Source organism: Gordionus sp. m RMFG-2023, chromosome 4, assembly GCF_954871325.1.
Source record: "Gordionus sp. m RMFG-2023 chromosome 4, tfGorSpeb1-WG-v2, whole genome shotgun sequence".
Lineage (NCBI taxonomy): Eukaryota > Metazoa > Nematomorpha > Gordioida > Chordodea > Parachordodidae > Gordionus > Gordionus sp. m RMFG-2023.
The window spans coordinates 26,925,476-27,053,385 of record NC_088778.1 but is presented as its reverse complement, the minus strand read 5'-3'; the positions used below and the strand labels follow the sequence as shown (position 1 = coordinate 27,053,385).

The 127,910-nt window shown below is 26.4% G+C and overlaps 4 protein-coding genes and 2 long non-coding RNA genes across 11 annotated transcripts; 2 read left to right on the top strand and 4 right to left on the bottom strand.

Annotated features, from left to right (window-relative positions):
- Window positions 1-2,616: 2,616 nt before the first annotated feature.
- LOC135927904 (ADP-ribosylation factor-like protein 2) lies at window positions 2,617-3,527 on the bottom strand. 3 transcript variants are annotated; one of them, XM_065464152.1, is made up of 5 exons: window positions 3,431-3,527; window positions 3,279-3,389; window positions 3,080-3,242; window positions 2,954-3,034; window positions 2,617-2,888 (listed from the first exon to the last, which is right to left on the bottom strand). In XM_065464152.1, exons 1-5 carry the CDS (start codon window positions 3,493-3,495, stop codon window positions 2,760-2,762), a joined length of 549 nt encoding a protein of 182 aa, XP_065320224.1. In that variant the 5' UTR covers window positions 3,496-3,527; the 3' UTR covers window positions 2,617-2,759. The 3 variants fall into 3 exon arrangements, with proteins under 3 accessions (XP_065320224.1, XP_065320225.1, XP_065320226.1); XM_065464153.1 differs by having other exon boundaries at window positions 3,279-3,381; window positions 3,444-3,501; XM_065464154.1 differs by having other exon boundaries at window positions 2,792-2,917.
- A 5,812-nt stretch (window positions 3,528-9,339) lies between these two features.
- LOC135928338 (uncharacterized) lies at window positions 9,340-15,023 on the bottom strand. The gene is made up of 9 exons (XM_065464783.1): window positions 14,882-15,023; window positions 14,819-14,838; window positions 14,733-14,775; window positions 14,555-14,690; window positions 14,178-14,511; window positions 11,921-12,158; window positions 11,332-11,368; window positions 10,384-10,551; window positions 9,340-9,680 (listed from the first exon to the last, which is right to left on the bottom strand). Exons 1-9 carry the CDS (start codon window positions 15,019-15,021, stop codon window positions 9,528-9,530), a joined length of 1,269 nt encoding a protein of 422 aa, XP_065320855.1. The 5' UTR covers window positions 15,022-15,023; the 3' UTR covers window positions 9,340-9,527.
- A 10,309-nt stretch (window positions 15,024-25,332) lies between these two features.
- LOC135928959 (MAP/microtubule affinity-regulating kinase 3-like) lies at window positions 25,333-58,895 on the top strand. Of its 2 annotated transcripts, XM_065465417.1 has the most exons (19): window positions 25,333-25,455; window positions 44,626-44,679; window positions 44,717-44,863; window positions 44,907-44,960; window positions 45,318-45,366; window positions 45,416-45,481; window positions 45,526-45,596; window positions 45,640-45,696; window positions 50,955-51,090; window positions 53,007-53,107; window positions 53,543-53,662; window positions 54,350-54,449; window positions 54,800-54,912; window positions 55,946-56,252; window positions 56,339-56,538; window positions 56,657-56,796; window positions 56,974-57,453; window positions 57,639-57,692; window positions 57,799-58,895. In XM_065465417.1, exons 1-19 carry the CDS (start codon window positions 25,348-25,350, stop codon window positions 58,583-58,585), a joined length of 3,144 nt encoding a protein of 1,047 aa, XP_065321489.1. In that variant the 5' UTR covers window positions 25,333-25,347; the 3' UTR covers window positions 58,586-58,895. The 2 variants fall into 2 exon arrangements, with proteins under 2 accessions (XP_065321489.1, XP_065321490.1); XM_065465418.1 differs by lacking the exons at window positions 25,333-25,455; window positions 44,626-44,679; window positions 44,717-44,863; window positions 44,907-44,960 and adding an exon at window positions 45,202-45,258 and having other exon boundaries at window positions 57,799-58,891.
- Window positions 58,896-63,945: 5,050 nt separating this feature from the next.
- LOC135929180 (corticotropin-releasing factor receptor 1-like) lies at window positions 63,946-84,559 on the bottom strand. The gene is made up of 11 exons (XM_065465721.1): window positions 84,311-84,559; window positions 71,189-71,293; window positions 69,187-69,326; window positions 68,973-69,073; window positions 67,303-67,429; window positions 67,019-67,178; window positions 66,607-66,737; window positions 66,453-66,538; window positions 66,254-66,389; window positions 66,155-66,196; window positions 63,946-64,682 (listed from the first exon to the last, which is right to left on the bottom strand). Exons 1-11 carry the CDS (start codon window positions 84,372-84,374, stop codon window positions 64,044-64,046), a joined length of 1,731 nt encoding a protein of 576 aa, XP_065321793.1. The 5' UTR covers window positions 84,375-84,559; the 3' UTR covers window positions 63,946-64,043.
- A 422-nt stretch (window positions 84,560-84,981) lies between these two features.
- On the top strand, window positions 84,982-100,026 carry LOC135928000 (uncharacterized). Of its 3 annotated transcripts, none has more exons than XR_010572224.1 (5): window positions 84,982-85,238; window positions 91,150-91,255; window positions 96,618-97,165; window positions 97,803-97,917; window positions 99,730-100,026. It is a non-coding gene; the product is annotated as an uncharacterized LOC135928000 (long non-coding RNA). The 3 variants fall into 3 exon arrangements; XR_010572223.1 differs by having other exon boundaries at window positions 96,618-97,205; window positions 99,730-100,025; XR_010572222.1 differs by having other exon boundaries at window positions 96,618-97,198; window positions 99,730-100,024.
- Window positions 100,027-119,825: 19,799 nt separating this feature from the next.
- LOC135928318 (uncharacterized) lies at window positions 119,826-123,239 on the bottom strand. Its single transcript, XR_010572284.1, has 3 exons — window positions 122,478-123,239; window positions 121,682-121,805; window positions 119,826-119,956 (listed from the first exon to the last, which is right to left on the bottom strand). It is a non-coding gene; the product is annotated as an uncharacterized LOC135928318 (long non-coding RNA).
- Window positions 123,240-127,910: the final 4,671 nt, after the last annotated feature.

Sequence of the window (127,910 nt, the reverse complement as noted above, 5' to 3'; positions counted from 1 at the left end):
ATAGGTGTAAGCGAAAGGGACATCCATTAGAAATTAGCCTGTTTTCGTGAATATCATTTTAATTCTTCTTCTCCACTCTCAATTAGTGATGTTAAGAGTTTCGATTTTTAAAAAAAGGCTAGCCTTTAGCAAGAAGATATTATGCAAGTCTATAGATTTTGCTCATAGATGGCACAAAGGTTTGGACATCTATTAACGAAATCTCAAGGATTGCGCAGTATTTTTTGGGGGTCAGCCATTTTAAAAAATTTAGCCGTTTAACAAAACTACTCAAAATGTATAAAATATGTTATATCACTAAATTAAAACAGTAATTTTAAAGAAAAACAAGTAAACGTTAATAAATTTTTTTTTAAATAACTGCTATCTATAAATAAAAATTTTTTAAAAAAAAGTAATCTAACCCAAGGCCTGCAATAAATGAACTCTCCGCCATTAAAATTTATATAGTATTGTTATATCACCTAACTTTGGCTAACTCCATTATGGATTACTCTAGTTTTTATCCTAACAAGATTGTCACGATCTTCAAGTTAACAGGCTTAACTTAAATGTTTAAATAAATTTTCCGTATTGGAGTTGACCAAAAGTTGTTGAATTTAACAATACTACATTTATAGGAAAATCCCCACCTAATAACACCCACCTTCCCTACCTAAACATTAGCAAAATCTTGGGTACGCCTATATAACCATATTTTGATATAGTTAAGTGTGATCGTCAGATATTAAAAGAAATGATTGATAACTTAATTTGTATTTTATGAATGACAAAAGTTATTCGATTCAAAAATCTTTTAATGCGAATTAGGATAATAGAGAAGAGCGGAGATAGGTAGCCATTTTTTCCCCTCTCATATATAAGATTTAAAATTGATTTTAATGAATAAATTTAATATGAATGTGTAGCCCAAATACTAATCCACAAAGAAAATTCCTATTTAGTTAAACATCATTTTAAATAAGTCATTTCTTTTTCTAGATAATGTACCCGGTGTTGACTGGTCATATTTTTTATTTTAACAATTTAACATTACTATGAACTATGAAGATAAATAATATATTCTGGCATATCCAAACCAACTCTAAACTAAACTGTTATTTTTATCTGAGTCCTAATCGATATGTGTTTCAGTTTAGATCATAGCCTAATTTAATCATGTTTACTATTTATATTAAACGCCCTAAAATTATTTAAAGAAGGTTTAAAAAAGGAGAGGTCAGAGAATTCACAATGATTTCTGAATGAGAATATTCCAATTGTAAATTTAATATTTGCCATTTTACCCTATGTGGCTTGTCAATTTACCCTGGATATTTGGTATATCGTCACCTGAGAATTAGTTATTTCATATTCATTTTTCTTGTCAAGAACGAATTTCTTACCAAAATAAATTTTTTATAATTATAAAATTCTAATTAAACAAAAAAAATCAGTAATGTAAACAATAGAACCAATTATTAAAATTACTCTCCTGTAAAATTACTAAAGGTTGGAATAATATAATAGCAAAAAATTAGTATTTTATTAAACCATTTTATAAATAGTCAACAGAAAGGTATGGAGCTCAGGTTTCTAACAAAATGCTATAAATAATATAGGTAGGGAAACGACTAAATTTAGCCAACAAATCGTAAAAAATTGATAGACATAGTCATTTTTAATAGCTCTAGCTAATAATATTTTTAATAGCTTTTAAAATCATTATAGAATGTCATCTCTACCATAAAGCTATCAACATCATACAACAAGCTTTCAACAAGGGTGACATACCGTCTCCACCCTCGAACCAGGTGGTCTCCTTAATGATAGTATAAAAAATTCAGATGGTATTATGAAATATATTTGTTCGTCAAAACGCAATTTCAAGTCCATTGTAACCTTGGAAATCTTTAGAAAAGGACTTTCCAATTGATTAAAAGCGTAGAGGAAAAAAAAACTTTAGACACTGGAGATCTAAATGAGGGGTTTAATTTGCAATGGATCTCTTAAGAGATCTAATCATCCACTCCACCTAAATAACCATAAACAGGTCTCTGAAAAATATATTCCTGTTCAATCTTTTTCATATTTTCTTTTAATGTTTTTGATTGTCGTTAAGGAACGGCTCTCAGATTGATTAAGCAAGCTTAAAGTGCAATTGGCAGGCTTTTGACACCTAAAAATGTAGATAATCGGTGGGCGAGTTTTAAATATTTTAGTGGTGAGATGGGCAGAGCAGAGCATACTAATTACTCATTAAAAATAAAATTATTTATAAATATTTTTAAATTATTGGTTAGAAATTTTCTAATTACCTATTGGTTCAAAATAATTTTAGGTATACTATTTATGTTCAAAGAAAATTGAATCTTAAAATTATATGCTTTTATTGTTATTATGTTAAAAAGATCTTTTATTATTTTACGATAAATGTATAGTCATTTTATGACTAATGTATAGTTAAATTAGAGGGGGGGGGGGGGTGATCTCTAAAGTAGTATTGTTGTATTATAATAAAGGCTCAGATAAAAAAATTAAAACTCACTCATTGTTTAATTTTATGTCATATATTTTAATTTTAACATATACTATTAAGTATTTAAGTTGGCAATTTTATATTAAATAAAACATGAAAACAGGTTGGATATTTTTATTTATAATTTCTATATGTATCTATCACATGAATTTATTGAAATTTATGTAATATTTCATACCTTAATAAAATTCAAAATACAATAAATATTTTATTATGATGGATAAATTAATGTAAACAGTCTTCATTTAAATATTCTGATATGAACATCTTGTACAAGCCAATTTAAGCCTTCAATTAAATTTTGTCCAGTGATGCTACTACATGGCAAGATAAGGTAATGATGTGTTTTGATTTTATCCAATTCTAAAATCTTAATTTATAAATAATTAATATAATTATCTACAAATCTTTGGTAATTGATATATAAAAACTTACCTGTTGAATTTCTTCCACAGGCAGGGAAGAGGATAAATCTTGTTTGTTTGCAAAAATAAGTAAGGAAGCCCCTTGCAATCTCTTATTTAATTTAACAATAAGATACTATATTTACTAAAAATTTACTTCTTCCAATAAAAGTTTATGAAGTTCTGATTTACAATCATTAAATCTTCTAATATCAGAACTATCAATAACCCATATTAAACCATCAGTACTCTCAAAATAATTTTGCCAATATGCCCTTAAGGTTTTTTGACCACCAACATCCCAGATATTAAGTGTATATCTAAAATAATTTAGAAAAATATAACTGATTTTTTACTCTTTGTATAAGAGGGTTCTAATATTAAAACCAAAAGTTGGAGATATGGTATTAATATCTTCATCAAAGAATTTTTTAACTATCGTAGTTTTGCCGGCATTATCTAAACCTCTTATTAAATTATAAAATGGTTTAATTAAATATAATCTAACAGCATTAAAATACGAATTTCCTTTTCCTTCTGCTTGATTTTCTTAATTATTGTATATAAACCCATATGATATGAGATGAATGTACCGTTTATTTTTACCTTACTTTGAAGAAAAATGACGGCGAAATATCAGCTGATCGATCCAGAGATTTTCATTATTTTATTTATTCATAATAGATCTAAACATATTCCAATTAAACTATAATATAATATTATAAAAAAAGATTCTAAAAAATGGAGGTGGGACTACAAGCTCCAAAAAACATAATTATTTTAAAAATTATTTATAAAAGAAAATATGATTGACATCTGTCAGACTATAAGTGCAACTTTTGTTTATTAATTATTTTAGTATATCATTAAAAAAACTTTCATTGGATCTGATATTTATATCTAATGTCATGTGATATATCTTTTGGAAATTAAATTAAATAGAGAATTGTTTATAATAAAAGGGATCATGGGAAAATAAAGAAATTAATAGCGATTATTAATAAAAAGTTACAGATAATTTATTTATCAGTCTTTATTAAAATTAAAATAATGAAAAATATTATCGTTTAAAAATTAATGAAAATTGAAAAAGAAAATTTCAAAAATGTAAATTTAAAATAAAGAGCGTGTAATGTATTTAAATAAATTGATTTTTATATTTGTCTCAGGGGACCCCAATGAAGGATTTTACCTTCGCCAGCAGATTTCCCTGGAAATTTTCCGGTCTAATTTTTTAAGTATTCACTCTTCTCTTGGATGATATATAGCCCCCCCCCCCTTTTTTAAATATATATATTTTTTTTTATAGTCCTTTTTAATGTCTTCATAGATTATATATATATTATATATTTATTTTTTTTATATTTAATTTTTAATATATGAATTTTATTTTAATATATATTTTTTAATCCTCTGTAATTTAATGATTATGAATAAATAATAAAACATTAAAAAAAAAAATTTATAAAAATAGAAAAACATATATATTCTGATCATATTTAATTAATAGTTCTCAATAAATTATTTTGATACATTTCAAAGCGAATAGGCAATTATGATGTATATGATTTTAGGAACATTTGCTTTTTATTTAATGATTTCGTATATTAGTTCTGATATAAGATTATGATTAGAGATGGCATAGAGTATGCCAGCGTCTACATGACAGGATTTTCACTGGATGCAAACCCCCTTCAAAAACCTTTGCCTACCCCCCTAAAAAATTAGCGCCTTCTTCGGCGGCGGTGTATCTTTATTGTTATTTTCACCTATTTATTTATTGATACTCTTTTCAAAGAATTTATAAAGAATAACTTACATTAATCTATCTCTACTACCAACTATAGATATTTTGTGAATATAAAGAATTTATTTTTTAGAGAATAAATTCAAATAAAACATACATTATTTACAATGAATTAATTATAATGGCATTATGAGCTTGCTGAAATATTTAAACCTTTTAAATTACATTTAAAAGGATAGTTTATTTGGAAAACAATGTGTATGATTGTTTTCAATATATAGATTTGGTCAATGAATTATATAATTAATTTTTACAGAAATAAATTTTGTCTTATTTCATCTCAAAATTTAATAGATAACCCACCAAAAAATTTATCCTACCCCCATTAAAGCAGCTTACCCACTACCTCCTCAAAAAATAGGATGCAAACTGTTCCTACCCATCCAGCTCATGTAGACGCTTGAATATCCCCAGGTGGAGTAATTAAATCATAACAAGATAAAGAACCAAAATTGTGTTGGAACATAAAGATTAGATGAAATGAAAAGCAAAGCAGAGAGGATAGGATATAAAGAAGTTTGTGTTATAGTTACTTAAAGCTGATAATTCATGACATTAACAGTTAACACATAATTTGTGGTAAACTTGTAAACTAACTGAATCTAAAAAAATCTAACTGAGACTATGAAATGTTTTCGATTTAGAATTATTATAAGCTATTAAGTCATAAATCACTAGAGACAACTGCGGAAAATCAAAAGAAAAAGAACATTATTTTGGAAATTATGCAGATAATAGCGCGAAAAAAAATAAAAAAATACTATAATTGAAAATATTTTGAGACTCTGAAGCGCATACAATTAATTTGGTTTATAACTTAAAATAATTGTGGAATAAGATTAGAAATTAGGACGAATATACAATTATTGGTAGAACAGATGTTGATGGTTTATAACTTAAAATAATCGTGGAATAAGATTAGAAATTAGGACGAATATACAATTATTGGTAGAACAGATGTTGAATATGTTACCATTTATTTTAATGGCTGCGAGAGAAAAAACACCTCAACGATATGATATAAGCGATTTTTGATAATTGGTAGAACAGATGTTGAATACATTTACCATTTATTTTAATGGCTGGGAGAGAAAAACAGCCTCAATGATCTGGTATTGGCGATTTTTGATAAAAGATTAAGATTAGAGTTGTGTATTAGATACGCCAGTTGATAATATTTAAATTGATTAACAAAAATTTTCATAGAGAGATTAGAGATTGGAATTTTATTTTGGATCATTTTATTAAAATTTGAGATCAATTATACAACATTAAACTAATGACAGGAGAAAGATAAAAAATTCAAAAAAAAATTTCTAAAGATTTGATAAAGATAATTTAATTTTGTTTTAATGAAATTTTAGATATAAAAAAGGAAAAACTAAAAGAATCAATTACCATAGATTTTGTAGATAAAATTTTTTTGCCGCCGAAAATGAGATCTAAAGATTAAGAGAAAAAATATGAAAAGATTATTTTTTTAAGGAAACAAAAATAGAGTATATTAATCGTTTTGAATAAATCAAGAGCCTTGAAAGAAGATTCAAGAGAAAAGTCAGTTACTAAAGAGTTGGTAGAATAAATCAAGCCAAGAAATAGTTTCATTTTTGATTGATGCTGATATTGAGATAATAAAGGTTACTGAAGAGAAAAGGAAAAGATTGGTTTCGAGTTTTAATCAATGTAATATGATTTACAAGTGTTTAAAATTTGTTTAAAAAAATATAAGAATTGAAAAAGTTTCGAAAAGATTTTGATATTTAAAAAAAGTGATAAAGAATTGTGAATATAAATTTTGGGTTATATTGAAAACGAATACAAAGATTGTAAAAAAGACAATAATGTGGTTTTTTTGAGAAACGAAAATATAGATTTTAAAAATAATTAAAATGTTTTTTTTTGTGAAACAAATATAGTGTTTATGACAATAAATTTTGGTTTTCTTGAAAAACAAATGTTAGGATTGTATAAAGACAATAATATGGTTATGTAAGCTATGATAGTAAAAGCAATAATATTTGAGGTTTTCTTGGAAAATCTCGCATATCCAAAATTTCATAAAGTATAATAAAATAAATGCATGATAGCCCCAAAGAAGGTATTTTTAAGTATAAATTATAAATAAAAGATTTTTAGGTATAAATATAACATTATACATAGTTAACAAAAAATAATAATAACCAATAGCTAAAGGATGATTACAGGCAAATGCTTCAATGAAGATAGAGGTCTAAGCTATATTTACGGTAAAGGGATCCAAATTTGACATAATTATAGAAGTTATTTTGAGTATATTTGGGTATTATAAATTTAGGGATAAAATAGTTTATAGATTATGAGAGAAGTTAGGTGGTTTAATATATTATTTCTGGTAGAAATTGGTGAAATGACATTAGACATTAAGAGAAAAGACTAGGATCCATTGTTATGATAAAGAAACAATGGAATAGATATAAGCAGATGGTCGTTAGAAATTATCATTAGAAATAACATATGATTTAAAGGGTATAGAAGTAGTTTGTAACTAAAGTAATCGTGAATCGCTTACTAACAATTGCCAATCGTTTACAGGGATAATGTTATAATCATTAAAAAGAGATCGTTAGATACAAGCAAAAGAGACTGGGATAAATAGTGAAGAATTTCAAAGTGGTAGTAGAAAAACAATCCCTGGAAAAGAGACCAATCGATAATCGTAACACAGTCGTTAGAATCTACGAATGCTTGAAAAAGGATATCGTCGTCAGAATTTACAAGGCCCGAATGAGTAACATTTGGGGTAATCAAAACAAGCCATCGGATGATTAACGAAAGTAGACAATGATTAAAGGATAAAAACGAACATCTAAGCACAGGAGCCCAAATTAAAAAGAATTTTTTGAGTGAATAAATGGTTTGAACTAATTTAAATGTTGAATATTTTTTTTATAAATTAAAAAGAAATTTTTGAGTGAATAAATGGTATGGGCTAATTTAAGTGGATAATTGAATATTTTTTTATAAATTTAATTTACATATTTGTGTTATTATAAGTTATATACAAATTTATGTAAATTGTTATCGAAAGACTGCCAGGAGATTTATATATTTTTTTTATATGGCCATTTCCAGACAGAACGTCTTTTCAAGGTGGTTTTTGGGCAATGTTACCAGCAATTTTATTTTATTTCCAAAAACAAATGTTAAATTCTAGTATTATTTTTTTTTTTAAATAATATAATATTTTAAAAAAATATCAATCCGGAGCCATATTTCAAAACACCATTTAATCGTTATTAAAATAAAACCAGTTTGTTTTCTATTTACGATTAAAAAAATGGGGATCTAGATTGTTATTTTTAATAAATATTATATTTAAAAAAATTAATTCCAGAAGTTAACATTTTTTTTGGAAATAAAAAATTGATTGCTGGTAAGATTACCCAAAAACCTCTTTGGAAAAAACGTTGTTAGGAAATGGCCTATAAATGCTATATTCAGATTATATTAAACGCTAAATAATTTTAAGGATTTTTTACTTTTTACATTTTTTTAGTTGTTCACTTTTTAATTTTTCTTTTTAAATTCGATATATTTTTATTTATATTTTAAAAAAAATCTTTTATTATTTATCAATATATATTATTTTATTCAATCATATGTTAAAATATAAGGATATAATATTTATAAATTAGATTTAAACTTAATATAAATATACTTAATAAATTAATAATTATAAATTTTTTAAAAAAATTTTATGTATCAGAAATCGCTAATATAGAAAACAAAAAAATAAGTACATATCTTAATTAGGGAAGATAAAAAGAAAAAAAAGAGATGATTATAAACAATGAAAGAAAGGGGAAAGATTTAGATCATTCTGGCTGCTCAGGAAATAAACTCAGAAAACATGTAAAATTAAATTTTATCATCTGAAAATGTTTTTTTGGATAAAATATTAAATTAGCCTATTAAAAAATCGGCTCAAATCCAACCGTTTAACAGCATGTTAGTTTAATATTGACGAGTCTCAATTCATATCTGTAACTTTTCCTTCAAATTTTTTTTTGGCCTTTATATAATTTTTTAAAACTTGCTTTAAATACTTTACATGTTTTATTTATATTTAATATATGTATTTTTATTTTATTTTTAACCTATTTTTTCAAATATATAAAGTTATAGAAATAGTTTATAAAATATATATTTTAAACCCTAAATAAGCCTCCATATGATATAAATTTTTCAGCAATTATAAGGGGTTCTCCTTTGGATTATTGTAAAATAATAGGTATGGTTTGTATTAAAATTCCAATTTTGGTTATATTTTTATTTCCAAAATATAAAAAAAATAAATATCTACAAATGTAAATATAAAAATTAATATATTATAAAACCCCTTTAAATCAGATATAATATGATATTTGTTTGAATAATATTGAAAAAATATAATCTCTTAAAAATATTAAAGTAATAACATTTTATAAATAGTAAAAATAACCTTATCTCCAAATATGTTTCCATAGACTTATGATACCCCCCCCCCCCCCAATAAAAATAATATAACCACACCCAAATAATCTGTTATCCTTCCATCACCTGAACTAGATACGGACCTCAAGATCTAAAGTTTACAAAATATTAGACAAATTAAATATAGCAATAAATATTTTAAAAATTTATTCGATATCCTGAGAGAATTTTTAAATACAAATCTTGAATTATGGATAACAAATCATTCTCGTATATAAAAATTATTATTGAAAAATAATATGTAAAAAATAAATAAATAAATTACTAATTGACACAATAAAATAATTTAAATAATAGAATGTTCATGTGACATAATTTTGTCGAAATGCATCATAACTATATGACGGGGTAAATGGAGCAAAAACTTGAGGGCAATAAGACATGGCATTTCGTAAGATAATATCTCGTTCTTATCCAATCTGAAAGTATTTTCTAATTCCTAGATCATAAATAAACATATTTATTTATTTTTTTTATAAAAAGGAAAATTACAAATTTCCGCGATTTCTAAATTTTTAACTACGTTTTCCTTGGGGCCTTATAAGAACATAAATCCCGTAAAATATATCGCATATATTTTAAAATAATATAATATTCAAATAAAATTAGTTTGCACTTTTTTTGTTGAGATGTCATTTCCGGCTTCTGAGATTTTAAAATCAGTCCCATAGACTTTAAAGAAAGAAAGAAGTTTATCGGCCCTAGAATTAACCCAAACTCTTATTAATTGGCTTTTTAAACAAGGTATAAGAGATTGGCCGATATCCGGTATTAGCCAGATATACGTCATATCGGTCAGTTAATACCTTTTATATTTAGTGCAATACCAAATAATTTCTCAGATTTGTTTAAAAAACAATATTTTGTGAGAAAAAAAAGGTGAGATTAGGCATCATAGTCCAACATAATGGGAATCCTTCTAAACCACTTTTGAAAAAAATAAAATTGAGGGCCCGGAGTCAATTTTTTACCATTTTTGATCTTGATTTTAAAAAACCAGATTTGATCGACTTTTTTTTAAGTAAACCGATTTGATCAAATTTTTTTTTTTACGATTTATAGACTTGAAAACGCGAGTTTTTTTCCCAGCCACCCCGGTATAGGTCGTGTTTTATAAAAAAAAATTTAATCTATAATCCCACCTCGAGAAGTTCTTTAAGTTGTTCGCCTTTTATGTCGTGCATCTTGGAAGCAAATATTATGCATACGGAGCAACACATTTTGCGATTGTACTTATTGGTCCAACCCTCGGTCACCAATTGGTCGAAATAAGAAAACGCGTAGGCCAAAATTATAGGATCGAATTTGCACTTTTTTTAGTTGTAAGAAAATTAATAATCATATAGAATTTAACTATATAGTGTTGTCAACACATTATTTAGAACAATTTTTCATTTAAAAGAGCATTTAATTAAAAAAAATTATTTTACAATTATAAACTTATAATTTATTCACTATATATAAATCAATTAATTGTACAGCATAAAAGTAATCATCGTAAACCTTATCACTTTATTATGTAAAAATAAAGTTTTAAAATTGTTGTATGGGTTTGAAATGTTACTTTTTCTAGGTAAAACACTATATCTTAATAATTTTATTAGGAGGCCTTCCTTTGATCGCAAGATTTTAATCCTATTTTCGTCCTTTTTGTTATTAATTCGAATTTTTATGCAGAATGTTTATGCATTTATTTAATATATCAGATCGCTAACTTAAAACTGTTAAATGGACCAATCAGATGGACGAATTTACGATCAAATGACTTTACGATCATAGTTAGGCAAATCTACAAGCATTAAAGTCAGCTGTAATTTAATTGACTGTTGTAGAGGCCACGGTAAAGTATTAATGTTTTAACATTTCGTCTAAATGTGTTTCAAAGGCGAAAATTAAATGTATGTATACCTTTTTATTGCATTTTATGAACTAGGTCAGTATTAATACCATTGGTTCTGCTTATATTATTTTATTTTAGGATAGATAACTTTAAAAAAGAAATGTTCATTGCTATTTTAGCAGATTAAATATTATTCTTATTACTCTTTTTTTTTAAAGAAATTATAATTTACAATAAATATTGAACTTACATCGGTCAGGACGACTTTCTTCATTTCTCGCTTCAAGCTTTTTTTTTATTGAGAAAAAAGAAATGAAAATTGAAAATATGATTCAATAATAATAAACATTTTTAAGGTATTTATTTGGTACGAGATAGTGAAGAACGAAAAAGCGAAAACACTGAGAATATTACTTAGATAATCCTATAGAAAATCTCGAAAATAATAATAATAGATGCTAAGGAAGGTATTCCAATTTCCCCATATTAATAGCAATTTTTGAAATAAGTGCCGTCACGCAAATTTATTATTGATTATATTTTTTTATAAAATAATACTCATATTTGTTATTATTTATTGTTTTATATAAATAATAAAAAATGTATTATTTGTTTTTTTCGATAATAAAGGGTAAATAATAAGGGAAAAACAATATTCTCGTATCACAAAAATTGGTTCGTGAGAATATTTCACCACCAACCAACACCTATTGAGAATGAGAGGAAATAAGAAATATTCCCAGTTTTTCGCTTCTTTTTTATTTATTTTTATATTTCGCGTTTTCGACCACATACCAATAAATCATATTTTGTATCGTATCAATTTATTTATTTTTTACCTGATAAATTTAGTAAGGGTTATATTTATGGAGGGGAATTGTTTTTTGAATTCCTCGTTAATTTTCTTCTTCCATTCTTTTTCGAATTTGTTTGACGTTGAGAGAAAAGATGACGTGTTACCTGTTTGGGAATAAAAGCGCTCGTAGAGATCTTCGGAATAATTTAAAAGCTGTGAATCGGGAAAATGTTTATTTAGATCATTGAGTGGAATCAGTTCATAGTTGTTGCTCGCGATCACTTTGTAATAGTAAAAAGTAAAGATATTGTTATAAATCATTAAATAAAAAAATATTTTTAGGGGGAAGAAAAATGCTAATCTCCTCAAATCAAGTAGATTGGGAATTTCGGTAAGATGGACTCCAATTCATACTTTACTTCTAAATTTGCTTCATCTTGTCACGATTCAATACTAATGGATTATATATTACCCAATGCAGATCTAAGTCACGCAAAAAAAATAATTTAGATAACTGGACAAATTCAACTCGGGTTTTTAGCAATTCATTTTCAAAAATCCTTGGAGATGTTTTTTTTTGTTTTTTCAAATAAAAATATGTTATTCGCATTTTAATATATTTTGAATATAAGTTTTAATTAATTGTCAATTATTATTTATTTATAAATGATTTTATATGTTGTGATAATTCTAAAAAAAAAATTTTTGGTATAAAAATAACTCCATTAAAAATCATCTTAAATATCATGTTTTGAAAGATAACCCGTCATTCATGGTAAGCGTGTTCATTTTTATTAACTTCACCACGAAATCGCGTACACTGTGAATGCAGGGTAAGGGAGATGTAAAAAAATCTATATAATTAATTATGTCTTTGTTTATTAGTTGATTCGATATTCGTTTTAGTACTAAGAATATTCAGATTCAGTTTATACATAAATTCCAGTTTTTAAAAAAATATGAATTTCATGCTAGGTAAGATACGTGCCGATGCCCAGGACCAGGAGAATGGGGGATTAGAAGAATAAATGGCTTATCCGGGTAAACCTAAGACCTCTAAACGAGGAGGAAGAATTTATTAAAATGAATTTTACTATTGATAACATAAATGATACATTTTATTACACAGAAAAATGTTGAGTGTAATAAACTTTGCCTTCTGAGTTATTTTCCTCCAGGACATATCTTTTTTTTAAATTATTTTTACTTTAATTATAAAGTTTGATTTAAATGAAAAATAGTCATTTAATAAATTAAATGGATATTTTTTTAAAATTTTAATTTCAAAAAGAAAACATTTCCAACTCTTATAGAATTATTGAAATACAAATCGTGCATTCACCATTTTTTTTTGTTGAAAAATCATAAATAATAAAATAAGCATCAAATAAATTTAAACCCTATTATAAAATCTGGGACTTTGTGATGCAAGTCGTAAATGAAACTGAAGATGATAAAGAGTTATGAAGATAAGTCAAATTTTGATTTGGAATTCCTTTATTTTGCTCCTTTTAATCTGGGAGGGAACAAGAAGGGGGTAGAGTAGGAGAGACTAGGGATTAATTGTCATTGGCTTGGAATATAGAAGTCCCTGTAAGTGTGGAATGTCTAAAAAATTGGGCAGGCATGCTCAAAAAATTAGGTTAAATTGTCATTGGCCTAAGTGAGTAGATGTCCCTTTTAGTTGGCCAAAAGAATAAAAGTCGAGCAGGTTGGTTTAAAAAAAAAATTTGGGATTTGACAGTTGATTTTTTTTATCATTTAAATCAGCCTGGACTAAAAGAATATTTTTTTTAAATTAATCAACTTTATGTATATTTCATTAATATAAATAGTAGTTCAATATTATCTGAGATTAGGACAAAAGATGAATGATTTTAATTGATTTTGGGATAAGCTCAGGATTTAAATAAAAATTTGTCTAAACTCATATAAAAATAAATCAAAAAATTGATTCAAGCCAAAAACATTGAACCTGATAAATATGAAAGAACTATAAGATCTATATACTGACTCCTTTATTTCAAAAAATAAATATTTCATTTTTCCTCTTCTCAGCATTTTTTTTATATAAAATTTATATATTTTTTTTCCATATAATTTTTAACATATTCTTATTCATTTTTATTAAAATATATTTTATTTTAATATTGTATTTAATTTTTAATTTGAAATTATTTATGAAAATAAATGATTATTTAATTTTAAAAAAAATAAACATAAGAAAATTTTTTTGTTTTAATATAAATAATTTTTTACATCTATTAATATCTTTTTTTAGATATTGCATATAAATTTACAATTTTCATCCTTAGAATCTGACATCAAGGTATTATTGATAAAAAATATTTCATTTTTGAAGAATTTTTTTGGCGATAAAGCTAGGTTATAATGAGTCTCTTGTAATATATTGTGAAATGAGTTTGAGTTCAGTTTATTGTTGCAACTTGAATCAACCAAATCATTTTTATTAACATTGTTGATATAATAGGCATTGGTATTTAATTTAAGATCATCGATAGGAGCAATTTTATGTTCATTGCAAGAAACCAAAGAGAGTGTTTGCTTGTGCTTTGAATCAACTAAATTATTGCCTCCTTTATTTAAATCTAAATAACGCTCATATGATATTTCCTTTTGGATAAAATAATAAAGATTGTTATAATTAATTTAATACATTTTCATATAGCTCTCCTGCTTTGAAACGTAATAAGAACAAATTATCAGAAAATGACTCTTTACAAATTGAGATTATTTTCTTTCTATGGGTATTTTCTACATATTTCTGAATGTCAAATTTCTGCATAGAGGCCCTATAAAATTATTATTAAAATTATATTAAAAAAAATTATTACCTTTCATTAGTTTTGCTATTTGAGGATATGGCAAAATCTTGCTCTAAAACTTCTATTAAAAATTAAAGTCAATACATTATAATAACTTTTCAGGCTAGCTTTATTCCTAATAAAAAGAAATAATTAAGATAATAATTTTATTAAATTACCTAGTATTAGCAAAACTGTTTCTACTATTCTTATGGGTTGTGTGGGTTGGTATTTCCGAACTTGATATTCTTCTTAGGAAACTTAATGCTGCCATATGATGTCTTATAATATCGATTCTCCTCCACTCATCTAATTCCATTAATAAAAAATGAATGGGAAAATTGTTCAATGAAATGCTAAGCTTTGACCTAGTCAGAAATTCTTCTATATAGATCTCAACCAAATCAGGCTTGTTACTCGATCCTTTAAAAAAGATCAAATCCAGGTCATGATCTTTCAATAAAAAAGAATCGAAATTCAGGATAAACGTTTTTTTAAAGAAGGATCGTGATCACGATTCTTTTCTTTTTTAATTTCAGAAGGATATTTTGATCGATGCTAAATTAACTAATATAAATATAATAATCATAGTGTAAATTTATTGTAATTCAATAATATAATATAACAATTAGTATATATAATTAAAATTAGCCCTTAATAATAAAAATATTTCTGAGTAATTTATTAAAAACCCTCGTTTTTCATTAAGTACATGTTTAGCTATAGTAACAAGCGCTACAACAGGAGCGCTTAATGGCAAAGGTGTGTTATATTTAATAAATATTTTTTTTTATTTACATAAGTATAATTGAATCATCATATAGATTAAAAAAAATTATTAATGTAAAGCGCATTTTGTAAAGAATTTTTACCAATATCTATTTCATCCATATATTTATAGCATCCGCTTGTGATTGATCATGCACATTTTCCAAATGAACAATTAACTTTTCTTTTCCATTTTGTTATATAAATATAAGACCAATTTAGCTTAAATTTTGGGTGTATTATTGTTGCTATTACGTTACTGTCATCATACATTGAAAAAAATCTATATTAAGAAATGATAATTAATTTATTACTAAATAAGTGTTCATTTATATAAATCAGGTATAAGAAAAATCAGCCCTTTCAAATTTTCCAGTAAGATCTGGTCCCTTATTTGTATGGTTTTTATATTATAAATAATTAAATTTAATATTATATTTAGACTTAAAATAAATACGCATATTGTAATTTATTTTCAAAAAATATTAATCAAAATATTAGCATAAATTCAAAAAATTTATTAAACTTTTTATGCCTGCGCTAGCCCATTAAAATTTTACCACATATCAGAGATTTAGTAGGCCTGGCCTATTAAAAATATATTACTAAATTTGCCAAGATCATTGCAACTATTTAATAAATTTTGTAGATCTCTGATATCTATCAATATAAATATAGAATAATCGCATTAATATCTACCTTTTATCTTTACCTTTAAGGACACACTCTACAAGGCTGACAATACCATAAACAGCTAAATTTCCTTAATTATCTATTAGTATGGTAAGAACTGGGGTACTCTGGTCCATATTATCCTCACGTTTCAAGATCTTTAATGATGCTGTTAATTGTTCCATATCCTTATTATTTAAATTTTAGACATTTGAATAAAAATATCATTGTATTACTGATGCATATTCTTTGATAAACATTCCTTTTGCCTGAACAATGTAAATCCAATATTATCACAAACTTCTTCTACTTCTGAAAGCTTTTAAGAGAGCATCTTGTCAATTAATTTCATTGACTGGAAGCAGTATTCCCATTAGGTCTTGTTGGGAGTTATAAGATATTTTCCTAATCTCTCCAATAGAATATCAGCCATTTTAACAGACGTTTCTTAATTAAAGCAAAATATTTGACAAATGTTAATCTTGATATTTGTTTAAAAATGATATCATTTTCTGCCTTCTCCGCATCTGTGGTTGCAATAAGGTTCAGATTATACCAACAACTTTAATATTTTGGTAGGCTAATAGTAGGATAATTTGGGCCATCATTAAATATTAAATCAATTAAATTTATTAATTCCAAATTCTCATTATCTTTTTTATTTTCTCCAAAAACTCTAGAAAAATAAAAAATTTATTTTAAATATTTTTTCGTTAAATATAAATAAAAGGCCTTGACAAAGTTAGTGCCATTATCGGTCACCATCATTACCACCCTATTAGGAATCTTGTGGATATCCATAATTTCCTTAGCCAAAACATCATATGCTTGCTTTCCAATTATGAGCCTTAGTGTCATAGCTAATGATCTTCTCTTAAGGGTTAATGGGTCCAGCTTATGGGCATTAACTCCGATAAAAGCCCTTAAATAAAAATTAACATAAATATAATATACCTTCAATGACCACTCCAACAATCAGCAGTGGTGCATACATATAAGACTTCAGACAAATCTTTTATAAGATTTGTGGTCATATCTCTAAAGGCAATAGATATTTATTTGCCCAGTGTTTGAAGATACATAATTTTTTTAGTTGAAGAAAATGTCTTATCATTTTCTCAAATGAAGCAAACAGTGACAGTGGCTGGAAGGTTTCAATAATAAATTCCATTATAACCTTTTCAGCGGTTATTTTGTGATATTGCTGGCATGTTTAAATTATAAAAATTTTAATTTGTTTGTTTGATTTTGAAACCACGTTGGTTTTACTGAGATTTATTTATTTTAGAGAATTCATTTATGTATTTGGCAATGTCATTTTTGAATTCACTATGCATACTCTTTATAAAAAAAAATATAGTAAGTATTATTAAATATGTTGAGATTACGAACAAATAAAAAAAATTTAAAAGAAGGAATTAATTACTTCATGCCTTTTAAGGTTTGAACTACCGCCTTTGAAGAAGATATGGTCATGTCGCAGTCATGATGTAGTTATGTTTAATATAAAGTAAAATACTTAAGTAGGTTATGAAAAAATTAAAGATTTTCACTTATATCTGCAACATTAATAGTAGGTGTATTATCTTCTAAATCTATAATGGACATATTAAAACCTAGAATTAATTTATATTATATATAAATTAAATAAATAAAACTTTGCTGTAAATCTCGTAAATGTTCTCGATAAAATTTATGAAATACAAATAAGGCGGAGGTTGATAAGATATGATGTAGATAGAATTTTTTATTTTATTTATGATTTTTTTAAGCACAAGATCGAATATTAAACAAAATAATCTCGATCACGATTCTCAATTTAAAACAGGATCATAAATCCAAAATATTTAATAGGATCATAAATCCAAGAATTAAGAAACATAATAGGAATACATTCTATATTTATTTTATATTTTGTTAATAAAGAAAACAAATATTTTTATTTGATAATACCACCGATTTTCAAAGTTTTACTAAAAAGGGATCCTATACTGTCAATAAAATATTCTTTATACTAAAGGCTTCAACGAATTCTTAATTAATAGACTTAAGTCGTTATATTTCAATTTGTTTATAAGTTAAAAAATAAATTATGTTCGTTGTCGTATATAAATTGAAAACGTTTTCAAATATTATTAGCAATAAAGTCATGTGGCTTCAGTAACTAGTAAAATTGTCGGATTCCGTAATTTTTCTTTCTTTCTAGATAAAAGACTACCAATCCACTCAATCTCAGGCCTATAGCTTTTAGCAGTAGGCAAAGTCGTTTGAGGGTCCCATATTCCACGTGATCTTGCAAGAGTCATGAATAAGAAAATATTTTGAGAATATTTTATTAAACCCAAAAATTATAAAACACAAATTTATTTTATAGACTCTCATTCAATTTATAAAATATAAAACTATTGAGAATTCATAAGGAGTTAATTATGAATCTAAATTAGAGAGTTAAAAATATAAGATATCTGGTAAAATTATGCTTCCTTTTAAGAAATAATAAATGGCGCAAGTAAAAAATAAAATACAAATTGGCAAAATATTGGAGAAATTTATTATAAATTGTTTTTTTTAATGAGGTTTAATATATAAGGAAATAGAAAACTAATGGAAAAATCAATTACCATAGAGCTTGTAGAAAAAATAATCAAGCAAAATAAAGAAATAGTTAATTTTTTGAATTGAGATAACTTTAATTTAGAAAACAAAGAAATGGAGGATAAGATTAATCGTTTAGATTATGCTGAATATAGAAGAAAAAATAAAAAATAAAATAATGAAAGCCTTGAAGGTATGTATTTCAAGAGAAAGGTTAAATTATAATTGAACTTGTTGATAACATATTCAAGAATGAATAAATATTTTATATTTTTTAAAAGTTACTGGGATACTAAAGACTTAAGAAGAGAGAAAAATAATGATTGGATTTGATTTTTAATTACTGTAAGATTAGTTACAAGTGTTGTAAAATTGGTTTAAAAAGGTATGAGAATTTTAAAAAAAGTTTAGAAGAATAAGTGGAGGTTTAAAAAGGTTATAATGAAAAAAATGTGCGCCAGGGATATAAATTTCAGTTGTTTTGCAAAACGAGAGTGCGCGTCCAAAGAATCATAAGGTATAATAAAATAAATGTGCAATGCCACAAAGAGAATTTAGAATTAAGAGATTAGATATAAATTTATCATGAGAATCTTTAAATAGATAAAGGACGATTACGGGCAAATGGTTCAATGAAGATATGGGCCTAGGCTACATTGAGGATAAAGGTATTGTAAAATTTAATTTAATATAATTATATTATTTATTTTAGTATATTTAGCCTATGTATTATAAATGTAAGGTTTGATTTAAGAGGAAAATTTTTTTGAGATTACCAGAAAAGTTTTACCCTTAAATAATAAGTAGAATTGAATGAGATTATCTTTAGACAGATCAATGTTGGGAAAAAGAAACAACACAATCGATATCTAGGCTAGAAGAAAAGAAAAAACAAGTCAACAAGAGATCATTATTGTTACAAGGAATTATTAGCTAATAAGAGATGTGGTTATGGTTATTACATGAATTCGTTAGTCGTTTACTTGTCAAAGAGTTAGTAAGAAACAAGCAACAGAGGCTATGATACGTTAGGAATTTCAAGCTGGTATTAAGAAGAAACAAAAATTGGAAAGTGAATCAATCTGTAATCATTTACAAGCAGTAGTAAGTTAAGAACACAAGGGATATCCGTAGAATTTATTTTCTTTCTTTCTTAATTTTTTTTGGGCTTCTATTGCAGCCACTGCACTTTTAAATAATCAACATACACCATTATGTAAAGAAAAGGGGTAAATAATTTTTTAGTTTTTAATAAATTATATTATAACATATATTAAAGCTATACGGGAACACGTTCGAGCGCGACCCAAATTTTAGACCCAGCCAAAATAACGATAGGAAATTTTCGATTAGATTTGGCGGATACGATTAGACATGCCCGGATAGACATAATCGGTTCCGATTTCGGGTTCTAATATTTTTTATAAGTCGGTTTTATAAATGGGATATATATGCTAATTTTTATTTATCTTATTTTGATTGGTTATTTTATTTTTTTTAAATGTTATTTTAAAAAAATCCTTGACTGATATACGATATTAATATTACCAAATTAAAAATTCATATAGGCGATTATTGTAAAAAATGACGTGAATGTATATTTAAGAAATTGTTTTCGTTTGCCGCATTATACCCAGAAATGTCTATGGCGTGTAGATGGCATCTTTTTAAATTCTTCACTACATCCCAGAAATGGAGGCAATTTTTATATTCTTTACAAGATTTTAACCTATAGAATATTTATATTTAAACCAAAAAAAATTTTTATATATGCATAATCCTATAATCGTTATAATATTTATGAAATTTGTAAGCATATTGAAAATTCTAATAAACAATGTAAATTCTAAGGCTAGTAATAGAATTTTCTTCCAAAATTTTCCTTTTTCTAATTTTATATATAAATGAAAGCAATTTTTTTTTAAATTACTAAAAATTAATAATTTCTTAAAATTAAATGTAACAGAATGAAACGAATGTAAGTTCTATATAATATTTTTTGTAAAAATTTATTTAATGTTTTGGAGGATCTAATAGAAATATCATTTTATCATGACATATATTTAACTTAGAACTTCCATCGGTGGCAATATGTCTTCGATAAGAGATAACATGTACCTAAGACAGAAATTAGCCATTCCTGACCTATCCAAAATTGATAGCATACCTGCGTCATTCGTGAATTCTATCAAAAAAACTAGCTATAGATTGGTAATTTATTTTATATATTTTTAATATTTCATAATTTCAAAAAAAAAATTAATATGTAGCTTTTTTTAGGTCACATTTTGTCTTATTTCAAAAAATAAAGTGTCAACTTTTAGATAAGAAAAGTAATTAAGTTATTTATAAAAGTTCGAAGTGTTTGGAAATAGGCTTCATGTGACCAAAGCGCTATAATACTGAATTGTCGAGGTTTCACATATAAAAAAAGAACTACTAAAAAGTTAATGTATCTTGCATTAGATAAATAATGAATACTAAGCCGGGGGAGAGCGCAAAAATGGCTCGATAACCCGAGAGATACCAAAATTAAGGAGATATACTGAGAACGATATCGAGGTATTTCTGCGTTTACTATAAAGGTGCTTTAGTGCCTGCCAAAATATTATAAAATTACACGTTATAATATCTAATTATTTACATAGTGGTAACGAAAGGTCTCAATGACTCCTAAAAGTGGGGGTTTCCCGAAGGCAACGGAGCTTGAAAACTAGAGGGAAGAGTCTGTTAATTAAAATATTTTACTATTCTTTTTCCGTGGGTTGAGAAAATACCATATACAATCCTAAGCATTTAATTTTTAATAAAAAAAAAATTTTTTTATTTTCAAATATATTGATTGATATACACGTAATAAACACTATACTTTAAGTTATTAAATGTTTACTTGATATATTAAAATAAAAAATATAAGCTCTTAGAAGATATGGAAGTGGATTATTGAAAAAAAATTTTGCACTAAAAAGGATTATTACTTATAAAATAAAAATTGGACAGGGTATTGCCCACTTGTTTACCACCTCTAGATGGATCTAGTAATCTAAAATGTTAAAAGTGGACAAAAGTGAAAATTGTGAAATTTTAAATGATAAGATTTCTGGATGGGAAACACCTTAAATTATAAGCTTTCTCGTATGGGAAATCCACTGTATAACTTCGGAAAAACGATATAAGAACTCGAACATTCTATTAATAAACGATTTACTTTTGAGATCTAATAAAAGTAAATAAATTTTTTACCGGATTACCTACAGGATAAAAATGTATTCTAATTTAAGAAAATGTAAAACTTGAAATTGTGACGAATATCACTCATGTTTATTTATTATATCTTATGCAAGACCTATTTTACAACAAATTTTCTATTAATGTTAATAATCATTTTTTTTCAAAATGTTCACGTGATAAGAAAAGAGAGCTTCATATGTTAAACAGGAATTGGGCACCCGAAAAAAACGCGTTCAGCAGAAGCTGAAGATGGGATTGTCGTTTCATATTTAGTGAATATGAATTTTATTTCAGAAAATTTATTTTAAATTCAATTTTTTTATTTGTCATGAAATTTTTTGATACAAAATTTATTTTTTGTCCTGAAGTTTCTTCAGTTCTGAGTGGTTCCATCGATTTCTTTAAATATGATATGTTATTTTTTTTTAACCATTTCAAATCACAGTTGACGTAGACACTAGACAGAAATGAATGTATTATGTAAGGAGCAGTTGACAGATTCTTTGAAATTTTACCTATGAAATAAGTTATGTTTAAATTAAAATTTTAACTTTAACAATAACAAACGTGTTAGTCAAAAAATATTTAGGTTTATAATAGTCACTGCCTTATCAAATTGGTATTTTATTTATTTTTGATTGGGATTGATATTGCTAGTCTTGTTAAAAATCTCAATTTGTGTCGATTTTAAAAAAGGACACGATAAAAATTTTAGCCAAAATAATATTAAGTAAGCCTAGAGATTTAGAAAATAGACGTCCAAACTTTTCTGACATTTATGAGGATCTCCATGCTTACATAACATTATTTTGGCTTAAATCATAATCGGGTTCTTTTTTAAAAATCCACTCATATTTTAAAGGGGCTGATTTTTGGAATTCGCTCTGCGATAAGAGCGCCACTTAATTGTTTCTGGGTTCGAATTCGAATCCAATAAAGATCATTTTTTTTTCTGAAGCAAACTTGGTGGTTTTGTCCTTGGGGAGATGATAGATACTAGATCGGTCTCGACCCCGTGATTCCGTAAATATATATATATTAAAAAATAAGTGAATCTTATTGAATTTTAATAAACTTTGATCGATGTTTAGCAGGTTGTTAATTTGAAAAATTGTTATTATGTTGACTCGGCAGTATCTATCATTAACCAAAAATATATATTCACGTTCAAAATTCATCTTATGCGGTTTAAAAATAAAGAATATTTTTAAAAAAATTAAAAACTATTTAAAAAAAAAAATCAAACCGAAACGAAACACGAAGTCAAGAAAGTTATATTTTTATAATTTCAAAATCAAAGAAATCACATTTAGAAAACAAAAAATATATTCAAAAACACAAATTTTTTTGTAGGGCTTTCCCAGCCCTTAGGCTAGGAAAAAGCATCGATAAGTTATTTTGGTTCAATTAAAATGATAGATGAGGTAATAATAAATATCACCAATTTGTTTCGGAGAAATATTATATTTGACGTAGAAAAATCTTGTCATTTCAAAGAATTAATTAGCCCTTTAAAATGATTTTATTTTAAAAGTTATTTATTATTCATTGACGTAAATTGAATAGCCGAAGGGGAAAATTGAGTGCAATTTGATTAATTTTTTTCTTTATTGCGATGAATGATTGATTTTTGAATATAATTGTATCACCCTAATTCAAATTTACGAAAAGAATTTTTATTATAGTAAATGATTGTTCAATTTTTTTAAAAAAAGGAACAGTTTTATTGCATTGTCATTACATTTTAAAATAATATTTTAAAAAAAAGTCAAAACATAAAAAATTGATATCTTCTCGACTCTCCTGGACTTTAAGTTGATTTTGTAATAAACCAACAAAGTCTTGCAAACCGGGCCATAAGCTCGGTACCTATACCAGGCCCGAAACAGAATACGAGTTTGGTCTTTACAGCCCCTGGCAGCGCCTAAAATTGCGAACCCCGATACCAAACCAAATTGGCCATTTTAAATTTTTATCGCATTAGAATTTAAAATTTCATTGATTTTATATTATGATTTTAATACACAAAAAAAACACTAGATTATATATTCACACAGTGTATAACTTATGTTAATTAATTTTGGGGAGTGTTATTTGAAAATAACCATTATTCAAAAATAACCATTATTCAAAAATGTGACCTCCATAAATCCAATATCCCACCCGGTAAGTGAATCGATTTCGTACGTAAACGCATGAGCGAGTTTATGACTAACGGCTCGGTTTGGGCCCATATTTTAAAACGGCTAAATCGATATTTTAGCCAGAAAAATATTGCCAATGCCTCGAGATTTTGTTAATGGATGTATAAACCTTTGCGGATCTATGACCAAAATCTTACATAATATTTTTCTGGACAAAATATTGAGATAGCCGTTTTTAAAAATCAGCTCAAAAAACAAACAGACACTATTTATAACTGGCATGCTCTCTCCTTGAATGCACAACTCCTTACTAACTCTCCTTTCGTTTCAGTTCCAATCATGCAACAATACAGTGGTGGAATTTTCTTATTAATTCAGGGTAGTTATCGTTAGTTTAATATTCATTTAAAGCGGTCTCAGCATCTTGGCTTGGGGGGGGGGGGTGATTAGGAAGATTCTGGCCCATGCCTTTTTCCTTTATTATAATCCAACGTTTTGAATGGAGAGGGGATCCAACTATAATTTTTAAAATTAAATTTTAAAAAATTATCGATTCTATAGTGACAGAGTTCTTGTGTGTCGTTAAAATGTTACAAAAAGAATATTTCCTAAAAAAAATAATTATAATTTATTATTTTGATATGACAAAATAATAATTTTTTTAAAATAGTCAAAATCATCTTAAAAAAGTCACAAGCACATATGATATAATATATGTATATTAATATATTTTTTTATATTGTAATATTTTTATTCTTCTATTACGTATCCATTTCCATGATTTTGCGAAATTTTCGGAATTAAAAAAATTCCCAAGATATTAAAATTTTATCCGTTATAGTTATATTCAGCTGAGAATGATTCTTTAATTAATCTTCGTTATTCCCCATTTGCTGATCTCTAAAAAATAATCCTATAAAACAAATAAGATTTTTAAAAAAATAAATAAAAATATTTAAATGTCACGATAAAAAGTAATATAACAATTATTGATTTTGGAAATTTTTTTAATAAAATGAAATAGAAAAAATATATTATTAATTTTTTACAAAAAGAAAATGTTAAATAAATATAATTATTTTTCGGGTTCTTAAATTAATTAATCCTCTCCATTCCGTAAAACTGTGATTTTTTTTTAAAATCAAATTAATTGTGATTTGATTCGATATAATTTATAGGACATTCATTGTGGTTGACTCTTAATAATCATTTTATTCCTTATTCACTGCGTCGTTATGATGCTAAAACATGATCATCCAACTCACAATAAACATCATAGTAGTAACATCGTCAATAAATTCATTAAACATGGACAAAACTCGAACCATGGGATCGATAAAAAGGTACAAATCCTTTTCATATTTTGCTATATATAAATCAAAGGAATCACGGATAGAAATACCCTAGACAAAAGTACCCCGGGCGGACAAAAACACACCCGTCCTAAATATTCCCAATTTTAGAAATTTTCTAAAATGCTTAAAAATGAATCATTTTAAAAAATGTTTCCCTATAATCAGATTTTTTGAAAATTATAATATTTCTGTCCGGCGTCAACTTGCCCTTGGGTATTTTTCTCCACCTTTATTTTTGTCCGTAGTAATTTTCAGGCTCTTTTTATCAAGGAAATTTATGTCAGTGATTCGTTTAATCTCAAAATCATTGATTATATCCTTTTTTTTAAAAAAAAATCTTCGATATATAATATAGTTTAGCGGGCACTATTATGTGAGGTTTTCCCCATAATTTTATTGGAGGTCTTTTAGGTCCACTTATTGTAGGCTTACAGAGTTCTAGATTTTTATAAAAAATAATATTAATGCTTTTTTAAAAAAAATAATTTTGAATTATAGCCCTTATTTTAAAAATTTATTTCAATATTTTTTTTATAATGATATATTATATTGTATTTACACTTTGGAGAGAGGGGGTATAGGAAGGAATTTTTTTATTAGTTTAAAATGATATTTACGAAAACAGGCAAATGATAGGGGAAGGGAATCCCCCCCCCCCTTTATTGTTGCGCCCCTTGTCCTTTTTTTATGGAAGATGAGGATTCATAAAAAATCATTTCCTTGGATGATTTTTAAAATTTAAAATCTCGATTTTATAGGGAATGTATTCTCAGCATCAGAACAATTTGGCCTTTAACGTTTTGAATTATCAGAGATCTGCAGAGAGCTACCATTTGCATGTCCCGGCCTCCAGATTTTTTTTTTAAAAATATACTATATACATTTTAAATTTTTATAGTTAATAATGGCGATTTAAAATATTTGGTTTTAATATATACAGCCCAGCCCGGGTATATTTTAAAAAATTTCGAGGCCGGATAGGCCCATTTAAAAAAATTAAAATACGGCCCGCGCCATCTACCTGGGGGGGGGGCAGGGTGCTTAGGGCCGGGCCTGCTAGTCTCTGATTTATATATACGATTTTTTTTTATGCAAATTGAAAAAATTACACAAAAGGGTTCATTGAAATTGTAAAAAAAAATTTTTTAAATCACCCTCGTGGATGATTTAAATTGAGAGACCCCAAATCCTCGCATCTTTATATCTATAATATTAGATTAATACTTCTCTTTTTAATGTATAATTATTGGCCATGATCGTGACAGTCACACCTACTTATCGAAATAATATATAAATTGATTTGATCATATAATAATTTACCGCCTAAAAGCCTAACCTTAAAACCATTATTCAAATTTGATATTTGGCCCTAATTCTCGTTGGCGCTAAAAATAAATAAATAATTAAAACAGATAAGTGTTATAATAAATTTTAAAGTATTACAAGATAGGAAGAAGAACTATTTTGCCGTTAATTTATATTTTTTATTCGATCGTATTATATTTTTTTTAAAACTCTTCTTATCACGATCGCGCACTTTTGTCACATTTGTTTTAACCAGTCACACAAAGTTAAAAACTGCCGCTCCGAAAAACGGTTATAAGATGATACAGTTCCCTTTATAGTCAATGGCTCCGAGTCCCCCAGATGACTAAAATATAAAACGATTTAATTATGATTATGTATGTTGACTAAGAGTGCCCCCCCCCCATCACCCAAGTTACCCCGTCCCCAGGAAGATTTAGATGACTATCTCAGAGGGGCTAATGGAACGTCATGAGCTCGGGTTATATTGTATTGTGTAAAGCAAAGTGTATCATGTTTCGAAAGATATATTTTTTAAAATTATTGTTATGAATAAATAAGCAGGATTAATTAATTGAAAACGATATATTTTATTTAGAAATTTTTTTTTAACAAAGAAAAAATTTATGATTTGGAAAAAAAAAACAATTATCATCATCGAACTTAATATAAATGTAAAATAGTTACATCCTATTTTAAAATTTTTATTTATTTTGTGGATTAAAAAGAATCATAAAAATTTGATATTTTATTTTTTTTAAAAAAAATATATATGTAGTGGGAAATTAAATGCAAATGCAACATATAAAATCAGTCAACTTGAAATTATCTATTTGAAATTTGATAAATAATTATTTATTTATTTGATTTTTAAATCACAAAACAAAAAAAAAATAACAAAAAAAATTAATTTTCCAATTTTTATTTTATATAAAAGTCAAAGTTTCACACAAACAAGACAACCACGTTTTTCTTAAAAAAATATATATTCTATTAAAAATTCATTCATAATAAAATATTATTATGAATTTTTTTTTGTTTGTTGATTTGATTTTGATTGGATTCGCAACAAAAAAAATTTAACGAACAAAATAAATGGATCAATAAATTATTATATTTATGTAACATTGTAAGTAATATATATTTTTTTTTTATCAGATACCAACATAAATACTTAGGCCCAGTTGCCCGATTTCCTTCCTCCCACCCCTCATTATTTTATCTGCTCGGTTCAGTGGATATGATTATTTTGCCTCCCGGAGTTTTGAACAATTTTGACACAATTTGCAAAATGTGACTGTCCTACTTACCTTTTTAGCCATAAAAAGGAGTTTCTAAATTTTGATTACATTTCTTTTTTTGAATAAAATATTAAAAACTTTTCCCGCAGCGTTAGGAAGGCAGCAAATTTACATTACGGCGCCAGTAATAGTTGCGATTAAAAACAAATCTAAGACCCTCCAATGAGAAGCAAATGGATGTTAAATGATTTTCCAACTGGTTGGTTGATAATCCGGTTCTGCAAAATATTGTGAAATCGGTATTATCTAAAAATACTACGGTAGGGATAATTTATGACCGAACCCAAACCTTCACAAATAATTATAAAATTTAAGTAATTTTTTTTACAAATCTAAGATGGCCCCCAATATATTTGAAGCGACGAAATCTATACTAAATGAATTTTTTACAAATTTTTTTACAAATCTAAAATGGCTTCCAGTATATCTGAAGTGATAAAAACCTAACATGGCCCCCAATATATTGAAGCGATATAATCTATATTGAATGATTTTTTTTACAAATAAAATACGCCAATATATTTGAAGCGATGAAATCTATTATTTTTTACAAATCTAAAATGACTGCCAATATATTTGAATATTTTTATCATGGCGGCCAATATACTTGAAGCCATAAATTTATAAAATAATTTTTTTTTTAATTAAGAATCACAATAATATTACATAAGAACTGATTATATTTTTTAAAAAATATTAGAAAAAAATTTAGATAAAAGAATTTTTATAGAATATAGTATTTAAATAATTTAAATATAACATGATATGGAAAAAATATTGTAAAAATATGTAAAAATATATAAAAATTATTCTAATAATCACATCTCTTAAAAATCATTATATTAGTGATTCTACAATAGCAAAATATCACTACGTAAGTGATTCTACAATGAGCAGTTATTTCATCCTATGCTAGTCCTAATTTTTATATTTGTTCACATGGCCGACCCCCCCCCCCTTCCTATAAGATTGAGCGACCCCTTTAATCAGACTCTTTGAGATGAAAAATATGTTAAGCCTATAAATTTTTATATTACGAGCCTATCTCGTAAAAACAAAATTAACCAAGCATATTTTGGCAGATTAAATTTATTATAACATTTATTAGTTAAATATTCAAAGGTCTGGGATGAGTCGCGATCGGGAAAATATTATTTATTAGAAATAAATATTCGCTTACCTCAATAAGAAGGGTAGGGGGTGCTATTGAGGTTTATTTGGGATTTTGTATATTTTCCATTTGGATAGATACTGCCAAATTTGATTATAATACATAGCTAAAATAAAATCGTGATTTTTGGAAAGCGTTAATGGCCTATTCGATAAGAGTGTGGCTTGCCCAACTCATAGTTCTATCCAGTAAGGATTATAATATCTGACCACAACAGCTTGTCAATGCTAATCAGTTATCGTCAATCAAATGATGGTCACAGTTGGGATCATTTTGAATTTTATAACCTTACAAATCAACGAATCTTGTTATTAAGCAATTGTGTCTGATCTGTAGATACTCATGATATCAATAAATTTTGAAACCATCTTTTATCATTACGATGCAAACATATTTCCTTTATTCGAGATCTTTCTTGTGAATCAGTATAGGCTGCTAGAGCGCATATTAGCGTTAACAATTCCATAAAAATTATTTCTCCATTTTAAGTTATAAAAGCGTTTACTATGAGGGAGAAATTAAGAATATATTAATTAATAATAAATAATTTAAAAATATAAAGTAGATAATAAAATTGCGAATAAAAATTTTATTTGGGATATCTTATAAATATAAGGAATGAAATATATTTAATAAGGAACTTGAAAAGCAATTAGTTAATTAGGTCGTTCAATTTAAAAAAAAATGCCACTCATTATAGTGTCTCATTTTGTCAAATTCGAAAAAAATTAATAATAGTGATTTTTTTATAAAATTATATCTCCAATAAATCTAACGCATTAGTAACACCAATTAGATGTTTAAAAAATTATGCAGTTTCCGTATTATTATAAAATTTTGTATCAAATTCATTTTTTCAAAAAAAAACATTAAAAATATTTCACCTTGAAAGATATGAACCCTTAAAACTCGGATGTACTGGACTAGGCTAGTTATTAGAATGAAATGTTTTTGATTTGTATATATTATAAGTTAATCATGAGATTGGTTGCTAATCTACTTACATTATTATATCAGGATGTGGTAATGAATACCACCTTTATATTAAAATAAACAAAATTTAGTTTTATTTGTGCAAAGAAATTAAATTTATCATAAAAATATATATAATTATACCTTATATATTTCATGTACTAATCAGAATAACATCTTTATTCTGATAATTATGTTATTTACTATATGATTTTTTTTCTATTAAGATCTAATTTTGAACAAAATTGACTTTTTATGGCTTCTTTAAGTATACTTATTTTAAAAAAAAAAGACTAACCTGTTCTTACTTAAAACAAGCCAAATTAAGGTGCCCTTGTTCAAATACTTTTTAGGTACTAAAAAGCAATTAAGTAACCAAATTAAGTCGACCTAGGACACAGCCCGGCCTTTTTTTCTTTATTTTTTTTTAATCTTAAGCCAAATTTTAGTATATATGCTTTATATTTATAACCTTTACTCATTCTAGGAAGATAAAAAAAACGAACTTCATTGTTAAATAACTCTATACGAGTGGATATCGTTTCTTCCACATCTAAATGAACATATTATCATTTTTTATACAAATGTCATATTTATTATACCATTTTGGATATAATGATAAATGAATTACAAAAAAAAGAGATATTATTATAAAAATTGATATTCATTTCATTCCGCTTCAGATTTTTTTTCTTAAAATTCTATCATAATTAAATCCTTTTTTTATACATTATAATTTAGATCTTAGATGACCTTATTGAAGTATATCTGCTAAAAATTATTAAGTTTCTTTCTTTCTTTTCCTTTCTTTCTTTCTTTCTTTCTTTCTTTTCTTTCTTTCTTTTCTTTTCTCTTTCTTTCTTTCTTTTCTTAGTGAACGAAATATTAGAAATTCTATTTTCATTGTTTATAGTTTAATTTCTTCTGCATCGCGAATAACATTTTTCGCGACAAAACCTCTAAAAAAATAGCATATGTACAATCAACGATTGCCAGAAACGAATTGATTTTTTTTTGTCAATTAATATTTGTACGAATTTTATTATTTATGAATATGCTTGCTATGCATGACCAGTTGGAATCACCTAAAATGATTTCCCGGAATTTTTTTTTTAAAAAAATTTCGAAAATATCTTTTCCCTAAAAATAATTGCCTTTTTCGGGGAAATTATTTTACGCTTACCGTTTTTTTAGACGTTAATAAACTTATGGTACTCGAAAAAAACAAATATTGTTTAATTTTTATTATATGTAAATTTTTTTTAATATTAAAATAAATTTAAAACAGCATTTTTAATAGAAAATTTAACGTGGCCCTAAAATTATTTTTTTATTGGACACAGTTTTAAACAAATAATTCCTGATATAAAGAGATTAGAAGTCAATAAAAAAAGAAAATATTGTTTATATATTTTCGTTCTAAATAACATTTAAAAAAATTGAGACATCACCTCTTTACCCCTCTAAAATAAAAGATTTATGTTAGAGATCTGCAAAGTTAGGCCCGGCCCGTACCCGGCACGAGTCCGGCCAGGCCCAAACGGATTTCGGGCCGGGCTCGGGCCTAATTCTATTTAAAATAATCGGGTTCGGGCCGGGTATAATATTTTTTAAAAATATCGGACCGGGTCAGGTCGGACCTTGGAAATTTTATTAAATATATCTAAATTTATCAATTTTATATTGAATTTTTTATGTAAATAAAATTTTTTAATTTATTGAAACTAAACGCTATATAACATATGTCTTTTATTTTAAGTAATTATAAAAATTAATTTCTATATTTAAATAAATTCGGGCCTGGCCGGGCCGGTAAATTTTTTTAAAATAAATTTCGGGTTCGGACCGGGCCGGCAAAACTTTTTTAAAAAAAATTTCGGGCAGATCACTATTAAGTGAAGCCCCTGGCGAGAATAACTTAATCTGATTGAAAAAAAAAACTTTCTTTCTAATTTTAAGATATCAATGACGTTTCACATTGATGGTTATGTCATCCCTAGAAAGTCGCAAAAGGTTACGGAGTGTCACTTTACGTATTTTTATATATCTAAAAAGTATTATATATACCATAAAGAAAAATAAGAACGAACTCATGGTATCCTTTTCTTTTTAACGATCGATATTCCATAATTATCAATATCAGATAGGAAGGACGATATCGTATTTCTTTTTAGTCATTCATAATTAAGTTTTTTTTAAAAAAATATATTATATTGATGGAAAATATATCATAAATATCATGTTATTTCATTATTAATATTCTCATATTTATAAATTATATAAAAAGTAAAATTGTAAAGTGTTTGATTTTTTTTTCCATTATAAAAAGTATTGGGTTAACGAGTTATTAAAAAATAAAAAATTATAAAAAATTATTATTTTTGGTTTTTTTAAAAAAAAAAAATTCATTTACAAATATTTTATATAAATAAATATATATTTTCCCAATATTTTCACTTCCTTTTATGTAATTATTTGTAATTGAAATTTGTCTCGAACACTATAAATTTTCTTTAAAAAAAAATGGGAAATTTATATAAACCAAAACAAGTGTGTATTCACACGATATACGCTACATATCGTTTTCTATATCATAAACAAATTTTTTCCCCTATTATATGAATGCACAATTACAAACGTTGATATTGACGGGGCTAAAACTCGTCTTAATTTTGAATGAAGTATTCTATTCTAAAAAGCTGTTAGGACACTCTTTTTTTGGTTTGTGTTGTTATTATTATAGATATAGAGTTGTTAAATCACTTTTTTTGGAGCCAATTTCTAAGATGGCGCGACAGAGCCAAGTTTCTAAAACATTGACTTGAACCCCTCCAATTTGAATCTCCTATCTACTGAGTCGATTTTTTTTAAGGATAAAAACTTAGATATGGCCAAAGTTAGATGATTTTAACAGCACGGAATGATAGATTTTCTCTAGTAAGGTGAAGATACCGTTTTGAAATATGCGTAGAGGTACACATATGCTAATTCTTTTTAGCTTAAAAATGACACAATTATTTAGAATTCTATAAAGAAAAAAGGATGCAGATTCTCTTAACGGCATGCCTTTTTTTAATGGAGCGTTAATGTCACGTTTATGTATGTCCTCCCATTATTTTATTTTTGGACATTTTTGTAAGACCTTTATTATTGAACGGGATTCGATATTATCTAATATATCATTATTCCAATATACACAAGATGTTGCATAATTTGAAGTAGAAAAAAAATTCATTTGTGAAATGTTATAATTTACTATTATATTTATAGAGGGGACTTTTTGGTTGTATAATATAATTTATTCAAAATCTTTTTCTTTATGTTTCTGCATATCATCATTAACAAATGTTATTTCCATTTAATGTTAACATCCCCCCTCTCCATTCTCCTTCGTTTACTTTCTACCACCAAAGCCCCCACATTTTCCAATCGATTCACATGTGATTTTAACCAGTTCATGTACAAAGGACCACATCCAAATGTATCTTTAACATCTGCAATCCTTAAACCTTTCCATATTTAATAATCTCAAATGTGTTTCTTTACTTTGTAAATCCGCCGGCCCTGTTTTATGGGCTGGGTCCTGCAGATCTCCGATATCTCTCTTCTTCACCTACACATACCATTTGTCAAAATTAAATTAAAATTCTCTCTAAAAAATATATATGTATTAATTTTTTATAATAATCTTCCATATTGAGGTTTGTTGAAAATACCTTTTTCAAAAGTGTTTCATCAATTTGTCAGTGCTCCATTCGCCATAACGATGGTTTTTTGAATACGAATAGTTAGTTTTTTTTTATTTTGATTAGTTTAGGTCGGGGAGAAGGGGAGTGGAGGGGGGTCATATGGCAAGTATTCCTAATTTTCGCCATTATTGGTTTTTAGGGTAAAATAATAACATGGCAATAATATCTATATCATTCATTCACGATAATAAAGAAACTCTTAGATGTTTATCTATTATAGTTTGGAGTGCCAATACTACTAAAATATGTTTTAGGTATATCCCTACAAGACCTCCCTAATTTTGCCCTTACCCAAAACCCGGGTCAAAATTTTTAAAGCCCATATACGGCCAGATATTTTTATTTATTTTTATGCCCAGCCGGGGCTAGATAAAACATTTCTATTTAGTTAAAATAAAATAAACATCACCAATTGTAAGATTTCTTTTTTTAAATTGCCGGCTCATTCCGGTATATTTTGTCCCAGGCCAAGTCCCATTCGATCCACTTGCTGATCTCTACCGAGAAGAAAAGATTTTCTACCCTTCTTAAATCTTACTGACTCCCTTAGATTAAATACGTGTATACAAATAAAAATATAACTTTCTTAAACCTTAAATATTATATCCTTATTTTTTATTTTTGATAATATAATAATATACAGATTTATTCTACGATAACTTTTCCCCTCTCCGCAAATTTTATATTTATAAGTTTCCATTTCCTTGCAATTTTTTTATTTTTCCTTGAGATTTTTCTTTCCGTTGTTTTTTTTTAAATATTTTTGTAAAGATTTTTTTCATAGTTCTTTTTTTGTTCAATATTTTTATTATTTGTATTTATTTTATAAATTTTGAAATACCGAAGAAACTAATTGGAAAGCAGTTTAAAAAAAAATTACGATTTGAAAAAATACGATAGCTTATTTGAGAAAGAAAGGTTTTAGTGACTAGAATATTAAATAAAAAATTTATAAAAAAATTTAACAATAACTTTATTTTAATTTTTTGATCTGAATTTTTTCGCGAACAAAATTAAACTTAAATTCTCCAGAATATTAAAAAGTATAATACGACTAATTTTTTTTATTATTCTGACCTGGGATTACACTTGTGTCGATTTTGCAGCTACGTCTACCCTCTCATTTTCCGCCACCGAAAAGCAGAAGTCCTTATAAAAAACAAATATGCTGACCTCACAAACACTGTTTATTATTAATCTCCTTAGGTATGTTCGGAAATGGGCCCTTAATATCATAGGCAAAAAAAGGGAGACAGATTATAGGCGACCCCGAAGGAGTCCACCTTCTTCAGCAGATTTCTAAATGTCCAATTTCCTAAGCATACAATCCCCTCTAGATTGATATATACCTTTTTTTTAATAGTTATTTTTAATTATTTTATATATACATTTTTATTAAATCATGTTAGCGTCAATGTGTTTTTTCAGCAATGTACTATTTTTTCAACTTTAAATCATTATTTGACCGCGTTTTTTTGAAATTAAAAATCTGATTTTATCGGAAATGTGTTCCATCATGTTTGGAATACCTATCCTATGATGTTGTTAAACGGCTCTCAATATTTTCGCCAGATAAATATTGACTAAGCCTCGAAATTTCGATACTATATGTCTAGACCTTTGCTTCTCCATGAACAAAATTTTCAGGCTTGCGTAATATTTTTCTGGATAAAATACTGAATCGGCTTTAACAACACTACTATGAATTTCAGACAATTTTGTCATGAACCTTTGAACTTAATATAATTTATATTAATTTTTACATTGATTTTCATATAAATTGTAAATGACATCTACAATTCATAAGATAGGTTACCTAAACATGCTGGATTACATTTTCTGTGGAATTAAATTTTTAAATTTAAAAAAAAAGCGCTCAAAAAATGATTTAGTGTTGAAAAAAAATAACACATTGCCAAAAGAAACACATTGACGCAAACATATATTTTAATATCGTTTATATTTTGTATTTAATTATTAAATTGAAATCGAAAAAAAATAATTTATACAAAAAAAAGTAAATAAAACTTTAATTTTTTTTTCCATTTAATTGGGTTTCCACTATGATGTTCCTTGTCAATTTTCATAACTTTTAATGGCTGAAAATATGGAGTAAGCTGAGGAGGGGGGTAAGAATTATGGGTTTAAATTTAAAAAACTGGAGAATCGTTCACCAGTTTTTGGGAAAGCTGTAGCTACCCGTGTACACATGGAAACTAGCTATATGCTCAAATGACTATTGATAGTAAGAGAGTTCATCGTTTCAAATATTGCCCTTCGCAATATTTTCACCTGAAATACAATAACACTGATATTATAAAAAAAAAGTCCATACCTGATCCTAAAAATATTACATTTCAGATTGTGATTAGAATTATTCTTTACATTTATTTTTATAAAATTTTAATATATTATTAGAAATATACTACGATATTATAGATGGCGCTAATAAATTACTAGATAAATTATGCACTTATTTTAAGATTTTATGAGAAGAAAAAAAACTCTTGCAAATTCGAAAATTTAAATTTGTATCATAAAATATATATGATATTTCCTTGCATCATTGGATTTGATAAATCGAAAATATTTTTTTTTTACTTGCCTCAAACGAATATTAAAAAAATGTATAATCAATTATTCGTGTATTTATGGGTTATGATGTATAGCGTTGAACGTGATTGATTTATTTTTAAATCTGTTTTATTAAAATATTAGATTGCGTCATACTTTTATTGCTATATCCCCCAAAAAATTGAGTAGCCTCAGTGTGGCCTAGCGGTGATTGCGTCTATCACTAATAGAGGTCTTGAGCGGTTTTTTCGCCGTCCCGCCCACGCCCACCCCCTACTTTAAATGAGCATGGTCGGGTTTTTATGAAATATTTTTAGGCCGAGTTGAAAGATTTTTTAAAGTAATGGGCGTGTGTGGGCGAGTAAATTTTTGATATTTTTCAGCGGAAATGAGCAGAACAGACTTCAATTTATTAAAAATAATAGTTTTATTTCATAATATTGCATATTATTTATGTATACATTTAAATAAATAAATAAATAAGCCAAACCAGCCACTAAAATAATTTTTAAAATTCAGGCGGGTGGGCGGGTTAAACATAATTTATAGATAAATGGGATGACGGGTAAATTTTTTAGCTGGTGGTCGGGTTAAATAAATTTCAAAACAACGAGTACGCGGGTTTTTTGGCTGAAAATCCGCCCATTGCAGACCCCTAATCACTAATTGGATTATTTTGAGTTCGAATCCACCAAGAACCATTTTTTTGTAATCAACTAGGTGGCTTCATTAATATCTATTAAAATGAAAGTGGGTCTTTTAGTATTTTAACAAAATTTGGTCGTTGTTTAACTAATTTGGTAATTATTTAGCAAATTACTCTATAAAGACCAACACCATATATTATTACTCTATATTTAGCGAGAATGCGTCAACTCATATTAATTATAAATGATTTTTAAATGAAGAAAGAAGAAGAACATATCGGTTTATTTTTTTTTTGTAATTTATTTGAACGCTCATGCGTCCTTGCCATTTCTTAAACAAATAAACATTTAATGCCTTTTAATATATAAATAAATCTAAGTAAACAAAACTCTAAAAGCCAAGTTATTTAATTATTTAATGGATGAGCTCATTATCGCTCAAAAAGTGTAAAAAGTGTTTATTTTATATTTTTCACGTTTTAATATGATAACTAGCCATATTAAATTTGTTGGGTCGGGCTTATTAAGTTATTTAAAGCGCGGATAGACCACTTTAAATTTTTAATTATGCGAGTCTTGAAGGTGGAAGGGAAGTTGTGGTAAACAAGTTCATCAAACTTCACTAGATATTAGGATTGAACTTTCATAAATATTAGGATTTTGAAAAATCGTTTTTTTTCTGCCACCTTTATGAACAAGATCTCCAGGATTATTTAATATATTTTTGGCTAAAATCTTAATCGAGTCATTTTTAGAAATCGATAACGACAATTGTAGCTTTAAGTAAATATAAAAATCAATTTATTTAAATACATTACACTACCAATATTATATTTGCAAATGTTTCAATATCACTTTCATAATCATCAGTATAATCTGGCAATATTTTGTTGGAAATTCAATTATCACAATCATTTTTATAACTTTCACAAATTATATTTTTTTAAAAGAAATTTTATAAAGAAAATTGGTTATAAATAATTTTTAAGTATTTCAAAATTTAAGTCACATAATTTTTAAGCACATTTTGTGATGTTTTTCTAGCTGTTTTTTACGTGTTTTCATTATATATATATCCTATATAATATTATGTATAATATCTACTGTTTAAAAAAAATATATATTTTAACCATTTTCAAAATTATATTTATGGTAGCTTTATTACGCGATATTTTATTTTATTAGGCATTGTATTTACATGTTTTCGTTTATATATTAAATATATTATCTTACATTTTTGGGCCTAATCGAAAAAAATCATCTAATCGTGAGATATCCACAAAATTGCTAGATTGAGTTTATTAAATATTAAATTATATTGTTAATTAATATTTTATTAAATTTATAATTGTTCATATAAAATATGAAAACAATATTATTTAAATCCAAATTTCTATAATAATAAAATTAAAATAATATTATACGTGTTTTAATAATTTATTATTATGGTGCGAGAGGAAATTTAAAATAAAGAGAAGAAAAGGGGGGGGGGGCAAAAAATTTGGAAGTTAGGCTAAAAACTTTCACTGGAAATAAATATTCTGGAATTTCTAAGAAATAATATAGAAATTATATAGAATACTTTGATTTGAGTGATTATGGGCAGTGTTGTTTAAACAGCCCGATTAAGATTTTAGCCAAAACAATATTGTGTTTACCCCCCCCCCCTTAAAAAAATCAATTTTATTTTTTGGCAGAAATGGAATCAAAGCAAGAATGCAAGAATACAAAAATGCAATTTTATTCTCCAATGTTTATATTTTAAAAAGAGTTTCAAATAAAATCGAGAAGAAAATATTTGTCACAATTTATTTCATTAATCATACATACCTACATTGAGTTTTGTAAAAGGCTCATGAATAAATTCTTATTAATGAATTGAATAAATTATTTAAATTAAATAGTATATTAAAATATCTCTATATTTAACCCGTGATAGGGTAAAAATTTTCATCCGGATTTTAACATAAACCTATGAATATTGTATGGCATCGTTTTTTTTCAGTAACTTATTAATTTATATTAAACTATTTTTTTTGCAAAATTTCATATATTTTTAATTTCTATTTTGGCTGGAGTGCTGCTTTAACTCCTACCTTAATATCTTAAAGGAAAAAATTGCACTTGTTAATAAATAATTAATTACTCCAGATAACAGATTGAAAATGTTTTATTTATGATATGTTCGAGATAAAGATATATGGTGTAGTGTTATTTTTTCCACCATAAATTTATAATGAAATTGATTTTATATATTTTTTTGCACCATAAATTTATAATTAAATTAATATTATATACATTTAATCAACAAATTATTATATTTAATGACATTTAATTTAATTTAATATGGATGTAATTATATCATTGTAAATAGAAAAAGTGATCGTTTTTTTTAGAAGATGACACCGTGTAGGTTTATAAATATGCGCAGACAGGATTTTACTAATGGGGAGGGGAATTTTATTTTAGATTAAGATTACCTCAAGATTTTTAAATAATAGTTTTGTTTTTTTCATTTGTCAAAAAATTATTTTTTGATTTCAAGTCATTATTATTTTATAATTTGTAAACTTTTTCTTTAATTTTCATTCAAAATTATCGTTTATAGTAATACATTTTTAGAAGGTGGAGGGAGGGGGGGGGGGTCGAAGGGGTGCCCCCATCCCCATTGCTATGCCTATGGGTTGATACATGTTCACACCTTAACAGAATCCTTAAATTTAAATGCGAGAAATGTTTCCAAAAATTAAAATATAAACATGAATTTATTGTATTGCATATTTAAGGTTCTAAAGGGCAGGTCCAACCACTCAGGCCGTGAGTGACATCATCAATAAATAAACCTAGCCCTTGGTACAAAGAAATATTAATTTTATATTTTCTTCCGATTCTTCCTTTTTTTTTATTGCCTGAAAAAATTATCACGATTAAAATTAATTTTAAAAGAAATAAGAATGATTTTAAATAAAAATCATGTGGTATTATTGTAATAAACAGATGAGATATATATTTTTAAATTTATTTTGTAAAAAGTCGGGTCACGTTTTGACCTAGACCCAAAAAAATATTGTCACCAGGCTTTTAGCAGTCTCTGGCCTAATAAAGCCATTTAAATTATAGAAGCTTTTAATATTTAGGTGCGGATATAAGTAATGCCTGATTAGTATATTTATCAATCAGTTTTTCCGATCTATAAATAGAAACCGTAGATTGAATCTTAAATAATGGATTTTAAATGGCGATTCAAAAATCAATCATACATCTAAATACATTAAGAGTTTTTTTTCCCCTAATCAAAATATTTTTGAATCTTATGATTTTACGATCTTTTTATTATTTTATTTTTTTGTTTATTTAATATGTATTTTTTAAGGTAAAATAGTTAAAATCTCATTCAATCAAGATTTTCAAAAATTTGAAAGTATCAAACCTTTGAAAGTGTCCAATATGTAATACTTGACTAGTATATATTTAGTTAAGTGTGCTTAGAAATTTCTATAATTGGTATCAAGTATAGAAGTACTAAATAAATTATATCAAGAAAATTAACTTTTTATCGTATTTTAAAATACGAGTTAGATGTCTATGGCTGTAGCTTTGATAATTTTATATTTTAATAGAAGCAGCATAAATAAGTAGTCTAATAAACTTGTGGCATCTTTGGAAAATGTAATGCTAAAATAAGATGGATTGGCAGCGAAAATGAAAAAGATTATAATGGATTATTTTTTATGAAGCGCTAAGGAGAGCGATTGCTTAAATAAATACCAATTTTAAATGCATTTATATGCTTGTTATTATAAAAGGTGAAAACATCTATCCCATATCAATTATATAGCATTTGTCAAGTGTCCCTTTTAAAAAAAAAATTATTTGTATGTGTTCTAATTATTTTTTTAAAAGATGCAATAATGTCTTATTAAAAGATTATATTTTCATAGAGTTTTGCATTATTTATTCGTCCACTTTTCTAAACAGAAGAAAATATTTCTGAGATTAGTTTATATAACAGGAGTTAAAAAAAATTAAAAAATTAGGTGGAAAAAGGTATTATCAATTTTAATGACATGAAGAAATTTTTTTTTCTTCTAAATGTCAATATTAAATATTATAAAAAATACAATTTTTTTTCACCTGATCATATTTTGCATGTAAGGATGGGGGGAGGGGGGGGGTGAGAGTTCAACCCTAAAATTCCAGTTTTTAATATATAATGAATTATGACCAAAAAGAAACTAAAATAACATAAGTTTTAGATTTTGCCCTTCTTCTCTAATGCTTAAAAAGAGTAAAAAAAACTATAAAAGTAAAATAAAAGAAGTGAAGATTATGAGTAGAATATAATTATTAAAAAAAATAACCGATATAAAAATAATAAGAGCTCCCCGTAGAATTATATTACTTATCAAATTTATGGTCTTAAATTATATATTACATATATATAACAAATGGGTTTTAACCGGTTTCAAAATTATTTTTAAAAGTTACTTTTAGCGAATTGGTGTAAAGATAAGGTCCAGTTACTGTTACGATTCAATTACAAAGATTAAAATCTGGTATAAGCTGGATTAGTTCGGCTCAATCCGAATGATATTGTTCATGTATATTTAAAAGAATAGGAAATTAAATAATTTAAATATATAATATATATATATATATATATATATTAATAATGATTAGCATTTAAAAGATCTAATATTATTTTGTTAAAGAGATCATTTATATAATAAATTGAAGTTACAGAGTAATATAAATTATTTATCGATTTGTTCATTTTACTTTTCTTTCAAGAAAATTGCGTGTAAATTTATTTTTTAAAAATAATAATCTCAAAAATTGCAGTAAATTTGGATGAGCAAATACACCTCGTATTTTATGTAAATATCGGGTTTTAGCCAAAAAGCCAACCCACTCGTTATTTTGAAATTTTAAAAATATTTTAGAAAACTCGACCACGCTCTCCCATTGCATGCTTTTAAGTAGAGCTTGTTAAATTGGCTCTTTTAACCATTTTTACCACTCTTAAAATTTTGGGAGATTCCGATTATATTTTTCGGAAATTAGTGCTTCTAGAACTCGAGCATTTAGTTATCTTTTGAAATGTGGATAGAATTTTTTTTTCTCCGATGATTCTTTATTTCTAAAAAAATAAAGACAATTATGCTAGAATCGGAGGATTTTGATTTATTGTTTAAAAAAATAATATATCTGAATAGCCAGTTATTATACCGCATCCACAAAAAGATATGAATAGATAAGTAGACATATATGATATTTCATATTTAGGGTTTGCTGAGAAGCCTTTCGATATAGACCATTGATCGTTTGCCCCCTATTCATCTTGCCTTCTCTTATACCTTACCCCCTTTTAACCTTTACACCAATAAAAGTTAGCAGGAACAAAACTACACCTTCCTTTCATTAAAGAAGTCCCTAAATATAATTAAAAATATTATTTAAATGATTTGCGATATCAAATAAAAAAAAATTTAATTTCGTTTTTAAAAGGTTTAAAGGAAACATAACAAAATTCATAAATGATAAGAGAATTTAATCAATGTTTAATAGAATGAATTGTTAGGGAATGGCCAGATAGTTCATCTCACTATACTCATGTGATTAAATAGATTAAAATGACTATATGAAACCGAACAAATAATATAAAAATATTATATATTTTAAAAAAGCTATAATATTTGCACATATTTATTTTATTCTTCTTATTATTAAGGGGGGGGGGGGGAGGAGGTGTTTATATTTGGCATATTTGATAAGAGTTGTTGCCACAAAATTTGAGATTCACCACTATAGCTCTTCACAATTTTTCTAGTGTAAAAAGATTTAGAAATTGAAGGGGTAGTAGTTTTAATTATATGTTAAAGGAATCCATTTTAGAAGAATAATGTATATCTTAAATAAGGAAATAGACGGCACGCGCAGGCACATAAATTGGCCCTCGTTATAAAAAAAAATTTTTTTGACCCAGTGGTGGTATATCCTCCTTTTAAATCAAAAACATGGGAGCTTTGTTTCAAGATCCTCAAGTGCTGATCAAATAATAGTGGTCATAGGGTATCTATTCCCTTTTTTTCCTCTACGCTATTTCTTCTAAATAGCTAGATTTAATTACAATTTTGCCAAGTTGAGTTTCTAGATACAAAATATGGTATCTAGATGCAGATGTATAAAAAGCGGTACCTAAATACTATTAGAGGAATATTTATATTTTTAGATAATTTTGATTTAATTTTTTTACACAATTTTTTTATATAATATTTGACTTATATTTTAATTTGGATATGAATTGATCAATATTTTATAGTCACTAAAGAAATTCTAATTAATTTTTATAAAAAAATTTAATTATCTTATTCCCCACTACAACGAATTCCTGCGTACGTGGCTGCATACCTTACATAAGTATAATAAAAATTCTATCTGCATCTAGTTTTTAGACAATGCATCTAGATACATTTTCGGCGATGTAACTATATCTAGATCCACTTGAAAAATATCCGCAATTATGATAGCTAAACTAAATTCAATATCTAAAGTTAGCTTTAGCTTATTCAATATTTTACTGGTGGATAAAAATGCTCAATTTCTTCAAATTATATTGATAATGCCCAAATATGATATTCTAAAAAAATCAGCCAAAAAAATAATAAATAAAACTAGCCTGGTGCATGTCTTCACCTTTAACTATTAAGAGGTTAAAAACGATAAAAATTATGTATAATACTATAAGATCAAAACACAACAAAAATCTTTATTCTATTTTTCTAATTCAAAATAAACATGAGTAAATGTTTATATATTATGAAAATCCTTAAAATATTTGATATGAATTGTGATTATGTTTAGCACATATATCTTGAGTACGGCAATATCTGCATCCTTCATCTTTTTTTTGTGTATAGATGAATCAGTAGGGTTTTCACTAATGCAAACTGAGTTGCGTGCCCCACTTAAGAATGCTGCGGACTTCGAATTATATAAACTATTTTAATTTAAAATGAATAAATAATTATGTAAAACATATATCATGGATTAATTTAATAATATTATATAAGCTTTATAAGATTTTTAGCAATTATGAATTATATAATATTATGTTAATACTATAGTGAATCTTTATTTTATCCCTTATAGTCATAGTAATATAGTTATAATGACTTTAATATTAAGTTATAAAAATTATAGAGTATATTTATATAAAATATTTATAAAAATAATAAAGTTATAATAATAGTTACTTACAATTTTTCACAATTATTATAATATTTTAAATATGTAAACCTCGTTGATTTTGTTCTAATATGAAATAATATAAAACAAAATTAAAAGGCGACATGTCAAAAACAGATAAAAAAAATATTTTCAACACAAAAAATATATATTATGATATCATTTTATAACTCCATACTTAATATTTAAAGATGTCAAATCGTATGCCACTTCAAACAGTTCATGAAGCAATAATCACAGAACAAGTAACAATTAATATTAAAAATATTTTAATTTATTAAGAAACCTGATGAATATTGCAAAATGAGAATATCTTCAAGATACCGTTCTGAAGAACCTCATATTGGGAAATATAGGTTAATTAAAACAATTGGTAAAGGAAATTTTGCTAAAGTAAAATTAGCAAAACACATCCCTACTGGAAAAGAGGTTATATCTATTTTTAAAATATTTTATAAACAAATATATATAGGTTGCTATTAAAATTATTGACAAAACTCAATTAAACCCAAGCAGCTTACAAAAAGTATAATAATTTAATATACACATTCTTAATTTGTTGAAAGATATTGCTTTATTTATAAATTATTTTTGTATGAATCCTTATTCTTAATATACTATCTATTTAGATTATAATTGGATGATAGAACATCAATATAATAGTAACTTTTAACAGCTGCTATAATTTAAAATATCTTATTTGTTTAAATTTGAAAATAAAATATAATCCATGTTCATAGTTTGGAATTTCCCTTATTTTATCTTATTGTCTATGAGAAGTCATGCTTATTTTGTTTTATCTAGCAATCATTAGATTGTTTCATGTAATCCTTTAAAAATTGGAACTAATAATATGATAAATTTTTATACTTTATTTTTTTAGCTCTTTCGTGAAGTTCGTATAATGAAAACTTTAGATCATCCTAATATAGGTATTTGTTTATATAAATATATCTATTGTTAAATATTTTAATAATATAGTTAAATTATTCCAAGTTATGGAAACTGAAAAGACATTATATTTGGTTATGGAATATGCTAGTGGAGGTTAACCTATTTAAATATTAAAATAAGTAATAATGTTTTGTTAGGTGAGGTATTTGATTACTTGGTAGCTCATGGTAGAATGAAGGAAAAAGAAGCAAGGGCCAAATTTAGACAAGTAGAAAAATTCAATATATTTTTTAAATTATCAATGTTTCTAGATTGTGTCAGCTGTACAATATTGCCATCAAAAAAATATCATTCATAGAGATTTAAAAGTATAATAAATAATATTTTGACTAATTGGAAATTTAAATTAATAATAATATTAATAATTAATTCTATATCAATATAATTTTCAGCCTATATAAAGTTGCCAGGAATGATGAATTACTTTTTTTTAAATTATATACAAAATGAATGATTAATTAATATAAATTTTTGTTTGAAATAATTTTAAAAAATTTAAATAAAACCTTTATAATAATAATTATAAAATTATTAACAACTATGTTTACATATAATCAATCTTGCCAACTTATCTTAAGTTGCCATATCCTCATAACAAATAAATATATTATTTTGTTGGTTATGGAACTGCATCAGAAGTAAGCAAAGCCACCCATTGAGAATTTTTGCACAAGTTTGGCCTGATCCATTTTTTTTGCTGACCAGACCTAGTCCATTTTAATCTTTTTACTGACCTGACCTGGTCCATTTTAATTTTTTTTAAAATTTACCTGGCCCAACCTGTTAATTTTTTTTAATTTGCCCAGCTAGTGTTGTTAATGGCTTGATTAAGATTTTAGACAAAATAATCTAAATCCAATTTTTTCCCCAATTTCAATTAAGACCTATGAATATCTATTTGCATAATCATTTTATAAATCAATTGTGTTTAATATTATGTTGTGCATTTGTATTCGGATAAATAAATAATTTAATTTTATTCGAATTTACTATAGTATCTGCAGTTATATTAAGGTACGACCTGGCCCAGTTTCTATTTTTTACAAAGATCGCCCTTTCCAAGTTCTTAATTTTTAAAAATATAAAGCTTAAACATGAAATATGTTTTGTTGAACAACAAAATAAATAACTATAAAAACACTATACTTTATTAAATATCAAAATTCATCATATTATTTGTAAATAATGTTTACCTCTGCCCTGTTAATTTTTTTTACTCAACCTGACCCAAATAAAAAAAATTCAGACATTGCCAGGCTGAGCTTTACAAATCTATAATTTCCTATATTATTTAATTTTAAGACAGCTCATAAAATGCAAAGAAATAACCATATTGTAATTTATTTGTTTTCTTATAGTATTAATCAATTTCAATTTTAATGCCTATGCTGTTCTAAAATTTTTTACCCTGCCTATTACGATTTTTTTTAAATACCTGACCTAGCCATTTTAATTTTTCCAAACAAATTTGGATAAGCTGGGCTTTATAGATTTCTAATCTAAATAACCAGATGGGCCCTAATTTTCTAATGTTTAAACTTGTTTTAATTTAATGTTATATATATATTCATTTTTAGGAGGTCTATTGGACCTCACTATGCAAAAGTTTAATATTTAGGCAGAGCTTGGATTTGAAAAGGATATTTTAAAATATATAAGCTTGACTTGTTCCAGATTTTAAGAATTTTGATCATTTTATGGTCTATAATTTTTAATATTTTAGATAATTATTGGCTGTATTTTTTGTGTATTCTTCCAACAGGAAATCAGAAATATGAATAAATGTTAGATGATTCATTATATGACTTATTCTATCTTATTAATTGCTATAATTTAAATCAGAGATAGATTAGGCACAATGCATATGATATTGTCATGCAGTGATGAAGAAACTTCCCTTTTCGTTTTTCTTAATTAAAATTATTTTTGTATCATAATAATAATGCTATTTTTTTACTATTAAAAAATGTATGTACACTTCTGAGGCAAACTCTTCTTGTAGAAAATAAATGAAGTGAAAACCATGCAAAATATGTTGCTTACTTTTATTTTTAAAAATATTTGTTGGAGTAACAAATAAAAAAAAAATACTGGTTTTTTAAATTTATAAAAAGAAAGAAAAATTTGATAATATAATTTAGGAAATCCCAATATATTTTTTAAAAACACAAATTAATTTAAAATGAATTGTGTTGTTGATTATTTATTAAAAATATGGATTTAATTCAATAAATTTTGATATGAATAACCAACCTGATTATTGAAGAAGAGGATTTAGAAAAAAAATCTTTCACCCTAGCCTTGGCTTCAACAACCACTAGTAGCCTAGTGGGGATTTTTCCATCTTTAAAAAGAATAAAACTTTTTGTATATACAGAATGAGTCATAAATGGATTATCCAATATCACTGATTTCTATTGATAATAAATAAAAAAAATTAAAATCTAACAATACTTAGTAATTAAGTACATGAGACTCAAAAGACATAATCTACTTGTGCATCTTAATATTTTATATGATTTTGCAAGTAAGTATTGATTTTGAGCAATTCCTTCAATATTTGGCTGATATCAATTTTGAAAAATACTCACACCATGATTTCATAAATAAAAATCTATCAAATTTATAAGAAAGAAAGAAGATTTTTTTTCTTCTCGTTTGTAAATTTCAATTCTTAAAATAATAAAATATTTTTAAAAAAATAACTAAACACTGATGATTTTAAATTTACTTTTTTTAAAATTAATTATGTAATTTTTTTTTGATATCAACATTGTCCAAAAAATATTGTACCAATGCAAATATAAATTTAAAAAAAATTAACCAGGAATTTTTAGATTTTTGAATCTGTCTCAATTTTGGATTCTTTAAAATCATTCCGTTTTACTCAATCCAGATAAGATATATAGGTCAGATTTGAGCCTAGTTCTAGAGCGTTTAAATATGCTATAATAATTTTTTATATATTTTCTTTAAATTTTTTCTCTTAACCCATTTTTTGTCGAGGTTAAAATTACCCAATGATGTATGTATATTACTAGATTGGCGATACTAAACATACAATAGCGCCATTTTGTGGTTTGCGCTATGTGCATATATATAAGGATAAAAATAGACAAACCACAAAAGAGCGCCTTCTTATGTATGGGAATTTTTAATTAACGAATCGTCAATCTAATCGTTTATATTCATCATTGGAATTGCTACAGACCAAAATTTAATTTTTTTTATGAACATTGTTTATTTGGTCTATCTAAGACATCTTATTACAATAATTTGTGAAAAAAATGTTGTGAGAGCGCATCAACAACGGGTTTGGAAATATTTTTATAAAATTTATTAAGTTATATTACAGTTAAATCTACATATTGATAAAAGATATTAAAACAATTATTTATAAAATTTAAAGCATTTAGGGTAGAAGTGTTGTGCAAATTTGCAAAGCAACCGGGATGCATGTTTTCGCCATTTAATTATCGATAAAGTCTCCTCATCCTTTATTTCTACCGGATTGGGGGGGGGGATAACGTTTTTAACCGAATTTACTTCATCTTTTAAATTGGAGCTCAATTTTTTTTAGATAGTTAAATTTTCTAAGAAAGAAAACTAAAGTCAAATAAAAATACCCTTTTGTGTTGCGTTTTCTCTCATAAAATATCACATATGGAAATACCATAATTTTATTTATAATAACATATAATTCTTGAGTGGACATGAAGTAAGAAAAATATTTTAAAGGTCATTGTCAATTAAATTTTTAAGAACTTAATTTTTAATGGTATTTTTTTTGTGAAATTTGGCAGGTAAAATTTAAAGTTTGAATAAATTTTTTAAAATATTTTTATATATAATTTATTAAAAAAAATTTTTTTTTATAATGAACTTTAAAAGTTTTAATAAAATATATATAACGAAAAATCTTAAAATTAATATTTAATAAATGCGTGCGCATCAAAAACTAAGAATATGTGAAATAGTTGTTGAATAATTATCATTTATTATTTAACTTGTGGCAATTTAAAGGGAATAAAATGACATAATTTTTTTCTGGTGTTCGCATATTGCCAAGATGTGAATTTAAAATGATTTGAAAGTTCATGATCAAATTGTCTAAAATTTGAAGGATAGGCATTCTTACATTCACGCATACTGATAATTAATTTCTGGTAATTAATCAGGTTGTTAAAATGTAGAAAAAAAACTTTTTAAACAAATAATTACGCTATTTAAACAACTTTAAATCATTTATTTGGCTTATTTTTCCAATTTTAATAATCTAATTTTATTTCGGATAGCATATTCTAATATGTGTAGAATAACTATTCTATAAATTTCAGACTTGTAAGATAGATACGCCTTCTTATTAAGGACAATAACGCGTATTAACTTATTACCCGATTTGATTGTAATATATGTGAAATTGCGATCATAAAATAAAACAATAAAAATTATCGGGATTGGACAGGTTTTTTGGAAAATATTAGCCCGATCTGATGTTTTTTTAAAACTATTAATTTTGGCCCCGATCCGCTTTTTAATATCGGTACAGCCCTATTTTTTTTCTAATTGTAAGGTCAGATTATGAATGTAAGTTGGTTATTAATATATTTGACGAGCTATTAGATTATCTTTATTTTGATAGGATAGGCTATATAACCATAGGCTTCTAATATGTTTTTGCCCACAAATTTCAGGAACTTTTAAAATACATCATTATCCAGTAGTTAAGTAATGGTTAAAAATCGATTAATTTGGCTCAATCTACAGGTGCCTAAGAAAATCCAATAATCTATGAAGCGCTACGTAATATTTAATAGAGCTTTGTCGATATTAAATATCGGATCATTTGGAAGAAAATAAGATCAGGCTGATATTTTTAAAATAACTGATTCTATATTTTCATAGGTTTGGGTTATTAATTATGATTTATTTATAAATATTATTAGAGTTTATTAAAAGAATATTAAAAATATTGAACCAATTTCTTATTCATCCTTAAAAATTTGCCATTTTTTATACGAGATGGGGAATTTTTTTTTAAAAAAAAAGGAAATACACTAAATCATTTTGTGATAATGAAGCGAATAAGAAATCGAAAATTTCGTAGTTTACAGTTAGTTAATTTTTTTTTCGCAAATAAAAGTATTGATTTTTTATCCATCACTCATTGATTCGAGGATATACAGTTAATAAAACTCAATCTAAGTATCCCATCGATATCGATTTTATACGAATATCGGAATGCTTTATTGAAGGCCTAGGTGTATTTTCAAAAAATAAACCACAAAAACTGAATTGATAGTTTTTGGCTAAAAGTTATGTTTAGCTCGCTTTTTAGCCAGCTAAAAATAGCGGAATTCCATCCCTCGGATCAAAATATCACTAACTTAACACACATCCGGCCTTACTCTATACACAGTTAAGGTTAGTCGAAAGGATACTTAGGGTCTTGCAAGTCGGCCCTAACCCGGACTTTGATCTAAATATTTTAATAATCGGGACAGTTTAAGGCTCACTATTCTTTTCATTTATTCTAAATAAAAAAAATGTATGAATGATTCTTTAGGCCGAAAATCTGTTGCTTGACGGTGATATGAATATCAAAATAGCCGATTTTGGTTTCAGCAACGAATTCACTCTCGGCAATAAATTGGATACATTTTGTGGAAGTCCGCCATACGCTGCCCCCGAATTATTTCAAGGTAATATAATATTCCATATTGAATTTTTGTAAAAAGAAATTTACCTTTTATTTTAATTAACAAAGAAAAAAAGAAATTACGGATATAATTTTGGATAAATGTCTGATTTTTTTATTTTTTAGAATGGAATTAAATTAAACTAATGTTGTTTAAATTTAATTTACGATCATGAATTTCAATGATGTCAATTCAATATTAAAATTTGTTCTTTTTCACGCACTTTTATAATATATTTTTTATGACTGCGAAAACAACGAAAATTACATTATTATTATAGAACGATTTAATTTAAAATGTAATTTATCGATATTATTTATCATTAATAAAATGTCGGATTTGATAATTTGTCAATTAAAATTAAATTTGTTTTCACCTACGATATTGGTACTACAAAAACACGCCGACATTTAATTTATAATTCATGTCTTTCATCGTTGAACTTAATATTTGAAGATAAAAACAAAAACTTTTTATAAATTACAAAAAACAATTGGTTACCATTTTTCGTTCGCACAATTATCGTTTGCTTTTGAGATTTCATATTTGTTTGATAAATTAGCTTTTCTAAACATTATTATAAATTTTATGTTTAAAAAAATGTGAATTATTATTTATATTCGAAATTTGCCCCAAACCTTTTTATCTATCCTGTAGTAAAAATAATGAAAACATTTCTAGTAAATTTGAAAAATTTACCATTTTACGATTTGATTAGAATTTCGAAAAAAAAACATTTTTGATTGCAGCCCAGAATTAAAAAAAATAATCTTAAGATATTTCGAAAATTTTATGTTAATTTTAATCATATTCCTTTTTTTTTATCACTATTTAATATATTTACATTGTATACAGTTTACTATATTTCTAAAAAAAATTAATAAGTTTTTCCCTTGTTAAAATTAGTTTTCAGTCCCCCCCCCCCCAAAAAAAAAAATTTTTCAGTAGATTTAAATTTACAAACCCTCTAATGTGATTAGATAAATATTGCAAATACTTATTATTTTGAAGGGCATTTTAAACTCAAATTTATATATATATCATATATAGTCAAGGTCTAAGACCAGTCCTAACAACTGTTCTGATAAAATACCGGACCACGGTCCGCTTTTAAAAACTTAACTTAGGACTGATTTACCTAGTCTTGGTCCAAATTATTGATCTTTTTTTTTCACTATGTAATAATATAATGTATCCGGATTTATTAGCGAAAGAAGAAAAAACAAAAATGTCAAAACATAAATATGATTTCTTTTACAGTGCTCACAAATTTATCGTTTGTTTGCACTACTGGTTGTCTTTTTTTTATTAGTATCGCCGATTCAAAATTTTAACTTAAAGTTATAAAAAAAAATAATTGGTTTTTGTAAATTATATTCTCGTCTGCCTTTTTATATTTTATTTAATTTCTAAATATTCCATTTTTGACAAGTTATTTTTTAAAACATTTTGTTATAAATTAAACTAGTAGGAGGGGATTTAATGTCCTCCCTCTAATTATTCTTATCTGGGTTGCAAGGTTTTGTCGACTTTCTTGAGAAAAAAAGCAAGTTCTTAAAAGAACTGATCGTAGACCAACGTGCAAAATGAGTGAATTAAGAAGTATTGAGAAAAACCCAATTTCCATTTTTTAAAATGATTTCAAGCGCCAAACCTTAATTTAACCAATTGGCACGATACCATTTGAAATACATTATCTTCGTTTGATCGAAATGCTCAATTTGTACGCGCTATTAAACATTTTTTGTTTTCTTATTCGCATGTACAATCATTGCAATTAAACTTAATTTGAATATAAATTGCGTTTTAAGATTTTTAAAAGAAATTGAAGAGGGATGATATGTTTTGGGTTCATACATTGTTTCAATTCTTTCAAAGATTAAATATTCTCATCTATTGTTTCTTAAAAAAATAATTAGGGAAAAAATACGATGGCCCTGAGGTGGATGTTTGGAGTTTAGGCGTCATATTATACACGCTGGTCAGTGGTTCACTGCCTTTCGACGGACAAAACTTGAAAGTTTGATTTGATATATTATTAATTTCCCATATTTATTCCTTTATTTATCCTTTAACATTTTAAATGAAGGTTGCGGCTTGTAATAATTTCTTTTTATTATTGGCGTTAATGTTTGTAGGTACAAAAAAAATAAGTATATTTTTAACTAATAAAAAAAATATTTACAGCCTTGAGTCCTTAATTATAACTTTAAATCATTTTTTTGAGGACTTTTCTTTTTATTTAAATATAAATGAAATCTGATTACTAGTTTTTATAAAAAATTATAAATGACCTAAAAGATAACGGAAAAATTCTCTGAAATTTAAAGTATAGGTTCTGCACATGCTAGAATGCATTTCCTATGGAAAAAAAATCAAATTTTTGAAAGTTTAAAAAAAAAATAACATTACGGAACCATTGAGGGTTATCAAATATATCTTTTAAATATTTTAGGAATTGAGAGAACGTGTTTTGCGCGGAAAATATCGGATCCCGTTTTACATGTCAACCGACTGTGAAAACCTTCTGAAAAAATTTCTAGTTCTCAATCCTACCAAAAGGGCCTCTCTCGAAGTTTGATTTGAATGACATTTGTATTAATTTGATTTTTTCAATCAATTCCCCAGACATCGAAATCGATATTAAATTGCTTTATAATACCAGAGATGGTAGATATCCATCATGTTGGCGCATACCGAATTAGAATGACATATAATAATGGCTATACTGACGATTTATTCATTTGAATATATATATCAAATACAATTCAGCACGCCATTTTGGTTTCCCATATAAACAAAAATTAAATTATATTGATAACTAAAATGACCTTTCACCAGCTGATTTGTATCCAGCAACGTGAAGTTTTATGTTATTGACCGAATACCTTAAAAAATATTAACTAACCTGTAACTCTGCATTCATGAGGATTATCAGTAATTTGCGCATCCCTGCTATATACAGTGGCCGCCTCCTGACCGCTTGTGTCCCCGACATTATAAGATTCTGTAATTCAGTATTTCTCTAGTTGTTGAGACATGTACGCTTTATAAAGAAATTTTGGACCATTTTTCAATAAATAGTGGGTGCATCTATAAAACACTTGTATCTTAAAAATATAAGCGTCCTTGCTAAGTGTGTATTGTTTTTTTATATTTCGAATGAACTTTTAAGTTCTTCATTTATTTTTTTTTTCTTAAAAGAAAGATTAAAATAATTAGCAAAATTTGAAAATATTTTGATTTTTTTTTACAAAATTAGACCATCATGAAAGATCGTTGGATGAATATTGGTTACGAGGAAGATGAGTTGAAACCATTTACAGAGCCTGCTCAGGAATTTAACGAAGAAAAAATAATAGGTTTAAAAATAAACTCTTGAATTTAGAAAATAAATATGAATGGGTTTTATTTATTTCTTGCCCTATTGATTATTGCCAGAAATTCATAAAAATTTTTAATAATCTCCTTGTCCTAATCACTGACCCGTTGCTAAGGAGCGGCAAAAGCTTGTCCAATAGTACTTCTCAATTTAATATGAGAATGCATAAATAATTTTCTTTTCAGCTCGGATCAATGATAAGGGATAAAGAGAGATACTGAGCGTGTCCTCCTCTTGAGATGACTTAATGACATCACTGCTTAATATTTTTTTGTTGAATTAGAATTTTATATTCTTATGTTTATCATCTTCTATATTATAATAAAATAGATAAACTATTATCCCTCGGATACAATAGAAAAGAAATCGAAGATTCTTTGTGCAGTCGCAAATACGATGACGTAACAGCCTGTTACCTTATATTAGCTAGGAAGACCACAAATGTTTATAATTTATTTATTTTAGAATCTTGCAAATTTAATACAAAGTATATTTAAACGCAGGGATCTGGACCTGGGTTTGTGACTCGTTTTTTCTGAACACTAGTACCAAACTTGGACCTAAGAATTGATAAGCCCTTTTTTCTTTGAATTCGGGTCTAGGCTGGGTTCACAAATTTTCACAGTTGTTGAAGTATCTAAATAATACATAAAGGGTATTCTCTCTCTAGATATAATTTTTGAGCTTGTTTTATAAAATAATATAATTCATTAAATATCATGTCCGAATTTTATTTTATGGGCAATGATTGATAATAACCTTATAATATATTAAGTTTTAGTTGAAGAGCTATTAAAGTTCAATTGATTGTAAACATATAATCTCAGGAGCAGATACAGTATTAGACGATGTATTTATTCGATACATTTGAAAAGTATCTTTTAGCAACTGCAAATTTTAGTCATTTTTTGTTTTCATTTCCAATGCATTAAGATGCAATTGTCCTAACTTGATTACATTTTTAAAAAATTTTTGCCAATGATACTTTTAGATGTAATAATAAAATTTATATTGAAAGCTTTTTTTAACTCTTACAAATCATTTTTATCGATTGATACTTTAAGTAATTTACTTGTAATACCTGACCGAGACAGACCTCATTGTAAAAATATTTGAAATTGAGCCCATACCCAATCTGTCTTGTCGGGTCCAGATTCTTGGTTAGACGTGCCATTTTAGTTTAGCTTAAGAAGATTCATTTAAAACTTTTATCATTTTTTGAGATTAGTAAGATTAATCCATCTACAATTATTTTTCTACTTTTTGTTTACAGCCCTCTTTCACCCAGTACAATTTTTCCTATAATTTCGAGCTATTAGAATGGGGTTTCTCTGTTTCATAACTTTTATAAAATTCATTTTGAAATATATCATAATTCCTAATGATATAATTTAATTAAGTCAAACAAAAAAGTCAAACCATATTTTTTTCCAGAAAATTTCGGTTTTAAGATTTTATGCTCTCTTAAAAAAATAGAATGAATCTAGGGACGCGTCCATCAGTACTAGCATGTCCCTTAAGCAACTTAGCAGACCAACGAGTGAACTAAAAACAGCCGGAGGCGTAGGTTCTCACAATGCTGCACCTGCAGCCCTCGGCGTTACTCCTTCTCATGTTAGTGGGGGTGGGTACGTAGGTAGTGCTTCGGCTGGTCCTAAAAGTCACCACCCTCTGGTCACTACTCATCACGGCAAATTTGGGACAGGAGCAAGAAAAGCTCACCCTCATGGCACCAACATTGTTACCACCAATGCGACTGGCAACGAACCGATCAACCTAAAAAGTAATTATTTTGCTCTGTTTGCAGAAAATTAAATTTAAAGGATTTATTCGTAGCTACAAAATTTTTTCATATTAAATTTCTTATAGCTAATGTTGGTAACAACGTTAATCATCAAATCACATCCGTTAATCCTACACCAGCCGCTCCAACTATGGGTGGAGCTGCAGGCTTGGTTAGTAGCGGTATCAACAAAGCGACGGCCGTATTCAAGCATAACACCCCCGATATACAACATCTGTTGGCCAAAAATTTTAAGTTCCAAGGCCAATCTAGTGCTGCTGGCAAAGTATTTTGATCTCATTTCGTTTTATAAATGCATAAATTAGCCTTAATATAAGTTTTTTAATAATAATAAAAAAGATGAAAAATACCGATATTTAATTTTCAATACGAAATATAACTAGGTATTGTTACAACCCACATTAAAAATCGGTAAAAGTGCAACCCAAGGGCGCAACAGCATGCTTGCCGGTATTACTAGGAGAAATACATATGTTTATGGCGAAAAGCTTAATCCTAACGATCCAAAAGCGGCTAAGGAAGAGTAAATAATATCTTCCATTTAACTTTCTATATTATTTTGATAATTACCATCTATCATCACCCAAACCTGACAATTAATAAGAAATTTATAAAAATCGAACCTAAATTTTAACTATGGTCTGGCTATATTCGAGACCTCACAAGTCTACTAATATGACATTTTATTTATTTAATTAAGCACTTCCCAACTTACGCCTCAACCAGAATCGACTGAAAATCAACCACCATCTTTAACCCCTTCCGTGATTCCTTCTTTACCTTCTCCCCCTTCCTCCTCTTCGACCCCTCTTAATCCTTCGGCCTTGGTGAAAAACCTTCAAGAACTTTCTTTGTCAACCTCTCCTTCCCTTAACCATACGCAAACCATTACGACAAGTGATATAGAATCGGCCAAACTTTTTGCTAGGGGAGCTGGCTCTCGAAACACCTTTCATGGGGGACAGACTCGAGACCGTAAAAGATTGCTGGCAGCGGCCCTTACATCTACCGGCGCTGGGGGAATGGCTCCACTCTTCGAAAACAAGGAACCATTCGAAGACGATCATGTTGGTCAACATGGAACAGGAACCGGATATTACGGTCACCATCATGCTGACCATTATTATCATCGATCGCCCAACACTTTCCTCAGCAAAATTTCGTCTAAGTTCGTTAAAAAGTAACAATATAAAACTTTTCTTTAAATAGCTCTTAAAAAGGGTGTTGTTATTGCGTTACCAGAAGCTTCCCTCAAAATTTAAATTATTTTTTTTTAATTAAAAAATATTGCCCATAAATTTCTCAATTGTAATCTATAAATTGCCTTTCAAAATAAAGTAATTTTATTTGTCAAAATTTTCCTAGATATCCAGAATTCAAATTAACCGAAGATAATCTGATGAGACCCAAACCACCCAAGTTTGATATATCTTCTTTTTTTAACTCACAAATTTCTTGAACATTTTATTTTTTTTAAAATTCCTATCTGATTCATAATCTAATAAATATAATCTATTATAACCAGGATGATAGGTGATGACCACATCCTCAAAAACCCTTACCAGCCTTCCCCCGTTTTTACTTATAATCTCAACAACAATACCCCTCTTAATTCTTCAGTTTACAACAGTCCACCCTCCACCTTCGACCCCCACCATCACGTCAGTGGTAACATTAGCAATACTAGCGATACGGGGAGCCTTCTAAGTCCTACCCCCGTGTCTCCTCAGCCCACTTCTTCCTCTTCCTTCTTTGAAAATAACAAGGCATGCACTCTTAATTTTTCTACTATTTATGGTGGTGGTGGTAACTACAACACTGTTCATGGTTCCTCGTCTCCCCCGCCTCCCATCTCGACTTACGTTTCGAGTTATGTTACAACTCCATCCTCACTCTCTTCAATCGGCGGTGGGGGTGGTACGGCCGGAAAACCCCGTTCCTTGCGTTTCACGTGGAGCATGAAGACAACATCTGCCATGGACCCCAATGACATCATGCGCGAAATACGCAAGGTCCTTGACGCCAATGCCTGCGATTACGAACAGCGTGAGAAGTACCTTTTGCTCTGCTCTCACGGAGAATCCTCGCCTCCCATGGCTCACCCTTCGGCTCATCTTCCAACAACGCCCGGAGGAGGGGAAGGCATCTCAACCCCCGGGACAACACTTAATTCCAACTTGGTGCAGTGGGAAATGGAAGTCTGCAAGCTGCCCCGTTTATCCGTCAACGGCGTTCGATTTAAACGCATCTCTGGCACGTCCATAGCCTTTAAGAATATAGCTTCCAAGATCGCCAACGAACTCAAACTTTAATAATTTAAGAATTAAAATATTTTAAACAAAATGATGTGTTTGCTTACAAGCTGTTTAAGAGGATATTTCTTTTTTGTAATTTTATTCTGATTTTTTGTATTTCCGATGATAGTGATTTATAATATACGTTACGACGCATCTTCTCCTTTGTTTTATGCACTGAAATTGTTCATTATTTACAATGATAAAATATTACATTTTTTTTAAGTTGTAATTATGAATTATCTAAAAGCTTTATTTGGGTTGAATTATGTGAACTCTACCCAAAACATAAGAATGAAAAATATATCAATTATTTCAGAGTTTAAATGATGGACTAATAATTTTTTTAAAAAATATGCATTTTTTAAAAATGAAAAAATACTACTTTTTTTAATACATAATAAGCTTATTGAATTGTATTTTCCAATCGCTCTAAATATAAATCAAAGTATACATATTTTTTTATATATCTGATATGAATACAAATAAGCTCATTTTTTTAAAAAAATTGAAATTTGATGATATAATTGTTTAAAAAAAAAAATATATAATCTCCGCTAAATTTTGATGTTTTTTTAAAAAAAATAACACAATATTTTAGCCAACCACTTATAATCATTTCGCTGTTCAATTTATATATTTATTTTTCGTAAAAAAAACATGTCCAAATTTTTTTTTATAGATATGCATTAGGTTAGTAATAGTTTGTGATTTACTGTAAAATAAATGATTCTAATAACAATATTCTATTTTCGCGAAACAAAGTGTACATGATAATCTTCTGTGTTTGAAACTAATTTATTTTATTTTTTTTGCACGTTTGATTTGATTGTATATGGTCATGTATTTTTTTTTATATAAATAATTTTTATAATATATATATATATATAAGTAAATGTATTATAATTGCAGGCATAGTAAAATGGAATGAATAAAAAACAATTCTTTATATATAACAAAATTGTATATATTTAATAACTTATAAACGAATTTATTTAAATTATTATTATTTTTTATACAATTTCTTCCCCAACTTTCCTTACTCCCAAATAGTAAAAAAAATAAAATAAATGTTTAAAAATATAATTTTTTGGAAATTGTTTTTTTTTAAAAAAATCATTAATAATGTCGGTTAAAATTGAATTGTAATCAATAATAATATTTCCATGATAAAATATAGCTTTCTCTATTTTTTTTTTTAAAAAAAAGAAGAAAATAATAATAAATTTATCGAATAAAATGCTATTTATATGGTATATTATTTATATAATATAAATGTTTATTTATTTCAAATTGGCATGCATTATTTTATTACCATCGAAAATATGAATACATACTGCTTTTTCCTTAATATTTTTCTTCGTACAATTTTGAATTAATAAATATAGAAGAATCTTATGCATAACCTTTATTTTGATAAAAATATGCTTGTCTCGCCTGCCAGGTAGAATGAACTTTTTTAAAAAAAGGGATTCTATTCTCTATTTAAAATATAATTGAAACCAATGTGATTTTTTAAATCCACGTGAGCGATTTTAATCAAATCGATTTTTATTTCACCTTAGCTTTTAGCATGATCATTGAGAAAACTTTTTGGTACATCCTTTGCTTCTTCACCAGTTTTTATTTTATATTTGGGTATGGTCCTTGTATTAGTATTTATTTGATTGGAACTAATAATCGTAACGGATATATTTTTATTATAATTTTAGGAATGAAAATAGTTCATTCAAACTAAACGCAAAGAATTAGTTAGTACTCCATTATTTATTTTTTAGGCAGTGGAACTAAATTTTTATATTTAACATTGTATTATGAGAAAACTTGGATACATCCTTCTCTTCTTCATTAATTTATGACAGGCTCTTTCTTTCAGCCCCTGATAAATATCTTCATGGTCAAGATTTTTATTATTTGATACAATATTTATGTCAGCTTTCATCATCAATAATAAATCTATTATAGAGTTTAATATTTGTCTAGAAATATTTATACTTTTTCTTAATTTTTTTCTTAGATAGATATTGTTAAATTTTTATATTTTACATTGTAATATGAGAAAACTTTGATACATTCATTGCTTCTTCATTAGTTTATGACAGGCTCATTTTCTTTCAGTCCCTGATAAATATTTTCATGGTCAAGATTTTTATTATTTGATACAATATTTATGTCAGCTATCATCAATAATAAATCTATTATAGAGTTTAATATCGGTCTAGAAATATTTATACTTTTTCTTAGATAGATATTGTTTTTTAGGCCCTTGTATTAGTATCATTTATTTGATTGGTAATAATGATTGTAACGGATATATTTTTGTTATAATTTTTGAAAATAGTTCATCCAAACTAAACGCAAAGAATTAATGGTTTATTTCATAACAAATTGATCACTATACTTGAAAACTAATAAAACTTAGTATGATGGTTATTTAGAATTCTCAAAGTTTTAAAGCTCTAGTTCAAATGGATCCGGAGTTATGGGCTCTCAAAGTCGAACTCAGGCACGATCTTGGTTTTAATCTCATAATATACTCGCTATTAGTCCAAATCTATAAATTAGATCTTCAACGTTGATGCTCCGGCGGAAAAGCAAAATTGAGTTGTTTTGAGATAGTTCCACTTTTAGAAACTCACCCAGATATGTCTATTGCCAATATATTTAATAATATGAGTATTAATAAAAGAAATGAAAAAAAAATAATTAGTTTTTCATAATTTTAGGAATAGAAAAAGTCAAATATAGATCACGCTATCGTTTTAAAATACTTTGTTATGCAATCTTACAATATTTACTACACTTAGATATAGCAGAAGATAGATATTTTAAGCCCGATTAACATGAATTTTCAAGCACGGTCAGGCCTAGATTTAAAAATTTTAATGTCTTGTGTTTATCAAAAATGATGATTACTTTTAACAATATGATTCAAATGATAAATAAAATATAACATGTTAAGTATAGAATAGACATATAAGTCTATAGGTATAGCCGTAGGAAATTGTAAATGTTTACAGTATTGAATTGCGATAAAAGGGGGTTGTTATTTTACATATTTTTGATATTTTATAATATAAAATGCCTAATTTTATATAAATTATTTATTACTTTACGATAATGCCTTCCTCCTATATTTTTATTTCCAAAATTATATAAAAAAAAAAATATTCAAATCCTTATTTCCAATAAACATATCTGGCGAGTTTCGTCGTCGTTCTAAAATGTGGCTACCTCAAAAGAACTCGTTTTACGAGAAAATATTTCAACAACCTCCCCCCCCCCCACTATAGTTTTCTTTGTATACTTTAAACATGAAATATATTGGTTAATGTTCAACGGTGCAAAGTTAACATATAGCAATTTGCTAAATAACAATTAAATTTAAAGGCGGGGGTTAATGTTTTATGAGTGCACGAATGTAAAGAAAACTACGGTGAATTATTAAAATTTCCGGAATTGGACTAGATATTCATCGAGTAATTTAAGATTCGAAAAATCTCTATTGGACTATGAGAGACAATAACCCCATGATCCATTTTTTTTTAATTATAATCACTTAAAAATGTGCAAAATGCAGACTTCAAAAATTTATTGTTAATATTCTGAATTTGACCAAACATTATTCAGGTTGATATTTTATTTACATCAGAGGCCTGCAGAGGTACCATTTGCCCAGCCCGGAAAAAAGAAAAAAAGTCGGCCCGGCTCTGATTCTTTGGCCCGGGCTAGATTTTTAGAAAATTTACTATTCGGCATTTTACGGATCTTCTTTCAGCGAATATGATATCCATATAAAATAACTTTTTAAATTTATCTCTTCTCCACATTTGTCGTAAAAGGAGCGAGTTTGAATCCCCACACTATCAATTCGACTGGTCGATGGTAATTCCCTTATTTCCTGTTCCTTTTGTAATTTAATATAGTCTTATATATAAGAATCTATTATTTTTTGTTCTTTCCCACAACATACTTAATTACCTGAATTCGGGAGAGAGAGAAAAGAAGAGGTATTTTTTGACTAATATATTTATATTTTTAATCCATGGACTTTTAAAAATTGTTTTCTGTTTTATTTTTTTTTTACTTTTATAAAAAATTACTTTTTTTTCTGTAGAATAAAAAAATATATATATTAACAGATTATTTCTTTAAAATTTCAATGATGGTAATTTAAAACCTTTGTATATAAAATATTGATCCAAAAAAAATATCATTACTAGTAAAATATCGATTAAAACCCTACCTTTCAAATCAATTATTAATTCGTCAAACTTGTACATTTATTAATTTTATAATTAACTAATAAAATTTGGATATTTTAAATTAAATACCAAAGTTGTTAAAGTTTCACGATAATTTATTGCATATCGAACTATATTTAAGATACATTTGATAATTGGGTCTATCGTCGTAAAAATTAATTTTTTTGATAGTTAATGGCTCATTTAATCGCAAAAAATTAAAATGAAAATGCTCAGAAAAATAATCTTTAAACTCACAGAATAAATACTTAGCGTATGTTATAGAAAAAATTCCATTTGGCCACCCGATTTTAAAGGTTCTGGATCTAAACTCTATCGTAAAGGGGTGTTGTCTAATATCAGCCTTTGAGTTGCTAACTTTTTCCAAGGTTACGAACTAGGTTCACTGTTCCAAAAATTATAAATTATTTTTTTTAAAACATTTTTCCAACTTTAAAACACTAACCACAAACAATGATTGGGCAACCACTCACACACTGAGTATTTCGGGACCGGGGCGGGTTTGTATCCATTTTGAAAAATAGGTTATTATTAAATTTGTTGATAAAATTCTCATAAAAAAAATCCAGAAAGTCGGGAGTCACGAAAGGGCCCCCAGCTAAAAATTAAAGGCTTGAAAACCTATAATTTTTTGGCATAGCCATTTTTGGAATCAAGGTTTTAGGGAAACTTTTCATTTTTTTTTAGTGTTTGTTAAACAGCTCGTTATTGAGCCTATTTTTAAAAACAGCTAAATCAATATTTTAGCCAGAAAAATATTGCCTAAGCCTCGAGATTTCGCTAATAGATGTCCAAACCTTTGTTCCTTCTACAAACAAAATCTTCAGGGTTGCGTAATATTATTCTGGATGAAATATTGAGTTAGCCGTTTCAATTTTCCAAAAATATACTTGTCGACGAAGAGTGAAAAATGATTAGAAGATCATCAATTTGTGATATAAATTTTTATTTTTTAGAAATAATATGTTTTGATTTAAATATAATCAAAAAATAAATACAAAAAATTGATAATTTACAAAAACAAAATGATTTATTATTTCTTTAAAAAATATTTTTGATAAATTTAAACTATATAAATTTATATAATTTATTTTTAAAAAAAAATAACTGAGACATTTTTTTGTTTTGTTTTTAAAAGTTAGTACGAAAATTTATACATTTATTTGTTACACATTATTTATTTGTAGGAATAGGACATTGTATAAACCAATTTACGGTTTATCCGTATACAATAATTGATCGGACTTTGATAATTTTTTTAAATTTTTGGATTTTGGTTTAATTCGTAGGTATATTTTGGCAGGAGCTAAGGGTTCCAAAAAAGGCTTTTTTTCGTTCGACATACTCGTGGTGTAATTTTCGTCGTGGTCTTTTAAAGGACGGGCGTTTATATCGCTACTATCATTTTTACATTGGTCAATTTTGATTTGAGGAACGCACCTATAATTTTTAGCCAGCGCATTCGAGTCCCGCGAATCTAAGACAAGCTTAAAATTTAGGGGGTCTCGCTTGAACCTTGTCTTGTTTTTGAAATTACGCAAAATGTTTGGCAACTTTCCCGTCACACGGTTGGAAACGGATGAGCGAACCCAAATTTGTGATTGATTCGTTGGAGGGTACTTACCATTTACTGATAGCGTGTTAGAAATTTTCTTAGCACGATCACTTCCCTCGGTCACAGCCGTACCACGAATAGGTTCATGCAGATTCTCCGCATTCATCAGTGAACTCTCGTTTTGAGGCAACATATTATTCTGGGAATAAAGGTTGGATGTGCTTCGTTTATATTTTATGGAATGGATCTGCGATAGGCGATAGTTTTTGTATTTTTTATAGATTACTCCTTTCACCTAATAAAAAAAACAATAAAGTCAAATCAAGAAAATATTCTAAGCTTTAGATAATATATATTCACTTATTTGTTTGGTTATTCATTATTTATATTAATATATTTATCAAAGTCGACCCGATTCGGCTATTGGTCGAAAAAAAAGTGTCATTGATTTTGATTCAAGTCAAAAAACAACTTAAACTTTGGGTCGGGTTGGTCATTTCGGATCCGATTTTGGTCTAAGTCTTAACAAACGACCCAAATTTTGGATCAAATAAACGACCAAGATTTTAAGTGAGGTTTTTGGCTTCAATTCGGGCCGAGGTAGAAAAAAACCACTCGAATTTTGAGTTGGGGTCACGACTCATGACATTTTAACAACACTATTGGTTTTTTTGTCCTCAAAAAGAACTATAAGCAAACTCAATGAGTGGGACAGGAAATACCCTCTTTGCAAAATTAGTTTTTAATAGATATAATTTTGACATAAAATTATCTCTCCCCGAAACCCCTGTTTCCAAAAACAATTATTACGTGTCATTTGGAACAATAATTTAAAGAAATCACCCAAAATTCTGCAAAAAAATCGGAATAAGATTCCTCCAATAAAAATCAGAGAGAAAAGGCCAAAATATTGGCCAAACCTATGAAAAGAATCACTTTAAATAAAAATTTTAGTTAAATTCAAAACAATTTAAGTTACTACTCCTATCTTTCTAAATAGATTGACTTCGTAAATTTATAAATTTTAGACATTCTTAGATAGGTAAAAAAATTTTTAAGACCCAAAATACAAACCTTTCTCTAAGCTTAAGCCCTCACAAAGTATGTATAGTTATAATTATAAAAAAAATTTGTTTGTGTTAGAATATTTATTTCTTTCAAATAAGATATTTATAATGAAGTACTAAAATTTTATTCTATCCTAATGGAATATTTTTAAAAAAATTAGCTAATAAAGGCATTTTTTTTAAAAAAAATTAATGCAAATTTATTGTTATCATTATGCATAGCTTATTTTTGCTTAATTTAAAATATTCTTGAGATTATGGATTTCTAGTTCCTTTGACTTATAAGTTTGAAGAGTGATCAGTCTCTTTTCCAAGAAAACAGGTTAATACAACTAAATCGGAATGTTTAGGGCTAAATTACTACCTCAAGATGAAAATAGTTAATTCTAAACCCTTACCACCTCTACGACCCCTAATAAAATAAATAATATAAAATTAAATGGTTCAGGACCCAAATTAGGTTTCAGAAATTTATAATTGTTTGGTTAGACATTTTGAGACCATAGACAAAACAAAGGCTGATTTTGGGGGCAACCCATGCAAATCCAGAGAAATATAGACTCTGAGCTTGTTCGATTTCTTTTAGAAATTTGGTTTTCGATTAAGTTCCTGGTATCAAAATTTTCGCAATTCTTGAACCGGAAGTCGGGTCCTGAACCATGAAAAATTATAAACAAATATAAGAAGTTTGATTGATTACCTCGCCATTTAAGAAGCAATACAACACTGACACAAATATTCCCTAAAATAAAAAATTTATTTCGTTTTTGTTTTTTATTTAATATAATAATAATATCACTTGAGAATTTTGCAAAAGCGCGTTAACTAACAGATACATATTTTCGAGTATCTTTTGATCTTTAGGGTTAAAAAAGAATAACAAATTCGTTATTCCCAACAAAGGAAACAAAATGATGGTAGCTTTTACGGTCTTCCTTATTTGAAAAAAAAATGAAGTAAATTGATAATTATTAAATTTTTTAAAAAAATATATAAACTTCATGTTGGTTGATTCGACTAAATTGGAAGCCTTGAGTTTTAACACTAATATTCGTATTATGTTGACTAAGAAAAACAAATTTATCTAAGTAAGGGGAAAAAAAAGAAAGAAATATACGAGATAGAGAAATTGAATAATGAAAATTATTTTACCGTCAGCGCTAATATCATAGGAACTCCTATGATCCAGATGAACTGAGAAGAACTGTAATTTTTCCAACAATGGCCATGATTGGACTTGTTTATAAGTATCGCCCATAGCGCCATAAAAAAGAGAGGTAAAACTAAAATATATTTCCGTTTTTTTTAAAACATTATTTTTATTATTTATTTTATAAAGCAAATATAATATAAAACGATTGGTCTAAAATTTTTAATCTTGATAAATATTTCCGTATTTAAAGCTAAAGACTTAAAAATATAAGATAATCAAAAATTTTATGAATTTTCAGATAAATTCAAACGATAATATTCTAAGCTTGTGATTTTAATAAAGATTAGAGCTGAGCATATCTCTTTAAATATCAAATACCTATTTTAAAAAAACACATAAGACAATTATTACCCCAACCAATGCAATGGAATATCCAAAAGGGAATATTATCTGAGGTAAAAACGGATGTTACAATCCGGCTATGTAGATATAACCCTTCATTAAACATCCAAGCTATGCTGGCTAATGTTCCGTATATGTTGATACTAATAATCAGTTTACATAACCACTCCTGATATGTTTTAATATTATTATTATTTTAAAAAATCGTTATTAATTAATACTATAAGTTTATTAAAAATTGAATTGAATTATAAAAGAAAATTTAAAAAAAATCAACTTATGCTATTACGTACAATTTGTCTATACGAGATGACCCGCTTCATAACCGCTGGTTCCGCGATCGCGATAGTCATGAGGGATCTAAATATGAACGCTAAAACTAGGTGCTTATGAATCGATATTCTTATGCATCTTAACGTTCTAAATAAATAAAAAAAAATTTTTTTAGTAATTGATGTGATTAGTAGATTATTGAATAATTTTGGTTAGTCACCGACTATTTAAAAATGTCTAACTCAATATATTAGTCAGAAAAATACTAAGCAAGCCATTTGACTTATAGGTGGCAAAAAGATTTGAAAAATTTCAAGGCTTAGCCAATATTTTTCTGGCTAAAAATATTGAGTCGGCCGTTTTTAAAAATCGGCTTAAATCGAGTCATTTTACAATACTAATTTTGGTAATATAAAGTATATATGTTACTTAATGTTTATAATTGATTCGCCTAAGTTGAATATGTTTAACGTTTTACAAAATTTGCTTGAAACTTTTAGGGAAAAAAGGATTATTTTACACGTACGTTGAAATTTTTTCGGCAAAATTAGATATTAAAATAACGTGTGCTATAAATTATTGCGCCATAACTTTAAAATCGTTTATTTAATAGGGCCCTTAAAAATTTCGAAATATCTGATTTAAATATTTTCCAGCATGCGCTGAATATTTTACACTATCAATTTCAGGATAACTTCGTAAGAAAAGAAAAGAAAAGAAAAGAAAAGAAAAGAAAAGAAAAGAAAAGAAAAGAAAAGAAAAGAAAAGAAAAGAAAAGAAAAGAAAAGAAAAGAAAAGAAAAGAAAAGAAAAGAAAAGAAAAGAAAAGAAAAGAAAAGAAAAGAAAAGAAAAGAAAAGAAAAGAAAAGAAAAGAAAAGAAAAGAAAAGAAAAGAAAAGAAAAGAAAAGAAAAGAAAAGAAAAGAAAAGAAAAGAAAAGAAAAGAAAAGAAAAGAAAAGAAAAGAAAAGAAAAGAAAAGAAAAGAAAAGAAAAGAAAAGAAAAGAAAAGAAAAGAAAAGAAAAGAAAGAAAGAATCAATTTAAATTAATCCCAATTATAGGGAATTTTCTTTTGAAATATGAGAAGTCTAGATTCGTGGCTAACTTTACGTGATTGATTAATTTTAAAAAAGTATGGCAATAATAAATTTTGCACACCACATAAAAACAATTTAAAAAATGAAATCATCCTTTCACTTTAAGGAGGTTTTTATTTAAAAAAAAAATAGTTATTATAAAGATTTTGCGTCATTTTAATAAAATAATTAATATAACTGCAAAAATGTTTTTCATAAAATATGAAATTTTCGTTCAAAATTTAAAAGTTTTTTAATTAATTCATTAAAAAAAAGAAATTTAAAACCTTTTTAATTATACTTTTAGCTTACGTATTTTCAAATTTAAAAATATATCGTAAATATGATACATGATGTATTACAAATATTTCATATCTATAAATGATTGATAATAAAACCTCCAAGCGAACATCTTTACGTAAAAACTAATCTTATAAAGTGGCTATAATATCTAAATCGATTATAAAACTATTCCTTAAAGTATAATTAATCATTTACTTGATTTGTAAAATAAAAAGAGATGGTTAACTCATGAATTTTTTTACATTGCTTTAAAAAAAAATCATATAAGGATTATAATGTAATATATACGTAACATCTAACAATGAAAATAAACCTGAAATGGGTAAAAATGGCAAAGGCGATGGATAAGAAAGCCAACGAGATAATACTTCCAAAAAATGTGATATCACGTATTATTCTAGTGATACGTTGATGCTTAGTGTTGCATAAAGCATATTTTTTTTAACAAATCATTTAATTTATAATTTAAAGTATATTATTTTTAAAAATCAATTTTATTTTAAGAGGCATTTGCAAAAACATGACACCTGCTCATCATCTTTAGTTGTTTGGCAAGCACCATAAAAGGGAGATTGGGGATCTAAACAACCCAAACAAGCAGAATAATTTGTCCAACCATTTCGTGCCCACCGTCCGTCCAATTCGCAAACGCGGAACGCTCTAGCATCTATTAAATATATTCAAAAAAATTACTTTGTTAATAAAAAATATCACCAACTAATATTAAAAATTAAACTACCTATTAATTTAATAAAAAAAATATGGAAACGTTAATAATTCAATATTTAAAGGAGGGGAAATTATATTATATAGATTGAATTTGAAAAGTTTTAAAAAATGGTGCTTGGTGTTAATAGTATAATTTCAGATCCGTTAATTGAGAATATATACGCATCAGTAAAAAGAGAGGGTTAGGGATATATCATCAAGAAAATGCATGTAGAGGAGTAGTGATAGAAGATATATTAAGGAAGTGATTTGGAACTGGGCTTGGCAAATTGCTTCTTGCATATATCATCACATAAAGACTAAAGAGTGTCTAGGAAATATTGGACAGAATATTATGATGGTATTAAGGAAGTAATAGAGAAACCAACCTAGTAAAATATATCGAAAGTTATTGCGGTCAGAATAAAATCAGTGACAATTTTAAATTGGCTAAGGTGGAAGTGAAGATTAAATTCATTATTTTAAAATTTTAACTCTTGAGTCGACTCCATGCCAATGCAATAATAGAGTTACTATAAAAAATTTAGAATAAAATGAGCTTTATAAATATATTTAAGGAAGGAAGGATAAATGAAGTTGGAATTTGTATGTTCAAAATAAATGGAGAGGAAAAATGTATTAATGAGGTGGGAATAGAAAATTTTAGAGGCTTATCCTAATCCCAATAAAGATAAGAGGAGGGTGACAGAAATGAAAGATTATAGATATGAGAATCTGAAGGAATAATGCCAGAATATGATATACGGTTATAAATATCAAAGGTGGAGAAAGGATCGATTTGTGAATTATATAATGAAAGGTGGCGTTAATATTTTGAGTAGCTATTGACATAGTGTTGCCTATGGGGGTTTAATTAAATGAAAGTGATTGGTAGTGATATGAGAGCAAAAAGTTATAGGTTGATACTCTCAGAACAATGAGATCAAACTAATTAAAGCTCTATGGCCAATATGGAATAAAGGATTTGAAAGGAATTATGAATATAACAGCTGAGACTTCTAAGTGACTGAACGTTGGATGGATAGTTTAGGATTCCATTTTTTTTTTAAAGTAATAAAATTTTATTGTGACTAGCAGGGTTTTAGGTAGATGAGTCATTCATGCCTTGAAATTGAGTGTAAATAAAATCAATACCTTTTAAGGTCAATGAACTACATACAGGAGATTAATTTTGTCACAATATACATCAGAATTAGATTATTTTAAGTGGAAAAGATTAAAGAGAAATGTTTAATATATTGATTACCCCACAAAATGATTTGGTGGAACCTAAGAAAGTGAACATATCTGAAGCCTATAAAAAAAAATATATCATAACTCATCGTCATGGAGCTAGTTCATAAAAAAATGTTCATCTATAATCTGCAGTGTCACGTCATACGTTTTAATCAGTTGTATAAAAAGTATAACAATATATTGGATAACATAGCACCATGCAGAAATGGTAAGTATATAGTTGATTGGTTATACGATGGTAAAATGAGCAAAGTTATATTAGTTTTAGACCAAGAGTGCAATCTCGATATCGAAATATTGAATTTAAAATGTATAGATAGTTCCGGATAGATAAACTCCTATATTATCAAATGGGTAATTTATAATAAACAAAGAGCTAAAAATAACGGTTACTATTCACATAACCTGAAAGTGAAAAGATAGCCTCAGTGGTGCAACTCGTTCCTGGGTATGACTCAAACGCATTATTAAACATTTTATAAAAACTTTTTATATAACAAAGTCATCTTAAATTAGTGTTGTCATTTGTGAAGTATATATATTACAAAATGTAATACGCGTAACCTTTGTGAGTAAAATGCGACACTGGGCATGGCTTATAAATAGTGGTTCCGGCTGGAGTAGTTGGCCAACAATAGAAACTATCCCAGGTTGCATTGCAAAATAATCCTAAATTAAAATAATAAAAAAATATTTTAGGTTACTTCAACTGAAAATTTTAATAGTATTAAATACTATATTGCCTTTTCCCATTTAATCCCATTGATAATATCTAATGATATTTATAATCATACATTTATTTATTAACATTTTGAGAAAAACTTCTTTAATATTTGCTTAAATGAATTAAAGGGAAAAAAATAGATAAAATATGTATATATTTTTTTTAATATCAGTAATAAAATTATAAAAATTTGGATTAATATATAATTCGCGTGTTAGACAAATAAATTTTATTGTATAATTTTTTTCGTTCTCCAACAACATTTGCATTTCGAATTTCTAAGTGTATTTGAAAAAATTCATGTTAATTTAACTAGAAAATAAAAATCGTTAATCATCTTAGCGTACTTAAAACAATGAACAAAATATGATGACTAGTTTAATTGGTTAAAGTTAGTGTTGTAAAACACTTTAAAAAAAAGAAACGTGCTAGTCGTTACTTTTGAAAAAGCAAGGAAGGTGTTGCTCGCTAATCAAAAACGAGTAACCCAAAAAAAATACTTGAATAATGATGAAAAAATTTTATTTTTTTCCTAACATATAATAAAAATAATATTTTATAAAGATATTTTTAATAATAATTTTTCATTTATTTTAAACAATTGAATTTCAAAATTTTGATCTGATGAACAAGAGACCCTAGTATATTTAACACAGCTTTGGCTATGCTAAACAATCGTTTAACTGGCGCAGATGATGGAAGGGTTATATATTCATATTTAATAAATAAAAATTTCAATTGGGGGAATTTATTAAAAATATTAATAATCTTTATTTTCAAAAAAAAACAAAAAAAATCTAATAAGATCATCTCCATTCAAATCTTCATCGATTTTTAAAATCTTTATTGAAATATTTGAATTAGGGCATAATCTACGCATAGACTTAGTGCCCTTAATTTTGCTTAAAATGGTTTGTAACTGAGGGCCAGTCAGAGTTAAATCACCTTTACTTGAAGAAATAAGTTACTATTATTAACATATATTTTCATTAAAAAATAAATTATAATATTAAAAGAATATAAATTTAACCCACCTTGATTCATTCAATAATAATTAGATTAACAATCTTTAACTGTATAAAATTTAAAAATAGAAATTTGATAAATAGAATAAAAATGTTGGTTGGTTGATCTCAAATAAAAACTTGGCTTAAATTATTTATAAAATTTTAAAAAAATATATCATACAATAAAATATATTATTTTCATACTTTTTTAAGAAAAAAATTCAAATTCAAAAAAAGATTCTAGTACTCGTTACTATTTGGGGAAAAAGTAACGTATGGTATTCTTTTCCTCATAAAAGTAACTCTGTTAGTAACGAAGTTATTTAGTGGAACTAGTTATAACCTATTTTTATTATACTGATGCAGTGACATAATAATAAAATGTTATTTCGTGGAGAAGTTTAAATAGTGCTTCATGCCCTGGGTTGCCAGGAATTTTCTTGGTGAAGAAATATTTTGCAGACGGCCCTTCGGTCGGGTGAGGAGATGCCTCTTATTTGGCTCCCCTTTTTATTATTACAAACTTTAGAGATGAGCTTTTCTTATTATAGAAAAGTAAAACTATTGGTCTTATTTTAAATAAATATTTTTATTTATAAATTTGTTTCTTAAAACGACATTGATCAGCAATATTAATGGAGATGTCTTACCTTTTAAAGATAGTAATATATATAATATTGATAAAAAATTTACTTGAATTCAATAATTAAGACAATTTATCGCTTTTAACCCCAGCATAAAGAAGAAAAAAAATGTCGCGCTAGTGAAATATTGATTACACGACATATTTATCATTATATAATTTAAAAACTAACCTCTAATAGAAAGATGGAGGGTACTCAAATTTCATTAATAATTTTTTTTTCTTCTTCTAAAATTAAATTATAATAAAAAAAATGATATGAGAGTTTTTTTAAAAAAAATTACGGGAGATTAGAGAATCTACCTGAAGGGGTGAGACCTGGGCTGCGCTATTCATACCCTTGGAAGTTATAAACCTTTGAAACAAATTTAAAATAAAAAACATCGTTTGATAGAATATAAAAAAAATATTAAAGGTATTCGTAAAATATACAAATACTTTATACATTATTTTTGCACTTTGCCGAAAAAAACAAGAAAATCAATTTCAATAAAATGCGGAAAAAAAAGAGAAAAATCGATTAGCGATTTAATTAAATTAGTATTTTTTTATTATTTAATTCACATAGATCATCATAACCATAACAACTCGCGAAAATAATACTATTTAATATGAAGGACAGATTATTTTATGCGCACATAAACAAATAGGCTATTGATATATTCTATCGATAAATATCCTAGGTTTGTATATAAAAGTGTGAAAAGTTATTTTAAAATAAGGCGCTTGAATAAACTTTTAAATGATAGCAAATTTATTTAAAGCTAAAGTGAAATCGAATTTTCCTTAGAAGAACTTAATTCTTTAATAGGTGTTATAAGCCTTTCTTAAGTTATAGAAACGAAATTCATTATATGTTACCTTAGCACAATCGAAGAAGTGGGAATGAGCTCGTCTCGACACATTAAGAGATGATCAATATACTAATAGAACATTTTGATAATCGTTATGAAGAGGATGTGGTTTTTTACCTTGGTAGTTTCAATGCAACAATTAAACGAAAACCCTTTTTAACCTTAACCCATACTAAATTTATTTTTGCAAAGTTTGGAACAGGAACCAACATATCCGGAACCTAGTGTTGTTAAACGGCTAATCCAAAATTTTCGCTCAAAAAATAACACGCAAGCGTAGAAATTTCGTTATTTGGTGTCTAAACCTTTTTGCCATCTATGAGAAAATATTTTCATGGGCCTCTATTTTTTGATCAGACTAAGCCCAGGTCAGCAGTATAAAAATTTTATAAGCCCGCCCATATTTAATATTTTTAAAAAAATCCCAAGCCCATAATATTTTTCTAAAATTTTCCCATGCCAATATTCAAAATTTTAATTTAATTAAAAAATAAGCTATATATTAACAGTGTATTTAGGCCATCATTTTGTTTGCAAAAATTAAAATATGTTAGCAACTGTTTTAAAATAAACTAAAAATTTAGGGTCAGACCTATTAAGAAAAATATTCAAAAACCTAGGCCTGCTAGAAAATATAATATTAGGCCCATGCCTGGCCCCTCTTGGTATTGGCCGCGAGTCATTACGTGAAGATCTCCGGTTTTTTGGCTAAAATATTGGGTAACAATACTATCAGATCCTTCGAAACAGACTTATTCCTATCTAAAAATATACAAATATATAATAGGAAATATTGTAATTATAATAAATTCCCAAATATTGATATTTATGGCTGATCAGCTTTTATAACATATAAACCTCAATAAGGTGTCAGCACGATAATTTTTTTGGCCATATCTAAATGCGGGGTGTGATCAGTATAATAGAACAATTTTGATAATTCTTTGGGGAAAAATAAAAATTGTTATGTTTTATATCGAAATGCTTTTAAATAAAGTGGATATATATTATAAAACCTTAGTGAAATTAAATTGCCATTTTAGTAATAGTAGTTTTATAATGATAGTTAAGGTTTTTTTATATTTAAAAAAAAATACATGTTACATTAATTATATTAGAGTCGACTGTTGTGTTTAAATTAAGTTTATTTAATATTCGTTTATATTTTATCGTTTATATTTTATTAATTTAATATTCGTTTATATTTTATTAATTTAAAATTCGTTTATATTTAATTAGTTTATATTGAGGTGTAGTGTTAAATTAATTTTACACCTAAACATTAATTTATTTTTTAAATGCTTATGTATAAATGATTAATTTTTTCCGTTATTTTGGCCTCATCTTCATAATCAAGACATAAGCTTTAATTTATATGTATAATTTAAATTTTGAAGTTTAATAAGAATTTGGCTAAAGACTTGAATAAATTATATAAATTCAACACCAACTCCTTATCCAATTTCAAACATTTTAGAATAAATCTAGGCAAAGTAACCAGAGCTGTTGAAAGATATTATTCAAATGTTTCATAGATATAGATACGGAGATATCGTCTATAAATGTATCGGTATCTAGATACTTATAAAATAACGTTTTCCCTTACATTTAATTATGTAAAGTGTGCATATGTTAAATTTAGGATTCTAATTCAAATTTTGAAGTAAGCTAAAAAAAAAAAATTTTTATTAAGTTGATATATCCATATGCAAAATACATAATTAAATGATAAATATTAATTGTTGAATTTAAAATTATATATAAAAAATGTATAATTAAATGAGTATAAATAATAATTGTTAGATTTCAGTAATAGAACCATAAGCGTAACGAATGGGGGGGGGGGGGGGGGTATTTTCTCACCCCATCGGAAATTTGCCTGTTGTTAATATCATTTTAAACGAAATTTTTACCCCAAACACCCCCCCCCCATCAGTCTATTAATTTGATAGAAAAATAACTAAAATTTACTAATTTTTATAAAATAACGACTACTTTTTAAAATTTTTAATATAAAAAAGTAAAAAACCAAAAATTATTTTTATATAACACAGCCAAAGGTCTACAATAAGTGTTTAAGATCTCCAATAAAATTCGCAGATGAAAATCCAAACTAATAGCTTACCCCCCCCCCCCCCCCATATGAAAATCATGGATACGCTTACTATGAATTTAACATAATTTTTATCAATCCCTGTTTATCTGTAAAGATATATTTAGTCACGTTAAAAAGTCTTCCTACCTGGCCACTTGACAACAGATTGATTTTATGTTTTACGAATAACAACTTTATAATGAGAGAATACTTAAATATTATGTTTAAGATTTGATACTGGGAAAAAATCTAATAATTATTTGATTTTTTTTTTAGAGTCTAATTTTTACAATCAGTTGGAAACTTTAATAGTTAATCAACTGAAAATAAAATTTACCACGTTTTCGTCAATTATTCATTGCATGAATTGAAATTTAATTGGTTGGTTAATTTTTAAATAAATATATTAAATTTCAAATAATATTGTTTTTTTTTAAATATAAGATTAAAAAAAACTAAAATAAAAAATTATATCCAAAATGTGTATATAAAAATAGATGATAAATACCTTTTTAAAAATATGTCAAGACACAGATACTTTTTAAAATTGTATATAGATACTTTAACAACTCTTGAAAAAGAGATATTTTTAATTTTCATTTCGCCTTAATGAATAAAGTAAAAAAAAACATCATTTTTTTATAATTATCTAGATACAACTCTTGAAAAAGAGATATTTTTAATTTTCATTTCGCCTTAATGAATAAAGTAAAAAAAACTTCATTTTTTTATAATTTTGTTTTTTATATATTTTTTTAAAGCTCAGGTTCTATTTTTAATTGCGCTTTTTTAAGTTATGAATAATTCATGGGCGTGTTACTGTTTTTTTTTAATTTCGGACGCTGGTGATTAGTAACCGCCCACAACTATGACCAACATATAAAACAGATGCTTATTAAATAAAGTGTTCACTTTTTTTAAAAAAAAAGTTTTACTTTGAAGAACTTAATTCACTTCTCTCTCTAAGTAAATCTAAAAAAATAAGTAGGTGTGTAGATAGATGTTTGTTTTAATTATAATTTTTTTTTTCGGGGAAATTAGGAAATAATAATTGCCTTATTTTTGTTATAAATTAATTATAAATGTAATACTTATTATATACTATGAATGTATACGTATATTAATAAAACATAGATGCCTTATTTGCATTGCTAAATTATTATATTAAATTAGAGTCACATAGAGATGATTTTAAAAAACCGTCTTTTTTTCAGAGAAAAAAGCAAACAAAACAAGCGATGTTTTTTTCCTGTTTTTTAAAAAAAATTTATTATAATAGTTCTTTTGAAAAATATAATAATCTATTAATTTTAAATGTAAATTTATTAATTATCAACTTTATTCACATTTAGTTTGAAATTTTTTATTATCACAATCATTTCATAGAATTCTCATTTTTGTTAAATTGATTTTGGAGTGTTTCAAAATTTAATAATTTGCATAAATTTTTCTTCTTTTCCCGATGTTTCTTGTATAATTTTTAAATATATATTTAAATGTTTTTTTCGTCATAATAAATCTTCTTTTTTTGCAAGAAAAAAATTAAGAAAATATAGAATCAGTTATAATTGTTGATGTATTTCTTTGTAACCCCAGAGAGGAAGGAGCTAGAAAATCTAAAAAAAGTGCAATATTTTTTTCATATTTATTTAATGAGAACGATTCGCAATAATGACAAAATCTAAAGCCTCAAAAATAAAACATCCATTTAGATAATGATGATATATACACATATCAAAGAAAAATATTCCTGCTATGTCAACAAGGCCAGATTAAGATTTTAGCCACAAATAATATCATGCAAACCTCTAGATTTTGGCAAATAAATGTCCCAGGCTTGCATATTATGATTTTGGTTATGATGTTAATCGGGCCGTTATTAGAAATCGATCCGAATTCATATTAAATGATAAAAGCCTAAACCCTATTCTACCATCTATGTGTTGAGTTTGATTTTATAATATTAATTGTTAGCATATCTAGTTTCTTTATTTGTCAATAGTAGTGGGCTAGGGGCACTGCGAACAGAGCCAAGTAAGGCCATTTATAGCAATCAAATTATTATTTCTAAATTTTAAATGGTGAGGATTTATTCAAGGAATAGGACCGAATTAATCTATGATTCAAATAAAATTAGCCCAGCAATTAAGTTTTTGATTAAATAATTTCTATTTTATTATTTATTCCAAATAATTTATAATATCAGTATAAGTCCAAAACTAATATTATAAAATAATATTAGATATAAAAAAAAATTTAGTAAAAATAAGTTGGCAACTATAGGCTATAACAACTAGAAAGTTGTTCTCCTATGATCCAATTTAAATATTTTGAGAAGTCTAAATTATTTTTAAAAAATTACAAAATATTATAGACAACTTAGCTAACTACAAATAGAGATTTCATAAATTTTTTGTTACTATTTATGGATTTTATAACGGTTTTTTTATTTATAATGTCCGATGTGCCTTGGTAATTTACGTTGTATCAACTTTTATCGGATTTACCTTCTTTACAAAAAAAATCGTAGAATAAACGTGATAGATTATATAATATTATATTACTTTCATTAAATTTTAATATTTTTTTTCTACCATTAAATTGATCCTAAGCCAAAGACCATTATTATAATCATATTTTAATAATTCATTAATATTATGCTTTTTTTTAAAAAAAAAGAGTTAAATATCAAACAATTGTAATGTATACTAGTAATAATTATTTTTCACCGAAAATAAAAGAATCGACTTAAAGTCGAATTCAAAAAGTTAAGCAAATTATACGTTTATATAAATAATTAAAAATAACAGGAAATTCATATTTTGTTGTTTTGTTAGCGTTTATAGACCATTAATATTAATTTTTTTAAAAAAAAGAAGCTTTTCATTATATCTACTGTATATTATAATTACCATATTTACAATTAGTGTGCCAAGTAAACGCCTATGACCTCAAAAATAAGAGAAGAATTTAGACAAAATAGAAATTTTTAACGCAATAAATAACTCTTATTTAAGTAGTGTTGAATAAGTTTTATTTTTTTTTATAAAATATGATTTTAATTCGAAATAATATAAAATGTTGTTTGAGATAAAGGGGGGTGAGGGTGGGGGTGGGGGGGGGTAGGGGGGGGGGGGATTGACTAATACCCTAAAATATTTATTATATTTCATTCAACAATAATCATATATTTTATTCCTAAACTTTATGGGCCATCCATAATTTTTAAATGAATAAATATTTAATATGGAAGATGTGGCATAAATGGTCATGTTTGAAGTCTGGCCATTACCCTTTAACGTTTTATCTATTGGACCAGTTTCTCCCAAAATCGGTCAAAAAATGTGCATATCCTAAATCAGGGATTCGGACTTAAAAATAAATAAATGGTATCAATATTGCTTTATGTCCACCAAACCCTGAACCCGGACCCTTGAAGGGTTCACATCACTGGTTTTGTTTAATTCCGATCTCATAACCATCCCCATTCTCCGCGAAAATATTTTTTTATTTAAATATCATTTTACCCAAAAATAATATGTAATGTTAACAAAATATTAAGCTACATAGTTATTATGGTAGTTTTTTTATCGTGATAAATTTCTTTGCATATAAAATTTTATATGGTATAAAAGGCTAAGAATCTGGATCAATTCATTATCAACGATTTCGATATCTAGTGTTTCCTATTGACCTTGTCAAATAGTTTTAAGCATGGATATAGAAAAAAAATATATTAAAAAACTCGTTTTTTTTATCAAATATAGAAAAACTGGGAAAACAGCGTAAATAGAAACAAATTAGAAAAATAAATATAAAATTAAGCTTAGAAATGGAATTATAATTCTTAAAAAATAAAGATAATATTTTTAAATAAAGTCAATATAACAAGATGCGATGCGCAAGATATTATGTTTACGATCTTGAAAAGTTTTCTAACAAAATATGTGATTAAAAAAATTGCAATAAGATTGCTAGATTCTATTGTCAAGGATTGTATTAATAATGAAAAAAAAAAATTATAAATTGTTTGTTTTTACCTTAAAATAACGGTTTTTTTAATATCTAATTTTAAGTAATATTATAAATTCTTTGAAAATATTAATATTAATGTAAGCATTTTGTTATAAATAATTCCTTTAATAATTATTTATTACCATTTAAACATGAATAAATTATTGTTATATTTAAGAAATTCATAGATTTGAAATTAATTTTACAAATTATAATCGAAACATTAAATTTTGTATTTATTATACAATATAATTTAGGAAATAAAAAATAGCATTAAACTCAAATTTATTATTTTGGCAAATATTTTGCCATCAAAACAAAAGTCTCAAATAAAAAAATATTTTTGCTGCGCTAATATTGTGTCGTATTGGGATATGGAATCCAATGGGGATTTGTAAGTAATAAATTTTAAATCATCTACTGAAGATATTTTTTTTAATTTGAAAAATAAAAATCTGATTGGACCGGAAAAATATTCCAGCCATTGTGTAATGTATTCACTCTATGATATAATTTAAATTTCATGTAAATTTTTTTTTAGAAATCTTAGTAAATGATTTAACCTTGAAAGATTTAAATCCCTGTAGATTCCATACCCTAATACAGAACGAATATATTATATCAGGTTTTCCAAAATGCTCATCCATGAAAAATTCCTTTCCTGTATATTCTTACTTATTAGCTATCGATTAAATATATTTTTTTAGATCATATTATACAATTTTCTAAACGCATGTACCACCCCCTTTCTTGTTAAACAGAATTTATGATACTTTTAATATATACAAAAAATGTGTTAGGTGTTAGATAATGATTTTAATATATTTATTTTGGACATGTTAAATTAAATTAAGACATTTGCGAAAAAATAAATAATTTGTTATATAATAATTATTGATTTAGAGAAAATATTAATTAATATATTATGTAATATCTCTATATGTTGTCTCTCATCCGAATATAATTGGAAAAAAATAGTGATCTAGTTACCTAGTAACTGTAACTAGTTATAATTTTTGAGATGTAACTGACAAAAGTAACTAGTTACTTTTAAAGATATATTCAAATAATTAATTTTATTTTTAATATGTTGTGATAAATTAATTTTAAATTAAATTTATTAATTTAAAATTTTGTGAAAATGTCTGATTGTTATAATTTCCCGTTCAAATTGATTTTCTTTTCTTAAATTGTTACATTGCTGCTGGGCTTCATAATTTTATAAGCAAATTCAAGTAATTTAATAAATTTTAATATTATATTTATTTACAAATGTAGCACAATATATTTTTTTCCGTCAAGTAACAAGCACTTCATATCATACGTAATAAAAAAAAATTTAAATTTAGTATAAGGAAAAACAAAGAAAGATTATTTTAGAATTTAATATTAAATTATTAATCATTACTTACAAGAACCAAGTCTAACAAAAATATGATGTTATAGGTTTAATAATCTTTGTGATAATGACAACATCATTGCTGCAATTCTTCACCCTTTATTTAAAACTGACTGGCCTTGGATTAGGCAAGAAAGGAATAAAGCAAAAAAGGAGGAAATTTTAAATTTAATAAATACTTTAATACCTCAAAGTGAATCCCAGACGAATGAATCATGCTCAAAACCAAGATAACTTGATGTAGTTAGATTTTTTGACCTAAAGCGCCAAAATATTCTGGATAATGAACTTATAGAAAACTTTATCAAATCTAATAACAACGCTTTTTCTTTATATAACGATTTTCCAAAGTTAAAATTACTCTTTATTAAATATAATGTTGTTCTAACATCAAGTGCTCCCGTAGAGCGCTTGTTCAGTCTAGGTAAGCTCATTTTTGGAGATAAACGAGCACGTCTCCTAGATAATAACTTTGAAATTAATTTGTTGTTAAAAGCAAATAAACATTTATTAGATTCTAATTTTTATGAAAAATAAATGTTTTTTTTTTCAATGCAAATATATATTTTTATATTCGATGTTAATATTCAATTTTGCGATATTTTTTTATATAAATAAATTGTATATTATTTAAAATAACTGATTATACTTTGTTTATCCTAATTTTTTTATATTAAATAAATGCATTCAATAAATAAATAATGCGCATATGAATGATGTATAAAGTAAGTAACTAGTTACTTTTGAAAATAACTGTAACTAATAACTAGTTACTTTTGTAAAAATGTAACTAATAACTGTAACTAGTTATGTTTTTGCCAATGTAACTGTAACTAGTTATGTTTCAAAAGTAACTTTTAACATCACTAGAAAAAAACTACAAAGTAAAATTTTATTGCTTATATAATTTGTTTTCATTGACATTGAACCTAGGAATGAAGGTGAAAATAAAGTAAAAATCTAAATTTTTTTGGCTTGCGAAATAAATTGAATATTTATTTAGCTTAGCTGGGCTTGATATCTTTTACATGTTTTATTTTTAAAAAAACTTTGGCAAATAGAATAACGCAATTTTTATTGCTTGCTGAGATGTAGGTTTATGAAGAGGTTTTAATAAATTAACAAAGGGTTAAGCGTAAGCTCGTTACTTTAAAAATATTGATATGGGTACCGTTGAGAAAAGATGTAACAATTTATTATAATTACATCGAAAAATATAATCTTTATTACATATTTAATTTAATAATAAATTTAAAAACGGAAAAATAAATTGTGACAAAAAATTGATAATGAATTCTGGCAAAGGCGTAGTTTGGATATTCTTTTTAATCTTTATTTGGAAAAATAGGGAATAGGAATCATTAAATTTTTATTTAAAAAAAATAATATTTAATATTCTTTTTACTCAAATGATATATAAAGAAATTTTTATCATCCTTTAATATATTATATATTATATAATCCAATAATCAAACATTAAACACAATAAATTATAGTAAAGTTAATTTTTGCAAACCATTTTATCTCTACCAAATTAGGCTATTTTAAAATAAATTTATAATATATCACTTTAACCCTTTCATTGAATATATTATTGTTGTTTTTCCTTTAATTCTGTAAGTTTGGTGTATATATCAGTTAAATGTACATATAAATTTTTGTTTTTCGTAAATGTCATGAATCATACATTCATCTGTTTTATTCATTTGCTGATCTGACTCCTTATATGGGATAATGCTATTATCCTAAACAACCCCGATATTACTTTTATTTACAGAAAAACTGGAATGTTCCCCCAAGAGAAGACTCCGGGATTTACCTAATATAGAGATTTCTGATTCTCAGCTCTTATTTTTATAGAATTTTGCCTGCATAGATTTAAACGACCCGTCCAATCATAATTCATAATGTCGATGCTCTTGAATCATCAAATAACTTGTGCTCATTTGTGCCTATCGCTTGTTTTAATCTAACTTCTACCCCGGTATCAAAGTTCTTTTCAAAAAAAGTCTAGAGAAGCTGCCAAGCCAAAGGCAGATCAGCGCATTGAACTTCTTCTTAGTCGAAAATTAACACTTTAGTCTTGAGTTTTTTATAAAAAAAAATATAATAGCTCAAATTTGAAAGAAATTGTTAAGAATTAAAACGACTGATTGTTAAGGTTTTTTCTCCGGCATGCGCCTGCTGATTTAGCCGAATTGGCCGACATTTCTTACCTTTATATCCTTCTATTATTCCCCCATTTCCAATAATTATTATCCTCTTCTTTTCTCATCCATTCTTCCAGTTACTTAATTTCCCTCTTTTTTTTAAATTAAAATTTATTTTTATATTTCTCTTAATTGTAATTATTATTTATTACCCAACATTTTTTTGAAATATTTTTTTAATTTAATTAAATAAATTTACAATCCATCTTTCTTCTATAACAATTTATTTGTCTTGATCCTCTTTAAATTCGATATTCATTAATATTATATGATATCTTTATTAAAATTTCTCAGTTCCAATCACGACATTCTTTTTTTTCTTAAAAAAATAAAACGCATTTTATTAACTAAATCATGGCAAATTATTTTGTTATCACAATATTTATATTATTTTTAGAGGCTTATTAGCGCAGGAATTCGATATATGTCATGTTTACTAAAAAAAATTATTTATTTGATAGGACCTCTTCCAAACCATAACATATATGGTTATAAACATAAAATTTCATTTTTATTTTTTTTAAACATTTTAAATACAAAATGTTCTAAGTTAACAAGTACCATTATGAACATGTTCAATTTATTGATAATGACTTAGATTATTTCGCTGAAACTTTATAGAATTCCCATCTATAACATTTTCTACTAGTAACTTAAAACTCTAAAGCGGAAATATTTTCTATAAAAAGGGTTCGCTATTTGTAATTATAAAGTTACGAATATTTTAGAATAATTTAAACCTGTATTCGTTAGGGATTCATCGTTAACCAAGAAAGGACAATATATTTCCGGGTTCTCCATCATGGATTTTTTTTTAAAAAAAATAAAAGATTTAATCTTATAGTTAAGAATTGAGCATAATTTGGATAAAGACTAATTTTTTTTTTAAACAAATGGATAATTTTATACAAAATATAATTTATAGATTGCAAATCGATTTCTTATAAAAAATATTTATATAAAAAATATATTTTATTTATTTAAAAATTTTTTTAAAAAAAAAATTACAAGAAATAACGAAAAAGAAGAGAAATAATAAAAAATGAAAAGAAAACGTAATATTTTATCTTTAGTTGATACGCTTCCAAAAAGAAAACCATCCGATAAATAATTAGATCCTTATATAAATCTCTACAATTTTTTTTAAAAAAATATTTATTTTTAATATTATATAACGAATAAATATGTTATGTTATTGTAATAATGTCCTTTGTTTTATTTATATTAAATCTAAAAAATCATAATATGAAAAAGGAATAAAAATAGAGAATTGATATTGTCCTCTTTGCAATTGTATTATATTCAAAATATGCATTAAATATTAAACATAAAAACTCAATGACTAAAAAATTATATAATTATCGAATATCTTCGCTTTGATTCATCTTCAAAAAGGAGCTTTTATGGCAAAATAATTTAATGACCTAAGGAAGTCACAAAAATTATGTTAAAATCTGTAACATATATTTATTTATAATTAAAAAAAAAATTCTAAAAAATATGTATATAAGAAATATTTATTTAAAATGTAATTAAATCTAAATTCTCTCATATGTTAGCCAATCGTTATTATGGATTAATCCAAACATAACATCTACAGTTCTACCTGAAGGAATATAAATTTATACCAATGAGATATATCTGATTATAAATTGATGGTGGAGAAAGGTAAAAACAATTAAATCTATACATTATATAAATTGAAACTAACAAATAAAATGAAGGATTGATGCATTATGTCACGAGGAAGATAAAATGTTATTAAAAAGACATTTCAGATAAAATTGATATTCTAACTTCTATTTATTGGTAAACTAGTAATTTTTTAATATGATGAGTTTTGTGTTCTATTTTAAAAAAAAAATTTTTTTAATTTTTAGTCAAGTTTCTACTAAGTAAGAATCTAAAAGAAGATTGGGTGAAATTTGTAAAACAATTTCAATAAATTTTTTTTAAATATATTTTTTATCCGGCTAAAAAAAATCAGAGAACAAAGGATTACAATTATTAATTGAAGGAAAGACTATATATTAAATTTGTGATTATTAAATTATAAATATTTTTCAGAGTTTCAGGCTGTCATGTCTTAATGGGTAAAAAAAAAATTTAGATTAATTTAAAATAAATATTTATTTCGATTAAATTAAAATTCTATTAACGAAAGATATGTGATTATCATTAATAAAATAAAGAAAATTGGTGAAATAAACCAAAAAATAAATTACATTCAACACCTATATGGCTAAGCGTTTTAAATACTAATTATCACTAATACGATATTTATATCACCAGACAATCAATAATCCAGTTGTATATGTATATAACTAGTAAATCGATTTGATTCTCAAGTTTCTAAGCACCGTTTTTAAAGTTTTAGGATTAAAAAAAACTAATTAACAGAAGAAACTATATTAAAATTTTAATTTCCTTATTTAGGTTATATATATTGTCATGGTCTTTTGGAGTGTAATTTTATTTTATGGGTAACTCATTCTCTCTCCATATGTTTTTATTTTCGTCATGAGACGTATTTCTTATATTGGGGGTTTCGTCGATTTAGTTTAAGCGTTTCTTATAATCTGACTAAGGAATCTGGCCCTGTTAGGAGAACGTGTTTTGGAATTTAACCCTATTGCATGTAAAGATTCTCATTTGAAATTTTGTTGTAACATTTGTACTCATTTCGTATACCTATCTAGTTAATTGTTTAAAAAGCCTCAGGAGTTGAGGCAAGTTTTTTTGTTAGGACACCTATGTTTCAGATCAGAGATGTAATTTAAACAACTATTTTTTAAAATTTATTTTAAGGTTTAGGAGAGGGTATCGGTTCTTCAGATAGACTTTCAGAAGTAAAGTCATTCAATATATTTTAACATTTTAATGTATAAGAACCTAGATATTTTAATTCGATGACAATTATATGTTCCTATCGCCAAGATAAAAAAAATTAATTTATGTTTTTGTATTTATAATATTTATGTTCAGTTCTACAAGATTGTACACCTCAGAGCAGAATTGTATACTAGATATATAAATATTGTGTGTATATAACTAGATACAATTTTAGCTATATCTCTATCTATTATTAGAGGCATTTTGTTATTTTTTATATTAAATTTAAAAAATATTTAGTTAATTTCTTTACAATTAAACTTAAAACAACCCAGACAAATTTTATTGTGCACAATGGATAACAATATGGTAATTCAAATTAGAAATCATTTAATCTTTTTTTAAATTAATATTACAAAATTTTGATGATTAATATTAATAGATATTTAATGATTGGACAAGTATATAAATTTTGACACCTATCAAACTGTGAATATTTTCTATATTAATATTATAATTCTGTTATAAAATTGTTATTAATTAAATACAACATAACACTACACCTATCCTTTTACGCAATTGTATGTTTAGTTCAATTAGAAAGTATCTTTTAACAGCTCTGCCTAAGAGAAGGCGTTTAATTAGATGTGTGATTGCTGAAGCATAAATTTCTTAAAAGAGCAATATCGTCTGTAACGTAAGATATGACTCTTTCCAGATGAAGTCTTAATTGTAACCATAAATTTATTCTGATATAAAAAGATTCATGATATAGTCAGGGATGTAGTCGGTTAACGTTGAGGAACGAATATAATTAATCGCTCATTACAGATTTTAGATCGCTAATAGATTTATAAGAGCACAATGGTTTAGGGCAGGGACGTGTAGACTGGAGGAAGAGCGGGGCAGCTGCCCAGGACCACCGAAATTAGACAATTTTAGGGGTCGCCAAATTTTGTAATCTTACTCAATTATTTTTAGCTCTTGAAAAATAGGAATTTATTTTTTATATATGTACATTAGTGATCTGCATCGGGCCTAATTTTTCAAGCCCGGCGAAATTTTTTTTAAAAAAGTTTTGCCGGCCCGAACCCAATTAAAAAAATTTACCGGCCCGGCCTGAATTTATTTAAATATAAAAATTAATTTTTACAATTACTCAAAATAAAAGACATATGTTATACGGCGTTTAGTTTCAATAAATAAAATCAAAATTTTTTATTTATATAAAAAATTCAATATAAAATTGATAAATTTAAATATATTTAGAAAAATTTCCAAGGACCGACCCGACCCGGCCCGAACCCGAACCCGATTATTTTAAATAGAATTAGGCCCAAGCCCGGTCTGCTTTCTTTCTTTCGCCGGGTACGGGCCGGGCCTAACTTTGCAGATCTCTAATGTACATACAAGCAAGGTATTATTCTTCTTTTTTTTAAAAAATCCATGTATGAATTTTGAAAAAAGGTTTGGCATATCAAGCCATATGTATTATAACAAAAAATTTGATTTGTATTTAGTAAAAAAAAAACTTCATTTCTTTTTTAGTTAAGAAATTTGATTTTTTATCGAAATTTGATATAGTATTATTCGTGGTGTTGAACGCGTTCGTGAACGAAGTTCGTTTTTTTGAAAAAAATGATGAACGGCGTTCCTTTTATTTTTGACGAATTTTGAACGTGAACGCGTTCCTTTGTTCGAATTTAACGTTCGTTCAATTTTAAAAATACTTTTTATTTTTATTTATTTAAAAAACTTAATATTTATCCTAATTTTTTTAAAAAAAAATATTATATATTTTTTAATCGGCTGTATTTCCTTTTCATATTTCAATTTTTTTAACACGCCATTATTATAATTTATTAATTTGAATATTATTATTTATATTTTAATTTAATAGAATAGCATAAGCATGAATATTATTATTTATCCTCATCATCTGATTCTGAAAATCCAATATCAAATAAATTAACCATGGCCAAATATAATAAATGTTTTACAGTAACATCCTATATTGAAGGAACTAATTCCATGCTTACCAAGTGTAAAATCTGCCCAAAAAAGTATTATATCAGTGTCAAAATCTTCTCCAATTTAAAACGACATTTGATTGTAATAATTATTTTATTATATATAATATATAATATAACTAAATTAGATCATTAAATTTGAAGAAAAAATGCATTTGAGATATTTGACCCCAACAATAATCGATAGTTATTTAAAAATTAAAAAAAATTAGTGGCCTCAAATATGGTCAACCATTGATAGACCCAAATGGGATTAATAAAAGGTATTAAAGCTATCACTCTCAATTAATTACATATAAATATGTTCTTTCTGCAATTATACATCCATTATTCAAGCTTCAATGGCCATGGATAAAACTTCCACACGAACTCATTAAAAATAAAATAGTGTTATTGAAAAATATGCTTCGAAAACTCTAGAACTGTTAATTTCGAAATACCCTTTTTTTTGTCGAGGAAGTAGAAAATGGATTGGAGGAGGATAACTTATCTCAATTTTTTGAAGCAAATAACAAAACAAATGTTTTTAATAAATTCCCCAAGTTAAAAGAATTATTTATCAAGTGTAATACCGCAATCCCCTCATCTACCCTTGAGCGTGTTTTTAGTATCACTAATGCCGTATTAACTACCAAGCGTTTCTGTCTATCAGATGAAAATTTTAAAAAATATTGTTATTAAAAATTAATAAGAAAAATTTTATATAAATAAAAATATCTTTTTATTTGCTATATTACATGGCTAATATATTGTGTTAAACAATATTAGGCATTTATTTATATTAGATTAAATTTTAAAAAAAATTTATCAAAAAATTGAACGTGAACGCGTTCGATTTTTGTCAATGGACGTTGAACGCGAACGAGTTAGATTTTTTTAGAAATGTTTACAGCACTAATTATTCGACAACATTTGTCGAATTAAGGACAGCGAAGTTCATTATCATTACCTTGGAAATCGAATTCAAAATAAAATTACTTGATAGGAAATTAAATCTTTGAAAAAAATAAATGTTTGATGGTATTAAAAACGCAATATATTTTTCCGTAATATTAGACTGCACACCATGTAAGCCATCGGAAACAATTAAACGTAGTTATACGATGCGTTAACAATAACTCCGTTAAAATAAATAAGATATTTGTTGGCTTTCTAAGAATCAATTTTAGTTGGTCAGGCCTTGGTAGAAGCATTTTTATCATTATCTGAAAAAAATGGGATTAAATTAAAAAAAAATTATCGTGGACCAGGTTACGATAGTAGATCAAATATGAGAGGAGGATGTTGAATTAAATTTTTTAGTAAATATATTAAGCTGACATCCCATATTGTTTTCGGCTATATTAACACTAATACCTTAAAAGATGCCTTCAAATATATCCATTGTATTAGTAATTACTTTAACCATTTCAACTACCGTAGCATCCGCAAGAACGCAGCATCTCGCTCAAAAACTTACATACGATTTTGTATGACAGGCCCTACTTGTTCATCATTCTTTAATTTAAATAGAAAATAATTTCCACTTATCTTTAGAGGCTTGCATATAAAAAGGCGAGGAGGATAAATAAAATTGCTTTAGTTTGTGAATATATTCATTTTTATATTGTAGATTATTCATTATAATTATAATTTAATTGAATATATGTGCTTTTAGTTATTATAGCTAAAAATTATCGAAAGACTTTGATAAATTGTGTTTTTTTAAGGGGCTGCCAAATTATTTTTTGTCCTGGGCCGCCAAAGGTTTTGGCACGGCGCTGGATTTAGATATGGGACATATATTGCCTCCTAGGTAGTCTTGTTTAAAGAATTTCCAAGGAAATGTAGACCAAATTTGTAAATAATATTATCAATTTACAATCTAAAATGGCTATCTTGGTAGATTGATTATGTTAAATACGTATTAAGGTCCTTAATTGATAACCTATTTTTTATATTTCTAGACCTGATCAAATTGGAATATAAAGATGCATAAAGGATTGTTCATATCCTACTGGATCTTATGTCCGCTGAGTTATCTTAAAAAATTTTCCAAAAAATTGGATTTATTTTGTTAGCAATGGTGCCAGTGTTATGATGACTGGGGAAAAAAATCTGGTGTAACGATGCAGCTTTAGGCACTTTATCCAACGATCATACCATGGCATTGTTTAAATCACCATTTCAATTTAGAGACGTCCAAAGAAATAAAACATGTTTTATAAGCATTAATCATTTTAAAGCCGTTATTGAGGCAATATAAAGTTTATATAGCCAGTCTAAGAAAAATCAAAAGCGATAGATCAAATAGAGTTAAAATTGGGCATACATTTGCTGAGGATTGGAAGGGTTGATGTATGATGCAAGTCTAGAAGTCTTTGTATTGTTAAGACAGGTTGGAATAACTCTGCGGCCCTATGTATGTTCATAAATTCTAGCTACAGTGCAAAATTTAACGGCCACCCGATAAGAAAGTGATGAATGTATGCTTGGTACTTTTTTATAATTTTTTAAAATGAATGTTTTTTTAATATTTCTAAAAGAGAAGATAGGTTAATAGATCAATAGGAAAATTAATAAATTTGGATTAGCAATATTGAAGAAAAACAGAAAGCACTCTGGTATCAACGAAAATGAATTCATTACTGCCTTAAAAATAGATTAATGGATGCTAATTCTAATCATTTTTTTAGTAATTAAAAATACTATAAATTTTACAATTTTATATTTTTTAGCTATTAACTGCCCAACAGACCCTCATATTTGTCATGGGGAAGAGCTAATTGAACGATTATGTTTCTGGCTGTCGCTGGATATGGATCTAGCAATAAATGGGATGAGGTAACGTATTTATCATAATAACGAAAGTAATAAAATACCCACTTGATTTTAAAGAGTTTCAAAATTGAATTAACGCAAATCCGAGTAGTATCAGTGATGTAAGCGCGACTTTAACCTTATGAATTTCATTGTGGTAGATTTTCGTGCAAGTCTAATGATAAAATATATTTCCAGTTTAAAGGTTAAAGGGTCTCCTGTCAATCAGTAGAATTTTTTTCCATATATTTAAAAATGGCTTACAAGTCACATGTCTGCAAGCAATAATAGTATTGAAAATACTGAAAAAGATTCTTTATGGGGAAGTATCTTTTACAATATATTTCAATTCTATATAACTTTCTAAATTGCTATTTTATATAATATATATATGTAATGTATATTATATGAGATGCTTCTATATAAACTATTAAAAAAATAAATAAAATATTTTCAAAAATATTCTTTACTTAGGATTCTTGGAAAAACCTAAATTCGTCTCTATTTATGTCAATGTTAACGTGCCTCTTAATATTTTTTTCAGAATAATAGCATGTTCACGCTGCAAATTTTATGACTACAACACTAGATATAGTCTATCATAGTGGCGAAGCTTCCATAGAAGCAAGAAAAGCATTGCTTCCCTTTAAATTTTTCCTAAAAAAATTCTTAAATAAACTTTATATAATCTTTATAATATGTTAAAAATAACTAATCTGACTTCGTTAAAAAAAAAATTAATATGATTTTTATAACGTTAAAAATATTAATATTTATGTTTAATACGTCAAAAAAATTTACTATTATTTTTACTACGTTAAAAAAATATACTGAGAGAAGCAAATTTAAATTTGCTTATTTTGATAATAAATAAAGAGAAAATCATGCGAATGTATTGTTTAATTTTACTTTTAAAAATTAAGCATTAAGGAAGCAAATAAAAAAATACTTATTTTTTTAATAAATAAAAGAGTTTTAAAGAAAATTTTTTATATTTTTTAAAAGCAATAATTAATATTTATATTTATATTATTGAAAATTATTAAGATTATCAAATTTGTATAAAAAGTATATATCTATATCTATGTGCTATTTCAGAGATATCTGTATCTGTTTATGGATACCTTTTAAGATACATTTTGATATACTTTTATTTAACGCTTTTTATCTAAAATATAAAAATATTTGTGCAAATTTTATGTTATATGAATTAGCATATAATTTAAATAAATATATATTGTAAAAATATTAAGACTAAAATATTAAAACTTGTATATAAAAAAAAGATATAAATATTTTTTTTTCCATTTAGTTCAAAATTATGAAAGATAATTTTATCGGGCAAAGGAATTTATAAATCCTTGCTGCCATGATAAGATTATTTTAAGCAAATAAATTTATTTAGAATTTTGTAATTGTATAGATATTCCTTTAACTTTTGATGAATAAAAAAAAATTTTAAATTATAAATCTATTTTTGATTTTGATTGAAAAAACCTTATTAAAAAATTTAAAATCTCGAAATAACTTTTATAATTTAGTACTTGATTATTTTAGTCAAAAACAAAGACGTATTATACTTATTTATATATTTTCATCTTTTTATGGTTTGACTAATAAATAAAAATAAATTTCTTCATTAGTAGTCTTTGACGCTTAGTCATTGGTCTATCATCATAATAAATATGAAAAGCGGCAAGGTATTACTTGAAGGACATACCAGTTGGGTTAAAATTAATAGTATAAACGATTATTAACTGGTAACTTAAATATTATTCTAACAATTCTTCTGGAATAACCGTACTGTTGATGAACATGATACATGACTTCATAACAATGCTGTCAGAGGCCTTACTACAATCTACGATTGGTAAGTTTATTCGATAATGCGTCTAATAAAATTCTCTACTGCGACTTTTCCTAAAGTCAACTTGATTCTTATAAAATATTGGAGATATGCGTTCAATAAATATTCTATCAAATAGGTTAGCCACAATAGATATGATCGGTGATAGCGTATAATATATGGAGTTCTGCCGTTATCGATCAAATTCAAGAGATTTACGATGTTTTGATTGTTTTATAGCTTTTTTTTCGGTCTCTGTAATTAATTCAATGGAAATAGAAAGATATTGTAATTTACCATTCCATGTTATATTTGTTTGAGAAGTTTTGAACCCTGCTCTTTCATTGGCTTTATTTTAATTCGCAGAAACTTTTGGGAGAGGTTGTCAATAGAGTTTAATAAGTTTGTATATATGGATTGGATATTATGAGAATCCTTAACATCTTTTTCACATTCCCATCACGTTGAAACGCTCGTCCAGAGATGCCACCGGAATAATTGATACTAATATGCTATAAAATTAACTAATATATACTACCTCCAAATATAATGATTTCCCTGAGAGATTAATGTCAAAATTGGTAAAAATATCCACTTCAGTCACACTTGTCAATAGAGAGACACGCATTTTATAACAACACAAACAACGATATAGACAATGCTAATATTTAAGGATCTGTCAGGTCTATACTTGTTTACCCACCTTTCCTCATGTCAAACTGGTTCCATGAGAAAGTTGCATCTAAACACTACTTGACCTCACCTCTATAAAAAACAAATTGATTAAAAAAATCAGGGTCCATCACTATGTAGCACTAAACCTGGATCATAGAAATATAATAATATGTCAATATAAACATAAGTCTACAATGTACCAAAAGTAACTCATTAAAGCACTAACGTCTTTATTGAAATGAACTCTTCCCCCTAAATATCTTGCATTTATAAGTTAATGACTTATCGTATTAAATTATACAAATTTGAGTTTAATAGGTTTTTAAATATCTACTACTTAAATAAAATGCGTTGCAAATCAAATTGGTAATTAAACTGAAAACAGTTTAACTACTATTAAATAAGAAAATATTCCCAATTTGTAAAATTTGTGTTCTTTTTAATAGTTTAAAAAGCGAAAATAGAAAAATATATTCACATTTTCAATTCAAATTCAAAAAATATTAATGCATATGCAATTTGTATCCATAATTTAAAGTTAAAGGAAGATGTTCTTCCAAATCGATTTATCGTTGATAACATTCAAAACGCCAAAATATTGAGACGAATAAAAAAGGGAATTATTTAACAAACAAGATAATGAATTATTCATATTTCAAAGAATATTGATTGATTTTGAATGTGATACATATTATCTCATATTAGATATATAAATTTGATATTCCCAAGCCTAAATTATAATTTATTTTTGTATATATACAATATAATGAATATCAACATAACACATAATATCGTATTCCTTTATAAAGAAACATTAACATATAGTATTAAAAAATATAATGCATTTCGCATATAAATTAACTCTAATTAAAAATATCTATTAATGAATATATTAAAAAAATTAAAATAATTTATTAATATTTTGCTATGAAGAAAGACTTTAATTTTATTATCTTTGTACAAGCGTAGAAAGTTGGGCAAAGATCACAATTGAATACTAACCCCCCCCCCCCCCCAGAACCCATATGGTTAAATTGACTAAACTTAATTTGGGTTTACATTTTTTGATATTCGGAACTAGCCTTAAATATTATGATTTTAAAAAATTGATAAGAATCTTGCTGGATAAATATTTCAAGTAAACAAGATCACCCAGATGCCAAGTTTTACTTTTTGGTGACTCTCTCCTTGGTTTACATAATTGAGGAAAGCATTAGTCAAAAGCAACCGTTTGTATAGAATATTAAAATGACTTTTCCCTTGTTTTCAAAAACTTCAAGCATTACCTGTTTCACCTGAAATCTATGCCTCTTCTCTCTAGTGAAACTCAAGCTAGATATTAAGTTTGCTTTTTTGTTCTTAACACCGGTAAACTGGATAGTAAACTGGTATTTTTTGTTTCAATTTAAAAACTAAAAGACATATCACACAATAATACCTTGGCCAATCTCTTTCTGTCTACAAACTATTATACTGGACGTAGCGTTAAGACTCTTAAAGGCGCACATTTTATAAAGTCTTCTTTGACGATATCCTGCTTGATCTTTGGAAATCTGCCAGGTTGTATTAGGTGATTAAACATAACATCTCAATATAACGATCGGAGAAATGGGGCTTCAAATTTCTTTGACCACATTTAAATATTACCAGCCATATACAAATTACCTCAATTAATTTAAAGGATAAAAGTGTTCTGCTGATAAACCAATAATCAGACTCATAAAGTGTCTCGAAATTTTTGGTATACAAGCTTATCAGCATTTACCAATTTGTCATATCATCAAATCTGTTTTCGGTGTAGCTAATCATCTCTCATTTACATGACTGAAACTTATTTATCGTCTTTTATAGATTTTTACCATACTTAACATAGCACGGAGATGACAATAACTTACATGCTAGGTTTCCGCTCCCAAATATGATAATATTTATGTTCATAGCGTATTCATACGTGAGGCTTCTATTCGGAGAATCAGACGATTTCTGTATTTCATTTGAGATAGCTCTATTATTACATATTCCAAGGCACGCAATAACGTATGTTAACCCTCCTTCTTACGCGGAAATGATATAAGAACGTCATTAAATGGAAGAAAGAGGGTTATGAAGATACTATCGTTTTTAGAATAAAAGGGGAGAGAATAAATTTATGTTAAGGAAGGTGTAGAGGGTACACTAATTTTATCTGACTTTCTATTTTTTTAAAACTAATTTGGGAATTTTTTAATTTTGCTAATTATAATTTGTCCTATTTCCCATTTAAATATTCATATTTTTGCCAGGGGGTGGGGAGTGTAATTAAAAATGAATAGGGAGTAGAAGATTAATAATTTCATTGGTTAGGGGTAGTGTTGTTAAGCGACTCGATTTAAGCTATTTATAAAAATGGCTAACTCAATATTTTGGCCAGAGAAATATTGCCTAAACCTCGAGATTTGGTTAATAGAAGTCCAAACCTTTGTGTCAGCAATGATCAAAATCTTTAGGTCTCTATAATATTTTTGTGGATAAAATATTGCGTTAAGAATCGGTGCAAATCAAGTCGTTTAACAACATTAGTTAGGAGTGATGCCGAATGACAATTACTATAAAAATTATCGCTATTAGAGTAGGAGCTCTCTTAGAAATCTTTACGGAATGAAGCCCAAAGGAAGTCTACTAAGTATTCTTACATCTTCACCGTTGATTTTATTGTCAAGGAAAGGGGAATCTAAACTAATTCACCTTTTTCTAGATCTAGAAATCATCTTAACACAAATTTATAAATATGTATTACAGTGGGTTATAGAGGCTAGCTATCCCATTTCCCGCTAATTTTTTATTATAAAATTTAGTATTTTTTTAATTTGGAATTTTAATTTCTAGGCCCCTTCCCCGTCAAAATCTCAAGAATACAAAGATTCCTATCGATAAAGTACCATGGATGAGTCATCTAGGATATAGATTGGCGACGCATGGGTCAATCAAACTCTATTTAGACCTCTGTTAGCCTCCACATAAGGAATCACTCATCCTTCTAGAATCCATGGTTCGATTATAATGTGATTAGTACTCCCTCCATTTCATATTCTCAAGCTTACCTCTCCACTACTCATTAGAAACCTATATTTTCGCCCATTAACCTAGCAATAATAATCAAAACAACGACATAAACAGCATGACAGAACGAAAACAGCATTTCTCCTATTTAATATATTACATGCAATCACTTAGAACATTTACTTATTGACGTTATCTTACCTTTTCACGTTATAACTATATTTTGTTTATTTAATACATCCAAAATTATTAGATTCCTTTGTAGACAGTTTTGGTAAGCCGCAGGGTGCTTGAAGCCATAAAGACCTAGAGGCCAACTAAAATCTACACATTCCATATAAAAGGCATCATACAGTATATTTCGGGATCAAAAAGTAAATTGTGTTATGCCTACATAAGAGAGACAGGTTCTTAGTAAAATATTTTTATTACATTTAAATAAAACATTACATATGAATAATAAATATAGATTAGTTTAATTTATTAAGCGTTATAATTGTCAGTTAAAGTACTGCTTCCACTTATATTAAATACTAATATGTATATTATTGTATGAATCAAATAGCATCCATTATAAAGTTCTGTTCAATAAGATACTCGAATTCTAAAGCTTATTATTTTTGATATTATTTTTCTAAAAATGGACCATTTGGATCTTGATTTTGACTTTTGAAGCACCATCTTTCTCTTGGGAAAAGATTTTGGATGGAATTACAATATGTTCATTTAAGATAAGATGGAGTATATGGTGATAAATTAATTATATATCAAAACTGCTTCCTGAATTCTTTCTGAAATATTAAATGGACTTTGGAATTCATGATTTTGGTTGCCAAAGTATATTTCTAGAATAAGTATGAAAAAATATAATTTAGACCTAAAATAATGAAAAAAAGGAAAGAGATCCTTTATCTAAACTTTCAATTTTTGTGATAAAATAATTATAATATAACATTGATAAATTTTAATATAATATATTTTATGTTCATCTTCTTCCCCATATTTTCCAAGTCAAGTGTTTAGATCACCATTTTTGCGTTCAAGAGTCGTGCAAATCCCATTTATCGAAACATGTAATTCAAATAAATGTACTTCCCTTTCGCTTATCGATATCCAAACTCGAGATGTAAGCCAACCAACAAATAAAAATTTTAACGGGTCGGTTCGAGCCGGATCTTATCTACCCTGTTGAACTTTATTTCGAGGATTCGTGTTTGATCCAGCATCTCGTTTTATTTTGCCCCAATCAATACAAGTTATCGGTTATATTTCATTTTGCCCAAAGTCTGAATTTAAGAATAATATTTTCCCTTAAAAGTCACCGTTAATATAGTTTAAAATAGCATAACGCCTGTTAACTATTTTTCTGGGATAATCAATGGCTGCCTATTTTTTTTATGTTCTCCAACATTCTTTAATTGATGTGAAAGTCTGAACCTATATTTAACTGCCTATTTATTTTCTCTCTACTCAGTATCTTTTTGTCAGCCCTATCATCATTATTATGATTACTATGCTCTCCTTTTTTTGACAACCATCTTTGTTCACCCATTACATGATCTTCAGCTTGTTCCTAAATATTTTTAACGGTGCCATAGCAAGGGTTAACTTTATATTTTTTAGTTACTAAGTAATTTCTATCAGATTTTATCTTTTGAATGTCTGCCGCATGTGCCATTGATGGCATTGTGTTAATCTAATATAGAGTTACCTCCAAAGTGACTTGAACATTTAACCATCGAATTTGCTCTATTTTAATAAGAACGTAAAGAACAGCTTTGTGATTCGATGTGGAAATATAAATATAATATAACCTTATTTCCCAAATGCTCTAAGACTACTTTTTTTTCTTATCAATTGTATTCGATTCTCATAAATCCATAATAATATTATTAGACAAAGTATCACAATCATATTCTTAAAAATTTATTTTATTTATTTTAAATTTTATTTAAAATATTTGCTTATGACACTTTACACATCTTAAATAGTTCATTCATCAAGTTTCAAATTATTTTATTTTGTTTTACAAAATTCACTTGATACTCTTAAAAAGATAAAGCTCAAAAATCAATTATTATTATACACATTATTAATATTTTATAACATCAAAATTATATAAAATTCTTTGGATATGATAGTAAATATTTCTTTATGGCTAATAAATTAATATTTAAAATTCTTTATTTTATCAATGAAATATTGTAAACTTCAACGGTATATAGTTTTGGTGTGCTATTTATTTTTTTGATCAACTCAGATCAGAAAATATTTTTTATAATATTTCCTTTTTCTCAAAAAAAATATAAATAAATTGCAAACTTGAGTTGATGACATAAATGAGACAAACAGCTAAAAATGAATAATTTAATTGGACAAGCTATAGAGAGTTAATATATTACTATAAAGATAAACTTATTATATTTAAAACAATTCAATTTATTTAAATTTAAACAAAAAATTTTTAATAAAAATGCTTATACTGTATTTAGATTAGAAAATTATAATGCCTCCCTCACAATTGTAAAGGATACATAGAAATACTACAAATAAAGCTTCTTCTTAATTTTCTTTCATATATTAAAAACGAATTTAAAATAAGATGTACATATATATAAAATAAACCACGAAAAAATTATATATATCAAATTTAACAAAAAAAACAATTTAAATTAGATAATTAATAAGGTGAGATGGGTTTATTTGAATTGCTATATGTAACCATGGATATATTTAATATAAGCATGTTAGTTTTCTTTTATGAATATATATATATATAATATATAAAGGAATATTATAAGTATAACTCCTTTATAATTGTAAAGGATACAATATAGAAAGGAGTTTGATCTTAAAGGAAGACATATCCTCTCCATTCTTATATTTCAAGGTATTCAATAAATTTAAACAAATTGAATTTGGCCTATTACCCCATTAGGTTTGAACCACTGCACATTACCAGCAAAGTTATTCAAAGGGGTCTGTTTCAATAAAAAAATAAAATAATGCAAACACCATTCTTATCAACAAACACGAAATTTTCCGAGTTTAAATATAAATTAGAATTTAAAATTCTTTCATAATCACGTTTATATTATAATAATTGTTGTATTTTTAATTGCCAAACAAATGAAATGAATATGAAATATTTTAGAAACCTTATATTTTAATAATTTATCATTTGAAAATCAAGACACATATCCCTCATTGTAACAGCGATTTTAAAATGCTGCATATTATATTTTTATGTAAAAAAAAAAGTAAACCATTGATATTGACATTATGTAAAATATTTGACACCTAAATTTAATAAGATATTACTTCAAAATATAATAGCGGTATATTTGTCTTTGAGAAATTGCTTATAAAGTAAATATTAACATTTAAATTTTATTATTTTTTAAGAGAAATTATATTATATATTATTGGCTTGAAATACTAAAATCGAGTCGAATAATTAAAATAGTTCAAAACCAAACAAATGTTAAAGTATTTAATCTGATTTACGAGTTCTTTAGCCACATTTTATCCAAAATGGTAATAAAAGGCTAGACTGGCTCAATAGTTTAAGTGGATTTATTTGAAATTTCACCTGTGTTTCTCAGTTCTCCTCTAACCGAAATATATTCCAGTCTCGTTAACTGAAGAGTCAAAAATAATAAAATATTCATGATCTTTTAATTTTAAATTTATTCCAGCAGTTTAAATTCTTCCTTAAAGTATAGACATAAATATGACTCAAATTAATAATTAACCTGGATCCTCTTTTAATATAATAATACCTTTATAACTAGATTTTCAGCAGAAAGGGTTCAAGCTTCCAAGAAGTGTTTAGTATTTTTCTTAAGTGCTTTGTAATTGAAAAAATTTCTATGATTCTTTTTTTATTGATTTATGAATTTAACAAAATTTTATAAATTTAGGCTTTTTTTAAAAAAAAATACAGTAAATATCCTTAATTATTATCACCAAAACTTTCAAATCAACTAATAAAATTTATATTAAATTTGAAATTGTTATGAATGACACTAAGGTTGATTATGAAAACTGAGGTTTATGTCAAGTCCATATAACAAACAGTCTGGAAGGAACCTATGTGTTATATTTGGACTTTGATTATGTATACTTTTCAAATCAAAAAATTTACAAGGAAATAAAATGTTTATATGTTAGCGTCAATGCCTTTTTCCGGCAATGTGTTATTTTTTCAACTATCAATCATTTTTTTACCGTGCCGGAAATGTTTTCTATCATGTTTGGAATACCTACCCTATAAATATGAGACATTTTTCGCTATGAACTTTTGAGCTTAATATAATTTATATTAGTTTTTCCATGGATTTTTTATATAAATTATAAATGACTCAAAGGTTAACAGCAAAATTTTATAAAATTCATGATATAGGTATATTCTAAACATGCTATTTCCGGTAAAATCCAATTTTTAAATTTAAAAAAATGCGCTTAAAAATTGATTTAAAGTTTAAAAAATAACATATTGCCTAAAATACCCACATGACGTTAACATATATCCTTTAAAATTATTTAAAATTTATAAAAAAAAATTAGAATAAAAACTTGAGTAACATGTAAAAGGAATTCAGTAAAATATATATAATAGCGCTTAAATTATATTAAAAATAGCAATTTTTATTATTTAACCAGTTTTTTTAATCGTTTTAAATTATTTTAATATACTTTGATGTTCTTAATTTTTTGAATCATTTGTATTATATAGATTCAAAAAAAATATATTATAGAAAAAGAAAGAAAATTTTTATAAATTTAAATTATTATTAATGACTAATCATTACAATTAACTTATCACGAACAACTATATTTTTAGACATACCTAAACCTGCACGCGTTGAAAAACATGTCAGCAGGCGGGAGGCGTGATTCGGAGCAATGATATTATATAATGTATAACGTCCATTTATTATCTAACTCAAGGAAATTGCCGTTATAACAGCTGACTTGTTTAAATATATCCCACCTCAAACCTTTAATTACCCTAACCAATATCTCTCTCACATTTAATCCTAATCAGCGTCTACATTATAGAAAATTAACTAGAGGTAAGCCTTCAACCTATATCTACCCTCATAAGAATTTGAATTTTTAATTACAATGGCCTAAATAATAAGCTCCTATACATAAAATGATTGGCAAAATACTATTTTAACAGAAATTAATATAATTGTAATATAATATATATTAATCAGGGAATAATTATATAAAATAGTATAGTATAATTATATTTCTGGAGGTATATTTTGATATTAATTTTATTTTAAAAAAAATTAATTTCTATATTTAGAAGGAAGCTTCTTTTTTTTATTTAAAATAAACTATGATTGTATGCAATTTATTGACTTTGGTCGATAATATCTATTAGAAAAGGTCTTCATTAAATAAATTTTTACAGGAATATATTTTGCCCTATTTCATCCAAAAATGTAATTGGTAGCCCCCTCCCCCATGAATTTATGCTAGTAATAACTCTATTTATTATTAGAAAGATTAATTATAAATTCAAATTCCATTTTCAAATTTTATCATATATAAATATAACTTTATTGTCGAACTTAAGGATAATCTCCTTGAATTCAACACCAACCCAAATGATAGTTGCTGGAAAACAACGATTCTTTTTTGTAACATGAAAATGTGTGGAAGTTTTTTTCTATCCTAAACCTATATAACTCTACATCCTATGGATGACGTTATCCAATAAGGATATGACATCCTTAGTTCTAATTCACTTATAGTAGAATAATAATTGGTGTTTTTCATTGATTACTTGCTTACTTTGTTAGTTAACTATTTCACATATTCCCCTAGCTTTCATTCTTTACATTTACTAATTAGAATATTATGATTCTATAGAAGTTTGAGTATTTTATTTGTACTAAATTCAATATAAGGCGTACAATTTTGGTCTGTTATATATTTTGATAAGATGTTATAATTTTTTGAAATCAGGGGTTGAGTAATAGAAGCCAACACCTTTATAATATTACCTGCATATCGCTAATACTAAATCTTAACGTTAGTATCTTTAAAATATTTTTATTGAGTGAAATAACCTCAGAGCTATCAATATCGTTTTCTATTAAATAAGTTTCTATCTTTCCTTAAAGTAATGACAATTTAAAGGTTGGCCCTTTTGCAAATGAAAGAAATTCAGTTTGTTTCCTCAAATTTTTAAAAGAGATATTAATAGTTCCTTCACTCAAATTCTTTAGTTTTTAAAGTTAAAGAAAATGTTTTCCAATTCTTTTTAAAACATTTTTTAAGCCGATTCTTAATCATTAGTTCCAGAAATACTTTCGAGCATATCTAATTTCCTGTTATATCTAGTTGGAACCATTTAACCATAGTTGTCTTTGAATGTTATTATATTAAATATCAATTAGAAAACGGTTATCAAGGTAAGGGTCGGTGCTCTATAAAATCTCTAATCTGACATAATGTGTTAGAATAAAAAAATGATTATATTTTTTATATGATGATTATTATATAATCAAATATTATTTACACATAATATATTACACTAATGATCGAAAAAAAAGAAGTGATAAAAAAAAAATTTTTTATCGCGACTTCTAATTTAGCTTTTAAAACTCCGCGCCTTAGCAAAACATTCTATAAAAATTTATTTACGATATATTATAACACAATTAGGCGTTGTCGCTGGACCTCAAATTTGGCCAATTTTTAAAAACGGCTATATCAAAATTTTGAACCAAATAAAAATATTATCCAGATCTCGAGGTTTGGGTTAAAAGAGGATCGAAGCTTTCTGTCATCATTTTATATGCTTGGGTAATATTTTTTAGGGTTAAAATTTGATTTTATTAAGATAACAACACCTAACAGTAATATTATAAAAAAAATTAATTTCCTAAATGCGGTATGAATCCTTTTTACAATTTTGGAAAATCAATATTTTAATGATCAATTATTTTTCATTTGCGACCTTTGATATTTTGCACAATTTTTCATGTATTTATTCCAGGTAGACCAAAAAAAAATAGCCTAATTCTTAGGTCTCATTTGTTACATATATTATAATATGCTATATTAGATATGGTTATTATTTTTAATAAAATTGAATATATTTCACTCATATACTTACTAATACCCTAATACCTATTTTTAAAATTATTTCTATAATTATTAAATCCTATTTTAGGTGATTAGCTCAATTTATAACTTAATAATATATTACAAATTTTAAACTATATTTATTATTATTTTTTTTTGCTTTGTTTAAAAAAAAAAATACATTCGCGCCCCAGCTGTGATATTAAAATATAATAAATTTATTCTTTTTTTACCTGTTTGTTAAAATTTTAATTAATTTTTTTTGTATATAGGAGGCAAAAAAAACGATTCAATTTAAATATAAAATCACAAAAATGCTGCTATTACTATATTATTATGTTTTGTTAATAAAATAGATCAAGATCTATAGAAATAGAAAATATATATAGAAGAAAACTTAAAAAATAAATTGAAAGATTTTTTGTTTTTTTTTCCTTCGCATTTCGTGAATAGAAATTGCCATTTTTAAAATAATAATAGAAATAAGCAGGGAAGATGATTAAAGATCAAAACGAGTGGACGGAGAACAAGTAAAGGGGGGTTTGTATAGGAACTAATAAGTATATTTGTCGTAGAGATTGAGCAAATTTTGGAAATTTTCAATAAATGCTTTATGGTGAGCGTTTCTTAATTTAAAAAAAACTGTATTCTAGTATGTATAGAGCAGAATTGTTAAAGTATCCTGTACTTAATAAAAATGTGGTGTGTGTATCTTACCTAAAGGATATAAATTTTAGCATCCATTAAGCCTTAATAATTATTTTAATGTCGTTGATTTTTACTATATTTTGATGTTATCTTACTATAAAAGGTATTATTCATTAAGCATAACACCTACCTTCCAGTACACCAGTTAAAAGACTTTATTATCGGTATTTAAACGTAAATACCTCAGAGATGAAAACTATCAGAATATTTTATTAATCAGGTCTAATTATAATAATTTAATTTAATTATGTATTTTATATATAAATAAAATATTAAATACTGAATAAAGAATGTTTAGTATGATTCATAATTTGGGTTAAAAAATAGATTTTCAATATTTGTATAATGGAAACCTTTAATGATGTGATTTCATCTTGAAAGATATTTTATGCATGATTTTTATTATATATGGTATATATATTTTATTTTCAATATCAAATAAGCATATAATTAAAAAAAATATTAAACTATAATATGATAAAAATAAAATTTTTCAAATATAATTGTTAAAAAAAATATTAATAATTATATGGAACTATTACCCATCTATATATGGAGGAGTGAAGGCTTAAGAAATAGGATGGCCAGATTTGGAGATAAATCTGCTGACAAAGGTAGAATCCCTCTTTAGGGTCACCTGTAGTAAGTCTCGTTTTTTTGCCATTGGTTTTGATAAAATTGAGAACCTTCTTTCCGAAAATCCCTAGGGTGTTAGTGACATAAAAACTGTGTTCATGAGGCCAGTGTATTTATTTTTTAACAACTTTTTCCTTTTAGTTGGCAGAAAATGAGAGGCTAGACCTTGCTGTAAAATGCACGTGTAGTCTTAAGTCAGTAAGAGACCGTTTGTCCAGTGGATAAGAAATATACTACCCGTGGATAATGTATTATCATTTGAAAGGCCCACTGTTCCAGAGTGGATGGGAAATTCAATTTTTAGGGCAACTAAGAGAATATGTTAATGGATTATGGTGGTGTTGACGTCCGAGAGAGAACTTGTAGTGCACGGGATGGTAGGCATTCGATTTTATGGGATAGTCACAATCGTCGCAAATAGAGGGTAAAACAGTAATGCAACCAGATGAAGAGCTATGGATATATTTAGCTATTTACTAGGTATGATGAGGCAGAGATTGAAATTGGAGATGGTTTCCAACCATTCAAAACCAGAGTTTGCAATTAGTATTATGCTATTTGGGTATGTTCCTCTATGCAACTGTTAGAACTGAGGTACTCAGCGGAACGGGCAACAAAGGAGCTTTCCAATCTTTTTGAGATCTAGAGGCTGAATGGCAGGAGAGGGAGAGCTGTTGGTGTCCCAAAAGGTAAGGATCAATGATAGGTTAGGATATATAAAAGTGGAGACAGCTGAAAATATCTTGAGCGGCTAGACAGGATAAAATAAAGGCTGAAAGAGAAAGTTATAGCGGAGATCGGATATCGATGTCACCTGACTTGCTATGGAGTATGGCCTCAAACCAGGATAAGTATGAAAATTCTATGTTCAATATTTTCGAGGAGACCCTTGATTTGAGTTTCAAGAGAAACTAGAAAATCGCTGCATTTATAGATCCGTACAAATATCATGGCGTAATGGATTGGGTATATTTGAATAAAAGGATTGATGCGTAGATAGGTAATTGAATAATGGACTTAATTTATACAAAATCGCTGAAGGATTTATTTATAAAAGTTTTGTTTTGATAGCTTTTTTCCCCTGATTGGGGTTCCTAGTTGTGTCATCCCAGCCTTGTTGATGAGGTGTTACATAGTGTCTGATAGATTGGATCTAAGATTTAGGAAACATATCTCACACTTAAGATGATTGAGTGAAAGACTTGTAATATGTGGGAGTTTCTAGATTATGGGTAAACATGATTGTGGAGTGGTTGCCAGTAACTCCATATACCAGAAACTTAAGGTATGATTGGAAGTAGATTGTTGCTGGGATATATTTTGTATGCTAATGCAAAAGAGGGGCTGTCCTAAGGAGCCTCCTTGTTGTGTGCCCTCTTGCGATTTGATTATATTATTGTATTTTAAAAAAGGTTGAGTTTGAATAGCTGTGATAAATGTTTTCTGTATATTCTGGATATTTGTTACAGAACCAAAGAACAATGTTTTCGTTTTAATTATTGAAGCCTTATTGAAATCAAGTTTTAAAAATGTCATCGGGAATGCTATTTGAAATAGTTATATGGGCAAGATGTGTAGAAATTTCTGCGCCTCAGGAACGGCCAAACCTTAATTGGAATGGCGATAGGCATGAAGAAGTGGATTTTTTGATATGTAAAGCAATGATTTTTGAAACAGCTCTTCAGAAGAAAGAACTTACTAAAGAAAAATTTTTACAAAAGTATTTGGCATTTTTAGGTAAAATTTGATCAAAATATTTTTCAACTCTGCAGGATTCTAATTTAAAAAAATGCAGCTTAAGTGTATTTTAAAAATTGTATCTTATATCTATAAAGACATTTAGGCCAAGTGTCTGGATCGGTATCTAGAACGTTTTAGACCATGTATCTGTATCTAGAAATATCTGAATAATATTTTTTAACAACTCTATTATAGAGTATCTGTCCTGTATATCAGACAATTTTACCAGGAACTTATAAACCAACCTAAATTTTTATTAATTTATATTTGTACAGATTTTTTATATAAATTTTTTAAAAAAAAGACACACACCAAAACTCGCGACAAAATTGATTGAAATTTAGGGGTAGGTAATCTATACATGCTGGATAAGGTTCCAGAAAAATAAGGAGGGCGCCGAGGCTTAATGAATATGATATTACTAAGATTAGAGATCACTTTAAGAAAGAATGGATAGAATTTTGGCGTGTTGGAGTGGGAAATGGGGTGTAAGGGGGTTATTTGACTATCCGTTATACGAATTAAGAGCAGAATTGAGACTAAGAAGAAGTGTATATGTTATATTGGAATTAAAAGTATATATATCGGAATCTCTAAAATTCAAACCATTTATAGCCCACAATTTTTTAAAAAATATTTGGTCTTCAAAGATTTGATTTCGCAAACATGTATGTATACCATACAAATTTTAAGCAGTTATTTTGTAGAGTTAACTTTAATTATCGTATAAAAATCTATGGAAAAAAAATAATTAAAATTTAAATTGATTTAAATCATGAAAAAATTGAAATTAGTAGATAATCCGGTACCAAAATTTTTTAATTTTTTGTATAATTTCATATTTGAGAAATTGATTATAAAATAATCATAATGAAAAAAAATTTTCAATGTTATAAAAAAAAATTATACTTAATTACAGAATTAAGACATCTGAATACAATCTGCGCACTCAACAAAATTATTTATTAAAAATAAAAATATTAAATTTAATCTAATTAAAATTCACATAAAAATTTCCCATTAACAATCATAATTTGTGCTAAATTTGTATTTTTTTTAAACAACTTTTAACAAGATTTAGATATTTTCATATGTAAGTATTCATATTTTTATTTTCTTCTACTAATTAGATTTATATAAATTATTTATATGGTATATTTATTTTTTTTAATGTCTCGATAATTTATCTATGTTATTTTATATTAGAATTCCTAAATCTGTAAGTCTTTGATTTTTTTTTTCAAATTCATTTTATATTAATGCAAAGAAATATAAACGTTTATAAAAACCTTTGTCGCATTTCTTATCAAATTCTCCCTTTTATAATATTTCCAGATTTTTTGATATTTTATTTTTATATAATTCATTCTACTCCGTTCTTATAATTATTAATACTTATTATTATCGCTTTCACCAGAAAATTCAGAATGCTAATTACTTTATAAGTTCTAAATTTTTTATCAATACGAATATCTAGACTTTACTTCATACCGCAAATCAGAAATTGTATAAAAATTCGATAAAATGGGGGAATAACACTTATAACAAGTGGCTATTTAGTTTTCAATATATTAAATATAACATTTTTTTAAAAAAAAATCTAACCATTTATAGGATAAGCGCTATACCAAAATCGTAAGATACACTGTATACCGTATAGGTTAAATTTGGACAGAAAAGAGATTTGATCTTGCGAAATATTCAATGTTTTTAGATAACTCAATGTTTGGATTAGCTCTTGCTCTTCTTCCTGGTAATAATCTTCATCCATGTTAGCCGTTAATTTATAATCTTCGTTATTTTGGTAGTTTTTGTAGAGAGAGTTAATTGTGGTGATCTCTTTAGAAGATAAGTTTCTCTCGTTTGAGCTATTACTTTTTATTGGAATTATGATGGCTCCAAAATTGGTCCTTTTATATTTGGCGTTCTCGTAATGTGAATTTAAAGCACTCAAAGCATTGTCTTCCTCACTTTCTTTTAAAGTCACTAGCTTAATATAAGGATTTTGTGATATATTATTAAAAGTTCCGATAGAATATGAGCCAATTCGAAAATAATTCAATTTATTTACCGTCTCAGAATATGATTTAGACCAGAAATTACGATTACCAATGTTAGAATATTGCGTTATATGAGGATAATGCAAGGTTGATAGGAAATAATCTGCCAGAAATGGCTTATTATTACTTTTTTTGAAGAGTAGAGGATTATGAGCCAAAACTTGATATTCGACATTTATCATTAAAATTGTATAGTAAAAAATAAATATGAGACTAGTGATTAAAATGTACATCTTCGTATTTTATGGTATACCAATTATAATATAATTTTTCTTTTTAATGTTAGGATGAATAGTATATATATATATATATATTATATTATACAAAATTATTTAGTGAAGATAAAAAATAGAAGAAGATATATCATCATATTATAATAACTTAATGAGATGTTACTTTTATTATAATTAAATCAATTTTTTTTTTTTGAAAAGACAAAAATATTTGTTTTTATATCCAAAAATCATTTCTTATTTTAAAAATAATTTTCTTAAATTAAATTAACCATTTTGTATTATATTAATATTATATCTATAATATAATATAATGTATTATAATATTAATAATTATGTTTTAAATAATATTTTCGACATCGACATATAATCGAAATAAAGGAGAGAAATCGTATTAATCTTTTAATGATTATTTTATTTTTTATTCGTAATAATTTGACAATAACTTATTAACAATGTTAGAGAAAAAAAATGTATTCATGATCTTCATAATTGTGTTACAAATGAAGATAATTTAATTATAAAAATTTTTTTTTTGGATATTTAAGAAAAAATTTACATTTAAAAAAGATATATAAATAAACTTCATTTATTACATGAGAGATTTCTTAGGGTTTTATAAGGGAAAATTTTGTTCGCCCTATCCGGTCCGGCCCTATTTATTTTTTTAAATATTAGGCCCGACCAAATCTGAACCGAAATATATTTAATAAAAATAGGGGCCAGCCTTAGGTCGGGTATGAACCGGGCCGGTATTTGCAAATCTCTAACAGACACTTTGGATTTAAAGAACATTCTCGTTATTTCTAAATTTTTCTTTATTCGCATTACACATCACTAAATATCTTCAAAATAGGGTATTTCTAACCATAAATTTTAAGTTTAAAATAAAATTGCACATAGAAAATTTTATATCTCATAGGATTATTAATAGTTGACACTATTTTAAATTTTTTGTGTTTAAAAAAATATTATTTTTTATAATTAATAGAATTATAACGGATAATGAAAAACAAGCCTAAAGTGAAAAAAAAAAATTTGTATCCCCTATTGAGTAGGCAATCGCTAAATTATATATTTAAATTTATTTTAAAATAAACATAACAATTTATTCAAAATTTATTAAATTGTCTCATAAGAGTGGAACTTACATATAATAAGTTGGGTTATAACATTTGATAAGCAAATTTTATATACACCTCACTTTAGCCCTATACTGTATTTTCTTGGTTAAATAAGGCAGATGTGGTGGACTGCAAAAAAAATTTCCGTTAACTGATCAGAGTCCTTGTTTAAATTTTTATTGACTGATGTCATAACTCAGAAATAACCCTGCTAATATTATTTTTTGGGGGGGATCCCTCTTGATATATAATTTAAAATTTTTTAAAAAATAAAATTTAACCGTACCCGGGCCAGTAAATTTTTTATAGTGAGCAACCAAAGGTTTGTTATCTTTTTTTGAAAATTTTTAAAGCTGGATTCAGATTTTTAAATTAAACACTTTTACTACGGAGCTGGGTCTGCAGGCCTTCTAATTATTATGCCCATTTATTTTAGAAATAATAACTTTATTAATAAAATTATATTTCATGAGGGGAATCCATATACATTAAATACGCAGTAAGTTTATCCGGAATAGTGTTTTTAAACGGCTCAATTTGAGCCGGCTTTTTAAAAACGGTTAAATCAATATTTTAGGCCGAAAAATATTGTCTAAACCTCGAGATTTCGCCAATAATATCCAAACCTTTGTGCCATCTATGACCAAAATCTTTATGCTTGCATGATACTTCTCTGGATAAAGTATTGAGTTAGCCGTATTATTTTCAAAATCGGCTCAAATTGAGTCGTTTAAAATCTCGAACAAGTGTTCGAATTCTCTCCACGCTACTTTGGAAATCTCTCATTTTTTTTTGAACGATTTCACTGAGGGCAATTTATATAATTGAAAAATCTTATTTCACCTGAAATGAATTCCAGCATGGGTTAGTGTATCTTCTACCTTATTAATTTCAGACAATTTGGCCATATATTTTTCGATCTTTTTTTTTAAAAGAATTTATATTTAAAAAATCTATAATATAAATCAAGATTCGTTTCTAAAAATTTAAAGGATATACTCTAAACACGATATTGTTTGGGATTCATTTCCGGTAAATCCAGGTTTTTTTAAAAAAAAAATTTAAATCGTCCATTGTTAATTGTTGTAAATTGAAAGATTCTCATATGGCAGGATTCTGGATTAGCCATTATTCCAGATAAACTTACCATACATAATTTATACCTTTTTCCTTAAACAATTTTCGAATTATAAATTAAAAATAAATTTAATTAAAAATTAATTTAATTATTATTCATATATGATGCACTTACCCTCAATGAGTCAAAATCATTTATATAATGGTACTCATTATTTCATTGATTATATGATTAAATCATATCAAAATCAAGCATTTATTTTTATAGCGAATATCGTGGTATCAAATTTTTTTAAATTGTACAATCATGACCTTGTATCTTCGTATTTGGTGGGGTGGGGTTTGGAAAATAGTGTTGCTAACTGACTCGATTTCGTCAATTTTAAATTAAGATCTTTAGACAACATATGCAAGCCTCAGGATTTCGTTGATAAATATCCTATCCTAACTTTTTCTGCCATCTATGACCAGAATCTCCAGGCTACCGTAATACATTTTGGATAAAATATTGGTAGTGCTGTAAACATTTTTAAAAAAATCGAACGAGTTCGCGTTCAACGTTAATTGACAAAAATCGAACGCGTTTACGTTCACGTTCAAATTCAAAAAAAGGAACGCGTTCAAGTTCATGAACGCGTTCATACGTTCAAAATTTTATGATAAATTTTTTTTAAAATTTAATTTAATATAAATAAATGCCTTATATTTTTCAACACAATATATTAGCCATGATAAAAAATAATAGTTTTATTTTGATAATATAATTATAAATACAAATATAATAGAGCGATAAAAAAATAAATTTATAAAAAAATTTTCTTATTAATTTTTAATAATAATTGCTTTTCAAAATTTTCATCTGATAGGCATGAACGCTTGTCAGTTAATACAGCGTTAGCTATACTAAAAACTCGCTCAACACGGGCAGATGAAGGGATTGCGGTGTTATACTTGATAAACAATTCTTTTAAAAGGGGGAATTTATTAAAAACATTTAATGTTTTATCCATTGTTTCAAAAAATTGAGCTATGTTATCATCCTCCAATCTGCCCTCTTCTTCCTCGTCAAATAAAAAGGATATCTCGGAATTGATTTTAAAACAGTGAAATATTTTTGATATTTGGGCCATGGTAATTCTAATTCATCTAATATTGAATTTTGATTTTCAGAATCTGATGATGAAATATTTATATACATGCAAATGCTAATCTATTAAATTAAAATATAAAATATTCAAATTAATAAACTTTAATCTTATCTTCTCTAGCAGTAGCACTATGGTACGTTAATTGCAATATGAAAAAGAAAAAAGTAAAAACAGCTGATTAAAAAATATAAGACTTTTTTGTTAAAAAATTGGATTAAATATTAATTTTTCAAATAAATAAAAATATAAGACTTTCTTGTTAAAAAATGCGGATTAATATTAATTTTTCAAATAAATAAAAATAAAAAGTGTTTTTAAAATTGAACGAACGTAAAATTGAACGCGTTCATCAAAGAAAAGGAACGCGTTCACGTTCAAAGTTCGTCAAAAAAAAGGAACGCCGTTCATCACCTTTTTTCAAAAAAACGAACTTCGTTCACGAACGCGTTCATTTTGAACGCGTTCGTTTACAACACTAAATATTGGGTTATTGATTTTATGTGAGCCTGGATATCTTCCTCATAGATGGCACGGAAAAGGTTTAGACATCGATTTTGCCAAATTTTGGGGAGCTTACATAATATTATTTTGGCTAAAATCTTAATCGAAGCTATTTTTTAAAAAATCGAGCCGCCGTTTAAACAAGACTTGAAAACTAATTTTATCTAACATAACATAAGTAGGTTCTATGTAAAAATAAATATCATCAAAACTTAATCCAAAAAAAATGTTGATTTGGCTCGAAACCACATTTCTTTAATATTTTTATTGTTTCACTTACTAAACCAATTTTATGATTTTTTTTTAAATAAAAATAATGATAAAAAAATTTTTTTACTTGAATTAGCTCGATTTCTCTAATGTTATTAAATTTTTAACTTTTTATTAGGGGGGTATTAAAATATAAAACCAATAACATTTTATAAAATTACGTTATGTTTATCGTGCAGAAATTTTTTTTTTATTCGTAGAAGTCCCATTTCTTTAAAAAAAAATATGAGTGTAAGTAAATACAAGTTATTAGTATATATATATATATAAGTTTCATAAAAAGAGCGGTGTATTATATTTCAATTCAATGGCTTTGCATTGTGCCAAATATAATCTTTTTTATAATTTTAAAGGAGAGTGGAGTGAGATGGGGCTCATGAAGATGGAGACAGACCGATTAATTCATATGATTTCATGTTGGGTTTAACTTGAGGTCTAAAATCGATTATAATTATATACGGTTTCTGTAAACGGGGAAAACAAATCTTAATCTACAGTTATTCATAAAACATAGAGCAAATGTTTACAACTTTCCTCTTTTTTTTTGAAAGATCAAAGGAAGAAATATTAATTAACTTATAGATATAATTATTGGAAAAAAAAATTAAGTTAACGCTAAATAGTTTGTTTTATATTTGGGAAATATAGAAATTTAATTGATTAATCTTTATGTGAATAGCATTCTTAATTTCCAATACAAAATAAGATGTCTAATGTTTCGTCTTTTAAAACTTTTTTGTTTTTTTAAAACTTCTTTGTTTTTTTAAAACTTCTTTGTTTTTTTAAAACTTCTTTGTTTTTTAAAACTTCTTTTTTTTAAAAACTTTTTTGTTTTATATCATTGTAAAATCGTTTAAGATAAAATCAGATTTAATATTAGAAATTTTTTTATTATTTTTGGGGTTAAATATATCAAATAATTATTGATGTTATATGTGTCCAGTTTTGGTGTCCCCTAATCCTAAAAGAGGATATTAATATAGAAAAAAAACATAGGATAATTTATAGTATTTCTAATTTAATAGAGGACGATATCATAATGAAACCGTCTATATTCAACTTAGGGGATAATATTAAAACAAATACTAGCCCCAATCTAAAATACATAAAGAGTTAAATAGGTATACTAATTAAAAAATTAAATACATGAAAATGTTTAATAAAAACTATTAGTGAGACTATCTTAGATAAAGCAAAGCGTATGACTGTATATTATAAATTTTTTAAAGAGAAGTTTTATTAATAATAAACACGCTAGTGTTGTTTAGTGTTGTTGAACGGCTCGTTTTGAGCCGATTTTTAAAAACGGCTAACTGAATATTTTATCCAGAAAAATATTACGTAAGTCTGAAGATTTTGCTCATAGAAGGAAGAAAAGTCTAGACATATATTATGGAAATCTCGAGGCTTAGGCAATATTTTTCTGGCTAAAATATTAAATTGAGTCAGCCGTTTTTAAAAATCGGCTTGATTTTGCCATTTTTAAATTAAGATTTTAACCAAATTCATATTATACCAGCCTCGAGATTCCGTTAGTAGATTTTCAAACCTTTCTTTTTGCCACCTTAGAACAAATCTCCAGGTTTGCGAAATATTGTTTTGCTAAAATATTTTGTTAACTGTTTTTAAGAACCGAGCCGTTCAACAACATTACACATATCAAGTGCCACATTATCTCACTATAAGCACTGCATCATTTACATTAATTACTATAGGCTCAGAATAAATTTCCTCTATAAAATGTTAGACAACTAAAAATTTGCAAAAAATGATCTAAGAGCATCTATCGGTGAAGATTTATGGAAGCATATCGAAAAGAATGGATACCTTAGACGATGAAGAATTCCGGATTAAAAAAAAAATTTACGTTTTTTAATATACCTTAAGCATTGGCAATGTCATTGTTATGCATCATAAGTAGTGTTGTTAAACGGCTCGTTTTGAGCCGATTTTAAAAAACGGCTAACTCAGTATTTCTTTCAGAAAAATATTACGCAAGCCTAAAGGATTTTCTCGTAGGAGGAACAAAGGTCCAGACATATATTATAGAAATCTCGAGGCTTAAACAATATTTTTCTGGCTAAAATATTGAGTTAGCCTTTTTAAAAAATAGGCTCAAAATGAGCCGTTTAAGGGATAATTGTATTTTGACTCACGTAGAACCATCTTTATAATAGCATATTAATTTAATCGTGTGCTATTATTCAATATCTTCTCCAGCAAAAGAACAGATTTAAAAACAATTTAAATATATTTAAATATAAAAATGCTTACATTATTAATTACTTATTATATCACCCATATATATAAAAGAACTAGGATTTACTGCCGGATAGTGAAATCAAGTTGTTTAGCTGACATGATAAAGTTTTGATGTAAAAACGGTATGCGATAGAATTTAGAAACATTATAATTAGATTTAGGAATCAAGCTGGGGGAAGGGCCTTGCCCCCCTTACCTCTTAAAGGTAGTGGCAAATCTTCTCATAACCTCTTCTAATTTTAACCTCCGTTTGGTGTAGTATACAAAGAACCGAAATCTATTTAAAACTTTGATTAAGAGAAAATTATTTATATATCATAATCATTTAATAAATATAAAAGAAAATTATGATAACTCGGATACTGGCCCAAATCAAACGAAATATTTTTTCTAGAATAAATCTATCAAAAAATATTGAATTTCATTATATGCATTCATAAAATGAACATACTTTATATTTACTATTTACTAAATTGAGTTAGTGCATCATCATAAAAATATATCAATGAATTTAACCATATTTAACAGGTCAAATTAAAAATCTCCAAGAGTTGATCCGGTCGGTATCCGGCCGTCCGTTTAGGATGTTTATATTTTTAAAATTAGTTTGGGCTGGATCGGGTCTACTATTTAAAAAAAAATTGGGCCAAGTCGGGCTTAAATTTTGAAATAAAATTGACATATTTATGAAATTTTCGTAAGACACTAGGCTCCGATAATTTTTATATGTGGGCTTGAAAAATTACGATGCAGATCACCAGGTTACCCAACCCTGATTAAAACTAAAGATTAAATTATTTTATAACATTTACAATCCAAATTAGTCCGAAATTTTTGAATGACGAAAATTTACACGATAAAAATTTTATTTCAAAATTTTTTCGCCCGTTTATGACCCCAAGTTTTTAAAATTGTTTCATGATTCGTAAATATAAAAGGCCCGATTCACTTATTTACTTTAATAGGAAATTTAACTAATCATAGCTTCTTTGATTTTTTTTTTGTAACGTAAAACAGATTTGTTAAGAATTAGCTTTTCGTTTTGAACCTAATTTTGGTTTATTTTAACCAAAAATATACATTTTATAGTTTATGTTATTAATTAGTATTTTTCATAGAAGTTTCGTTATAATATATTAATAGTCGGTGTTTTTTTTCGGTGTTCTTAAGTTATAATATTAAATAAGAGTAAGAGCTCACACATCATACTCATTGTTGAATTTAATTATATTTTAAAAAATCTATCTCTCTTTTTTTCCCCCGCAATATGAGATTTTTGAGAAGATATTTACGATAAGTATATTTTTGTATGAAAAAAAAATTGTCCTTTTTCTTAAAAAATATTAATATTTTTATTTAAATTTTTTAAAATAATATTTCAATATAATAACTATTTTAAAATATATCGATTTCTAAAAGCTTAGTTTAGTTAAAAAAAAATTGAAATTAAGATATATTGCACTTTTATCCGTAAAAATTATTTCAAAATTTATATATAAAAAAAATAATTTTAAGAATAAAAGAAAAAATATTTTAAAAAATTCAACGTGTAGGCAGTGAAAGAAAATGTCACACAAGGAAAAAAAAACTAGCAAGAAAGAACTGAAGAGAAGAAAAGTTATGTAACGACAAAATAAATTTGTCCAAATATCAATAACAATAATAATAATATTTTTAAAAAAAATTGTCAATTATTTGCATTTGAAACAAAAAATATATCATTTTTGTCTTCGTACACTGAATTTTAAATTTTTTTTTAGACTTTGAGGCAATAATTATTTTATTGACATGATCAAATTATAATATCATTTTAATAATATATATTAGTAGTAGGCAGGGAATGAAATATATAAATGCATTTATATTTAAAAGTTCACTCTCCGAACTTTTATAACTTGGATTGTACTTTGGACACAATATCGAGATGTTTGTATTTAGTGGATAGATGTTGAAGATTTTTGATTAGAAAAAAGTTATAATAATTGATAGTATAAATAACTTTGCTATACAATTAATAGCTCAAAATTAATCGTTGCTATTTCATTGTGTTAACTATTTAGGAAGTTTAACATTTTTTTGGAGGGATTCAAAAAAAAAATTGGAATAGACTTCTCTGAATTCAATGATTAATCCTTAGAATTCTTTCTTATTTGGCATATTTGGGGTGAAGGGTGTTAAAAACGTAGCAGGCGAATTTGCCCGATTTCTTTATTTCTGTTCAGTGGATAACGATTCAATCTTTATTAAGCACAGGTTGAAACTTCATCAAATACTTCAACGATTGTAGGAAATCATTCATCAGATTATTTCTTTGTCATAAAATCAATAGTCGAGGGTTTTAAACTAGCAATCCCAGTGTCAGTAAATCACGGATTTAACCCCTGGGGAGATCATAGAATTTAGTTATATGAATACGAGATTCCATCTTCAATATAAGAATTAAGATAATCGAGTGAGGTTACTCTTTTTCACGACTTATTCAAAATAAAATATAATTATTTTTACATCAAGGAGAACTTTTGCTGAATAGTACATATCATCCAGATAGGGTTTAGATAGTAGAATAGCTATGTTGAAGAATCTTCCCCACTGAGCTAGTGTTGCTATGTATTTTAATTATAAGTAATTGCCTACCAAAATATTTTCAAAAAGTATTTACATACAAATACTTTGACGAAAATCTTTTGAATAAATAAATACTTTGACGAATACTTTTTGTAGGTCGATTTTCAGCACCACATTAACAATTTTTATTCTTATTCATTATACCAAAATCATCAAATATCTGCATTGTAATACATTGACATTATAAATAATATATTTACTAGTGCAGCTAGCCTTCTTAAACGGCCCAATTTTTAAAAACGGCTAACCCAATATTTTAGACAAATAAATTATAGGTCCTTAACCTTTCTTCCTCCTTCTATGCGAAAAATCTCCAAGCCTGCATAATATTTTTTTTAAATTAAAATATTGGGTTAGCCGTTTTTAAGAATCGAGCTATTTAACAACACTACTTGCCGCAGTAGCAAATCACATAAATTATGTAATAATTGCAAAATATAATTAATATAACCGTTTTACAGATCATATAATAAATTGTTGGAGAGTGATATCGCTCTGAACAGATACTTACATTTAGTTTTCACTATCTTCTTGATTTTTGATGATATTTTAAATAAAAATTTCCATCCAAGATTGTCAAATTACATTTAGATAGTATGCTGACGTTGTTTGTGACAGAATCGCTACAAAAAAATATCTTATTATAATAGCTTAATATAATAACTCCCTTTGTTCAATTACTATACTATATCTTCCTCATTTTCAAAATAAAAACATATATTTTCGTATTCGCTTTAGGTAATACTCTTTTTAAAAATAAATAGGATTCACAGTGAGGAAGTCGATTTTTTCGTCGGTTGAAATTTAATATTTAAATAAATATATATGAATTTACATTCTATATATAATAAAAAAATAAATAAAAAAGGGTATTTATATTTGTCTGAAAATCGTGAAATCGTAATAAATACAAAATATTTTTCGTTTTTAAATATTTAAAATACACTAAATTCTAAATTAAATACCTTCTAAAATATTAATTATATTCTAAATACGAATATAAAAAAGTGTTTGGCGATAATGCCCAACCCCGAAGTTTACTATTATTAAATCTTCTAAATGATTATGATTGTTCGGGACAAGGCTATTAAACAACCCTGCAATAGGTATTAACTCTCCTAGAAACGAGAGTTATGTCACTTTGATATAAAATCTATATTTTGTATTTACTATTCCCCATATAACAACTAATACAAAACCAATAATGTAATATACCAATTTTCTTAAGTAAACCAAATTCGTTTTGTCATATTTTTTTGGTATAAGGGTATTTTGTATATTTGTTATATATATTCATATATTTCCAAGTGTATGATGGTTTTGTTGATAGAAAAGGGGGATATCATGAGGACTATTTAATCGACTGATTTATAAAAATCAAGAAGAAGAAAAAAAATAAATCAAAAATAAAATATAAAAGAGTTATTTAAAATATCTTATCGATTTTCGAAACTCTTTTACAAAATTCTAAAAGAATAAGATAATTAGTATTAATACTATAATACTAAGAATATATTAGTATATAAATATAATAAGTGTATATCAAAGAAAATTAGTTTGGCATATTTCGTCGAGTTCCATTTATTAACGATAATTTGTTAAGTATAAATCCTAAACAAATTTTGTTTTGTAATCCACAAATTATACAAAAGACTGAGGCTAAATCTTGTTCTTTTTTTAAAAAAATAAATTAACAGCATTAATATTATATAAAATCTAAAAAGTTCTCTTTGTTAAAAAGAGGTGGCCACACGTTTCTTTCAGTTATGGTTATATTTTAAAAAAAAATGAACAATAGAAAGTGTTAAAAAAATTTTTATCATTAGTATTTATATATATATATTTATAATATAAATGATATTATTGTAAGGAGAGCATCTTCTATATATATATTTTTTCTTAATGACTTACATTTAAAGAGGGAGAATTATTTTATGATATAACATAATATATTGGCATATACAAAAGCGCAGTAAGTTTTGAGACAGTGACATTGCTAGGAATTTATCTTAGGCGGGATTCAACTAAAAAAACCTGCAGGCCATTAATTGGCTTTCAGCCGGGTTTAACTTGGAAATCATATATTATCTTATTTTTTCCTTTAATAATATATCCAGGACAAGTCCTCCTTGGCTCCCTGGTCGCTATATTAAAAGTCAAAAACCACCCCATTTAGTCACAATTGCATTAAGTGAACATTTAATCCTGTGTAATTTGTATTGTGAAGTAAATAATTTTTCCCAAGTCTCTAATGTATTATTACCATAAGCAAATTTCTGGCCTTCCAACTTGTATAAATTCCTTAGCAACAATCCTTAACTTCAGAGTTATATTTCATCGTGATGAGGTTCTCGTTGATTATCGATTTGTATTATTGCTATTTTGCTGGGTGTTGGTATAGTGTAAATCGAACTGTCTGAGTTATCATCTTCTAAGCATTAATTTGAGAATTTACCCTGGGCTGTAAAAATCTGAACCGATGAAATATGTTACAAGGGTGAATCAAGACCAGGCAAATCCATTTATGTTAAAGGCCAGATTTTGTAGGTCTATTTTTTTTTATTAAATCTTTTACATTTAAGTGATTCTCATAGTTTAGGTTATTCCCTTTCTTTGAAGGGAAACGTTTCAGTTGTGGTCTTGATTTTTGTACCAATTTTGATTATTTTTAATAAACTGCTCAATTTTTTCAATTCCTATTTGAGCTTTCCCAAAATTACTCGCTAACCTAAGATCTTTCCAGGGCCAGTGCAAGGATCATCACCTTATTAAACCTAATCTTGTATTCTCAAAATTTCTATCCCCGTAATAGTTCCCGGCTTTAAAGCAGATAAAATAAATCCCTTCGCCTCATCTCATAATTTACTTTTAATGCATAGGCCAAACTGGAGAATAGACCCCTTTTGGTTTCGACTGCATCTAGCTATTTTGCAATTCAATTCAAATAGGTGAATAGGTCCAAATTTTCCAAATAACCTTCTACATTTTTTAGTTTCATATGATTATTAAGAACTTAATATTTGCTTAAACATAATCATTATTTTATTTGCCAGTTCGCCTTAAGTTAATTCGTGTTATATGCATTTAAAAAACGTGCTCCATAAGCATTGCATATTGCAAAATACTAAACATTGATATATTATATTATAATATAAACTATATTAATAATCCATATATAATATAATGACTAAAGAATTTCATAACTTTATTTTACATATTTTTGTAATAGTCATAATATTGACATTTTTGGAAATTATTAGTATTGTTACAATTGACCAAAGCCAACAAAATATTAATTAAAATATCATTACAATTATAGAGAAATGAATGAAAATTCAATAGTAATATCTTTCTAAAAATAAAAACATGAAAAAATTTAATATATATTCATTAAACTTTGTATAAAAATATTGTTTTGTTGGTCTGGGAAGGATACTAATTCTAGAATCACTCCTGTAGCTAAATCATCTGTTCCCTCTTGGCAAATTATCAAAGCCTCTCTTTTTCCCAGTCCTCATCTCTGAAAAATTAATAAAATAAGTAGTTATAAAGATTAAGAAAATAACTAATAATTTAAAATGAATGACTTAAAATATAAGTGAAAAACTAGCATCAAGGCCAATAAGTTGGTATAGGGTTGTAATCATGAATATTTTTGAAGAATTTGGAAGGAGGGCATGATTTATATATTTATTCTATTATTAGACAAAAATTATAGTTCTATGCAACATTCAAAAGACACTATGTGAGTTTAATATCATATCAATTTTAGAATATGAATTCTTGAATAGTCTATTTATATAATATTATAATCTAGATCCCGGCTGACGTCCGCTGAGTAGTCCTCCGACCCAGACCTTAGAATTTCTATTGCTATATTTCACTTCCTGTTCCTCTTCCATTTTTTCTAATTGAATGTCAGAATTAAAAAATTAAATTAAAAAATAATTAAAAAATTTTATTTTTTAAAGCAAATGACACTTATCTAGACTAATGAAAATGATGCCCATTAAATCATTAAAATGCATCATTGAAGCGTCATTAAAAGTAAATCAGCTGGTGGCACGCCATTTTGGTTTGCTAAATATTTATTTAATTATGATTTATTTTTTACAAAAAAAAAAGTAGTCTTCATAAAAAAAATGTAAATTGCTTATAATTATATGGAAAAATAAAATGGATTTCCATCAACTGATTTGTATTGGTAGGTAATGTTAGTTTATTGGGTCAGCAGAAAGGAGATAGACCAGATATATTTGAAGCGTGCGAGACCAGAAGTTAGAGGTAAACGTAGAAAAAGACGCCTAGATAAGTTATGTAGGATGTGATTGTCGAAGACCTTCGGGGTATGACTTGTCATGATAAATAACCGAAAAGCATGGAGGACTGGAATTAAGGGCATTCAAGGAAATCCAACCATTCACACGAATGACAATTTGAAAGGATGATTTTAGAAATAACATTGAATTCGTTATATATTACATGTAATATGTAAATACTCCTTATTATTTGTAATACATTTGACTTAGTAGACTATTAATTAGCCGCATCCAATAAAACGGTCCGACTCATTTGTACGATTTATTTGTAACAATTCAGCCTGATTTGACTCAAATAATAACGACTCGAATCAAGTCGAAGTAAATTTTTAGATAAAATCATCTAAATTGGTCGGGTCTTAAGGCTAATTAACATCACTAATTGACTTGATACATTTTGATTTTCTTGATTGATTTTTTTTTAAAGAGAGCACTTACCTTGGGGGCATGTAAATAATACATTAGTTTGTTTATTTTTTCTCATTTTTGAAAGTGTTTACAATTTTTTTTAAGGAAATATTTTTAACTGGATTGTGTAAAATAAGAGGAGACCCTAACATCTATGAATAATTACCCTTAGCTAGAGCTCAAAGACCCAGATAGTTGCGGCCAACGTTATAGTAATGTGAAAGAAAAAAAATAAACAGTATGTTTGTTAAAAAGAATTGTAAAGTAAAGCATTATAAAGTATTTAAAATTCAAAAAGAGAACTGACTGGAATGATTTACTATTATTCCAGGATCCACCCTAAAAAAAATTAGGCCCATATATTATATTTCTATTATTTTAAAAATATAAAATTTATTTTAAATGTAAAAATTCATTTTAATAAAATTTTCAAACGGAGCAGTTTGATAATAAAAAAAAATCAATCATTTTCTTATTTAAAAATTATTTTAATTTTTAAAATTTCAATAAAAATAAAAATTCAGTTTTTACCCCCCTTCCTTTCATTTTTCCATTTTTTGATGGAATATTCTAGGATAAAAATAATTGAGTTTCTATTTATATATTTTCAATTTATCATTTTTTCCCAATTTTCAGAAAGAATAATTATTCGTATAACCCTGTTGATCTATTTTTTTATACATCTTTGTTATAACCAAATGAATTTCTGAATTATATATCCTGTTTTAAATTTTTAATTATTTTTTAAAGTTTGTGCAAAAAAAAATTCATAATAAAATATCTCATTTCCATGAATTCCGTCTTTAAATCCATTTAAACGAAAAATTATCATATTCATAATCATTATATTTTTTTTTAGACTTGTCATATATTAATTAATAATAGGCAAAGTCTTTAAAAAAAATTGGGATTTAAAAAATTACACAATGCATAAATTGTAAATGAAAATACAATTATTATTTCTATTGATTAAAACAAAATAGAGTATTTTGGGGTTTGTTTGATATTTCCTTTGTGCGGATCGAATTGCGTATTTAAGGGAATGAAAATAGTTTCCTCTGATAAAGTCCTGAGGACGATTTTTAGTTAAGTTATTTTTATAATTCGTTTTCCGCTTAGCTGTATCTCTGATGATTAATTAGTATAAGAGTAACGAATCCAAAACCTTTCTTCTAAGAATTTGATTTTATTTAATCAGCTGTCAATGTCTAAACTTAATTGCACTTCAAAACAAAACAAAACAAAATAGAATTTGTTATGTAGTTTTTTGCCCAGATTTTTTGCAAAATTTATCCTAATATTAAAAATAAAAGGAGGTGAAAATAAGCGACTTTGGGACGGTAGTGTTAGAAGTTACTGGCCATTATATATGAAACTAGAAGCGAAAAAGGAAGGAAGGAAGGAAGGAAGGAAGGAAGGAAGGAAGGAAGGAAGGAAGGAAGGAAGGAAGGAAGGAAGGAAGGAAGGAAGGAAGGAAGGGAGGAAGGAAGTAAGTAAGAAATGTAAAAAATATAAAAAATATAAAAGGCCAGGGTTAGTAAACAAACTTTTAGGCAAAATCAACTTAGATGGGAATTGATATATCCTAATTAAAATCGGCACACAGGGGCTAAAAAAGAAACGTCGCGTTTTGAAATCTTTATACCTCCAAACCACTTATTTATTTTTTTTAAATTATTTTAAACATAATATTCTCAAAATAAAATTTTAAATTTGATTTGAAGAGGTTATTTTTAGATAATTGAGATAAAGAATTACTAAAATTTGACACTAAACAACTCAAGACCCTCATTTTATTTTTTCTAAACGGGTTAGATGGGTTGCTATCATGTTGAACTATAGCCAAACATTCGCCTTTTTTCCAGCAATTTTCTTTATTCATAAATTATAATGCCAAACACAAGCATATTTTATAGATCCTTTATAAAACACAATTATAGAATTATTCAAATACCTAAAATACCTAAATACAATTAACCAAATATGTGTTGGATTGGTCTTCTCTTATCTTGTATAAGGCCTAACAATCTCATGTTACTCTGATCGAACGCCAACTTGTTTTTTTTTCTTAATAAATTGAGAATTGAGGGACATGCTCTATGATTTTTTCTTTAAAGTTTAGTCTAAAGATATAGTATTTAATTCATTATACACTTGATGACACCGTAGATATAGATGAGGAGGCCTTGTTTTCAGAATATGAATCCCGTATTTCAAAGTCGCTCTACAGTTGGTTTATCTGCAAGAATATTTTATCTTTTCCTAGGGAATTCAAGAATAAAACTTGGCGCATTTTAAGTTCTTTTCTCGGGGCATAATTCAATCCGTATAAGATCTTCCTTCTTTTGATAGCATTTTTAATTTACAAAATGATTGTATGAAGTTTTGGGTGTTAATAAACGGCGTAATAATTAAATTTGATTAGGTAACCTAAATATTTTGTATTGTAATCGAATTGTATAATAAACAACTATATAATAAAAATGGTGAACAACTATCCCTTTTTTCTTTAAAAGTTATAAAAAATAGCAAAATATCTTGAAATCAAACTTCCGGAGATAATCCAACATAATGGGATATCTAGCCTCTTTTTTTTTAAATTAATTGAGGGTCATGAGTTATTATATTTTAACAATCTCAATTTTTTGAATAACAAATCTATCAAATTCTAAAAATAATTTGAGCATATTAGGTACGGTATATTAGTAATATATAAAATTTCATTTTAAAGAAACGATTGACAGGTTCTGGAGTTATAAAGATCCCAAAACGCGACGTTTTATTAGCCACACGGTTATGACGAATTCTTTTTAAATCTAATAATTAATTCTTAAGGTCAATATTAGTAAATTCGGAGTTCCAGGGCAGTGTTTACCACATCATTGTTAGGACTAGTCAAATCAAATTGTTTAATAAATCTTCTATGAGAGCAGTCAATATTTAGGCAACTCTATATATATTTTATCCATTTCCTGTAACAATTATCCCTCTACAAACATTTTTATCGTGTTGTTAAACATCTACCTTTATAGGTTTAAAACTAACTTTTCCCGTGCGCTTCTTACATAGATTACGAGAAGTAAATTACAACTGGTATATACTTCATATAGACTAAGACTCTACTACACGTACACCTCTCCTTGTGAACTACGGGCCGGGCCTAACTTTGCAGATCTCTAATGTAAACCTTATTTTTATAGTTGAGAACAACTATTAATCCATTTGTTTAGCGTCTTTTCAGTGTGGACGATCTTGTTCATAATCCCTGTATGATTCTATATTTAATATTAGTCAAGAACTCTGAATCCATGGAAATTAAATGTTACGTGATTTCATCGCTGTTTTATCTTTTGAATGGGCATCAATCACCTCTTTCTATTTAATCATCTTTACCTTCACTAAGAACTCATCTGTTTTAACAATACAAGCCATTACTTCTCACCAAAGTACAAATATGGGGTAGGGTCAGATTTATAATTTATTTTATAAAATGCTTTCGCATCCTTTAATTACGCTATTTTTTATTTATGACAAGTTTACGATTATATGCTACGTACGCTCATATAGTATATTAAATCAACTGAATAAAAGTCGATTCTCAACCCCCGACCCCCTTCTATTTTTTTAAAAAATTTGTTAGTACATTAACTATTAAAAATGTAAAAAATTTTACTTTTCAAATCGGCTTACTTAATGAGATAAGGCCATCTTAAGAAACTCGGAAATTGAGATATTTAAAATTAAATATAGTGTATTTTGAAATTTTCGCATTTCTAAAGATGGCCATATCTCATGAAGTAAGCTGAGTTGGGAATTAAATTTTATATTTTTTTACTAGTTAGTGTATATACTCTTCGTCATACAAATTTTTAAAAAATTGAAGAGGGTCGGGTTGAATCTTCAGTTGACATGATATGGAAATTCAACATATACTAAATAAGATTATCAATATCTCGAGTTATAAATAATGGACATTGAAGAATAGACATTGCTTAGAGAAGAGAAGAGAAGAGAAGAGAAGAGAAGAGAAGAGAAGAGAAGAGAAGAGAAGAGAAGAGAAGAGAAGAGAAGAGAAGAGAAGAAGAAGAGAAGAGAAGAGAAGAGAAGAAGAAGAGAAGAGAAGAGAAGAGAAGAGAAGAGAAGAGAAGAGAAGAAGAAGAAGAGAAGAAGAAGAGAAGAAGAAGAAGAGAAGAGAAGAAGAAGAGAAGAGAAGAGAAGAGAAGAAGAAGAAGAAGAGAAGAGAAGAGAAGAAGAAGAGAAGAGAAGAGAAGAGAAGAAGAAGAGAAGAGAAGAAGAAGAGAAGAGAAGAGAAGAGAAGAGAAGAGAAGAGAAGAAGAAGAGAAGAGAAGAGAAGAAGAAGAGAAGAGAAGAGAGAGAGAAGAGAAGAAGAAGAGAAGAGAAGAGAAGAGAAGAGAAGAGAAGAGAAGAGAAGAGAAGAGGATTATAAAATTTAGAAGCAAATTTTTCCCAGAGTTTTACCCGATTTCGGAGCTCGTAGACTTGTCCGGACTAGGCCCATTAACCCGAAATGTTCCTCTATTCGCTGATATCCATATAAATTATTCAGCAAAGCAACATTTTTGATTCTATCTATAAAAAGTTATACGTATTTTTATTGTAGTCGCCGCACTTCGTAATTAAATTCATTTTACAATAAACATAAAAATTTCATTTAATAATTTGTTTTTTTATAACCCTTATTTTTATATCTTATCTTAATTCATTTTTTTTAGTTGCCTATTAAAATTTAAAAACTTATTATATAAATAGTAAGATTTTCGAGAGAGAGAAAAAATAAGGAGATAAGAAAGTTATAATTTATTCATAAATAAAAATAATAATAATTCCCAGAAAGTTTAAAAATAAGTTATTTTACACTTATAATATACCAAACTTAT

Excerpts from the sequence above, each read along its gene's own strand:
- LOC135927904 (XM_065464152.1), bottom strand. The coding sequence starts at position 3,495 with ATGGGTTTATATACAATAATTAAGAAAATCAAGCAGAAGGAAAAGGAA. Across the intron at positions 3,390-3,430 it reads GAAATTCGTATTTTAATGCT|AGGTTTAGATAATGCCGGCA; the intron begins GTTAGATTATAT and ends TAATTTAATAAG. Across the intron at positions 3,243-3,278 it reads AGAACCCTCTTATACAAAGA|ATATACACTTAATATCTGGG; the intron begins GTAAAAAATCAG and ends AAATTATTTTAG.
- LOC135928338 (XM_065464783.1), bottom strand. The coding sequence starts at position 15,021 with ATGGAATTAGATGAGTGGAGGAGAATCGATATTATAAGACATCATATG. Across the intron at positions 14,839-14,881 it reads AACAGTTTTGCTAATACTAG|GAATAAAGCTAGCCTGAAAA; the intron begins GTAATTTAATAA and ends TCTTTTTATTAG. Across the intron at positions 14,512-14,554 it reads CAGGAGAGCTATATGAAAAT|GAAATATCATATGAGCGTTA; the intron begins GTATTAAATTAA and ends TTTATCCAAAAG.
- LOC135928959 (XM_065465417.1), top strand. The coding sequence starts at position 25,348 with ATGATGCTAAAACATGATCATCCAACTCACAATAAACATCATAGTAGT. Across the intron at positions 54,450-54,799 it reads TAACGAAGAAAAAATAATAG|ATAAACTATTATCCCTCGGA; the intron begins GTTTAAAAATAA and ends ATAATAAAATAG. Across the intron at positions 54,913-55,945 it reads TAGCTAGGAAGACCACAAAT|AATGAATCTAGGGACGCGTC; the intron begins GTTTATAATTTA and ends TTAAAAAAATAG.
- LOC135929180 (XM_065465721.1), bottom strand. The coding sequence starts at position 84,374 with ATGATGGAGAACCCGGAAATATATTGTCCTTTCTTGGTTAACGATGAA. Across the intron at positions 69,074-69,186 it reads CAACTAAAGATGATGAGCAG|CATCAACGTATCACTAGAAT; the intron begins GTGTCATGTTTT and ends TGCAACACTAAG. Across the intron at positions 66,197-66,253 it reads CGCTTTTGCAAAATTCTCAA|GGAATATTTGTGTCAGTGTT; the intron begins GTGATATTATTA and ends TTTTTATTTTAG.